General features: G+C 26.3%; 2 protein-coding genes across 2 annotated transcripts; one reads left to right on the top strand and one right to left on the bottom strand.

The window, feature by feature from the left end:
• Positions 1-18549: 18549 nt before the first annotated feature.
• LOC145838898 (putative G-protein coupled receptor 139) lies at positions 18550-29557 on the bottom strand. Its single transcript, XM_082946519.1, has 6 exons — positions 29530-29557; positions 27500-27635; positions 25610-25817; positions 23816-23919; positions 20211-20421; positions 18550-18948 (listed from the first exon to the last, which is right to left on the bottom strand). Exons 1-6 carry the CDS (start codon positions 29555-29557, stop codon positions 18550-18552), a joined length of 1086 nt encoding a protein of 361 aa, XP_082802645.1.
• A 25743-nt stretch (positions 29558-55300) lies between these two features.
• Positions 55301-102502, top strand: LOC145838897 (uncharacterized). The gene is made up of 10 exons (XM_082946518.1): positions 55301-55391; positions 60986-61144; positions 64908-65046; positions 69036-69097; positions 75370-75458; positions 88268-88376; positions 97151-97248; positions 97941-97986; positions 98109-98179; positions 102428-102502. Exons 1-10 carry the CDS (start codon positions 55334-55336, stop codon positions 102500-102502), a joined length of 906 nt encoding a protein of 301 aa, XP_082802644.1. The 5' UTR covers positions 55301-55333.
• Positions 102503-122777: the final 20275 nt, after the last annotated feature.

Here is a 122777-nt window from a genome sequence, read left to right as displayed (position 1 = left end):
TTTTCCTAATAAATTATTTAAAAGTCCTTCTAGTGGGATTTGTATAAAGTGATTAAGTTTAAATAATCACCTTATTTTCTTTGTATTGTATATACATATTTTATATGTAGACTGGTCAAATATGCATGAAGGGATACTTTTGCACAAAGAGTCACTTTTGCACAAGAGTAAAATAAATATATAAATAAGAAAAGAAAAAAAAAATTAATTAAAAATAAATTAGTATAAAACAAAAATAAAAATATAACCAACCAGGGTAAGGATTAGGGGTAATAGTGGTAATAAAATAGAAAATAAAAAAATCAAACAGTAGCTATTAAAAAACCAAGGAAAAAAAAGTAAACAATAAATTAATAACAATCTAAAAAAAAATTACCAATCAAGGGTAAGGGTTAGAGGTAACAGTGACATTAAAAATAAAAAAAAACATTAAAAAAAATAAAATAAAAATAAAAATTCAACTCGTGCAAAAGTTTCTTTGTGCAAAATTTATGTCATGCAAAAATATCTCCATACAAAAATGTCCCTTTCTGCAAAAGTTTTACTTCGTGCATATTTGACACCTACTCATTTTGTATAGAGTTTGTGGTTAAAAGCTTTACTGAAGACCATAAAATATAGTAAAGTTTATAACAGGAAGATACTAAAGATTTCCTATTCCTATATGCTAAACATGAGACAATTAATAATGGCACACGATTGTTAAAACTATAAAACATGCAGGAGTAAAGAAGGGAATGTGTGACTACAAAAAGAAGGAATGTTGGGTCAATGGAAAATGTCTGACAAAAAATTTAGTTTATAAACTAATGTACCACTTTATTTGCTAATAACCATTCTTTTCCATGAAACAATTTTATTTGAGCAGTGCAATATTTAACTAGTTTCCTTTTAAAAACAAATTAAATACTCACAAAACCAATTAATCAAACAAAATACAAGTAATTTTAAGAAACAATCAATAAAAACTAATCAAATTAATCATAAAAACTAAAAAAGATAATTAGAACAAAAATGGACTATTTAAAAACATTAAAAGTGATTCTAGATCTTTTATCAGGACCTAGTTGATGTATAAGTTGTGGTTTAATTTTTTAATCATAATTGCGACTACTGCTAACAAAATACTTCGATTTTTACAAGATTTAATTACATCAAAACAATAAAAAATATTATCAAAATTTTGGCAAACTGTACATTGTGCAATATGTGAAAATACTCCACTAATTGTTGGCCTTGTGTGTTTTTAAGTTTTCAAAATATTTAAGTTCAACCTAAGTTAGTAATAAGGCAGGAGTTTATTTTATCTCTGTCAATAAAATTAAGCATATTTGTTCACAATTTACTAGTACAGTGCACTCATGCTTAACTGTTATAACTAATCCAGTTCCTAGCTAAACTAAACAGATTAAGTGGGGAATTAAATTTAATTAATTAAGCTAAAATCAATACTATAAGAACAATGTACTAATTATAAATAAAATTCTTCTTCAATTTTTATAACATTGCTTATAACTAATGAAGCCATGTAAAAAATGAATGATTACTTAGTGTACTATTGTTTTCAACCAGAAGCTAAAAAAAAATGTGTCACAAATTGTCCTATTCATGTTTTTTGTTAAAATACCATATAGCAAATTTAAACAAACCTCAATTCTTTCTATTTTCAGCAAGAATTCAAACATAAGTTAAATTATTTACTGTGTTATTTTTTTTAACTTTATTAAAACTTTGAATTGTTTATTTTTGTCTTCTTTGATTGGTTGGTTTGTGGAAAAACTTAAACAAATTTAATAATCAAAAACTAGTGAGCAATTCATTATATGCATCGTATAATATAGGTAGGTTATTAAAAAACTTCTTTTTTTATAAATTTTATAATATTTAATTATATTTAGTATTACTATAATAATAAAAAAAAATCTATTATACTATAAACTGTATTAATCAAAGTTTAGAACTTCAAATTAAATAATTTTCAACTAACTCATACACAACTATAATTGTTTGAAGCCTTAGGTTGCTAACATGTTTTTTTTTCAAAGATCCGAACAAATCAAATTTGTTTGAATATAATAGCAACAATATGGCAAAATACTTGCTTTATTGAAACTGAGGTACGCTTTTTTGCCTTAAACTATTCTAATTATGATTAAAGTATACTATAACTAATATTAGTAGTTATTTTGTTTACTTGTATTTATGATTTAAGTTTAGATGAAACATATATTAATCTTTTTCTTAACTTTGAAGTACTTGTTTTTCAGGATGCTGTGGAACTTTTACTAGTTTAAAAAGAGAAACATACTTCTAATTAAATGAAGCAAGTACTTTGTTAATCTTTTATGTTTCAATTGTATCAACATACTATGATACAGTATAAATAAATTCTATGATAGAAGTTTGTGTATATAACTAAGATTGGTATAAAACTAGGCAAAAATGTAAAATTCAGGGAAGTCCAGTTCTTTTACAATATTTTCAATATTAAACAAAGAAATCCACAGAAGTGGAAACCCTGGTAAATAAGTAAGTCAGTGCAATTGAGTTTTTATTAATTAGATTATAGTACTATACATATACATACAAATAAACACTACTAAAAGTCTGTAAAAATTAAACTTATACAGAAAAACACCAAAATTAAACTAATATAAAGAAACATTATTAATTTTTAACAAATTTAGTGTTTGTCAAACCATAGTTGTAATTTAAAAAACACTTAATATTAGTTTTAAAAAATTTATACACCATTTGCAACTTTTTATTAACGGATTACTCGTTTTGTTTTATATTTTATTTCACAAAGCTTTTCAAAACTACACTAGTTTCATTTTCAAGTGATAAATGCTAAATGAGTTTGAAAATATTTTGGTTAATAAACAGTTTAAAAAATAAGTTTAAATTATGACATATGAACTTAATTAAGTACAAACTTTAGAGATTTAGCAAGTAAAACAAAGGTAGTATATAGTTTGTCAGTCAATTAGAAACAAAGCTGCTCAACAAAACTGCAAGGCCAAGAATGTACTGCAGATATGTTGACGACATTTTCTGCATTTTCCAAAATAAAGAACAAATAGATCAGTTTGATGATAAACTCAACAATATGCATCAAGACATGAAATTTGTAATCCAGACTTGCCAAGAAGGTAAACTACCATATCTCGATACACAGGTGACAATAAAAAACAACAAGTTTATAACATCAATATTCAGAAAACCAACAAGCACGGGCGTGCTCATGAATTTTAACTCGTGTGTACCAAACGTGGAAGAGAAATTTAGTAAAAAACCTGAATCACAGAATCAAAAATCTCGTTACAGAAGATTTACAAAATAACAAGTGGCAAAAGGTAAAAGAGCTGTTGATGAAAAACTCATTTCTGGCCAAGTTTATCGATGAACAAATACAAAAGAAAGACACCTTTGAGACAGAATTAATTGAAAATAAAGATGATAAGAAACAATTCATTACAATACCATATGTTAAAAAGACGTCAGAGAAATTCGGCAAGAACATAAAAGCAGTATTTGAAAGCATTGGGGTAAAAGTACGCATTACTTATAGATCAGAAAAAGTAGGGAAATATTTCTCTCTTAAAGATTCAATAAGTAGCTTGTATCAAAGTTGTCTTGTCTATAAATTTACGTGTCCAGGTGATCTGAACAACCAGTACATTGGTGAGACAGAAAGACAACTTTTCGTCAGAATTAAAGAAAATGTGACTCCAACCAACAGTGCGGTGTTTAAACATATTGAAAATTGTGTATTTTGTACTAATTGTAAAAATATTTATAATTGTTTCAAAGTTATTAAAACGTGCACTTCGTATAATGAATTATTACCTTCAGAAGCTCTACTAATTAAAAAATTCCAGCCAAATTTGAATAATCAGCTTGGTCCTGATAAAGGATCAAGAGTAACTATTAATGTATTTAAATAATCCATTTTGACTTAATTGTTTATAAAAATCCATTTTTGTTAATTACTTGTCGTTTTAATTAGTTGTGTTTTTTACAAATGATACAATTTCACTCAATTTATTTTGTGTTAGTTTAACTAGGGAGTGTTTAGCATTTTGATCAGGGAATTTGGACATTCCGAAAGCGCTTAAGTTTTTAATAAAGTTTATAATGAAAAAATTTGTTTGTCTTGTAGTTAAATGGTACTTAAAAGTAGTATATGTTTATTAATAAATGTTTAATAATTTTGCTTTCCAATTTAATGCTACTTGTGTATTTAACATAGGGCGCTCTTCCTCAATCAATATTGATTCAAGGCTGTAGAGTTTGCTTTGTTTACATTGTTTCAAAACTTTAAAGTTTTGAACTATGTCAGAGTTTTGACAGTGTGTGCAATTAAAAAGATGTTCAAATATTGTGCTATTTTTATCTGTTCCGCAGTGGTCTGTAATTGGTTGGAAGATTTGCCGTTCTAATTTAAACTGTTTACTAACCAATTTTTTTTCAAAATCATTTAACATTTATCACTTAAATATGAAACTATTATAGTTTTGAAAAGCTTTGTGGAATAAAAATAAAACAAGTAATCTGTTAATAATAAGTTGCAAATGGTATATAAATATGTTTAAAAACATTCCTATAATAGAGCTTAAAAAAATTATACAGAAAAACACCAAAATTAAAAGACTTATTTTAAGTAAATAATTGCTGATTTTAATTTTACTTTGCTGGCAGAGTTATAATTGGATTGTTTGTGTACTTTTTACAAAGTTGCTACTCTTTGAGGCAAGAAGCCAGCTTAGTGAATAATTACTAGCCTGAATTTTTAATAAAATTGAAACAAAAGTTATGAACCAAAAACTAAAATTTACTTCTAATCAAGCTTAAATACCTAAAAGAAAACATATGGACTTAATAAAAGCATAATTTAAAAAAAAAGTTATAAAAACTAAACTGAGATTTAGAAAAAAATATAGCCTGATTCAGCCTGAGAAATTCAAAAAAGTTCAAATTACCCTGAGTTATCTTGAAAAGCCTGAGTGCATGGTAACGCTGCTTTTAGTTGCATGTTGGTAAGTAGTCACTGGCAAAGATTTGATCTTTTTGACTTTTTCACACTTTGTGGGTTTTAATATTAAGATTTTAATCTCATTTTTGTTTGCCAATTAACAAGTCACCAATGATTATTTTATTTCATTTATGATGATAACTTTTTTGTTAATCATTAAAGGTAAAGTAACACATTATGAAAATTGCTTGCTAAACTACTAACTTAACAATTCTTGTTTTACAAAGCAAGAAGTACTGATATTTCTTATTAAAAGATTTACTATATTTAGACAAACTTATTATACATTTTGTTGTTTTTGTGGTACTTACTCTTTCATTATACTATTTATACTGCATAAATCTCTTAATAGTTTATGAATGTGTACTTTGTACATTTACTTCAATAATTTTACATAACTGCATGTATAATTTCATATAAGTTTTCTTTAAATAAAAAAAAGTTAATGCTATTAATTCTGGTCAGTTCATAGGACTTGTTTAAGATCATAGGACTTGTTTAAGATCATAGGACCTATTGTTATCATAGCTATGCATATCCATCTTAAATTTTTAGACTGTCTAAGGATCGATTAGTAAATTAATATAATAATACAGCTAATATAAGTCTAGCAATACTGTTAGATTGTATAAAATTTCAGGGTGGCCTGTTTTTAAGAAAAAAAATAGCTAGCCTGAAAGACTCAAAACTTTTCTAAATTAGTTCAAGCTAGCCTGAGTTTCTAATAAAATATTAATTAGTTATATGAGCTGAAAAGCAAAAAAAGTACTATTAAATAAGCTTAGATAACTAAAAAACAAAAATAATAACAAAAGGACTAAAAATACGATTTTAACTATATAATAAAAAACTAGCCTGAAATTAAAGAAATTTATTCAAACTAGCCTGACTATCCTAAGTGTGCAGCAACTCCTATATGTAATGAATATTGAGAATATTTCAAAACATAAGCAATTCATTTTCTTAGGCAAACAATTCTAACTTGGAGATTTTTTGTTAGCTTAGGGGATTCACCAGTAAAAAAATAAAGTCAAACAAATCGAATACTTTACTTCGGGAAATCTTTAACAACACCAGCAAAAGCTTTAGTTTTAGTCTGTTTTTGACTGTGCTTTCATTTGCAAGCTGTATCATTGATGATAGCATCTACTGTATACTTAACAAAAATGACAAAACACTTTGTAAGAAAATTTAGTTGTTTATAAAATTAAAAATAGTATGGTTTTTAAAAAGCTTAACAATAGATAACAAATAAAAACAGTATAATTTTTAAATTAATAAGAATTTTCTGCTAATTTGGAATTTAAATCAGATTAGAAAATTCAGAGCACCATTATCTATTTTTATTAATTAAATGTGTAATTATTATTAAATATTTAATATGGATTATTAAAAAAAAATTAGAATAACGAGTTGTGTCTATGCTTAATGAAATATAATTAAACTAACACTTAATAATCACTTTCGTTTTCACTATGGAAATTTGGGTGTCTAAAATTTTTACAGATTAGATTAAAGTATTAACTGTTAATTTAATTTTTAACACTATAAAAATCTCAACTTTCTTTTGATATATAATCTTTTTTTTTTTTGACCTGTGTAACTTAAACTTTAGAGATAGTAAATTATACAAAAAGTTAGAAAACTTATAGTACTTATGATGTTTTAGCTTTTTGTCAGCTTATTAGTAGTTTGTTTTAATAATAGACTGCTTATCTTTAGTTAGATGATTTGAAATAAATATTGTTTATGTTATGATTATTAAACCATAATGCAGATTTTATAGTTCAAACTTTTACTTTTTTCTCGAAAAAAATTTGTTAGCATTTATTAAAAAGTATACCATGTTAAATTTTAACACTATTATGGATTGATACTGCATTTTTTATAAAAGCTTATTTAGCTTATTTATTTGTAAATACGGCTATCACACACTCAAAATACTCAGAATGATTCAGGATAATAATAAAAAAATTCTCAGAATGACTCAATAAATAGTAATAAAAAAAACCTCAGGATAAATCAAGTCAGTTTAATTTTCTATAAAAACTCAGAATAGTTTTTATTAAAATTGAAATTTTCAGTTCAGCTTTTTTTAAGTCCTGATAATATTTTTTGTTCTGTTTGAATACTTTTTGTTTGAACTATTTTAATATTTTGATAGTTTTTAACCAATATTATTCAAAACCTTGAGTTTAATTGATTTTGAAATTTTTACTTTTCGTTTATTTATTAAAAATTTTTTAATGTATTTATGAAAACTTAAAATTACTCAGGACAGTTTAAGGTCATTTAGAATAGTTTTTTAATTTAATGAGTGGCAACACTGTGCAAAACTCCAAGTTAATTGAAATTTTAAACAGCAATTATGTTTAACTTTAATAGAGGTACTATGTTGACAGATAGTAAACAAGAAGCGATATTTTTTTTGAAGAAGTTTAAACGTTTGCAGACTTTGTCACATTGTTTGAATGTTTAATTTTTTTGATTATAAATTATAACTACCAAATTTGAAATGACCATGGATTTTAAGAGGATTTCAAATTTCCTATTATCCTTTTTAACCTCACTTCATCATGACATATGTTTTTCAATATTATGATTAGAACAAAAAAAAATGTTTATGTTTAATAGAACGCTTCTTCGTTTTTAAAAAAAAAAGTCATAATGTATTGGAGTTTTTTTTGACGCAAAGTTCTTTTGGAAAAATTTTAGCTTTTTTTTAAGTTTTTGCTTAAAATTCAAAAAATAGTTAAAAATTTTTTTTTTAATTTAGAGTTATTTTTTATTTTTAGGTTATATGTTTTTTGTTTTTTTTTAAATTTCAACTTCAAATTAAAAATCTAGGCAAAAACATGATTAATTCTTTGGTAGCGCTTATGAATACACTATTTGTTTGTCAAATTATGACTTAAGTATCGAAAGTTTCATTTTTTAGTTTGTTTTATTTTACTCTTTAAGGTTTAATCATAATGTTTTTATTTGTTTAATAGTTTAATTTAATTTCTTAACTAACAAAATTGAATGATTATTTTAATTTGTAAAGCAAAGATCTTGATTTCTTCTACCCTAACTTTATTTTGCTTAACTTCTCAACTGAAGGAATGTATTGTAAACATTTTGTTTGGCTTGTAAGTCTACTGCTGAAGGATCTTGTTTTTTTTAACTATCTACTATTCATTGAACGATAAAAAAAGCGCTCAAAAATGTTGGTCTTAGGACTAAGTAGACAAAGAAACCTTACGGTTATCGAGTCGTACACTACAGTCGAACTGTCTCTTATTAACATTTTTATTTAGCATTTTAGATACTTTATTAGTTGCTTTGGTAAATGCTTTATTGTATCTTCATGATTTTCACAGACTTAGTTGTTTTTATTGATGAAAAATTTTATTAAGCTTATATCTATTTTTAGTACCACCCTTGGGTGACGCATGAGGGGGGAACGCTTGAGCTTTTGTACCAACTATAAAAATAAAAGAAAAGAAAAAGAAACTGTACAGAACGTTTTAGTTTGAGAGTTTAAGCTTTTTGAGACACTGCTTTACATGGGTTCCTGCTTCAGCTATACCACCCAAAACTATTAAAATAATTTTATAGTAAAGCTATGAACTCAGATTTATGAATATATAAAATTTATTTAGTAAGCTTAGAAAATAAGAATTTTGTATAATTATGAAATTGTACAAAAGTTACAGATAATATATAACTGACCGTCGTTAATTTCATGCTTATTTTTAATAATAGTTCTGTTTTTGTTTATTTTTAGTAAAAACACACACTTACACACCTTATCTTCTATTCTTTCCTTATAATAATTATCCTTTACGGAACTCCGTTGAATGACCATAGATATTAAGAAAACTTCAAATGTTTACAATTTAGCCTCAATTTCTCATGGCATATCTTTCTTATCATAAATTTTAAAACGAGTTTTTTTATGTTTAGTAGAACGTTTCTTTTACTTTTAAACAAAGTAAAATTCAAAATTTATAAGGGCTTATTTTTGACGCAAAGACCCTTTGAAAAAATGGTCATTTTAGCATTATTTTTGTCTTTGTCAAAACAATACCAAATTAAAATGTTAACGTTTGATGTATTAATTTAAAGATTTTATATTATATCCATGTTAATTTTTTTTTTTCAACTTATAATTAATGATCTGGGCAACAATATATTTTTTTTTTGTTTTGGCAGCATATATGACAACACTGTTTGTTTGCCAAACTATGACTCAAATATCAAGATTTTCTTTTTTATTTTTTTTATTCTTACTAATTAAGGATTGATCAGAAAGTTAACATATTAAATTTTTCTTAGTTTGTTGTAGTTTGTCAAATACGACCCCTAAAAGTTTACCTTTTTTATGTAAAATTCACTGTTTTTCATCTGCTGAATATTCCACCAATGTGTCGCTGATTAGTCAAAAATTTGTGGCGTTAAAGAGCATTAACTCTTTTTTTATTTTTTAAAATCATTACGAAAGCAGAAACAAAAAATTTGAATAATATTAAAAAAGAAAACATATTGTTAAAAAAATATTCTAAACAACTTGACTTAAAAATAAGCTTGCGAATTTTGAATAAAATAAGAATAAATAAAATTAATATTATTTAACAATAACTTAAAAATAATATACAATTGTTTTTTTATAATTTCATCAGTTCTTTATTTATTTGTTTTTAATTGTAAACCGCTAAGTATTAATGACTTTTTTGATAAATAATAACAAAAAACCAAATTTTTAAACAATTAGTTAAAAGGAACGTACTTTTAACTAGAATATTTAATATAAACCAAAAGTGAATAAACTTTTATGTTTAAACTCAGAAAAAAATACTAAGAAAACGTAGTAAAATAAAAATATAGAATAAGACGCTATAACTTGATCAGTTTCACCTTAAACAATGACATTAAGTATATTATGTACTTAAATTAACATAAAAACCTCGTTAAAACGTCATATAAAGATCAAGTTTTTGTATGTAAACATCAAAATTTTATTAAGAAATATTAGCTTCTAATAAATATTTTTCATTTGTAAGTTAAGCTGTTTTCATGGAAAAACTTGGAAATACAAAAATTTTAGTAAAAAGTAACACAAAACGTTTATAAAACATCTTGAGTCAAGGTTTTTTCACATAAAAAACAAAAAATAGTAAAAGATTTTAATCAAGCAGGTTTTTAATATAAAATTACAATAAATAAACTTTTTTTCACGAAAATAAACACAAAGGTACATTTGTAAAGGTTTTAAAGTTATTGTAAAACAAAACTCTAAGAATAATTAAGTATTGATATAATAAATGAGTAAATTTTATGTGATCCGTAAAAATTAGACATAACGAGAGTTTAACGTTTTTTAATTGTAGGTTAAAAAATTAAGCCTATATTCCGGCATAACAGTTTAATTCGAAGTATCTACTACTTTTACTTAGTTTAAGTAAGCCAATTATCTTGTGTAAACTGTAGGTTTACTTATCTTACACAATGTATCAGCACAAATTTCAATAACCTCTTCCAACGGTACGTTAGTAAAAAGAATTTTAACATCAAATGACGCATTAAACGTATTATTAGCTTCCATTTCTTTAATTTTGTCTACGAACGTAAAGGAATCCTTTAAACAGTATGCAGAAAAATGTTTAAAAACTGGTTCTAGACTGAATTTAAAAAACTTTTCCAGTTTATGCTGTGCTGAATTTACTATAGATAAAATTGGGCCTCAAAGGAATGTTTTCTTTATGAATTTTTGGTAACCCATACAAACGTGGGGTAACTGATCCAACCGGTTTAATTACATTAAATAAAGATTCAATAACTCCCACTTGAATAATAACTGTTTCAGAAACTTAATAATTTCACTTTCCATTTTACCAATATTATTTAGTTCTTTTGCTTCGCCTAAAAGTTTAAATTTTGTTGAATCACTAATAATATCCTTAATTTCCCAATAATTAGATTTATTCATTAATACTTAACCATTTCCCTTGTCGGGTTTAGAAATAATAAAATTATTGTCATTTTTCAACTCTCGAACTATTTTCCTTATTTCAGAGAAATCCAACAAACTACTTTTTTCAGGTTTTAATTTACTATAATTGTATGCCAAGGATGATAAATTAATATTTGTAGCAGTTTCCTTATCAATAGATCTAGGTTTCAACATACATAGTTGTTTGTAAAAACACTTAAATCCCAAAAAAAATCAGTTTCTTATCTACATGTTTGGGAGGGAGCGAAAAATTAGTTCCAAGACTTAATGCAAAGCACTCTTGTTCAGTCAACGTCGTTCAGAATAGTTAAAAACATTATATCTGGTATACTACCAAAATCCACCTGCGTTCAAAATCCACCCGCGTTTAAAATCAACCCAATTTTTTTTTCTTTATTAATTTTAATTAATCTAGCTAAAGAACCAAACTTTCGCAGTATCAAATTGTTCAATTTCTTACTATTTTCTTTCATCACTTTACTATTTTGTTTAATTACAACTTCTTCCACATAATTATTAAATTTATCAAAATCTTCTAAAGACAGAACTCCCTTTAATTTACTTTAGTAATATAAGCTTGCAGATTCAAGATATTTATAGTTTCGTTCGACTTTCAAAATTTCAGAATTCAAAAATATTTTTTCCACTTTACTTTATAACTTTAATTCTGAACTATTTATTCTAAACAAAATCCATTTAGGAATCACCATTTTAATCATACACTGTTTTAAGAATTATAAAAGTATTTTTTTTCTTAATTCCTAAATTTAAACTTTTAGGCGAAGCAAAAGAACTAAATAATAATGATAAAGTGGAAAGTTAAATTATTAAGTTTCTGAAACAGTTATTATTCAAGAATAAAATTAATGAATCTTTATTTAATGTAATTAAACCGCTTAGATCAGTTACCCCACGTTTGTATGGGTTACCAAAAATTCATAAAGAAAACATTCCTTTGAGGCCCAACTTTATCTATGTTAAATACAGCACAGCAGAAATTGGCAAAGTTTTCAAACTCGAGTCTTAACCAGTTTTGAAACTTTTTTCTGCATATTGTTTAAAGGATTTCTTTACGTTCGTAGACAAAACTAAAGAAATGGAAGCTAATAATACGTTTAATGCGTCATTTGATGTTAAGATTCTTTTAACTAACGTACCGTTGGAAGAGGTTATTGAAATTTGTGTTGATACATTGTTTAAGATAAGTATACATACAGTTAGCAAAATGAATCTTAAAAACTTTTGAAACTTGCAACTTCTGGCCTTAAGTTTAGTTTTATATCCTTAATTTATTCACAACAAGACGGAATAGCCATGGGATCCCCCTGGGACCAACATTAGCTAATATATTTATGGATTTTATAAAATTAAAAGTTGTTCCTACTTTCAAAAATTATTTATTGCATCTAAAGTATGTTGATGATTGTTTTGTTTTAGTTAGAAGCGAGAAAACTATAGATGAATTGTTTATTATTTTGAATAATGCTCATGATTCTATGAGTTACATAACAGAAAAAGAAAACAATGATGAACTTGCATTTTTGGACGTACAAGTTAAACGAAAACAAAATAGATTTTTAACTTCGGTGTACAGAAAGAAAACTTTTACAGGATGTTATTTAAATTTTCAATCAAACTGTAGTTTAAAAAGGAAATTAAATCTAGTTAGAACTTTGTGTCATCGTACACACAAAATTTGTTCCCAAGAGTTGCTACTAAGTAAAATCAAACAGATCAAGTTACTATTAACCAAGAACGGTTACCCACAAGAATTAGTTAACAAAACAATTTATTTACATTTGAAAAATTTGGACAGAATAAAGACAGTAGGACCAGAAAAATGTGTAGTTGCTTTAAAAGTTCCATTCATCTATAAAAGCTCATAGATGTTAGAAAAGAAAATTAAACAATTAATAAGAAATACTTATTATGCAGCAATCCCTAGAATTTTTTTCACCTCTAAGCCACTATTAACACCAGGTGTTAAGGATCCAGTATCAAACTTAAATAAAAGTATGGTTATCTACCAATACAGCTGCTGTAGTAAAGCAATTTATATTAGATTAACGACAAGACATCTAATAAAAGAGCATGTACCAAAATGTGTAGAGAATTTTTGCTTTTCAGATAAGAAAGATGATATACCAGTCAAGGTTATAAACGCATCTAAACGTTCATCTATTGCAGAACATTTAATTAGTAATTCAACTAGTGCAAACAGTTATAATATAAATAGATTTGAAATTATTAAAAATTGTAGTAATGTTTTTGATTTGATTAAATTAGAAGCCATCTGTATTTTGCTAAGGAAACCTATTTTATGTAAACAAAAAGATTTTGACTATACTGTTTCGTTATTTTCGTAATACTTTATAAGGGTTTTTTTCATTTTATTTATGTTTAGTTTTACTGTAGATCAGTTATAACGTAAGTGAACTTATTTTATTTTTACTGATACTACTTGGTTTTGTCTTTTATTAATCTCTTGATTACTTTATGATTACTTAGTTACTATATAAGTTTGTAAAATCTTATTAATTATTAGCTTTGTACTCTACTGATGAAAATTTCTCGAAATATATTTAGTGCTTTCGAAATTGTGTGTCTTGTGTAACTTATTGTATAACTACTGGTCACTTATGTTCCAATATTAACTCTTTCCAAATTTATTGGGTTTCTGATAGTCTGTTGAGTCTTTTTTCAAATCTTTTTGAGTTTTTTTTTATGATGTTTCATGTTATTGATGTTGGAGTTTTCTTTTAGGTATGGTTTGAATGTATTGTTAGCATGTTTGAAATATTACACTCACCGTGTGTTTAAAAAACGCTATTTAACGACAACGCCATTTTGAATAATAAAACACTTAAATCTTTTTCTATAATTTATAGTAATTATCTGTTTTTTGGTATATGCCGTAGTTAAGAAATAAATAAAAAACTAACATCGACATCAGTTTGATGTTTAGTTTAAATTCTTTAATAGTTTTTTGTTTACATAAAAAAATTTTAAGAATGAATAATTTGTCAAAGTCTGTATACTGTAAGTTTTATTATTTACTGATTGATATTATAAACACAATCTGTATATATTGCTTATGCTAAAAATGAGTAACTCTCGATTTAAAAATAATGTGTTTGAATATTTTTCAAAGAAATTTAGTATTAAATTGTATACTATAAAACTGTTTTTATATTATAAATGCATGTTGTACGATTTTTGTTTTGTTAAAATTAAGTTTTTATATTTAACTTAACTATTGTTCTTTTAAAACTATAAACCTATGGCAAACTACAATTGTTCTTGAAAGAAATTGAAAAGAATTTAAAAATTTGGTATATTCTAAAAAACTACTGGCTGCCTAGTGTCTTTTTGTTTACTTTTTAAAGCTATCATTAATTTACATATTAGGGTTTCTTGACAATATTTAATCTTTAAATATATTCCTACTAATAATTTTAATGACAATTTTGTGAAGTATTGATCTGTTTCTGGATATAAAATCTTTTTTGTTTTGCTTTTCATAATATGTATTTAAATTTCTTTATTAAAACTTGTAGACTTAATTTGTGTGTGTATCATATAACTCTGTTTGCTTTATATTTTAGTTACTTATTATTTGTTATTATAAATTACTTAAGCATATTATAAACATTTTTTGACTCTTAATTTAAAAAATTTAAATATTTTTTTCAATTAAGTTTAGTTTTGAAATTTCTTTAAATAAAAAACTTTTATTTTACGTTTCAGTATTTAAGTTCCATAAATAGTAATTTAGTTTTAATTTACTTCATACAATTAAAATTTGAAAATGGCTGGCTACTTTGTTAATAAGAATAGAAAATTTAATGAAATATGAATAAAACATGATAAAGTTACTGTATAGTTGTAAGTTTTTTCATTTTTTTCTGAATTGAAACTAATTAGGGACTTCGATCAGTAGGTATTGAAACTATATTTTAACAAAAGGTATTCTATAAAATCAGTGATAGCTATTAAAACGTGGGGTAAAAGGTTAAAATGCAAAACATTTTTTAACAACAAAAGTTTTACAATTATCAAGTATTAAGTTGTACTGATTTAATTAAATATATTACTATTTTTTGTATCTAAAAATATTAAATGAGCTTAGTTAATACTGACTTTTTGTTTGCCATAATTTATTAATACATTTAATAATACTTATTGATTTGTTATTTCAACGACTTCTTTTAACCTTCCCCAGTTGTTAAAAAATAAAAGAACCAAATTGGGATGTTTAGTTTGAAGCTTAGTTTAGTCAGAGTTTTAGTTTAAGATTTAGTCTGTAGTTATAATAATCAGTTTAATTAAATATGATAAGTTTATTTATATTTAAAGTATCCTTCAAACTCAATTTTTGTTTTTGATAAAACTTATACAATAATACCATTTAATTAATGGTTTAAAGAGTGTCAAGATAAGTAAATTTTACTAAATTGAAAAATTTTTGTATAAGAATTTATACTTAATAATTATTGACACCTTTTTTTCATATTTAGGTTTAATAAGTATTAAACTACAAATTAAATGTAAATGGTGAAGCTTTCACGATGGACGTCCTAATAAATTACAGTAATGAAGTTTCCAAATACAAATGTAAAGAGCTGAGATCTAATTCATTTCAGTACCAATTTGTTAAAAGTTTCTTTTATATTATAAACTGTGAATCAACTAATTATGCAACTTCAAAAGGAACAACTCAAAATTTAAAAGTGTACAGGATAATAGAAAATAATCCAGTAAAAAAATTAAATGAAAAACGCAGTATTCTAATGTTGTTTCATGGAACAAACAAACAAAGAGAGTAAGGAATATCAAAAGAAGGTTTTAAAAACTCCGAAAAGGGGTTGTTTGGATAAGGAGTGTATATGAACGAATGTTCCTATTATTCTTGCAAATGGTCTGCTGGTAAAGCGCGATATTATACATCGTATATAGGGGTTCAATATATCTTTTTCAACGAAGTTCTTGAGTCAGAAAAGCTACAAATGTTCGAAATCGACAACTATGATTGTCGTAATTTCAATTCTAAACCCAAACATAAAAACATGTACTTAAGGCAAGTAAGCAACCAACTTAATTACAAGGTGATTACAAAGAAGATTCTCAAGAACGAAGATACAGGAGTATTTCTCACGATGTGTATAGTAAGAAAGATGAATATCTAGCAGATAAAAATACTGTTATGCCGGAATATAAGCTTAATACTTTAACTTACAATTGAAAAACGTTACACTCTCATTATGTATAACTTTTATGGATCCCATAAAATTTACTCCTTTATTATATTAATACTTAATTATTCTTTGAGTTTTGTTTTACAATAATTTTAATATCCTTTACAAATGTACTTTTGTGTTTATTTTCGTCAAAAAAGTTTATTTATTCTAAGGTTATATTAAAAACCTGCTTGATTAAAATTCTTTACTACTTTTTGTTTTTTACGTGAAAAAACCTCGACTCAATGTGTTTTATAAACTTTTTTTGTTACTTTTTAGTAAAATTTTTGCATTCCCAAGTTTTTTCCATGAAAACAGCTTAACTTACAAATGAAAAATATCTCTTAATAAAATTTTGATATTTACGTACAAAAACTTGATCTTTATATGACGTTTTAACGAGATTTTATGTTAATTTTAAGTACATAATATACTTAATGTCATTGTTTTAGGTGAAACTGATCAAGTTATAGCGTCTTATTCTATATTTTTATTTTATTACGTTTTCTTAGTTTTTTTCTGAGTTTAAACATAAAAGTTTATTCACTTTTGATTTATATAAAACTTTCTAGTTAAAAGTACGTTCCTTTTAACTAATTGTTAAAAAAAAAATTTTTTGTTATTATTTACTAAAAAAATCATTAATACTTAGTGGTTTATATTTAAAAACTAATGATATTATTAAAAAAAAATTTAAGTAATATGAATTTTATTTGTTCTTTTTTTTTTTTTAATTCGCAAGTTTATCTTTAAATTAAGTTGTTTAGAATTTTCTATTAACAATATGTTTTCTTTTTTAATACAATTCAAATTTTTTGTCCCTGCTTTCCTCACTGTTTTCCCACTATGCCCTTTAAAATATAATTTGATTGTCCTTTTGATAAGAATTTTGTGTAATTTTAAGTTAAATACTGAACTTTAATGACAGTTCATTAATAAAAGACAATTAAATAAAATGGTATTACTTATACTAAATTGTTCAATATAATTAGTTATTTTTATTTTTACATTTTTAAGCTTACGTTTAATTTTCTTTATAAGTTTTATAAGACCACTCCTACGTAGTATTTCGTAATTATGTACAAACCTTAAATCAAAGTCATATACCATAAAAAACTAAAGGAGACCTCTCCTTATTTTTATTTTAGCCTAAGTAAATATATAGAGAATATACAAAAAAGACTAAGACATTTTTAATTTTAGACACTAGACTATTTTTAAAGGTTTTTGTAAGCAGAGTTTTAAAATGTTTCTATCTTTTATTTTGTAGAAAAAATCGATTTAAAAATAAATTTTCAAGCAACTATATTTTTTTCTACCGAAAGCTCTTTTTAGAAATAAACACACAAGTATGTTAACTCGAACTGACCTCATGGCAAATTAAAATACAAGCGTTAGCTCTGATAGCTTTTGCCGATGCTTCCTTTGATTTTTATGTTTTCAATTTTTATAAATCATCTTTGTAGTTTTTTTTGTTTTAGTAAGCTTAAAACAAGAAAGTTTAATGAAAAAGTATACCACACTTAATAACTATGTAAAGTTTATTTTCCAAAATAAAACACTTTACTGTATGCATAACATTAGACGTTTTTATAAACTTTAAAAAAAATTACTATTTTTCATCGAAACTACTTGTTTGGATTAAATTCATTCTTTTACTTAACTGACTTTATTTTAGGTCAAGTATTTGGATCCGGACCCGGCCGGATTTCAATTTGAAAAAATATCAGTATCCAGTCAGACTTTAATTCTTTTTATATATCTGGATCGAGTAGATCACTATCTTATTATTTTTATAATTTTTTTTGTTTTTAGTTTATACAGTTTATTGAACGACAAAAAAAGACGCTTAAAATATTCGGTCCTAGGACTTGGTGCACGAAGAACCTTTCAGTTACCGAGTCGCAGACACGGATACCTTTTAACGTCTTGTTTATAACTATGTTGTCGTCTTTATATTTATTGCTATTCAACTACTGGTGAAAAGAGCGTAAAAAATATCTAGCTTTGCTGTAATGAATGTCTTTATATATACTGTTCAACGATGAAGGTTAATTCTAAACTTTATTGTTATTATAATTTTTTCTTTTATTTTGTTTTATATCTGTCTTTCAAGTATTGTAATAATCACAAGTTAAGTTATTATGGATTTTTTCAGAAACATAAATTATAAATTCTACCTAGATAATATTTATATCAGTTAGATTTTAAGTTCTAGCACAAAAGTACTGATAAAAATACATTATATAATTAGTTTGTTAGCGTTTTTATTGAAAATTTTATTAAAAGGCAGGAGCTGTAAGCTTATTGTAACAAACTGTAGGACTTTTAATTGCAATTTGACGTTGAACCACCGGAGAAAGTCTATCTACATCCCTATTGTTCAACGGACTAGGATCTTCTTCAATGTAAGATGTAGTTTTCATAAGAAATTTAGAGACAATTATTGCAGGAATACAACGAAAAAATATTAGCTTTGTAGCCTCCTTAAACTTTTTGACAGTCATGCAGTAAAGAAAAAAATTGAGAGATGAGTTGCACAGGGCAAGAATCATAGCTATTGAACGAAATATAAAGTCTCCTTCGCATTCGTGGGAATGAGCATCTTTGTGGTTAAGTAGAAGGAATAGCTGAGGTGCCCACAGAAGTATATACGAAGTACATACAGCAAGCATCATAACCTTTGGGAAAATAAAAATGTAAATTATTTTTTTTAAGATAGTTCACCAGTTTTATAATAGTTTAGGGAACCTAAAAAGGTTTTAGTTCTTAAATTTTTTATTAAACTTTCAGTGGACTTGAATTGGTCGAAACATTATCGTTTCATAAGTACTGAATAATCAAAATTGTTTTGGATTCATAAAATTAAAAATAACTTTTTTTTTAATGTAATTTTAAATTTTTAGTTTTTAGTTATCTGCGTAAGTAATTACAACAAAATATTTTTAAAAATATAAAACTTGAAACTATAACTCCAATTGCTGCCAGGCTGACTACCCTGTCAAGTTGTAAAGCGAATTAAACTTTTTGCATCAGTGTATAAATTAACAAACCACAGCATTTTCTTATTTCTTTAAAAAAGTATCGATTGCTTCAATTCGGATTTTATGTCAAAAAAAAATGTTGGAGAAAATTCTATTACTTGTAATAAGTAGTTTACACAAGTGCAGCTTTCCACTAATACAATAACATGTAGCAGCTAGGTATTGTGTTTTACTATCATTATTGCTAAACTTTAAAAACTGCTAAAAAAATATAATTAAGCTTACCTTTTGAAAACTATTGTAAAAGCATTTAATTATAAGTAAACAAGTTTTTGTAGCTTAATTTACAATTTAGAAAATACAGCACCTGATAAACCAAATAAGTTGAGACTATTCTAAAAATTTGAAAACTTTATATACCTAAAAGCATTTCATAGCTAAATAAAAAAAGGTTTTTATTTTAAATAGCAATTTACAATTAACAGCTATTTGTTTTTTATTACTAGTTTATATATATATATTTCATAGTTTCTTAGCTCTAAATGGTTAAAAATGAAATATTTGAAAAATTTACATTTTTATTATTGATTCATGTAATAATTTTTATGTAGTTCTATTAAAGTATAATATTTTTTATTCAATTTCTATCAAAACATCTAAATAAAACTTTTTGCTAACCACTGATCTAACAAAACTATAATGTTGTGCAAAGCTGTATTATATTGACAAAAGTAAGTACTAATAAAGTTAAACTTAATTGCTGATTACTAAAAATTTATTTACACAGCAAAAATTTAAAACATCAAACAGTTTTTTCGACAAAGATTATAACTATAGTCTATCTTTATCATTTGCAACCATTTTTTGGTTTAAAAAAAGTTAAGTTTTAAGTTGTTTTAATTTATTTAACTAAGTTTTAAAAAATTATAATTGATTATCATTTTTAAAAAGAAACTTACTGTTATTTTTTTGCTTAACCGATTAACAACTTGTGATTCCTGGCCACGTGTTTTAGTTAATGTTTTACAATGAAGTGACTGAACGATCAATGCAGAAAATATAAGTAAAAGGAGGTATGGAAGAATGATTGAGGTGACGATGTGACACAGTTTGTTAACAACTGAGGCAACATTTTTACTGAAAGTTGCTTCTAAATTGCAAACGTATAACCTGTTCATTTTGTAATTTTATTTTTTTATTATAAAATACTTCTTATAGTCATTTTGTAAAAAAAATCTTAAACTGTAATGTTGAAACCGATTAAACCTCAAAACTATCTAACAATATTTTATTTAGTTTTTACACTTTTGTAATAAAAACTAAACTTTTGGAATAACTTTTGTAATAAAAGCATACATATAACCAACAAATACATAACTTAGTCTAGTATTAACATAATAATAACGAAGTTTTTTATTAAAGTAAAATTAGATTGTATAAAAAAAAACGCTGACCTCAGAATTTTTATTTTATTTTAAAAGGAATCATAAATTTATTCTTTCAAGAATTTATTTTAAAAACTAAGTTTTGGTCAAAGACCTCGTCAGTGCTTAAATAAATATAATTCAAATAGAAATCAATAAAGTAGAAAATTGAAAACAAATGAGAGGTTTTAAACTTTGTTGATTAAACAAAAAAATTCCAAAACATAACATTATTAAGTAATTTTTTAGATTGTTTATAATTACAATATTTTTTGAGTTTAATCAACTTTATTTTGTTAGTTTGTATAACGTGATATACATTTGTAATTCTTATACAATAAACTTTTAAAGTTGTATTCCGTAAATGATTACAAAAAATATTAGTAAATACTATTTTTTATTTTGCATAAGCAATAGATTTATTTTTTATAGATAATAAGCTGGACTAAATAGCTTAATTAAACTATTATTGTTGTTTGTATTGTTTATTAAACGATAAAATAGACGCTCAAGATATTTGGTCTTAGGACCCGGTGCACAAGTTGCATACCACAGATACCTTTTGAGTTTATCTTACAAAAAGATAAAGTCTAGATTGAAAGTTTTGGCCGTAATATTTATTAATCCTTTACCACGTGCCAACGTTCAAAATGTTTTGATAAGTGACATTCTCCTTACGTTGCACTGCAAGTAGATAAATTTCCATAATACTCGAAAACCCTTGCTTTATAACAAAATATCAGTACAGTTTATGGTCGTCAACCTAAAGCTTTCCGATTAAAGTTAATTAACGATTTTAATAAAAATTAGATCAAAGTCCTTGTGTTTCAATGGTAAAGGTTGTGTGGTCAAAACTATTTTTATTATAGAAATTTATGAGATTTTTCACATGAAACATGTAAGTCAGTTTCTGTGTTGTAGCCTTTAATTGATTTAGCTTTCTAAATTAGATTAAATTTGTTTGTGACTTATTTTTAAATATTTACTTTTTTTTTAAAATACTAGTCCTTTAAATACTTTTAGGCTTATTAAACTTAATGGAATACTTTATAACTAAGTTATTTTTTATTACTGTATTTCAAAGTAATCTTTTTTGAATTAATATTTTTTTAAACAAACGGTATGTTTTAAAAATTATTTGGATTCTGTTTTTTATATTTATGTATAACAGTATAGTAAGTTAACAAGTAGTTATATAACAAATATTTATATACAAATATTAAAGTTTGGTTTAACAATTTTATTTTTAACCATGCAGAAACTAATTTTGTGATTTCGTATTTAGTTTTATAGAGTTAATTGTATAATTTTGATACTATAGGATGTACAGAGCTCAATCTAACATTAGAGAGCTTCTATATGTGGTCTTGAAAGAATGACTTTTGCCAAGCAGATAGAGTAAAATCACTAAAAATCAGAAAAGAACTAAGTGCTAAGTGTCTTCATTTTAGGTCAAACTATTTCTAACCATCAACCATTTACGTATTGTTGCGTATTTACTTATGTATTTCTTTGATATTCTAAGTTTTTGTTAAGTGTTTATTTATTAAGTATTTTTAAGTTTAGATTCTTTGTTTAAAATAACTTAATATTTTTCTAATTAAATTTAAACTTAATGTTAGTTTGTTAGTATACTAATTATAATAATTAATTAAACAGTATCTGTTTAGTATCACAATTTTTTGTTAATGGTTGATTTAATCATTTTCTCTTGCTATATAATTGTGCTTAGTGATTTACCAAGTCCAAGTATAAGGAATCGGGTCCGGTCAGATTTTAACTTGAAAAAAAAGTTCGGATTCGCATCCGGCCGAATACTAAATTTTTGGATTCGGTAGATCATTAGACTTTTTGTATCAAGTTATTATTTTATAGCTTAGGAAACTCTAGAGTAGAGTGTAAAAGTCTTTACCACTCTTTAACGTTTTATCATGTTCTAAATCACTCTGGTTATTGTATCTAACAGTTTAAAAGTTTAAAAAGTTTGTAATAATGTCTTTAATAGTTAAAACACATATACGATATAAAAACAAACTTCACAGATTTATATAAATAGGAGATAAATAAGGTAAAAAAATAAACAGTGTATATTTTCAGTAAAAAGTTTAATAATATTTTTAATTTGTGATTTTATAAGAAAAAAAGTGATAAAAATTTTAAGAGTGTTTCACTGAAATGTTTTTTTATTTGCAGTTTGAAAAAAGTCACGTTATCTTAATATTAATTATTATATTATTGTTACTAATGATTTAGTGTTATACTTTATTTTAAATAAGTGCTGCCCGAGGTCAACTTTTATATGAAAAATTTCTAGGCCTGCAACTTATAAAAGCCTTCTGACTTTTGGTTTAGAGTTTTATATCCAGTATAAAAGCTATGATAAATTGTTTTTGTTTGACTATTAAATAATATTAATTACTTACTTAAGGCGTTTAGTCTCAGCTTTTTGCATAACCGTTTTTACTTATTTATAATACATATAGTTTATCAGTAAACTATTTTTGGCTTTTTACCTACGAAAATTTAAAAAAACAAATATTCTTTTAGGTAATTATTTTTATTTCATTTTAGTGAAGTCACTCTCAGGCCACCTCAGTTCAGCTTGGAATCTTATCTGAAAAGGGAGGCTCAGGACTAATAAGGTTTTTTTCTAACCAAATGTATTAAGCTAATCTTGATGATTTATAACATATATGTTATGGATAAATATATGGTGTTTCTAGTGGGGAGGTCTTTTTTATAAAAACCAAATATAAAAAATATTTTTGTTTGGTTAATTATATTTTCTGCAACCATATAGATGTATATTATATATTGTTTATTGAATGATAAAAAAAGCGCTCAAAAAGTTTGGTCTAAGGACCTGGTGTACGAAAAAACCTTTCGATTATCGAGACGTACACCACAGTGTAAATGTTTATTTACACGAGTTTTAATGGTTATTTAATTAAGTAACGAATGACTTGTGATCAGAATTGAAGGGATTTTATATTACTTTTTTTTTAATTTATCATATTTTTGTGTCCTTTTCGGAGAGCCTGTTAGTTGGGATCTCGTTTTTAGTAAGGCTGTTTTAGCAAGGAGAGGTTTGCGAAAGAAAGTGCTACTACGATAGCAACAACTAAGTCCAAAATGACAACAATTTGCTGTTAGTCACAACAGCTGTTGATCCACGATTTCCGCTTTCCCTTCTTAGCTCAAAAAATCTTAAAGAGCTGCTAAAATTATATGTTAAGAAGCATATCTGTTGTGGGGTTAATCAAAGTGGTTATCTTTCTGTATTGCCATCACAGAAACCAAAACACAGCCCTCTGCAAATTTTGATCCGAAGATGTTTTCAACTTGCTATACTTTGTTTAAAACAGAAACAACCACAGCTACCAATGAGAAAAAGCAACAGGATTCTATTGATGAAGAGTTTGAAGCATAAATTAAGATGTTTTTGCTAAAGAAAATTTGTATGCATTTACTGAAGAGACTAAAGCCTTAAGATGATGGAACATGTCAAAAAAAAAACAACGTCTTTCCAGATTTGAAGGAAATATATTTCTGCAACCGTCATTTTCTGTGTTTTCTGAAAGATTTTTTCTGAAGCTTGTAACTTTTACGAGCAAAAGCGTAATATATAGCTTCCAAAGACCGGTGAAAAGCTTTTATTTATAAACCACAAATTTAAAAACTGAAATAGTTTTTTGTAGTATAAAAGTGTTGAGACACCTTGCTCAAGTTAATTTCTATTTCGTTTTATAATGGTAAAAGCTTAATCCTAAGTCGTATTTAAAAATTATTAATTACAATTGTAATTCCTTTCGTTCTTAGGCCTTAACTAGAGCTTTTACTATATTTCTATTTTATGAAGGTTTAATATTATTTTCAATTGTACTTTACTTTATAATTTTAAACACTTGCGAAAGTTAAGGTTCTAGTTCGTTTGTTGGAACAGAATAATTAAATCTTAAGTTGAACGTAAAATATTTTAACTTTGTTCATGATTTTTTTTATATAAATCATTTATTAAAGTCGATATTTAATTTCTTTTACTAAAGACAAATAACAAAAACACAAGTGTGTCGTTAATGTGGCTTGCATGCATATCAAAAAAGTTATACTAAGATCTTCTGAATGTAGCTTGATTTATTTTTGCTGTTTAGCAAGAAGTTTGTGTTTTGTTCGTTTTTAAAATTAATTATTCCGAGAAAGCTACTGAATTTATTTACGAACACATTAAAAATATTGTTCAATGTTTTTTACAAAATATGTAATGATAATATAATTATTATTTAGAAGTTTGTATTGTATTTACATTACAAGGAACTTAAAACTTCAAAGTATAAAATATCCGGATTCGGATTTGGCCGGATTCGAAATTTGTCGATTCGATAGATCACTACTTATGCTTCAATTTTACTTATTGTCACCTATAAGTTCTTATAAGCCTTATTGAGGCGAAACAGTGTTAACTTTGTGACATATTATTGAGTAAGATTTAATACTATACAAAGTAAATAAAAAGTAACTTTACTAACGTTGAGTTGTTTTCTTTATTGTGAACTTCAGATAGTCCAGCACTAAGAAAAACTGAAGCAATACCAAAAGAAAAAAGGTAAATTCCAAAAACCAACTTTGAAATATAAAATAGTTTAAACAGACGACGACCACTTACGAAAAATTTTGAACAGTTAAGCTCTATTTTATTTTATAAAATGAGTAAACAAAAGAAAACAATTGTCGTTAAGAATACTTTTATTATAAATAAAGATTTTAACTACTTGCAATTGAATACAAAACATATATTTTTTGAATTATTTAGTTTTTTTACAATTAGTCTTTAGATTTTAGGAAAACTGATAAAAAAGCTTTTCATACTATTTAAAATGATAATTGACCACAACACATTTTTTAAGATTAAAGAATATACTTAAAGAAAAAAATACCTTTTTAGAAAAATTTGAGTTATTATGTGTTGAGCGGTAAACTATTGGAAAGCGAACTGCGATGAATCGATCAATTGTCATAACAACCAGCAGCCAACCTGAAGCGTTGTGAAAGCCATGCATGAAAAAGCGATGCCATCTACACAAATACTTCTCATAATAATAAGCACTCGGTTCTGGATGGTACACTATTTCAACTACTACATGTCTGTCAAAATGTACTAAGTTGACGAATTGTGCTTTATTCGCACAAGAAATTTCGTGAAATTTAAAGTAGCATAAAACTGAGACATTTTCTAATTAAACATAGAACTTAAATTTTAATAGCTAAGGTTTAATCTTTTGTTCTATGAAACTTTAAAACAACAAATGAAAAACATTAAAGAAAATTTTATACTGCATTTTAAACGAGAAAGTATCAACAAAAAAGTTTCTTATGACATTCAGCTGTAAATGATTATCGTTTTTTTTAATTACTTTTGTTAAGAGAATTTTAAAAATAAAGTTAAACCCCGGTAAAAGGGATTTTAAAAGAGGCATGGTTTAACAACTGTTAAACAAACCAAATTTTGAACTACTTTTTAAAAATGAAGTATAACAGTAATGTTTTTTTGATTTAATAATTTATGTAATCCAGCTTTAGCTTATAGATAAAAAATTCAATAGATCTCTTGAAATTTTTATTTTTGAAATTTTTTGTAATAAAATCAAATAAAAATTGAATTTATACAAGCTATGTACGTAAAATGTGCAAGGTGGAAATTTAGTAAAACTATCAAAATATTTTCAAGTTCTAACGTACTAATTTTTTTAATTTTGCAACTCTTATAAAAGAAAAATAAAGAGAACAAGTTTTTTTTATATATTTTTCAGAGATATAACTATCTATACTCTATAGTAAACAACGCACAAGTAAATAAATGTGGTTTTTGAGGACAAGTTAAAGCGGAAAAGCTAGTATAAACAACTTTGTAAGACTTTTTTTCTTCTTTTTAAAAAGATTTCAATTGTTATTGGTTAAAATGTTGAAGCAAACAAATGTTATTTTATTATTTAAAAAATGTATATCGATTAATGAAACGTAAAAAAGACTAGGACTTTATTAATCTAAACGATTTTCAAGATAATTAACTTAAGATATAGCTTTTAGCAGTAATACTATTTTTGTGTACTAATTTTATTTCACACATCAATACTTAAATGTATATTGAATTTTTAGTTTGGAATAGTTTGGTAAAAAAATATACTAATAATTTTTCAAATATAGGTGTACAAACAACTCTTAGTTCTTTTGTATTTAATTTTATTTCCTAATAGAGACAATATAAGCAGTTAATTTAATTGGAAGAATAAAAGTCTCGACATAAAAATTGTAAAGAATTAGATTAATAACAAATTTTTTACTACGCTCTAATGAAGGTTTTAAAAAATAGCTTACTAAAACCTTTATTTTTAAATTTTTGAATAATTTATAGATCCATGATGCTAATTTCTTTTTAAAAATGCTCTTTTATCAAATTAAAGTTTGACTGAGGTTATATTGCAAAACGTTTTTAGAATGATTAAAGTAAAATATGATTAAAAGATTTGAACTAGTTCGATCGAATTATCTAACTTTTTAGAATTAAAAACTTAGTTCTGCCCTGTCGGCATATGTTGAAAGGTAAGGAAAGTTCTTTTAATACAAATTTCGCCTATTTTGATTGATTTAATTTAGGATGTGACAGCATAAAATTGACTAAAAATAAGAAATTTTTGTTAAAATAAAAGATAAAACAAATCATAAATCACGGTCTTAAGCAAAAATTTTTTACTTAAATCACTGTAATTTCTTAGGTTTATAAATAATTTTTTAAAGTAAGATTTTGTTGATATTTATTTTAAACTTACTTTAGTACCCCGACAAAAATTAACATGCCGAAATCAGCTGCAGCTAAAGAAATGATATAAACTGTATAAACTTTTGAAATAATTCTTTTTTTTGAATTAAGTTTTGACGTAAGAAGTTTGATTGAAAACAAGTTACCTAGAAAAACAGTTTAAATTTTGTCCTTGAATTTATTACTGTATTATATATATTGTTTATTGAACGATAAAAAAGCGCTCAAAAATTTTGGTATAAGGACTTAATGTATAAAAGACCGTTTAATTATTGAGTCGTAGACGACTTCTTTTCGCGTCGTACACTATTCGAGTACTACTATTCGAGTCGGACACTATAAAAAATACTTTTTTTAGAAACAAATAACTAATAGTTTTATTACTAAAAAACGTTCAAATATTTCCTGTTATAATGTTTTTGTTTAAACTTAGCTAGTAAATACATAGTAATTAGTTTTAATTAAGTTATTTTGTGCAACAATCCCAATGTAAAATTCAAAAAATGTATTCATAAGTTTAAGTTAACTTTAAGATAGACTTTATTACTAAGTTTCATTATACTTTCTCAAAACAAAGCTTTTGAGTGCATTTTTTACCATATACTAATAAGCTTTTAACACTTTTATAAAAAATAAAAATTTATTTGGTTTTCACAATTTTCAATTTAGTTTAGAAAACCTTTACAACAGTTCTGATTATAATCTTTACAGTTTACAAGCCACAATGTTAAATTTTTGTATAATTAATTTTCGTTAAATATTCATGTTTTCCGAGTATTTTCTATAGTTTAGTTTACTTTTTTTTAATAGAACACAATATCATAAAGACTTTCGAAATTAACTCAAAAATACTTTTGTTTAATCAATTGAATTTAAGCAAATTTGAATTTTTGGAAACTTAATTAAATTTTCATTGGCTACAATTTAAATTTAAGTAGCTGATTTGAGTTTGAAACAAAAAAAACTGTTTTACTACTTTGTGATTAACCACCTTATACTAAATTAAAATACTTAAATTAGCTTCAAATGGTTTAACATATTAAAGTATTAGTATATTTTTATATAACATAAATAGATAATTTTTATAAATATATTAGTCTAATTATTTAATAAAAGTTACTTTGCTAATGTTTTTTTTTTTAATATTTAGTGATCTACCGGATCCAAGATCCGGATCCGGCTGTTTTTTTACTTTCATTCGGATCTTAATCAAAAAATAATAACTGCAATTTTATGAAAAAAAAACGAGCTTCCTTTGATATAACTGAAAAAATTTAAATCACTTGATATTTATAGATTTTAATAATTTTGCGTACTGCTGGACCTATTTTTTATGATAAAATTTCTTATTTTGTAATAAAGTATAGTAATAATTTTGTTATGAATTAAAAGCTAAACTGTTTAAGTTCTAAATTAAGGAGGAAGTGTAATTCTTTGTTTAAAAATTTTACTGCAGTACCAACTATTTACAAAAAGGGTCATCAATTATAAAATCTTAAGTTTTAGTAAGGCTCTTAAATTTGAATATGAACAGACAGTCTTTTAACAGATTGTAGAAGTACTAAATTTAGTTAAAACATTTAACAAAATACAGTTCTTTTTTTTTTTTTGATTTATTTTAGTACCTTCGTAGTAAGGCTCATCAGAAATTGTATCTTACTAAGTTAGAATGAACAGAAATTGAAATAAAATCATACTGTAGTTTAAAGTTTTAAAGTATAAAATAACGTAATAATCGAATGTTAAAAATTAACTAAATGCTTATACTGTCTACGTTTGGTATACTAATAAAACTCGTTAGATTAAAAACAATTTAAAATAAACCAGCGATAAAATTTAAAAATAAAACTACACTTTAAAATGAAATTTAACAAGAAAATAATTACTTTAAAATTACTTAATATTATAATTTAAAAAGTCTAGTTTGGTATACGAACTTTTTCTGCTTGCATAAACTGGGCCTTAACGATTGAATATTTAAGGCTTCTAGAATATGCAGTTGAAAAGAGTTCTCCGCTCTCTTACGAAAAGAGTTCTCACAGTGGTAGTGACTACGTGGGAAAAACATCTTAAAGGTTTCATGAAAGAATCGATCAGCATGTTCCGAAAGTCTTGAAAGTTTGATGGCCGTTCGGAGAAACCAACAAAAAAATACTTCTCGGTGATTGGGCAACATTTTTTGGACAATCCTGAGTGTGCTAAAAATTATAAAAAGGAGAATTTTTCAGTTTTAGTGAGAGCGGAGAACTTTTTTCAACTGCATATTCTGGAAGCCTTAAATATTTAAACGTTAAGGCCCAGTTCATGCAAGCAGAAAAAGTTCGTATACCAAACTAGACTTTTTTAATCGTTATATTAAGTAATTTTAAAGTAAATATTTTCTTGTTAAATTTTATTTTAAAGTGTAGTTTTATTTTTAAATTTTATCGCTGGTTTATTTTAAATTGTTTTTAATCTAACGAGTTTTATTAGTATACCAAATGTAGACAGCATAAGCATTTAGTTAATTTTTAACATTCGATTATTACGTCATTTTATATTTTAAAACTTTAAACTATAGTATGATTTTATTTCAATTTCTATTTATTCTAACTAAGTAAGATACAATTTCTGATGAGCCTCACTACGAAGGTACTAAAATAGATTTAAGAAAAATGAACTGTTTTTTGTTATATTTTTTAATAAGTTATACACTTAAAAAAAGCTGTTCTAAATTTCGATTTTAAACTTTAAAGTAGTGATCTACCGGATCAAGCTGTTTTTGCTTGGATACGGATCGTGATTAAAAAAAATACGGACCATAAATTTTAAAAATCTCCGGATCCTAGTTGAGATTTGGTTGGATCCGAATCCAGTTTATTGGAAAGACTTAGCTTTCCGTGATCAGCTTCTTTTATTTTTATACTTATATTATTGTGTATTGATCAGAATTTTTTTTTGAAATATTTTCTCCTCATTCGTGCCTTTTAAATTTCTAACTAATCAATTAAAAATTTTGTTTCCGACAGTTTCAGAGCAAGTTATTTATAAGCATTTATTTAAAAGAAGAACGCACTTATGAAATTAAATGTGAAAGATTTGTGTAATAAAAAAACGAGTAGTATTAAGAATATTATTAAAATTAAGAGCTGTGAAGTTTTGTAAAAGTATTTTAGTTACTGATTTTATTAAAAAATAATAACATTAAAGTATAAACTTTCAAAATTTAATTTGGTCTGAAAATTTTTGCTTTGAAATGACTAAAAAAAAATAAAAGAAAACGTCCATCACTACGTAGTTTACAATAAATTTGATTCCAATTATATTGTTACAGCTGAAGAATGGCAATTTGTTAGCCACATTATTGACTTGCTTGAACCTTTTTACATAGTAAAGCAGTAATGAAGTATAAACAACGCATCGCTGTCAAGTGTATTTCCGCATGCAGATGTTCTGTTTTTTTCATAACTTTAAAGCGAATAGTCCACAAGTCAAAATGGCTTTACAACCTTAGCAACCTTGGCAGAATGTATAGAAGAAGCTTCAGAAAGAGGGTTGTATGCTACAAATAACAGCTCACACTTAAACCTTCATGATAAGATATTGTTATTATTCACAACAGCTGTTGATCCTTGGTATCGACTTTACTTTTTCTCTCCTAATCTCAAAGAGGAGGTTAAAAGTTTGTTGAAACTAGAAGTTGAAAAGCATAGGCATAGACTGGTCAAAGTAGTCACTTTCCTCTAGTACCGCCTAATAATCCAAAAACTTAACTGTATAAACTAAATGTTCCCAACGATTTTTTACCGTTTAATCCAGGTTTGAAACCAAAACAAGTACAGCCACTCATGAAAGCGAGCAAAAAAATTATGTTGATTAAGAGATTGAGAGAGAAATTAAGACTTTTTTATGCTGAAAAAAATATTTTAACAAAGTCAAGAAGCTGAAGTCTTATCTTGGTGGAGGTCAAACAAAAAAAGAAATCCACTTCTCGCCAGGTTTGCAAGGAAGTATCTTTCGGCACCTCCATCCTTGCTTTTTTCTGAAAAATTATTTTTTAAAGCTTGTAACTTGTACGAGCAAAAGCAAAAGCAAAATTGATTGCTTCCAAAGACTGTAACAAAACTTTTATTAATTCATCACATCTTTAAAAAGCCTGGATAGGTTTTTTAGTAGCTAAGTAGCGTGGGTTCAAGTTAATGTTAATTACAAAGTAACTTACTTTTATACAGCTAAACCTGGGTTTCCCAAACTTTTTTACAAAAGGCCCCCTTTAGATAAATCAAAAAGCTATGGCCCCTCAACTACCAGTAAAACCGCCTAAGTCCTTTTTTTTTACTCTTCAAATATCTAGTGTAAGTATAAAATTGTGGCCTTATGCCCCCCTTTTACGGCTTGTGGCCCCTAAATTTCCTAATTTTTTTCCATAATATCTAGTGTAAGTTTCAAAACTACCATTAAAAACGCCTAAGACCTTTTTTGCTCTTCATCATCAACTCCAGAATATCTAAAGTAAGTTTCAATTTACGACCTCATGGCCCCCAACTTTCTGTAATGACCCCCAAGGGGCCACTTGATCCAATTTGGTAAACCCTGATCTAAACAGTTGCTAAATAAATTAATCTTCATTTTCTTAATTCAAACTTCTGTATATAAAAGTTTGACTTCAGCTTAGCACAAAAAAATTATTAAAGTTCGATGTTTTTTAAACGTTTTAACATTTAATTGATTTTTTTCTTTTACATAATACAAGGTAAAAATTTCAAGTTCAACCGTATAAGTAGCTTAAAATCTTACCTTAAAATTTAAACTGAGATTTCTTATAAACATAATTTTTTTGTCTTGTTTATACAACATCTAATTTTTTTTTGTTTTTGTATAAAATAAAATAGTTTCTGTTAACAATTGTATCATTGCGTTTCTGTTTAAAAAATATATGATTAGACATTTTTACTTAACTATGGTATTATAACAACTAACTGTTCTAATTCTGTTCTCTAGTAACACTACATAAAGCATAAAATATTTCGGATTTGGATCAAGCCAAATCTTAAATTTAAAACAAAACCCGATTCCGGTAGATTACTATAGCACTAGCAGTTTATACCAAAGTTTTGAAAACAAACTTTTTCTTGCCTTTAGCTCAAAAAAACAATATTTGTTTTAAAATTCTCTTGTTTGGCATGTGAAAAAGTTAAAGAACTTTTATTTGTCTTTAAGTCCAGATGATACACTGTTATACAAAACATTCAGAAAAGACACATACCTTAATGACAGAAAAACTTTTAACACAGAACTAAAAAAGGTATCAGATTGGCTTATGGGAAACAAACTTAAACTAAACCTTAATAAAACCAGAAGGATGATTCTACACCAATCAAAAATAGTTTTTGGAAAAATATAGAACTTAATGTTAAAATAGGTAAAACAGTTATAACAAACACAGATAACTATAAATATTTGGGAATAATTTAAGACAGAAATTTAAAATAGATAGCACACATAGAAGCTATAAAAACAAAATTTAAAAAATATTGGGTGTATTATATAAAACCAGACTTTTCTTAAATTAAAAAACATTACATTTAGTTTTTAATTCTTTACTTATCAGCAATGTTAGTTATGGCTTGTTCTGCTGGGGAAAAGCAAATAAAAGATGCATAAATGATATTAATGTTCTTATAAACAGAGCACTTAGATGCATACATTATAAGAAATATGATGATAGTGTAAGAGAATTAAAAACTCAGAAAAATATATTAGATGTTAAAAGGCTGTATCTATATGAAATAGGTCTGTTTAAGTTTAACAATAACTTGTTACCAGATAACTTTAAAAATTACTATAAAAGTGTAAAAAATTTCCATAATTATCATACGAGGTCTTCAGAAACAATTTTTTTCCTCCCTAGATTAAACAGAAAAATAGGTCATAAATCGCTATCCTACTAAGGAAGTAAGTTATGAATTAAGCTACCATTATGTTTAAAAGATTTAAGTCATTTTGAAAAGTTCCAGGATGAACTTAAAAGTTATCTTTTAAATAGTGATTCTCAAGGTCATCAGTGATCATTCCTACTTGCTGTTCACTTTGTTTAAGGAGTTAATAGTATTTGTCATTTAATATCCAAAATTTTGTTTATTTTTTTATTTTTTTTGTTTTTTTTTTGTTCGAAAGTTGATTTGTTTGGTTACAGTAACATTGGTTTAGTCTAGGTTTCAGCATTTTCTATCTGGTTATATTTTAAGATTATTCTTTAAGATTACTACTTTAATTAAGTTCAGAATACTTAAAAACTTTTTTCTTTCTTTCTTATGCTTACATTTTTTTTTTCTTTTTCAGCATACAAATGTAAAAATAGTTATTAATGTTTTTACTTTAGCAGAAAATAAAGTATTTAAATAGTAAGCTAAGATAACTATTCCAAGCAAACTTAAGTTGATTTTTTTTAGGAAATTAAAGAAAAAAATCTTCTTTTCATGTTTGCAAATGTTGCTTGCTTTCTATTAATACAGTTTTAGACTTGGACAAGAATTCAAAAAGAAATAAAAAGAATATTTTAAAATAGAAGGAAATTTGTTGTTGTTAATATCATTATCGTTAAAATTGTTATAGTTTTTTATCTTTTTTTCTTATTAAAAGCATAAATTTTACAGTATTTATCTTCATATTTTATAAAAGTTAAGTTCAGTTATTGTAAAAATAATTTCTTTAAAATTCTTGTAAAAAAATTTACAATAGTTTTTTTTTAACTATTCAAATGTAAAATTGTTTTTACTGTTCAAGTTAAATAATTAAATATAATAAAAATTACCATTTTAACAAAAATACTTATAAAAAAAATTTCGTTAAAAAATTTCAGCGTATTACATTTTACTTTCTTTAAAGATGTTGTAACCTATAATTCAAGTATTCACACGTTTTTTATTAGTGTTGTTTGTATACTTTTAAAAGTTAATTTAAAGTGATATATATTTTTTTAATTCATAATTTACTAAACAAGATTCATATTACACTTTTAAACACAAAATTCAGTTAATTTTCGTTTAGTTTAATTATCTTTCATTTTTCTTTTCATATAACTGATTTTTTATTGCTATAGATTTAAACATTTAAATGGTAAAAAACTATGTGTAATAGCTCGTAAGAAACTTTAAAAGCATGTGGTGTACGACTCGATAACCGAAAGGTTTATTTGTACACCAGGTCCTTAAACCAAACTTTTTGAGAGCTTTTTTTTATCGTTCAATAAACAATATATTTGCATAATGTTTAAAAGATTATATTTACAAAGTTTTATGTCAGTGAAATTTGATGTTAATTTTGGAAATTACAAAAAACAGTTTTTTTTAACAATTAAAAGTGAAACTTTTCAAAAAAAAAAAGAAATTATTCAGATTTACAAAAGTTTTATTAATAAACTGTCTATGTAGTATTATATTTTTTATGATATCACTCAATAATAACAATAAATCTGTACTTTAGTTATTTACATTTTTTACAATATATACAACAAATAATTATAAATGACATGAAAGAGTTTTTAGAAAGTTTAAAATTAGGTTTTTTGTTAAACAAAATATAAATTATTAGAACATACTTAGACATATCTTTCATTGTCATGATTTAAAGTCGATCCCGAAAATCTATGTAATAACTATTTCATAGTATACTTCTTACGACTATTTAAATAAATAAGAAGTTTTATAAAATAAACTAAATTATATAAAACCATTAAGTAATTCAAGAAATTTAGAGTACGAAATAAATTGATATGTAATAACTTAATGTTTAAGCATTATTTAAGTAATTTAGCTTTGTGTATATTACTAAAATAAGTATGATATTATAATGTTTTAAATCAAAATAAAAATTATATAAAATTACTTTAAGTTAAATTTTTTAGTACAAATACTTACCTATAATACCAACAAATGATATAACAAGAAAAATAGCCATTAAGAAAGTAGCAATGCCGTTTGTTTCAATATGGCTACTACATGATACAGTTTTATTGATATTCTGCTTAATTCCTTTTGTGCTTATATTCATGTCTAAGATTAATAAAATGATTTATACGATCTAGTTTTATCGTAATGAAAAATTATCTTAAAAACCTTGCTATTACTAGCGACTTAATAGTTTTTATCAACTTTTACTTTATCAGGCACTTCTCTTTATTTTTTCGAACTAAAAAGTAGAGAAGCAATGCGGCTTAAAACTTTAAGTTTAGAAAAAGTAAAATATCGAATTTTTGGACATTAAAATCAATGATAATACATAATCAATGTTTTAAATTAGTGACACAAGCATGCATATTACAGAATGGACTGTGTCATAATAATGTAAAACAACTGTTTTTCTAAAATTCATGATAGTAAATAAATAATTTTCAAGTTAACCATAACTTTGTATTTTTTTTAGTATGTTGTGTTGTTTTACTTGTTTTGACAAATAATTTTTGTTTTTCATTTTGTTTTATAGTAAATATTTTTAGTCTCTGTGTAGCTTTGTCAAAACACGCTGCTACTTTCAACTCTTATTTAAAAAAATTTAAGCTGTATATAAATTAAATTGAACCGTTTAGTACCCTTAAAATAAGTAATAAACAAAAACTAATTAGTCATCTAAGTATTAAATTGTAGAATTGATGATAGGAACTAATAACAAACTACTTAATCAAATTTAAATTTAATTATACAATAAGATACACAAGAAACATAAATTCAATAAAACTATATATACTTCGGGCAATTCTCATCAGTAGAGTACAAAGCTAACAAGTAATAAGATAAGTAATAATCTTATTACTTGCTAGCTTTGTACTCTACTGATGAGAATTGCTCGAAATATATCTAGTTTTATTGAAATTGCGTGTCTTGTATATCTTATTAATAATTGCTGGTCACTTATATTCCAATATTTAAATGTAATTATTGTAAAACTATTAAAATACTTTTTTTTATGTAAGTGTTGTAATCATTATCGTTTTTTCAAACAATAGCTGTTTTATCATATTTAGTATGTAATTTTAATATTGATAATTTTTATTGATTTAAAATTCACAAGTTTGTTTTATTTTAAAGATAACACGTAAGTTTATAATATCAAAAACTAAAAAGTTATGAGCTGTAATACATCGTCTAGTTACATAAAATTTTATAATGTCAATGTGTTTTGTGAAAATATTTGAAACGTCTGTTTTTTAATATTAGAGGTACAAAAGTTATAAAGTCAGCAACGAATTTGATTAAATAAATATAAATATGCATGTTACTAAAAAATAGATTTGTTGTAGTGAACTACGTGTATAAAGTATAAATATAAAGACCTTTATCTTCACATCACTTAAAGCCAATTTATATTGAAATAAACAGAAATTTAATTTAGATTGACAGGTAAATTAATCTATCCTTTATCTTGAAAATACATTTAAAATTGGAGAAGTAACACGAGCAATAAACAATGATAAAAGAAACCTAGACAGAGAATATTTGTATATCCTAACTTATGATAAACACAAACACATTTTACAGCAGCGACTGCCTACTAGTAGCGCTCATAAAATATTAAAAACAAAAAATTCAATCGAGTTATGAAACATGCTTTATAACTTTTTGTTTTCTTTGCAACATACAATTTTAGTGTATTTATTTTATAAAAAAGTAATATCAGTTTTAACCTAAATCACGACATCTCTTTTCTTTATTTATAAGAGTTTAAAAAAAGTTTTTAATCATTATAGCTAACTATTAAACTTACAAAATTATTTCCAAACAACATGAGTAAATAAAATATGTTATAAAATAAGCAGTTAGAACATTAGTTTAGAATTCTTTTTTTTTTAACCTGCTTTTTATGAACATTTTGAATTACTTCCTTATAAGAAAACTTAAAAAATCAATTTGTCTTAAATAGCATACTAATAAAAACTAGTTTTTACTGTGTTTACAATTTTTAAACATAAATATACATGTTTTAAATTATTAAGATAACATTTTGACTTAATAAGGTTAACGAAAGTAACTTAAAGCAGCTTCGGCAACATAAATTCTATTTCTGACGTGTTTATTATTTTTACTGTGATTAACAAAATTAGTACTTTGTTTTTAATCTTTATATTCAATGAAATAGCTTTAATAAGTTTATTGAACGAATAAAAAAAAAGATACTCAAAAATAAAAATTAGGACTATTTGAGTGCACGAATAGACTTCTCAGTCATCGAGTCAGACATTTAATTAGTTAAAAAAAAACTGTCCAAAAATATAATCTCATTTATATTAGCTTGTTTTTATTTTTAAGAAATATTTTTAAAATAGTATTTAATATTTAGAATTAAATAAGATTTAAAAATTTTCTTCTTTGGACTATAAAACTTTAAACCTTTTAATAAATTTCTTAACAAAAAATGTAATAAAATAAGAATATATATACAATAGTAAAATGTTTAACAAAAACTAATACTTGTAATAGAATAAGCAAGGTTATTTGACATTAAAGACACGTAAAGTTTATATTGAACTCTATGTTAAAAAGAAAACTTTTGATAGAATTTTTTTTATCTAAAACTTATCAATAATTTCAGCAAATCATTTGACTTTTCTGAATCAACAAACTGTCCCGGACAAGACCTTAAACTGTGTGTGTGCAAGTTGTGTGCGACTCGATAACCGAAAGGTTTTATTGTGCACCAGGTCTTAAAACCAAATATTTAGAGCGTTTTTTTGTCGTTCAATAAACAATATTTTACTAACTTAATTTGAGAAAATTTTGTAAGTTGTAAAAGGAGTAACTTAGATTCCACTATACAGAGTAACTTGTTAAAGTTCTTATAAGATAAAGCTGTAACATTTAAAATAAACTATAATTAGAATAAAGAAATAATAATTAAATAATTTAATCGTTTTACTTAAGACTATCAGTTTTTACAAAATTTAACAAACATCTTAATCTAAGAAATTACTACAATCTAAATGATAATGTATACGCTTAAAGTAGTATAGCAATTTTCTTCGTTATAAATAATAATAATGATAACAATAATAATAATAATAATAATAATAATAATAATAATAATAATAATAATAATAATAATAATAATAATAATAATAATAATAATAATAATAATAATAATAATAATAATAATAATAATAATAATAATAATAATAATAATAATAATAATAATAATAATAATAATAATAATAATAATAATAATAATAATAATAATAATAATAATAATAATAATAATAATAATAATAATAATAATAATAATAATAATAATAATAATAATAATAATAATAATAATAATAATAATAATAATAATAATAATAATAATAATAATAATAATAATAATAATAATAATAATAATAATAATAATAATAATAATAATAATAATAATAATAATAATAATAATAATAATAATAATAATAATAATAATAATAATAATAATAATAATAATAATAATAATAATAATAATAATAATAATAATAATAATAATAATAATAATAATAATAATAATAATAATAATAATAATAATAATAATAATAATAATAATAATAATAATAATAATAATAATAATAATAATAATAATAATAATAATAATAATAATAATAATAATAATAATAATAATAATAATAATAATAATAATAATAATAATAATAATAATAATAATAATAATAATAATAATAATAATAATAATAATAATAATAATAATAATAATAATAATAATAATAATAATAATAATAATAATAATAATAATAATAATAATAATAATAATAATAATAATAATAATAATAATAATAATAATAATAATAATAATAATAATAATAATAATAATAATAATAATAATAATAATAATAATAATAATAATAATAATAATAATAATAATAATAATAATAATAATAATAATAATAATAATAATAATAATAATAATAATAATAATAATAATAATAATAATAATAATAATAATAATAATAATAATAATAATAATAATAATAATAATAATAATAATAATAATAATAATAATAATAATAATAATAATAATAATAATAATAATAATAATAATAATAATAATAATAATAATAATAATAATAATAATAATAATAATAATAATAATAATAATAATAATAATAATAATAATAATAATAATAATAATAATAATAATAATAATAATAATAATAATAATAATAATAATAATAATAATAATAATAATAATAATAATAATAATAATAATAATAATAATAATAATAATAATAATAATAATAATAATAATAATAATAATAATAATAATAATAATAATAATAATAATAATAATAATAATAATAATAATAATAATAATAATAATAATAATAATAATAATAATAATAATAATAATAATAATAATAATAATAATAATAATAATAATAATAATAATAATAATAATAATAATAATAATAATAATAATAATAATAATAATAATAATAATAATAATAATAATAATAATAATAATAATAATAATAATAATAATAATAATAATAATAATAATAATAATAATAATAATAATAATAATAATAATAATAATAATAATAATAATAATAATAATAATAATAATAATAATAATAATAATAATAATAATAATAATAATAATAATAATAATAATAATAATAATAATAATAATAATAATAATAATAATAATAATAATAATAATAATAATAATAATAATAATAATAATAATAATAATAATAATAATAATAATAATAATAATAATAATAATAATAATAATAATAATAATAATAATAATAATAATAATAATAATAATAATAATAATAATAATAATAATAATAATAATAATAATAATAATAATAATAATAATAATAATAATAATAATAATAATAATAATAATAATAATAATAATAATAATAATAATAATAATAATAATAATAATAATAATAATAATAATAATAATAATAATAATAATAATAATAATAATAATAATAATAATAATAATAATAATAATAATAATAATAATAATAATAATAATAATAATAATAATAATAATAATAATAATAATAATAATAATAATAATAATAATAATAATAATAATAATAATAATAATAATAATAATAATAATAATAATAATAATAATAATAATAATAATAATAATAATAATAATAATAATAATAATAATAATAATAATAATAATAATAATAATAATAATAATAATAAAAATAACAATAACAATAACAATAACAATAACAATAACAATAACAATAATAATAATAATAATAATAATAATAATAATAATAATAATAATAATAATAATAATAATAATAATAATAATAATAATAATAATAATAATAATAATAATAATAATAATAATAATAATAATAATAATAATAATAATAATAATAATAATAATAATAATAATAATAATAATAATAATAATAATAATATTAATAATAATAATAATAATAATAATAATAATAATAATAATAATAATAATAATAATAATAATAATAATAATAATAATAATAATAATAATAATAATAATAATAATAATAATAATAATAATAATAATAATAATAATAATAATAATAATAATAATAATAATAATAATAATAATAATAATAATAATAATAATAATAATAATAATAATAATAATAATAATAATAATAATAATAATAATAATAATAATAATAATAATAATAATAATAATAATAATAATAATAATAATAATAATAATAATAATAATAATAATAATAATAATAATAATAATAATAATAATAATAATAATAATAATAATAATAATAATAATAATAATAATAATAATAATAATAATAATAATAATAATAATAATAATAATAATAATAATAATAATAATAATAATAATAATAATAATAATAATAATAATAATAATAATAATAATAATAATAATAATAATAATAATAATAATAATAATAATAATAATAATAATAATAATAATAATAATAATAATAATAATAATAATAATAATAATAATAATAATAATAATAATAATAATAATAATAATAATAATAATAATAATAATAATAATAATAATAATAATAATAATAATAATAATAATAATAATAATAATAATAATAATAATAATAATAATAATAATAATAATAATAATAATAATAATAATAATAATAATAATAATAATAATAATAATAATAATAATAATAATAATAACAATAATAATAATAATAACAATAACAATAACAATAACAATAACAATAACAATAACAATAACAATAACAATAACAATGTAACGCCTCTGGCTAAAAATTAAATTTAGCAAAAGAGTTTTCTCTAATTAGGGGTTTTTTATTAATTTGTTAACTTTGCCGCCTTTAGTTTTAAATGATTAGATTTGAAAAAGCTCAAGCTGAACTTCCTGGTGCTAAATTGTGAGTATTGTCATTAATCTATTATTTTCTAGTTCCGTCTCTTAAATTGAAATTTCTAAATTAGTTAAATTGAAGTTAATTTTACTGTGGTTTGCATAAATTTGAATAAACTCTGCTGTTGATAAAATAAAATTGTAGTTAATTGTACTTTTGATTTTGCATAAATTTAAATAACTAAACTTTGGTGTTAATAGATCATTATATTGAAATTATCTGTAAATTGGTTATACAAAATTGAATAAATAAGCTTTGTTGTGGATAATTAGTTAAGAAGCAAGCTGCTTTTTGGTGCTCTTAATAATCTCTGAAATTTACAAACCAAATTTGATATCTAAATATCTAAAATATCTAAAATATCTAAATATCTAAAATATCTAAATTTAATTAAATAACTAGTGGGCCATACCTAACTATTATATAGTATATAGTGGGTATAGCATAATGAGTAATAGAGCCAAGCCCACCAAAAAGGATAGTATGTTCTCTAAAGAGGACATACATCATGCCTTAGACAAGGTCAACAACCCCGAAACTCGCTGTAGCCAGCGAAACATTGACAGAGGAATCAATAAAAGGGGTGTTGACCCTCACTCTTCGCGCCGTAGCCAACCTGGTCCATCAGACCAACCACACCCTACGTGCGAAAGATATGGTGACCACAACGTGAGTGAACACGCTTTAATTGAGGGTATAGAAATCAGTGCCGAGATTGACATGAACTTAGGGGAGGATCAGTCAGGAAATAACCAAAAGGGGGAAGAGCCCCAGGCAGCGATGGGCAGTTATCAACAACCTAGAGACCAGCCTAATCCAAGTGGTCTGCCAAGGCAAAGCTACCCACCCCAACAAAATTCTACACCTAGCAACTATGGGCCTCCACCAAGGGTGACAGGACCACCTAGCAATAGCTCCATTCCTCCAGCAAGAACCTCACCCTTGCCACTCCAACCTAACAGCTTAAACATGGACTGTTCCCTCCAAAACAGCAGGAGACCCCCTGTTCAAGTGCCACCTCAAGAACTGAGTGCTGAAGAGTTAGTACAGGGGATCAAAGATTTGAAGGAACAAATTCGACAAGCTAAACTTGAAGAGGAATTTCGAAAATTACAAGAAGAATTACATGGATTGAGAAGTCCAAATCCATCCACAAGGACAAATCACGACATCTCAACTCAGGGTAGACAGAATACATACATGGATCCTCAAATCCAGGTTCCCCACCAGGTTTCACACACCTCAAGGGCTCAAGACCTACCAAGGAGCCAGGTGACCAGTCGCTCTCCTCCGAACTATAGAGGACCTTCAGTAGAGCAAGGAGGGTCAGGTGTGAAAGAAAACTTCCAACCATGTGTTCGCAGTCCGTCGTACAACTGCCAACCCCAGCCAGAAGATAGTAGGACAGTAGACATAGGTGGCAGTACGCCCCGCACAACAACAAGCCAGCTGTATAAACTAATGCAAAAAAAGGGCGATCTTGTCAGTCAAATCGGATACTTAAAGCGCGATACAGAGCAGTTAAAAATAAAGCTAAAACACTTTGAGAAGATCGCCAACGATTATGACATTCGATCGGATCAAGATCTTTACAGGCTGCTTGAAACATTAGTGACCTGGAAAGAGAGAGAGAGCTACTACCACAGATATAAACCAGAGGATATGAACTACGACACGTTGAAAGAGTTCCTAATGAGTGGGCAAGAGCGAGTAAGCAACGTGCTACTGGCAAGAGCTGACAGGCACTCCATGTCAAGTAGGGAACTAGGTGATGAGATTAATCATTGGTTAGCTGAGTTCAGAAATGAAGGTGTATTAACAAAATTTCTCACAATACATTTAGCACCTCCTCGTTTAAAAAATCGTTTACGGGAGAAGCTTCACCTGAAAGACAAAGACTTTCAAAATGCTTGGAAAGTAATGCTCGACACAAATGAGCAAGAGGCAATGGGACGAGCTAGGAATATAAACTATAGCAATGCCCCGCGCTCAAATCAAAACAGACCAGCCCAAGCACAGCAGCAATGGACAGCCATTAACAACAATGAATTTATATGCAGAAACCATCAGAGATTTGGTGTAAATACCCGTTCCTGTTTTGACAGGAGATGTAGTATGCACCATCAAACCATATCTCAGCCTCATTCAAAAAACGAGATCCCAAACTCTCTGCAGTGAGAGGGAGAGTGATTGGGGCTACACTATCTCACACAAGAGCTGTCCAATTGGTAAATAAAACCGCCCCTCGACAGCAACCCCCATCTCAACCGAGACCAACCAGAAATGCCTCAAACTGCACTATAAGTCATCCAGGAAATGAAGTGTCCACACCTTCAAACAAACCAAAGATGACTTTTCATATAAAGCAAACAGCCTCACGTAGTGCAGCAGAAACACCTGATGAGAACCAAAGTTCTGAGCAACCGCAGCCAGCATCAACAGGGCCAGCGTCAACGGTCAGCGCCGCCGAAGCCAGCACCTCCACGACAAGCGCCAACGATCCGAGCTACCTTAGCCAGCACCACATCGGGCAGTCCCAACGGTCTGCGCAAATACAGCCAGCATCACCAGGGCCAGCGTCAACGGTCAGCGCCGCCGAAGCCAGCACCTCCACGACAAGCGCCAACGATCCGAGCTACCTTAGCCAGCACCACAATGGGCAGTCCCAACGGTCTGCGCAAACACAGCCAGCATCACCAGGGCCAACGTCAACGGTCAGCGCCGCCGAAGCCAGCACCTCCACGACAAGCGCCAACGATCCGAGCTACCTTAGCCAGCACCACAATGGGCAGTCCCAACGGTCTGCGCAAACACAGCCAGCATCACCAGGGCCATCGTCAACGGTCAGCGCCACCGAAGCCAGCACCTCCACGACAAGTGCCAACGATCCGAGCTACCTTAGCCAGCACCACAACGGGCAGTCCCAACGGTCAGCGCAACCGCAGCCAGAATCACAACAAAAATCTCTCGACACTACCAATCACAACAAAGATAAAAGTTTAAAAAAATGGACATTTCAACTAAATAAATTCCCTGCACCCAAACCGAAGAACCTCCCTCAGGGCCTACTATTTGTAGCGGATTCAAACACAAATGTCATTTTTTTGGTTGACAGCGGATCCGAAATTTCAATCCTACCGAAGGAATTGACTAACGGTATAGACAAATATTTTCCTAAACAAAGTAGAACCATCCAAGGGTTTGGTAACAAAACAACCCACCCTATTGGTAGCGCGGAGGTCGAACTTCAATTGGGGAATTTAAAGCCCATCAACCACTCGTTCTGGGTTACTCAAGAATCGCGCCACTTTGGCATTATTGGCATGGACCTGTTAAGAAAGAACGAACTAGCGATCCTGCCATCTACCTCTCAACTATGCAAGATGGGGTCAAACGAATCAGCTAGACTGTTCGCACCTGCTGAGTTGCCCACCCCTATAGTCGCTTCAGTCAACCACATCAATCTGGGTGGTAAGAATACGACTCCGTTAGAAGAAAAATGCAAAAGACTATTAATGGACTTCCCTGAAATTACCAGGAAGCCAACCTACCACGCGAAGCCAAAACACAACTACGAGCTCGAGATAATATTGGATAATTACAAGCCTGCCATGGTCAAAGCCAGGAGACCTGGTGGCCGACGAGCAGCCATACAAGACCACTTCAACGACCTCTTATATCGGGGAGTGGTGACTAGAGGAGAGGCTACCGAAGGGGCATCTCCAGTGACTTGCGTACAAAAGAAAGACGGTAGTATGCGCGTGTGTATCGACTATACCACGCTGAACAAAGCAACACGGCCGTTAAGCTACCCATTACCTAGAATTGACGAACTTGCCCAGATCATCCCTGGCGGTACGAGATATTTCACAAACTTGGATTTGAAAGAGGCATACTACAGCCTGCCCCTCGCAGCCAACTCCCAAAAATGTGCTGCAATTATCGTTCATAGTGGTGTTTTCATTCCCAATCGGTGCGTTTTTGGTTTGAAAAACGCACCGATGAAATTTCAGCAGGTAATGGAGGCCTTGCTGAGGGAATGCGAAGACTTCACTTATGTCTATCTTGACGACATATTGATATATTCTTACACGGAAGAGGAGCATATCTATCATGTGAGAAAAGTATTTGAAACCCTGTCAAAATACGGACTCTTCTTGAATGTAAAAAAGACTACCTTTGCTAAGTCAAAATTAGAATTTCTTGGGCACGTGATCGGCGTAGAGGGGATCAATGTACAAGCCTCAAAAGTAGCGGCCATTAAAGAGTACCCCGTACCCATTACGCGCAAAGATCTCAAGAGATTTTTGGGGATGGCGAATTACTACCATTCCTTTATTGATGGTTTAGCAGAGATCTTGGCCCCCTTAAGCGCGATATCAGGGGGACCAAAAAAGACCAACCGAACCATCTTGAAGTTAGACGATTCTCATATCAAAGCGTTTGAGGACACAAAGACAGCATTAGCTAACGCAGCCACCCTGTCGTTTGAAGACCAGGGTAAACCTCTTATGTTGTTCTCTGATGCCTCGGACACCCACACAGGGGCCTCACTGGAACAACTAAATGATAAAAATGTGATGGTACCTCTGGCTTTCTTTTCAAGGAGCATTCCGGAAAACAAACGAGCACGTTGTACATACTACAAAGAACTGACAGGTTTAGCTATGGCAATTAAGCATTTCCACAGTCGAATCTATGGGCGACAACTAATAATAAGATCTGACAACATGGCCCTCTGTAACGCATTAAAGAAGGAGTTGACAGATCAATCCCCCTACGTGCAACGTCATCTCCAAAGAATACAAGAATACAGCCCGACCGTCATCCATGTTAAAGGCACAGATAATGTGGTGGCAGACGCTCTTAGCAGACCACCGCAAGCGGCAACGATGTACATGGGTAGGTACGAAACGGATCCAGACTATGAGGAAATGTGGTACCCCGACTCTGAAGACGAAGTCTCAGAAGAAGAGTCCATGGAGATAGAGGAGGAGATAATCACACCAGAAAGGATCGACAGGAACTCCCTGGCTCTCTTGCAACAAAGTGAACCTGACTTGATTGAAACAGCCCAAACACTGAAAAAAGTAGTTGAGTTTAGCAAGCCCGAGAACATTGCTGAAATTGTAGAGGTCGGAAACAAAAGAGCAATTTTGCCTGAAAGTCTGAGATTACAGGCATTTAATGCGGCCCATCAGGTCCTACATCTAGGAGTGGAAAAATCAATTGATGCGGTAGCCAAAGACTTCTGGTGGCCAACCCTGAGGGCAGATGTGACCCGTTGGGTCAAAACCTGTCTTCAGTGTCAGGCGGTTAAAGTAATACGCCATAACAGGCCAAAGATCGGGTTCTTTCCCGAAACTACAACTAGGCTCAGTTTTGTTCATATAGATCTCATAGGACCCATGAACGTAGTCTCAAATAATTGTCGTTATGTTCTTACAATAAAGGACCGTGGAACGGGATTCCTTGTGGCGACTCCTATTCCTGATAAGAGAGCCATCACAGTGAGGAACGCATTTATGCAGAGTTGGTGTAGCTACTTCGGGACACCTCAGGTGGTTGTGAGTGATAATGGAAAAGAATTTGCAAACCAGTTGTTGTCTGATGCCTTCATCCAACTGGGAGTGGACCACCGGTTTGTACCACCGTACAGCCCTCAAAGCAACGGCTTCATCGAACGCCAGCACAGAACAATCAACCAAGCTTTGCGAGCAGAAAAAACAAAGACCAATTGGGCACTAAGGTTGCCTATGATTACGGCCACTATCAACAACACCTCCATTGAAGGCTCACCATACACTCCCTCTCAATACGCTCTAGGAATGTGTGCGAACCTATCTGGCCAGATTTTTGTTGACAAAAAGGTTGAAGATGGGAAGTTTGAGTACAATCATTCGGATACAAGGTTATTCCTCAACATTATGTCTGGTATCACTCGTAAACACCAACGACACAAAGAGAGAAAGGAATACTACGAACCCTCCCTATTCCAATGTGAGAAAGTTTGGGTGAAGCGTGCCAACAAAAAGAAATTGTCTACAGTATACCATGGGCCATACAGGGTGCTTCATGCCTCTGAACACTCAATGTTCATACAGAAAAACGGCGGGGTAGTAAAAGTGTCAATTAGAAATGTTAAGGCATATTACCCAAGAGAGGAATTGGAAGAGAGTAAATGTGATGAAATTCCCGAAAACAGATATAATTTAAGGGAAAGGAAAAAAGTGATTAACTGGGATAAAGTAATTAACTGCCAGGAAGAAAGCAGTAGCGACGAAAATTAGGAAATTACAAAACTGGTTGACAACTGCTACAATGGGGAACCGTTGGTTCTGATTGGTAAACCCCAAGATTTCTTTTTTTTTTTGTACAAGCATAGAAAGATATTTGGTACTTTTTAGATGGATACTACTTAAGGGCTTATTCAAATAAGCAACATTTGATTTTCACTGATTATTTTGTACAACACCTAGAAGCTGCTTGCATTTTTTACATTATTGTTAAATGACTTAACTTTAAGAATTTTTTTAATTTTAAAATTTATGGGGTTTTTGATTTTATATTTATTTGTACAACCATTAAAAATTGGTATCTTATAGACATGTTTTTTTTGTAATTATCTTAGCTAAAATAGGTACTGTGTGATATTGTATATAAAAATCTAAAATGTTCTATATTGCATTGTTTTTTGGTTGTCTCCTGTTTAGCACTGGGAAAGCTTGCCAAGCAAATTGTAAAAATCATGGCTCAGTAACTTTCACTCATCTAGTTTGGTGGGGTAAGTCGAACTGCCACACCCCAGAGACCTCAGAATGAACCATTCTAATAAGAACAAGCTGCCACTACGTACAGCAGAATGGTAGTGACGATGTCGATTCGTCTGGAAATGCATACATGGCAGCACATCTTCGAATCCCATGGGGGCAATGCCAACCCGTCTGCTGATGATGTCAAGCAGACCCTCAAATCCGTTGGCGTTGATGGCGATGGTGAACAACGCCAGGTCGCCAGCGATTAATTCGCGGAGAAGGACGTCAGTGGAGCCAAACTTCCCGCCAGAGTTCCGGGAGAACCGCTACAAGAAGAGCGGCCGCAGCTGGAGCAACCAGAGAAGAGGAGGAGAAGGCGAGTAAGAAGAGGCCGAGCCTCAACCTCCAGTGTAAGAGTAAGGAATCATCATCATGAACGGTAAACACTGACTTTTAAACAAGCTTTTGACTCATGATTGTAATTAGGAACTTGTAAATTTATATTTAAAAAAAGTCTTTTCTTTACAATTTCTTTAGAATTTCTTTTTTATTTTGTAAAAAAAGCATTTTTACCACACTTAAAAAGTGTCTTAAGCATTTACTACATTTAAATACTTATAGTTTTAATTTTACTTTAAAATAGCTAGTAGAGTGTTTAAATCCAGATTTTGAATTAGCTCAAAAATGTTGTTATATGCAAGTACGTTTTAGCACATAAAGTTGATGATCATAAGTATCTCTTAAAATATTATTTCTGTTTATTACATGTAAATTACAAAAAGAAAGTTATAAACTTATGTTGCATGCTTATATATCTCTAAGTTGAGTGCTTTAGTGTATAATGGTTTTCACCTGGACTATATTTAAAGTTTTTTTCAGTTTAACAAACGTTTAACACCTTAAAACTAATATTTATCTAAAAAACCTAAGTTAAAATTCTAAAAATGTTTAATAAGAGGGGAAAATGTAACGCCTCTGGCTAAAAATTAAATTTAGCAAAAGAGTTTTCTCTAATTAGGGGTTTTTTATTAATTTGTTAACTTTGCCGCCTTTAGTTTTAAATGATTAGATTTGAAAAAGCTCAAGCTGAACTTCCTGGTGCTAAATTGTGAGTATTGTCATTAATCTATTATTTTCTAGTTCCGTCTCTTAAATTGAAATTTCTAAATTAGTTAAATTGAAGTTAATTTTACTGTGGTTTGCATAAATTTGAATAAACTCTGCTGTTGATAAAATAAAATTGTAGTTAATTGTACTTTTGATTTTGCATAAATTTAAATAACTAAACTTTGGTGTTAATAGATCATTATATTGAAATTATCTGTAAATTGGTTATACAAAATTGAATAAATAAGCTTTGTTGTGGATAATTAGTTAAGAAGCAAGCTGCTTTTTGGTGCTCTTAATAATCTCTGAAATTTACAAACCAAATTTGATATCTAAATATCTAAAATATCTAAATATCTAAAATATCTAAATTTAATTAAATAACTAGTGGGCCATACCTAACTATTATATAGTATATAGTGGGTATAGCATAATGAGTAATAGAGCCAAGCCCACCAAAAAGGATAGTATGTTCTCTAAAGAGGACATACATCATGCCTTAGACAAGGTCAACAACCCCGAAACTCGCTGTAGCCAGCGAAACATTGACAGAGGAATCAATAAAAGGGGTGTTGACCCTCACTCTTCGCGCCGTAGCCAACCTGGTCCATCAGACCAACCACACCCTACGTGCGAAAGATAACAATAACAATAACAATAACAATAATAATAATAATAATAATAACAATAACAATAACAATAACAATAACAATAACAATAATAATAATAATAATAATAATAATAATAATAATAATAATAATAATAATAATAATAATAATAATAATAATAATAATAATAATAATAATAATAATAATAATAATAATAATAATAATAATAATAATAATAATAATAATAATAATAATAATAATAATAATAATAATAATAATAATAATAATAATAATAATAATAATAATAATAATAATAATAATAATAATAATAATAATAATAATAATAATAATAATAATAATAATAATAATAATAATAATAATAATAATAATAATAATAATAATAATAATAATAATAATAATAATAATAATAATAATAATAATAATAATAATAATAATAATAATAATAATAATAATAATAATAATGTTAATATTAATTTCCAATTATAAAACACCACACGCGATCAATTCCAATCTAACTTAATTTTTTGTATGTTATCAATTTTTTTTTACTTCTTTTTAACCCTAAATCCTCTCCTTTGGTCAATAAGCGGTTTTCAGATTTGATTTTGCAGTATTTTTTATTAAGTTTTACATCAAATAGTAATCGAAGTTTTTGTCTGTGATAGTGTAGTTATTATTTACAAGTTAAATATTTGAAATTTAACTTGTTTTGTCCCTGATATTATAATTATTTTATTTTAATAAATATATAAGGGAATTTAATTTTAATCTACAAAACGACTCGGCAGTGTAGTGAGCGAAATAGTCGTTTTCTAAATTGGAGTTTTAAAAGAGATTTATTGTAAAAAATAAACAATACGTTAGAAGCTTTTTTTTTCTTAAAATTTTTTAAGGTGGTGCAGAGCAACACCCCACGTGACGCCCCTGAAGTCAACTATTTTTAAAATATTTTTTATTTATTATCTTAAATTTAAAGTATTTGGTTTCAATAATTACAAACACTTAAACATGCTTACATAATTACAAGCAATTAGTCCTGGACATGACGTTAAACTGTTCTGGTGCATGACTCGATTACCAAAAGGTTTTTTATCGTGCACCAGGTCCTTGGAACAAACTTCTTGAGTATTTTTTGTCGTTCAATAAACAATATAAACATTTTTTCGACGTGAACTGCAATCAAATACTAAATAACTTAATATAAAATGTGTAAAAAATCAGAAGTTTTTCTTAAATAAGTTCTTTTTTATCAATTCTTTGTATTATATAGTTAGTTATTTGTACTTATTATATCTTTTCATTTCTAAGCTGTGTATTTGTAGTTTCAATTAAATGCTCTCATAAGTGTTTTTTCTAATATCATTGACTTTTAATTAAAACCATTTCTTGCTAACAAACTAATTTACAATGTTTTCTGGAATTACTAACTTAAATGCATTTAATAAAAAAACTTTTGTTAATAAATAATTTCTGCATTTGTTGTTTTTGGTTAAAAGACAAGTCATTTGAAAAAAAAAAATCCTAGACAATACGTTAAAAGGTATCCGTGGTGTACGTCTCGATAACCGAAAGGTTCTTTGTGCACCAAGTCCCACGACCAAACACTTTGAGCGTTTTTTTGTCGTTAAACAAACTAAACTAGCAAGAACTTAGTTATTTAATTAATTTACTATATGGTTCATTTAACTTCTACATTTATTTACCTTTTTATCTATACAACTTAAGTGATTAACTAGTAAATTTTGTATGAACTTGAACGCCTATGAAAAAAAAAAATTTACAAATAACTATGTATAAAATAAACTTTTTTCAACCTAAGGATTTGAGGTACAAAATGATATAACAACTTTTATGTTAGATTTTAAAAAAAAGCTATGTAGTCATGAAGTTGTACAAAAAATACAGCTAAATGTATATATATGATCGTAGTTAATTGTCATGCTAATATTTTTTCAAATTTATAACTTGGTATTCAAAGTTTTTGTAATATTAGTTGCTGCAAGCTCAATCTGTGTCAGCTGTATCTTAAACAGATACAGATTTTCAATATAAAAAGCTTTTGAACAGCTTCATGCTGGAGCTGCATTAAAATGCAGCATAATGTTAATTGAAATTGCAGACGATGGTTTTATATGATATGTGTTTGATTAAATAATGAACCACCAAAAGAGTTTAGATGCATGATGTGTGATATTTTTTTACTGATTAAATGTTTTATTTTTAGTCGTTTTGTTTCTGATATGTACGTTGTACGATAAAGTTTAAATGGAAAAATAATTATAGTTTTTATGGGAACGGTCAGAAAAGCACGGCGTCACTTAAGCACATAGTGACACTTTAGCACGGGCTAAAGTTTTACGACAGTGTGATTTTTTAAAACGTTGTGACTTGTGACACTTAAGTACAGAGTGTCACTTTAGTATGGAATTACTTTAGCACGGAGTGACACTTCAGCGCGGACTGTCACTTTAGCACGGAATTTGTTTGCAATTTTTTTTTTATTATTCTTATAAAACTAAAGTGACGACCCGTGCTAAAGTTACGCTGTGCTTTTCTGACACCCTAAGCAATTAACATTAAATTTTAAAAAATAGTTCAAAAAATATTTTATTTTTGCAGTAACCACGCACAAAAAAAACGAAAATCATGTAAATTTGGAATTTTTTCTGAAGAATCGATTTAGGCATATCTTAAAAAAAATGTTTTTGAAAAAAATTAATAAGGTCGTAGAACTTAGTTAAATAAGTATGCTAAACGGAGAAAAAGTATGCTTTAATTTTCGGAGAAAAAAGTTGCTGCAAAGTAATAAAATGCAAAAAAAAACGTTGAATTTTTAAAGGGGCCCCAGTATAAGCCCCCCACTACAAAAGTCAAACACCAATTCGATAGAAATTATTGTGAAAAGCAAAGAAAAAGAACTTTCTTTACAATAAAAAAAGTTTCAAGTTAGCATCAAAGAAATCAAAAATAATTGGTTTTAAAGTTTGGTAAAAAAAAAGTTTACAAAAATAGCTATTCGAGCCAAAGTAACCCTCGTTGTTAAAATATGATAAACCGTTTGTAGATTGACGACTTCAAATTTTTCAGTTGCAGCTGACTGACAGGGACACGTTCAAAATCAATCCGCGATCAAACTATTTGAGAACCGCTTACCGAACGAGGGTAAGGGTTAGGGGTAACAGTGATAGTTGAAAATAAATAAAAAATTGATAATTTTTTTTTTAATATATAAAATATATTTATTAGTAAATAAAGAAAATTAAAAAAAAAAATTGGATGGATTTTGAACGCGGTTGGATTTTGATAGTATACCCAAAAAATCTTCCCTGAGTGACCAGAAACTTACCTGAGTATTTTTCAAATCCTTAAAATTTTTATTGTTTATTAAAAAATTACAATATTAATTCCAAGAATATTGAAGAACTAGCCTCAAGGCTAAAAAAATCTAAACAAGCATCTAAAAACGAATAAAATTAACTATTTCTAACAAAATATTGAAACTGGGTTAACTAAATCTCATTCTGGATCTAGAATTTTTTTTTCTTAGATTTTTTAAAAAATCTTAAAATTTCCTTGAAAACCCTGCCAAACATATTAAAAACTAATGAAATAATAAATTTATGATAATTAAAATTAAAAATTTATGAAAAAAAGCTTTTTTTTTATGAAGAAGCAATTTTTTAGCTCAGACTCCTTGTGGTCTGATGATTGAATTGGTATGCCCAAAGCTTTATTAAAGATCATCTTTTGAACTGCTTCTTTGAAACACAAACACAAGAAGAGACTGATGCAGTCACTTAATACTAAACTCCTACTTCATGGACGTCAAAAGTCCTGGATGTAACAAGAACAAAATATACTTTTGCTAAAAAATAACTTAATTTTAATTACATTTGGAAGTTTGAAGCAATTAGTAAAATAATATGTTGTGTTTTTACTTAGTTAAGATATGAGTTTTTGTGACTGAAAAAATCTCACTATTATGATCAAAGTTAAATAAATACAAAAATATAAACACAAAAAAAATCATTAAGTAAACTTATAAAATTCCTTTCCCTTCAAAGGGTAGGTTTTCTATTTAAAACACAGATAGCCTCAATTTTATTAAGTCATAAATGTTACTATATTTTTTAGATATTTTTAATCTGTCCTATTTGAATTTTTTAGCACAACTTTAATTATTCACTAAATTACACCAATGGCAGATCTGTTACTGCTTTCATAATTTTAACAGATTTGTTTTTTATTATTACATGACCTAAGGAACTTATTAACACATAAGAAAAAAACATGTTCCTTGACCCTTATCTTAAGCTGCCTTGTTGTTAGATTGATATAACTTTGGTTATCCTTAATTTTGTGTGGGCATACTTTGATTAAATTTTGTCATAAAACTAATAAAATTGAAGTATTAAAGCTTTTATCAAACATGGATATCTGCTGGATTTCGCCTTTAAGTGTCCTTTGTTGAGGATTATAAGTACAGTAAATGCACCTGTAGCTAGGTTAATCTTTTAAGATAAGATTTAAATTAAAAAAAATTCAACCTTTTATGAATTTAAACATTTGTAAATTATAATTCTAATTGCTAAGAAAATCAAAACATATTTTTTAGAGCTCAAATATTAGTAAAAACTTTAAATTTTTTAGCTTACACTATTTAAATTACTTTTACTTTTTCAACAACCTTAAGCTGCTTCCAACTAATTTCTAGGAAATGAAACTAGTTTAACAGACTAAAAAAACTAGTTTAATAGTTTTTAATTTAAATTAAAAATAGTATAACTTTAATATTTAGATTATTTTGTCAAGAACTTCTTTAGTTTATAATGTTTATATAAAATAATTTTAGTAAATAAATAAAATTACAGTTGTAGTGTTTTTAAATTAAAGTGGCTAAAAGAAAATTATCCCAACCAAAAAGTACAAGGACATTTATTGAATCTAAATTTTCAAACAACTATTTACCAATGTCTAAAGTATCCCATCAGAAAAACAAAAAAACTGGACACAAAGTTCTTTCCAAAAGTAAGAAAGTTGAAATAAGAAATAGTTGAACAAAAAGATAAAATTATTTATTATCTAACTACTACTATATAGTATACCAATAAATTATATTGAAAAAAAGTTTTATAATTAAGGAAAAAACAGTTTTTAGTTCAGTAAAAATTTTGTTACAATTAAAATATTTAAAATAAAAAACTTAAAGGTAGTTATTATAACCTTGCATGATGTCACACCAGTATCAGGATTGCCAAAAAACCTTCAAACCTGGAAAAACCTGGAATTTTTAACAACTTATTATGTTAAGTAGTAAAATTTCAATTTGAATCAAAACATCTATCAAATATCTTTTGTCATCATCAATATTCTTTTATTTAAAAACACATTTAAAGTAGCTCTTATTTAATACAGTTTCTTACCTTAAACAGGGTTTGTGCGTGCAGGCTAAATCAGTTTTTTTGAAAAAAGTTTAAAAACGTCAGGCTAAATTAGTTTTTTCATGTAAAAATTTGAGAATCTCAGTTTTTCTCAGTTCAAATGCTTGAAAACTTTTGATTAAAAAAAATGAGAAATCTTTTTAAGATCAAATTGAAATGTGAATTTATTTCTAAATAAAGATCTAATTATTAAAGACAAAATCAGTCAGTATTTGTAAAAATAAATGCTTAACACTTTTTGTTGAATCTCTAAAATTTTTTTAAGAATTTTCATTATTTTGTTTTGAGTAGATTATTTACGTCATAATTATGAAAATTCATAAAACAAATACAGTATAAACATTACAGTTTGGTTTAACAACCTAACTGTTTGTTTGAGTTCGTTTACATCAGCTATGGTTTTCAGAGCTTAGTTGGTTGAACTGTTTTAATTTCTAATTTAAAGGCTTTATACTAAATACTTTTTAGATTAAAACTCTTAGCAGTTTATTCATGTATTTTACTGTTTGTTTATAGTTATAAGAGATAATCACAACACTAAAACTTAGCTTTAAGATAAAAGTACAAAGTTTTGTGGGAGTACAAATTTTAGGTACAATTCATTTTTCTTTACAAGAACAAAACATTAAAGGTTTTTTTTTAAATTTCAGTGTAAGCTTTTCAAATCTAAAACGACGTCAATATTACTGTATTTATTTAGATTTTACAATTTATAATTATGTATCAGTTTTAAGTATTATTCAAAATACTATAATAAACACTTGTTACTTATTTTAATACTTGTGTAAGTGTTTCATTTTAAATTTTAATAAAACACACAATCCACGTCGTTTTATTATAAATCTTCTGGTTAGAATGTTTTTACTTAAACTATTGCGTTTAGTAGTATATATTAAATTTTTCCACTAGTAATAGATTAGATATAACACTTGTTTTAAAACTTATCACTTAATTTGTTATGTTAAGGGCATAGGGGGGTCAATCACCTTTTTCACAATTTAGTCTTGTTTTATTGAGTTGTAACTAAGCTATGAGTTGCTTTTTGCAGATTTTTAAAGCTCAAAATATTTTTGAGATAAAGCTGGCTGAAGTCAGAGACTACAATAGTACTAATCAAGACCCCCCGATACCTAAAATGACTTCTAAAGGGGATTTTCCTTACTTTGAAAAAATGTCAGGCTAAATTGGTCTCAGTCAGGCTAAATGAAAAAATTTTGCGCACGAACCCTGCTTAAACTTAACTTTAAACTGAAAATAGACCCAAAATTGTGTACTTTTGAAAACCTGGAGGAAATTTTCCAAACACTTTTGGCAACCCTGCAGTTTTGAGCTGAAATTATATAGTTAGTTTTATGTTCTTATTTATATTTGATGTCTTTTTTAACCACATTTTTAGGCTAAAAATTATCTTTTTTTCTAAAAAGAAATTAAGTTGTAAACAAGAACCTGTTTTAACCTTTAGGTATCTTTGTTAAATTATAAAGAGTATAAATATATAAAACTAAATTGCAAAAAAAGGTGTAACTCACTTTATAGTCTTTAACAATTATTTAGTTTACAATTTAATACAAAACCATATGTTCATAATTATACAAAAAATTAGGATCTTTAACTCAATGTCAAAATGTAGTAAGAACAAACTTAACACATAAAACTTTAAGTGATATAATCCCTTTATATTTTTTTAATAAAAGCAATTACATATTTAAGTTGTGTTAGTTTATGATAAATATATTTAATTCTGTTTATGCATATACATAGCTTATTAAAAACAAAGTATATTTTTAGACAAAACATATTAGACTAATAGCATTGATTTTTAACCTAAAATTATGGTTAAAAAAGACATAAAATATTAAGGTCATAGGGGGGGGTCAAACTTTTTTTTTTTTAACCAAAATTAACTTTGGCTTTTATATGAAAGCTTTAAATACAAACTACAAGTCAGTTTTTATTAGTGATGTACCAGACCACAATTTTGGGTCCGGCCGGACCCGGGTCCGGACTTTTTTTCAATTTAGGATACAGCTGGAACCGGATCCGCACTTTTTTTTTTTAATTAGAATCCGGCCGGAACTGGATCTGGACTTTTTTTTATATCAAGATCCGGCCAGATCCGAATATCAGACAAAAATGGCAATATCCGGCCTGACCCGGATAGTGAGTCCGGTACATCACTAGTTTTCACATAAAAAGTAGAGCTTACATTTGTAGTTTCAAAATTTCATTTCTATAAAAGCTAAAAGAAAACAATAAATAACTTTAAATTTAGTACAAGGAAAATTGATAGAAAGATAAAGTACATCACAGAAACAATATCTGGTAGCTAAGATTAGAATCTATTAATAAAGATCAACTTGTAAAAATCAAGGAGGACCCCCCTATAGCCTTACCAATCTAAAATCAATTAAAATCAAGTTTTTCAACAAAATTAACTAGAAAATCACAAAATATTGAAAACTTGATCAGCTTAAACTCATTCAACATCTAAAAGAAAACTAGCCTGAGTTTTTCAAAAATTCTTTAAACTAGCCTTACAATTTGGTAGTAAAGTTTTTAATTTTACAACATAGGTAAAGAGTTGCATTTCTAAAATTTTTATTTCATACTTTAAATGTAAACAAACATAAATTAGTCACGAGTTCAAAATGAGCCAATCACGGTAGGTGTTTAATTTTAGCTGACGAAAATGACTCTTTTTGATTTACAAAGGGTTTGTTTTTGAAAAAATACTTATCTGTTTGCTCTTTTTTACTAACCAGATCCGAATAGGCCGGAACCGGATAGGACTTTTTTTTCATATCAAGATCCGGCCGGATCTGGATATCAGACAAAAATAGCAATATCCTGCCGGACCCGGATAGTGAGTCCGGTACATCACTAGTTTTTATAGAATTCAAAAATATCATTTAATTTTTGAGATATTTAATTTTTTGTTATAATTTTCCAATATAAACGTATGGACCGCAAATTTTTTGGGGTCAATTTTCTCCAAAATTTTAAAATTTACTAAAAATCTATCTCCTCCTTCATTTTTCAAGCAATCTTCTTAAAATAAGGTAAGGTTCCTTATAATAAAAGGAAAAATGTTAATTTAGAATTTTAGTAATTTAAAAAAATAAAAATTTTATCACAAATATTAAAAAAAAGTTGTTTTTTTTTCAAAAAAATTCTGTTAAAAAAAAAATAATAATTCCAAAGTAACTTTTTTTGTTATGGTATAAAGATTAGAATGTGAAAGTTTGAAGAAGATTGCTGGAAAAATGTAGGAGGAGATAGATTTTAAATGAAATAGTCTTTTTTTGCTGTTTTAGTTTTTCCTTCCCATAGGGAACCTATTATGCGGCCCAATTTTGACTGATCATATCTCAAAAAATAATTCAAATTTTTAAAAACGGTAAAAAGCATCTGAAACTTAGAAAAAACTGTATAAAATAAGATCAACTTGTAAAAAACATGGTTTACCCCCCTCACCTATGGCCTTAATAAGATTATAAAGCTAACTATATAACTTGAGCTCAGTATTGGTACAACATCATGCCAGGTAGTTACTGAATTTTATACTTTTACATAATTTTAGAAATATTACTTTAAAAGTTATTTGAAACTTTGTGAGATTTTTTTATTAAAAATACCAACTGTAAATATAACTTGCTTAATTTTTATAACTTACAATCATGAAGAGTGCATAAAAGTTAATTTTAAGGCCATAGGGGGGGTCCACTTTGTTTTTTACAACTTGATCTTATTTTGTAGAATTTAAGGGCATAGGGGGGGGGGGGGGGTAAACACCCTTTTTTGGTTTTTTATCTTATTTTATATAGTTTTTACTAAGCTACAAGATGCTTTTTACAGATTTAAAAAATTCAAAATAATTTTTGAGATATAGCCGGTCAAAGTCGGAGGCAACAATAGGATCCTTATGGGAGGCGCAAACTAAAACGGCAAAAATAGACTATTTCACTAAAAATCTATCTTCTCCTACATTTTTTGAGATAACTACTTCAAACTGTCAGGAAATGTTCCTTGATATATTTAGAAAATTCTGTCGGAAGGAATTTTGAAAAAAATAAAAAATAAAAATTTTATATAAAAAATAAACAAAAAACAGTTTTTTTTTTGTTTTTTTGTTATAAAATTTTTATTTTTTAATTTTTTCAAACTCTGTTCCGACAGAATTTTCTAAATACTGCAAGGAACATTTCCTGAAAGTTTGAGGTAGTTATCTCAAAAAACCTAGGAGGAGATAGATTTTTAGTAATTTCTAGTTATTTGCCGTTTTAGTTTGCGCCTCCCATAAGGATCCTATTGTTGCCTCCGACTTTGACCGGCTATATCTCAAAAATTAATTTGAATTTGTTAAATCTGTAAAAAGCATCTTGTAGCTTAGTAAAAACTATATAAAATAAGATCAAAAACTAAAAAAGGGTGTTTACCCCCCCCCCCTATGCCCTTAATCTGAGCTATCAGACACTTTTAACCGCTTAAAAAAACTCAAAGTAACTTTTTAGATTTAAGCGATCAAAGAAAGGGCGTTCAGTAGGTTCCTTATGGAAGGCGAAAACTAAAAATGCAAAAAAAAGACTATTTCACTAAAAATCTATCTCCTCCTTCATTTTTTGAGTAATCTTTCTCAAATTTTTACAGAATGTGTATCATTAAACTTTAAAGAGATCTATTGTAGGATTTTTTTTAATTTTGAGTAAAAAAAAAAATTATTGTCAAAAAACTACCCTTTTTTTTAGTTTTTTGTGGATAAAATTTTTATTTTTCAAAATTCCAAAAATTCCAACATTAGGATTCTTCAAAATATTAAAAGGAACAATTCCTGAAAATTTGAAGTCTCTAGGTCAAAAAATGAAGGAGGAGATAGATTTTTAGTGAGTTTTAAAATTTCCGAGAAAATTGACCCTGAAAAATTTGCGGTCCATACTTTTGTATCGGAAACTTTTTACAAAAAATAAAATATCTCAAAAGTTAAATGATATTTTTAAATTCTATAAAAACAGGCTTGTAGTTTGTATTTAAAGCTTTCATATAAAAGCCAAAGTTATTTTTTGTAAAAAAAAAAGTCGGACCCCCCCTATGGCCTTAATCAGCTTAAGTACAGTAAAATTAAATGTTATAAAATATTTCAATTTGAATTTTTATTATAAGTCTTACTAATAAATAAAAATCTAGTTGCCAAAAAGAAACCAATAAGTCTCAACAATAACAAAAAGAAGCCTAATTTCCTACTAGTTTCTAAAGTTGCTACAAAGAATCCTCATTTTGACACCTCGCCTCCAACAGTAAATAATAAGTGTAAAGAGAAAAAATCCATAAAAAATATTAATGGAGGTAATACTGTTTACTAGTTTTTTTTTTCTGTCTTTTATAAGCTAATAAAAAAATTATTACTTAAAACTTTTTTAAATACAATTTCAAGCTCTTTTAAAAACAATCAACAAAAAACATCGGCAAAAGTCTGCAGAACAGAAGTCCGGACTTTCGTTTGCCGTGAGACAAGCTCAAATTTAACAAAAGGGTTGATCATACCAATTTGATCATCAGACCACAAGTTTTGGTAGACTGAGACCGGTCTCAGTCTACTGAAACTTGTTGTCTGATGATCGAATTGGCATGATCAACCCTCTTTTAAAACCAAATGTTAATATTTTTATTTAAACAAAAAATTTTAAACTAATTAAAAATTTTTTTTATTAAACATCAGTAAATTAATTTATGTTCAATATTATAAATAAAATAGCTGAAAACCTTTAAATTAAATTTGTAAAAAAAATACTGTTTAGAAATGACTCAACATATTTTAGTACACATTTTGTTTGTGTTAAGATTTCAAGCTTAATTTTGATTAAATATGGTATTCCATTTATTAATACTTTTTTGATAATTTTAATTTTGAAATCTAATTAGTGATGTACTGAACTCACAATTTCAGGTCTGGCCAAACCCGGATCCAGACTTTTTTTCAAATTAGAACCCTTCCAGAACCGGATCCGGACTTTTTTTTCAATTTAGGATACGGCTGGAACCGGATCCGGACTCTTTCTTCAAATTAGAATCTGGCCGGAACCGGATCCTGACCTTTTTTTCATATCAAGATTTGTCCGGATCCGGATATCTGACAAAAATGGCAATATCCGGCCGGATCTGGACCAGGATAGTGAGTCCGGTACATCACTATTTTTCACATAAAAAGTAGAGCTTACATTTATAGTTTCAAAACTTCATTTCTATAAAAGCTAACAAAAAACTATGAATAACTTTAAATTTAGTATAAGGAAAATTGATAGAAAGATAAAGTACATCACAGAAACAATATCTGGTAGCTAAGATTAAAATCTTTTAAATATGATCAACTTGTAAAAATCAAGGAGGACCCCCCCTATAGCCTTACCAATCTAAAATCAATTAAAATCAAGTTCTTCAACAAAATTAACTAGAAAATCACAAAATATTGAAAACTTGATCAGCTTAAACTCATTGAACATCTAAAAGAAAACTAGCCTGAGTTTTTCAAAAATTCTTTAAACTAGCCTTACAATTTGGTAGTAAAGTTTTTAATTTTACAACATAGGTAAAGAGTTGCATTTCTAAAATTTTTATTTCATACTTTAAATGTAAACAAACATAAATTAGTCACGAGTTCAAAATGAGCCAATCACGGTAGGTGTTTAATTTTAACTGACGAAAATGACTCTTTTTGATTTACAAAGGGTTTGTTTTTAAAAAAATACTTATCTGTATGCATTTTTTTACTAACCAGATCCGAATAGGCCAGAACCGGATTCGGACTTTTTTTTCAAATTAGAATCCGGCCGGATCCAGACTTTCTTTTTAAATTAGAATCCGGCCGGATCCGGATATCAGACAAAAATGGCAATATCCGGCCGGATCCAGACCCGGATAGTGAGTCCAGTACATCTCTAATTCTAATACAGTACAGCAGTGCTTCTGAACCTTTTTCTAGTGGCGGAACCCTTTTTCAAAGTTCAACTTTTCCGCGGAACCCCTAATTTAATTTTACATAAAAAGTTTAATATAATATTTCCTGCAAAAAACAAAAGAATTTCAGTGAAAAATTATTTTTTAGCAAAACTATATCATTGTAAGAAATTATATCAATTGTAATAGTATTAAGTCAAGTCAAACTAAAAGTGCGCCAGAGGCAATAGGTCTTTTTTAATACTATATATACAAAAACGAAAACAAACACGATTAATTGCAACGCCATAAAAATCTTTCCTTGCTTAATAAAAACAAAATGAGAGCTACAAACAATAACGAAATGAACATGAACCTAATCGAACTCACAGATTACTGTAATAAACGGGTAAGATGCCTAACAAAAATTAATAAAAAACATTTAATGCGAAACTTGAACTTGTCTCTTAGCAACAAGCATGTCAATGCGCGGCTGGATTTTGGATAGACTGAGACGAAGACAGGCAGATAAGGTTTAAGTCAGCATATAGTTTCTTTGTTTCGTTTTAATGTTTGTAGAAAATCAATGAATGCTATAATTATATATGTTTTCCATTTTATGTGTTCCATTTATTTTGAAGTTTTATGATTTATGTTTTTTTCACTTTCAAATTTCTATTTTTAAATTTCGAAAGGCTTCGCGGAACCCCTGAGAGGGTGTCGCGGAACCCTAGGGTTCCGCGGAACCCCATTTCAGAAGCACTGCAGTACAGTATATAAGTTTGACTTATTTATTTTAATAATTTAATTTGTATGTAAGCTGAAGACAGCAAGTCCTTCTCAAAAGTTAGTAAGTATTAAGAAATTGTTTTAATTTGTATATTTAATAATTCATTTTTTATTTATTTTACAAGTAGTTCATTTTTATTTGAGTTATTTATAGCTTTTATTTTATTAACATCTTGAGCTTTATGAAGGTATTTTATTCATAATTGAATAACTGCATTGTTAATATCGAATAATAATTGAATAACTGCATGAAGATAGTAAATTTTTAGCATTAGTAAGTCAGTCTAAAAAGTTTAGACATTGAATAAGTAATGCTTTTTTGGCAATCATTGTAAAAGCCAAAGTTTATTTTAATTGCAACACTTTCACAAGTAGACTAAACAGATTGTATTCTATTTGGTAAACAACTTGATTTTTTTTAGATGCTGTCATGTAGATATAGTTATAATTCCTGTTTGAGATTAAGATATAGTGTTAAGTATTTTCAGCGTAAATTGTCAGTCTATTAGTACAGTAAAGACATTAATAGGGCTTTGTTATTTATAACTTAATAAAAATGCTGTTAATTTAACGAGTTATACAGAAAAAAACTTTATTTTAATAAAAGCTTACACTATATTACAAGTAGAAATATAAATGTTCAAAAATCATTAGATACCAAATATGTTTGCTAATAAAAGGTCAGTACGAAATAAATTGTAGAAATAGAACAAACACACTTAAAAAAATTCTCAATTTATTGAAAGTTAACCAATTTAATTATTTAAAGATTTTATATAGTAAATAACAGTACAGTTTATTTAGTATGGGTATATAAACTTAATATAGAGAAGTGTTGTTATTTTTCAATAAATTTAATACTTACCAAATTTCTGTTGAATGACCACCTTGTTTGGGTTTTCCCAGAGAACCTGCTTTTCATAAACAAAAGGTTGAATTAAATTTGTTTAAAATGAAACAGAAGCTCATTGTGACTAACTACAAACCAGGTTATAATAAAATCAAAAACTTTTTTTAATTATTTTTTGAAAATGTTTCTCCTTAAGTCTTTAATATTAATTTGAATTGTTGTAATTTCAATTGGCATAAAACTCTAATAAACATTTGCGCATACATTCTGCAAAGTCTCTTAAAGTTTGTTGTCTAGTCCTAGTGCATAGGAGGGGGTCAAACACTTTTAAAACAAATTTTTGGTTTTGTAATGAAAGCTAAAAGTATGTATGTATTAATTTAAAAATAGGAATATCTATTTTAAAAAGAGATAACCCCAATGACCTTAAGCGAATTACATCATGTATTTCTTCTTATAATTAACTGCTATTATCTTTGATGTATGAAATAATTCTTTAAGGATTTAAACTCTTTTAACTCAAAATGTTTTCAACAGAAAAATCTGTTGAGTACGAACTAAGCAAAAGTATTACGGACACATTCCCTATTTGTGAAAATCTAATTTTGAACGGAATAATAACTGTTGGAAAATCAGCTGAAAAAGTCTGCCACAAGCTAAGAAGAATGGAAATCAGGTGTTAATTTTTTTTACCTTATGAATCCGTGCTTCCATACAAGTGTATATATATATATATATTGTAATATACTGTAAGCTTTTATCGAGATAAAGTTTTTTTTCTATATAATTTGTTTAATTAACAACAATTTTATTAATTTAAAAATATCAAAGCCCTATTAAAGCCATAGGGGGGGGGGGGGGGTCCAACATTTTTTTTTACAAAAATTAAGTTTGGCTTTTATATGAAAGCTTTTAGTACAAACTACAAGCCAGTTTTTATAGAGTTCAAAAATATAATTTTACTTTTGAGACATTTAATTTTTTATTAAAATTTTCCAATATAAACGTATGGACCGCAAATTTTTTGGGGTCAATTTTTTTGGAAATTTAAAAATTTACCAAAAATCTATTTCCTCCTTCATTTTTCAAGCAATCTTCTTCAAATTTTCAGGAAAGGTTCCTTATAATAAAAGGAAAAAACGTTACTTTAGAATTTTAGTAATTCAAAAGTATTAAAAGTTAATCACAAAAATTAAAAAAAATATTGTTTTTTTTCAAAAAAAAAAAAATTTTACAAATTTTTTTATTAATTCCAAAGTAACAATTCTTTTTATTGTATAAAGATGAGACTGTGAAAGTTTGAAGAAGATTGGTTGAAAAATGTCGGAGGAGATAGATTTTAAATGAAATAGTCTTTTTTCGCTGTTTTAGTTTTCGCTTTCCATAGGGAACCTATTATGCGGCCCGACTTTGACTGGTTATATCTCAAAATATAATTTGAATTTTTTAAAACGATAAAAAGCATCTTAAAGCTTAGGAAAAACTCTATAAAATAAGATGAACTTGTAAAAAACATAGTTTACCCCCCTATGACCTTAATGTTTTTACTGTACTAATAAACTGACAATTTACGATGAAAATACTTAACACTATATTTTAATCTCAAACAGGAATTATAACTATATCTACATGACAAGTTCTAAAAAAAAATCAAGTCATTTACCAAATAGAATACAATCTGTTTAGTCTACTTGTGAATGTGTTGCAGTTAAAATAAACTTTGGCTTTTACAATGATTGCCAAAAAAGCATTACTTATTCAATGTCTAAACTATTTAGACTGACTTACTAATGCTAAAATTTTTAATTCAATCCTCGCTTTCTATAAAATTAAGCTAATGACATTTAAAAGTTTTGCTTTTATTTGTATTTTTTTAAGTTAAACAAAAAGAGGTATTTTAAATTTTTTCAAGACTTAGTTTTGTTAGGTAAATTTTTATCAAAGTTATAAGTTGTTTTAAATAGTTATTGATAATAATAAAAAATATTAACAATCAAAGTTGTGAAGTTTGATTGATTTCTTAGGAAATAAGCAAACAAATACAATGAAAAATAAAATTTTTCTTCTTAGAAAATATAGGATATTTTTTTTGTTATTTAATGAATTTCGACTTCTTTGTGAGCAAATTTGGTTGTATTTTATTGGTTGAATGTCGAATTGAACAAAATGGCTTAAAAATGAACTAAAACAGATAGACCAATTAAAAAATTAGTTACTTAAGTCTAGATTTCATTTCGTTTAAATTAAATTTTACATACAGTAATATCATTACAATGTACAAAAAATCTTCAAGCCTTTACAAATTAGTTTTATTTACAGTTTTGAGTTACTACGTTATAATATAATTTTTCACTATTTTTACTTAGTTACATAAATGTGTTTTAGTTCTATTACTTTGTTAAGGGTTCTAAAAACTTTCCTTATTTCTGACTTTTAGCACTTCTTATCCTCCTCAAATACTTGTGGATTGTCTTGAAACATGTTTTTATTTCTTAAAGAAGTTGCAAAGTTGCTGTAAAATTTAACACCTTGTTTGGCAACGTTGTTGACAATACTTATATAATTTACTATTACTTTTACGTCTGGGTAATCTTTGTCATTGTAATGATATTAACATCTCATTTTCGTATTTAAAAAGCGAATGTTGTGGAGTGTTTTGCGCAGATATTTGTGACGTGCTTCTAGTATTAAAAAAACAAACATATTTTTATAAAAAACAAACATTTTTATTATTTTAAGGAGTTAATTTCATTCCGACGCGTATATATCGGCGTTTGTCTTTCAAATACGCGTTAAAGTCAGTTGCAAAGTTAATCCGCGGTATGATCTAGTTACGATTAAGTTAAACGTTTTACTTCAATTATCGAGAATCAAGAAAACGTCTACATCGCGGAGTTGATGTTAGTATTTATGTAACTTTACGATTGTTGATACTTTTTATAGATTTTATTTGTGTCGTGATTTAATAGTTTCTTTCTTCAGAAATAAGAATTATTATTGAAAATAAATTAAATTGCATTTATTCAAAGTGGGTTTTATTCATAACTTAGGAATAAGTTTGTAACTATATTAAACTAGCTCGAAAGTAAAGTCCTATTTGGTTAAATCATTAACCCATTGTTCGAGAGGTTTGGTAAATAAAGTGAAAACTAGTGTGAAAACGACCTCATCAATTTGTTTTTAATAAACTTATCAATGAATGTTTGTGATATATTTATTAGTTTTTTTAAGAGAAAAAATTCTAAATACAGTAACCTCTCGCTTATTTACGCACATTGTGTCCACAGAAAAATGCGTAAAGATACAAGAGATCGTAAAGATATGAGAGGTATCAAATATACTTACTATAGTCACTGTTTTTTGATATTGCTTTAAGTTAAAAGCAGACTGAGGACTTTCCAACTTCTAACAGTTTGTTTATTTAGTTTATAAATATGAAAACAAAAGATAAAACTGTACATATATATAAAAAAAAAAGGATTTAAAATTATTTAAATTAATAATACTTATAAAAGAATTTTACTAATTTTTATAAGAAATATATTTTAACTTTATCTTTATTTAAATGTGACTTATTTGATACTTAACATTTATATTCTATTCTACTTAGCAAATTCAATTTTTAATTAAGCATTTGTTTACAATTAAGAAATGGTGTGGTGTCTATATTAAAATTTCTGTTGCTTTATCCTATATAAGGCAAGAGTGCTGTATTATTTATTTGTGTTTTAAACTCTCATTATTTCATTATACTTTCATTATTTAAGATAGTCATATTTTTTTCAGAATTTTAATTTAATCTCTTATTGTTAACATAATTGATTTTGTTACTGAGGTAGAACTAAATGTTTATCAATTAGTCAAGGAACATAAGTTTACCAAGTCTAAAGATATAGAGAGGTGAGATAGCATTTAAAAACATATTTTAAAATGAAAATATACAATAAACCTAATTTGTGCAGTATTAAAATAAACTAAATTTTTAATTATATAATTTTTTAGAGTTCTAAAATGCGTAACTAAACGAGAGTGCGTAACGTATAGAGTGCGTAGAGATGCGAGAGGTTACTGTACCTGTTTAAAATATATATTTAGAAATGTACAACATATTCAGAATTTAATTATAACTTCAAAATGTAAAGAAAGTGAAAAATGTATAAATTAAGATTTTAGCCCATGTTGACCTTTAAAAAATATCGATTAAACAAACATTTTAAACTGTCATTAGGTTAATTTTGGTAATAGCTAGGAAGCTATTTTTTGTCTAGTTTTTTATAGGTTTTGCAACTTTAAACATTTTCAACATGCTACTGAAACCATTCATGCTAATGCATGAACCCTCATAAAGGTACTAAAGCATCTTACTTGTTGTATAGTTTATCTGTTTCAAATTTTAACATAAAAACAACATCTAATTTAGTATAAACTTATTTTTTTTTTTTTGATTATAAGTATCCTAAAAAAGTAAGTATATTAAGTTTTGTAGGTATTTTAAAGTATTTCATTTTATTAAAGTTAGCGTACTTTTAGCATATATTAAAACTGAATAAGTTTTTTGACAAATATTTGTCTTAATAAAACTTGAATATTTCAAGGTGAATGTCCTTTTTATCACATAAATGTCATTTGTAGTTTACATAATTACTTATAACTTTTAAAACAAAGGACAGTCCAGGAAGTACAACTAGGCTTAAAGAAGAAATTTGACAGTCAATTCTCAAACGCAGGTTCGCTACTTTAAATGTTAAATGCTGATAGTTAGTTTGTGAATTTAAATAACTAGTTTTATATCGTAACTTTTTATTAAAAAAGTTTATTGAACATATTTGTGTGTAAAAAATTTAAAACAACGCATGGCATTATTATACAACTGTAAGATTTTTTAGTGTAATTTTGACTCCATTTTATTAGTAAAACATTTGTTCAACTGATGATAAAAATGAGGAGGGTTGTCACACGTTCTTGATAACTCTGGATACTTTATTTAATAGATCTCAGGATGACCCAGGATAACTGAGGCTAGTTTGAACTTAAAAAAAACTCAGGCTAAATTTAGAATTTTTTGAAAGCCCAGGCCAGTGTTTCTAAACCTGAAATGAGATTTAGTTGATCCAGTATCAGTTTTAGATTAAAAAGAGCTTATTTAAAATACTTTTAGCCTTGCGGCTAGCTCTTTATTTATAAAAAATAAAATTGTAGTTTTTATTTTGAATCTGAAATTAATATTTATCATGATTTTATTTTATATCAATAAGAAAATATTTCAAGATATTAAAGTTTAACAACATAGTTATCTTAAGTTGTACTAATACTTTAAATTTGATATACAAATAAAATATTTCTTAAATTAGTGTATCTCATTATTTTAATAAATATATATATATATACAATATGGTGCTTATAATATTAGAAAACTTGAAATTTTCATCTCAAAAAGTCCTTAGACGTGGCAATTATCACAAAAACACATTGTGCAAAATTTTGATTTAGATAAAGTTTCATGAAAGCATTTCTTAACTTGTTGAAAAAAAAACTTGAAATTCAAGAAACTTACAAAAAATGATAAAATACATAAAATCAAGAGTTGTCTCTGTAAAGATTTCTTTAAGTTGTTTTAAATAGTGCACAATGTGTTTTGGGATAATTGCCACATGTAAAAAAATTCCAGCTTAAAACTCTAAGCTTAATTTTTTTGGTCCTGTATATTCAGTTTGAATTGTGGTTGTTTTCAGAAGATCACAATTCGCTAAGATGAAAGTTTCTTCTATTCATCTAAATTTTTGCACAGGGTGTTTTTGTGATATTTGACACGAAACTCAAATGTCCCGTTTTTGTAAATACCCTAATATACAGCCTTTCTTAAAAAAAAAAGAAAAATATTAATTATAAGTAGTTTGTGCCGGAGGTGCCAAACTTTTAAAAAGGGTTAAAACTCATGATGACTCAGGCTAGTTTAAGGTCATTATAAATATTTTTTGGTCGTTCAGAACAGTTTTTTACTCAAAAAGAGTGGAGACCCTGAATGAAGTATAATGTTGTCTGGTAAATAATAAACTATTTTTTTCAACATATAGGGGGCTTAAAAACTTTACAAATTAAACTTCCAAAATATGGAGCTAAAGTAAGTTTTCAATTATCACTAAAATCATTTTTATCCTTTTACACTAGTGGTTTGTGCTACGCAATAGTTTATAAGTATTTTTACTTATATTTTTCCAATTTTTTATGAAATTAAAGATGTCCTGATTAATGCCCAACTTAAACCTTTGAGATTTTATTTTACGTTGTCTTAAACACAGTGACAACTAAACTAATAAATGATGCTACTTTTTTCTTTGATTGTAGTAATAACTTTGTAGATTCCTGTAAAGTGTAAAGGGTTTATTAATGTACTCCATTTACTCAGGATAATTCAGGCTAGTTTGAACTTTTTTGAAAAACTAAGGCTGACTCAGACTAGTTTGGATATTGTTTCTTAATCACAGAGTAGTTTTTTTTTGTTGATTTTGTTTTTATTTTCTTTATTTTTTGGTATCATTATTGTATCTAAGCTTGATTAAAAGTTTTTTTCAGTTTTTGTATGATGTAAATTATCTTTAAAATATTTTCTCACAATTGGGCCAACTCAGACTTGCTTGATGTAATTAAAGCTAGTTTATGTTCCATTATGCTGGATGTTTTGCTGTCCGCTCGACAGGCTTACTGACGCCAGCGGAGGTGGCACTACTTGAGAGTCTACTGCAACTCTAGCAGGCTGTCGGCTAGTGCCTTTTTCCATAAATATCTTACAAAAGGGTTTAACCCAGTGTGCTCTTTTTACTTGAGAATTATTTGTAATAGACATTATAATCAAACTAAGAATCTAACTATAACTTTTTAGCAAAATTAGATTATAAATATTCCTTCAACTCTAATAACTTTGTGATCTACCTTATTAGCAAACTTAGACTAAAAATACTCTTAATCTAAAATCTTTGTAATCAAGCTTATTATAAATGTTGTTTAAACTTTAATAGCTTTAGAAATTTTATATTATGAATTAGTTATGAACTATAGGGTTGCTTGTTTATTTGTTTAATATATAACAGCTTGTTTACTTATTTAATATGTATCATCAAAAACGAAATAAAACAATAAAGAATAAATTCAAAAGATTTACAGAATAATTAGTTTCCTACTTTCTAACAAAGCTCCAAATAATACTTCAAGAAAGGTGGACAAAACAATAAAACTCAAACTGAATACTTATTTTTGTTTCGAAATTATATACCTTTTCTTAGTTTGACGTTACTATTAAGTTTGTTTATTAAAAAAAATGGCGCATAACCTAAAGTGTTCTTTAACATTGATGGCTGACATGTTATATTGCCTTTAAGATGGCAACCATGCATACATGTTTTTTTATACAACCTTACTTACTTGCTGAAATTTTTCATTGCAAACCTTTGTTTATCATTACAACTATTAAAACTAAGTTTATCTTAACATAAAGTTTTAGGTTACTTTAAAGCAAATTCTCGCACATGTTTAACTAAAGTAACCTTCTGCCAATGTTTGCACATTGGGTCCACAGCAAAAATGTGTAATTAAAAAAGAGGACGTAATTAAACGAGAGGTAGCAAATGTTACTACTATATTGACTGTTTTCTGTTTGGAAACAGTTTGGAAAATATCCCAATTTTAATCACTTGTTTACTTCACTATTTTTCATTCAAGTTGTACATATGAGTGATGATTAAGACCATCAATCTCAACGCACAGTTGTGTTCTTCCAAAGCTGTAGCTGGTCTTGGAGAACATTACGAATTATTGAAAGCCACGTGCCAAAAATTTTAAGCTTGCGGTGCAAAGCAAGTGTAACATAAAAACGATTTAAGCTGAAAAAATTGTCACATTAAATTTAATGATATATTTATAAGAAAAAAAAAGATGTGAGTAATGTATTTATTTAATACCATTGCCATATTTTACTGAAAAATTTCTTATGAACTTTTATTTAAATGGTAATAAGTACGTAGTGAAGATCACTCTATTATATTGTTTGTGTTGTGAACTTTTATTATTGTTAGTTTATTTAATAAATTTTTTGGGGTCCAAAAATTAGATAAAAAATATCGACAAGTACTTTAAATTTTTATTGAAGAAGGAATTTTTTTGATACATGCTTTTCAACTACTATTGTGTGTAACTCAGCTATAGAATATAATATCAACATTTATAAAAGCTTGATAATGGATACGTCATAATGAGTTTAGATTAAAAATGTGAAATAAATATTGTTTAGAAAAGAAATTGGGAATTTAAGTAAACAAGACTTTTTTAAGCATATGTAAGTAAATAGAAACTTAATTTGGTAAAACAAAATTACAATAAAGTATATACATACAAGTTTCAAAGTTATATAAACGTAAATAATTTATAAACAGGCTATTATAGCGTTTGAAGTAAAATATAGCTAACGAAATTTAGTAAATGTACTTACTTAAAAGGAATAAAGCTGTAGTATTAAAATATTAAAGTTTCAGGACAATTACATTAAAAAGTACTTACGCAATTGAAAAAAAAACAGTTTTAAATTAAACTAAAAAAAAAAAAACTATAACAACTATACAAGTTAGTATTGTAAAAAAACTTTTGTTTAGAAAGCGTAGGCTCAAGGCTTTTATAAAAAAAATTCTAAAAGATATATGTTACGTCCTTTATGTAATGTTGTAAATTTATTATCATTATAATGTTTGGAGCATTCTTGACAGTTTATTAAATGATCTCGAATTGCCGAAGAACTTTTGGTAGGTTTATTACCTCTATTGGCCATCCAGTTTCTGGGGATTTTGATTCATGCTGGGCCCTTCTCAAATGGAATCTCTGAGAAGCTCTCTCGATGTATTCACTGTCACAGTGACACTTAAATTGAAAGATTACATTATTATTTTCAGGATCGGAAGTATTATCTTTATGTATTCCATCTAAAGGTTTTCTAGTGAAGTGACTAATTCGAAGATTATCTGCTCCTAATGTACTATTGATTGTGTGTTTCACTTAATATCCTAGGAAATTAGTTTCATTACCTAAGTAGGGAAGTCTTATGTACACAAGGCACTTTTTTGGGCCTTGTTTTGTAGAATTAGTTAGTATTATAATTGTCTTGTCAACCGTTCTCTTGATAGTATACTCTGGGTAACCTAACGATCCTAATATACTACTAATATGTTCAATTTCTTCATTTAATTTGACTTTTGAGCTGGTCAAGGGGTTACTGTATATATATTTTTTATTGATTTGTTTTGTTTTTATTAACTTAGAGTTCTGATTCTTTTTAGTTAATAGTAACTCATGTCATTTGAACTTTAAAAATAGAAAAACCTCAAAAATACTTAAACTGTTTCTCAAAAGTTGTCAATTAACTAAAAATTAAAGTGTTTTCATTTAAAATCTGTTTAATTATTACCATAAACACACATTCACCATAACTTCTTAGGCTAGTTTGAACTTAATTAAAAATCTTAGGCTAGTTATTTCGACTTTTTTTTTACCTGGTTTTAATTAAGATCTTTTGTTAGTATTTTAAGTATTTAAGCTTGATAAACAGGTTTTTTTTTATCTGGATTATATTATTATTTTTTAGATTTTTTCACAAACAAATTTCAGGTTAGCTTGATGCAGCTCAGGCTTTTTTTTTCTCAAATAGTGACAACCATCTATATATCTTGAAAAATTAAACAACATTACTTTCTAATCCAGATGATATAAAAAAAAATTGAAACGACATTGAGCGTTTCTAAAATTGATTTATAAAACAATAAAAAATGATTTAAATATGGAGCTAAAAATGATGCGGTAATCTGCTTGAAAGTAACTAAAGTTTTGTATTACCAGATAAGACTTTTATAAATCTTTATATTTAAGCCATGAGGGGAGGGTCCAACATAATTTTTATCAAAATTAACTTTGGTTCTGTATGAAATCTAAAATTATACACTATAGATGCTTAAATTTCATAGAATACTTTTCATAGAATATAAAACAATTTATAATTTTTTGAGAGTTGTTAAACAGTCCCATAATAAGTTTGCGATACAAATCTATATAAAAGATATTTTTCATCGCTGATTTTCTCAGAGTTTTGAAAAAATTACTAATCATCTATCTTCTTAAATTTTTAATTCACTAACCTCAAGTTTTCAGGAAATATTACTTTCAATAATAGACAAAATCCTATTTTAACGATTCAAAAGTATAAAAATAAAAAAGTTTGATTACCAAGTTATAAAAAAATATTATTTTGTAAATTTTTTAATGATAAACAATTTTTTTACCTTAAATCAGAAAATTCTTTCAATAGGATTGTTTATTAAAAGTTAAGATTAAACTGAAAAAGTTTGAGAACGATTGCTTAAAAACTGTATGCTAAAATAGAATTATTTTTTGATGTTTATATTTTAGTTTTACTTAAATAATTTCGAAAAAACTTAAATAAAAGTAGTATTTTCAATAATTTAACTGTTAAGTATTAGACTTTTTAGTTAAAATTAATATTAACTAATTTCCACTTTAAGCACAACGTTTTTTGGGTGAAAAGTGCGAAGTCAAGAGGAAGAATACTGTACATTTAAGTTCTAACATTTGTTTAATTAATTGGTTTAAAGTAAATTGAAGTTAAAAGTAAAAGCTTTTATATGTTGCAGCCAGTGATAATTTTTACATGTGATATTTGTGATATTTTCAAGTCACCAAGGTTGTTTGAAATTAAACCTGGAACAAACGTAAATAGCAGTTTTTTAATTTTTAATTATTACTAAACTTTATTTTATCTTGTCTCTGCTTTATTTTCTGAGGCATTGCGTAATTTTAGACAAAATTTAATTTTAAAACTAAGTCATAATCAATAATGATATTAAAGATATATATAGTACTAATTTTTAAAGTTCAGTGTACCATAAGTTATAAATGTTTAAAAATTAATTTTGTAATCATTTAAAGTTAGGTATATTTTTTACAGCCTGTGATATAATTAGTAAAAGCTTAAATTCGCCTTCTTCAGTTTGTTCTGATAAACCTAAAGATGGTTTGAAGCTAAAAGAAAACTATGTAAGTTGTTTACAATTTATATTATTAATTTATATATTTTAATTTATTTAATAGGTCATAACTAAAATTAATAGTTCAACTAATCTTTAGATTATTGAGCAATTATATGTTAAGCTTTTTTTAGTGTTTAATAAAGTATTTTTAAACGTAAATCTTAAGTTTTTATCTCAGTAAACACTTTTTACAACAGTGATTAATACTTTACACACCTTTACAAATAAAACAAGTATATATGTTTTAAACTTTATTACAATCAAGTTCTATTTTATTCACTAAAAGTTCATAAGCTATAAAAGTTTAATTATTAATTGTTTGCGTTTGTTACAATAAATAAATTTAATTTCTCAATCTTAGAATGATAATTTACTTACTCTAATTGTCTCTAAAGTTTATAATTAACTTGTTTGACAAGTTTGTACAAAAGGTTTAATTTTGTATTGTTTCATTAATTGCGTTTATTAAATAAGGCAGTGATTTTTTCCGAAGTTTTAGTGATATTTGTAACTTTCTTGATGCTACTATACACTAAAATAAATATTTTTATATTAATTTATTTTTTATTTTTTTTTCTGTTATTTTTTACTCTCGTGCAAAATTGTCTTCGTGCAATTTTGACCTGTTCTCAAAATATAATATATAGAATTAGAATCATGTTATTTTTTATACTTTATTGGTCGGCTTATTTCTGTCAGTCTAGTAATATTTATTTTTTAAGTTTTCTTTTTAGGATTTTTTATTCAAAAATAAGTGTTTCATAAAGTTTGATTTAAGAGTTATGTCTTATTACAACATTTTTACAAAGGCGTCTATCGTTTTTGATTGATAAAAATATTTAGGCTAGTAGAAAGCTTAGAGAAAGCGTTACACCTTTTGAATTGAAAACTAACAAAAAAGGTTGTTTTTTATAAATTTATTAATTTTAAGAAGCACTTAAAAAATTTCTAGTCATTTTACTTGAATAATTCTATTTTAAAATTTAAATATTTCTTATTATACAAGTTCTATCGAAGTTATAGTATAGTATACTTGTAAATGTACAATTTAATATATAAGTCAAAAAGATTCTATTTACTGAACACAATTTTATAAGCAGTTATTATTTGTTAGCAGGTATTACATTTTCTAACTTCTTTGAAGCTGATATAGTTTCAGAAAAAGCAACTAATTATTATCAGGTATGATTTTATTAGCATAGTACTGTTTCTTTTGATAGAGTATTAATTTACAAGCTGGGTAAATAGAGTTGACAAACTGCTGCCTGCAAAGCAAAATATGCGGCCAGTGATGTTCTTTTCAGCTAAATAAATAAACTAATTTGAAACAAAAGAAATTAATTTAATAAAGGGTCCTAAAAATGTATGCAATTGTAAACATAATTATTGTAAATTTGAACTTTTTTATAATTTAAATAAATTTCAACATGTAAAAAAATTCACAAATATCATTCTGTTGTCCTGTTATCTCATGTTCCCAAACTGTTGTCCATTTTTAGGGCTGCCACAAAGTCGGGAAAAGTTAGGACATTAAATAAAAACTTGCTAATTGTTAACAAAGTCTTAAATCACTAAAAACTGCATTTTGATAATGTTATTTTCTTGAAAAAAAATTGCTTTTGCAGTTCATCTTTTTTTCAGAATCTAAATTTTTTTGCCCTATTGAATGTGAATTTACAAATATTTCGAAGGAATTGTTCCATGATGTGTAACATCGCTTCGGGTTGTTAGCAGTGTCTTGAACAGAACAAACAACAATTTTAGAGGGAACGGGTCACTTTTAAACGAGCGTCACTTTTTCACGAGTAGACACTTTTGCACGGCGATTCTTTTGCTCTCAGGGTCACTTTTGCATGTCTTCAGTTTTGCACGAAGGTTCACTTTTGCACAAAGTACACACTTAAGGTATGCATCTGTTTAAAGTGCGCATCCGCGTTAAGTACGCACCCGCGTTAGTTACGCGAAAAGTACGCACTAAATGTCAAGATAAACGAAACAGAAAACATTATGATGTACTTTACTCGGGTGTGTACTCAACGTGGGGGTGCATATTTTACGTGGGTGGTAGCTTAACGCAGGTGCGTACCTCTTTAAGTGCATACTTTGTGCAAAAGTGACGCCATGCACAAGTGACCCTGCGTGCAAAAGAGTCGCCGTGCAAAAGTGACACCCAACCGTTTTAGAACATGCGATAACAGGACAATACAATGATATTTGTAAATTCTTTTACATATTGAAATTTGTTCGAGTTATAATAAACTCTAAATTTAAATTATTTATAGTATGTATACAATTTTTTGGACACCCTTAATTACAATTAGGCTCTTGTTTAATAGTTAAAATTGTTTATTTTTACAAATTTTTTTTAAAACAAGGTTTTTACTTAATTACTACAATTATTTTGAATAGATAGGGTTCCAAAACACCTTTTACTGTACACTAAGGCCCGCAACCATTTTTTAGAAAAGTTAACCTTATAAAAAGCTGTCAACCCCAAGTTTAAATTTTAGTGATGCTATAGAATTAGTATAATTATTTGAGTTCTGACTTAGTTTTAATGATTTTTTGTTATAAATACTATATTTTGTTTATACTTAGCTGATAAAAGAGCTCATTAGTATTATTTAAAAAACGAGATTAGTTGCATGTAAGATACAATCTTTTAAAAAGAAAAAAATATAGATTGAACTTGAATAAAATTTGTAACTAGAAGTTAACACAGAGTCTTAAAATCCAAAAAGAAATTAACATAGTAAAGCTGGTTTTTATATATAAATATAAAGTATCTTTTTATCGAGCTGAATTTTATATATATTTAGAATTATTAAAATATAAAGAGCTTATTTGTTTATAAGCCTTGCTTGTGTTTGAAAGAGCAACCTTAGATTATTAGTTGTAAAATAATTAGTTAATATTTTTTCAAGTTTCAAGTTGCGTCAAAAAAAAGCAACGAATCAAATGAAGAGACAATGTTAAGTTGGCATTCTACAAGTCGATCCACTTTATGTATGTTTTAATGCTATTTTTGTTACAGAAAGTTCATGATAACATACTTATATCGATGAAAGTTAGGTTTAACTTGAAACAACAACCAGAGCTTTACTAATTTCTTATAATCAGGGTGGCCACTAAACCCGGTATTCGAAAAATTTTGAAAAAGAAACTGAAAAAACTTGGAATTTTAAACAAATTTTACACGTCAAGTAGTATAATTTTAGTTTGATATAAACAATCTATCATATAGATATAAAATTCTATTCAACGATTGTTACTTTAGCTTACCTTGTTTCTCCTAAAGGGATAAATATTTTAAGTGTAAGTTTTTCATGCAGATAAAAAGCAAGTCATCATCAAATTTTTTATTAAAGAAAACATTTAAAGTAGCTTAACAGTATCTTTTCGATGTTGTTATAATATTTAACCTTAAACTTAACTTTAAACTAAAAATAGACCAAAAATGTATACTTTCAAATACCTGGAAGAAATTCATAAAACCTGAATAAAATTTTTCAAAAACCAGTGGCCACCCTGTATAATAGATCTAAAGCATAATTTATTGTACTAAAGTTAGTACTAATATTTTGTTATTATATGTTAACATTTTTGTAACTTCACTAATTATAAACCGTTCTTTTTATACAATAAACAAAAGATGCAAGGTTTTTTAATTTTAAAAATGCTTAAAATCATAAATATCATGAATAAATAATAAATGCAACTCATTTTCAGTTTACTCATAATACAGAAGTTACATAAATTTAAAATAGTTACAAAAATCTTACTTAATCCAAAAAAATTACGCACCGAAACTTCTTAAGTTTTGCCTTTTGTTTATATCATCTAAAAATCATAAGAAATAACAATGAACGGTTGACATATTAGGACAATTTGAGAATTTTAATCGGTATTATGTTATTACGGTTTATATCACAATATAATTAATTAATACTGTCATATTTTAACGAATAACAGTTTGTGACACAGTTTTTTTAAATATAAGTAGCAAACTTCTAAACGTAAGCTCTATTTTTAAAGTTTCAATAAACAAGCTATTAGCTTATTTTGGATAGATAATATCAATTACAAAATAAAACTGTTAGATAAACAAATTTATCATAAATATGTTGTTAATGTACTAGAAAAATTGTATATGAATACTCATTTTGTAAGTTAAAAAAGTGTATTTAATGTTTTCATAAAGCAGTCAACAGAATAAAATTGCTAATCAGAATAGTAAAACATTTAGCTAACTATAATCTTTTTGAAAATGTAAATAGTTGCGTCATAAAGAGTCAAAAGTAAATAGTCTGTGTAAAGCAGTCAAGCGTTTAGTGTCGTGGGCCAAATTTCGAAAAATACTTTGCCTGTTACAGTTATAGTTTTAGTTTTTACTCTTCATAGCTGACCCGAATTATCTAGTGTAAGTTTCGAATTTCCTGTGAAATGTACAATAAGACTTTTTTTTACTCTACACTTTGAAACCCAGAATATCTAGTGTAAGTTTCAAAGTTTCTTATTCGCGTGCTACACTTGCAAGTTTGCTGACCGCACGTATTACCTATAATGGGCCGCATCCCAATCAAAATGAAAATGTGCTTGCGGGCTGCAGTTTGCCGAACTCAGGTGAAAGATTTAAATTTTGGATTAAGTAATTTGTTACTTATTTAAAGTTATGTTTAAGATAAGAAAACATTTCAGATTTCCGAAAATTAAAGCTGGATTTAAAGGTAAAACATTTCAAAAACAAATAACAATCAGAGGTCTAAAAACCTGCTGTTTATATAGTTGTACGTATCTCATTGTTTAGAAATTTTTGACTCACGAGTTCTAACGAACAACGATTATAGAACTTGATTATAGAAGTGGTAGGTGTATCTCGCTCTAGATAGAGTTTTCGGGACGGTTCAAAATTGCACGAAGATACTTTTGTACCAAAGGTCAATTTTGCTCAAATTACATTTTTGCACGAGAGTAAAGAAAAACAAAACTTGAAGATAATTAGATAGAAAAAAAGCTACCGACCAAGGTTGAGGGTTAGGGGTAACAGTGATAGTGAAAAATAAATAAGTGAAAATAACAAAAAATAAAAAAGTATTTAAAAAAGAAGAAAATAAAAAATATATTATAAAATGAAAAAAAAACACCGTACCGAGAGAGGGTTAGGGGTGAGAGTGATGGTAAAAAAAAATCAAGAAATTTAAAAGAAAATAAGTTACCGACTGAGGTTAAGGGTAACAGTGAGAGTAAAAAAAAAAAGATAATAAATCTGAAAAATAATATTAATTAAAAGATTAAAAAATTCAACCCGTGAAAAATGTCTTTTCGTACAAAAGTGTCTTCGTGTAAAATTGACCCTTCGTGCAATTTTATCCCCTCGTGCAAGTTTGACAGCTACCAAGAGTTTTTAATCTACATTCCATGTAGTTCTCAGCCCAACTAAGATTGTTGAGGAGGTGTTCATGTATGGATAGTTGTTCACCTTTAGGCTTTTCGTCGCAATTTAAATTAAACCTTTTTAGCTTTTTCTTAAGTTGCTGCTCTAGCCTGACATGAAAACATTGTGGCGGTTTTTTTATGTGTACTATTTTATGGGTAGAATTGCTTGCAATCAATTTGCCCATAATTTGATGTGGTGTCATTAAAATTATCGGTAGTATTAAGATGTTGCTGCAATTAAGTTGCTGCAATTAAATGAAAAATAAAACAGTGTCTAGGCCTTATTTAAGTATTATGGATAGTTTTTGTAGTTAAGATTTAATAAACAAATAAATAAAAAACAACTTAAATACAAAAAAACTAGTTGTTTGATTTATACGTACATTTATTTAAATTATAATTTGTAAACTAAAAAAGTAGTGGCTAGACTTGTTAATTTTTTATTTTAGATTTAATAAAGAAAATAAACAAAAACTTGTATACACCAGGGTTGTCACTTTACCTGGAAACCTTGAAAAACCTGGGATTCGACAATTTAGGCAAAAATAACCTAGAAAAACCTGGAATTTCAAAAATTTTGAAAAAAAAACATGGAAAAACCTGGAAATTTGATCATAAAACCTGGAAAAACCTGGAATTTTTAATAATTTTATCATTATCATTAGTAAATTTCGATTTGACACAAAAAAATTATCATATAAATAAGATTTCTTTGTCATCATCAAAAATTTTTTTATTAAAAAACACAATTAAAGTAACTTCACAGTATCTTTTCAATGTTTTTATACTACTTAATGCAGTTTCTTATATAGAAATTAACCTAAAACTAAAAATAAATCTAAAAATGTGTACTTTTAAAAACCTGGAAGAAATTTGGAAAACCTTAAAAATTTGTAAAAAACGAGTGGCAACCCTGATACACTTGAACCAATTGGTTATTTATAAGTTTTATTTTTTAATTTATTCTAGTAAACTTATAGAAGTAGTGGCTTTGCCTTATGTGTACTATTGTATGGGCACTATTTTATGTGTTGAATTGCTTCAATCAATTCTGCCCATAATTTTATGTGATTTCATTTAAATTATGGGTAGTATTGAGATGTTGCTGCAATTAAATGAAAAATAAAACAGTGTCTAAGCCTTATATAAATATTACGGGTAGTTTTTGTAATTAAGATTTTATAAACAAAAAATAAAAAAACGACTTAAATACAAATAAACTTATTGTTTTATTTATATGTACATTTATTTAAACTATATTTTGTTAAAATTTAATAATTAAAAATTTTGTTCAAATTATAAAACAGTGCCCATAAAGTAGTGCATATAATGCAAAGCCACTATTTCTATAAGTTAACTAAATATAAATTACATATATACAATTATAAATCAAACAATTGGTTTATGTGTGTTCAAGTTTGATTTTTTTTTGTTTATAACATCTTAAATACAAAAACTATCCAAAATATTTATAATATGCCAAGCCATTACTTTTGTTAGTTTAGAAAATGTAAATTTATGATAATACTTATAAATCAAACAGTTAGTTTAAGTCTATACAAGTTTTTTTTTCTTTATTAAATCTTAAATAAAAAAATATTTATAATCTTTTAATAAGTCTAGCCACTAATTTTGTTAGTTTACAAAATATATTTTAAATAAATGTATAAATAAATCAAACAATTAGTTTTTTAGTATTTAAGTTTTTTTTTTATTTTTTTGTTTATAAAATTTTAACTACAAAAACTATCCATAATATTTTTATAAGACCTAGACACTGTTTTATTTTTCATTTAATTGCAACAACATCTCAATACTACCCACAATTTAAATGAAATCACATCAAATTATGGTCAGAATTGTTGAAGCAATTCTATACATAAAATAGTGCCCATAAAATAGTACACATAAGGCTAAGCCACTACTTCTATAAATTTACTAAGGATAAATTAAAAAATAAAACTTATAAATAAACAATTGGTTTAAGTGTATACAAGTTTTTGTTTATTTTTCTTAATTAAATCTTAAATAAAAAAATTGTTCTTAATCTTTTAATAAGTCTAGCCACTACTTTTTTAGTTAACAAAATATAATTTAAATAAATGTAATATAAATCAAACAATTAGTTTTTTGTATTTAAGTTGTTTTTTTATTTTTTATGTTTATAAAATCTTAACTACAAAAATTATCCATAATATTTATATAAGGCCTAGACACTGTTTTATTTTTCATTTAATTGCAACAATATCTCAATACTACCCATAATTTAAATGAAATCTCATCAAATTATGGGCAGATTTCATTGCAGCAATTCTACCCTTAAAATAGTACCCATAAAAAGTCCTACCGTTAAAACATTGAGATGTACGACCTACGTGGTTATTCCGCATCGAGATTCTCGCATAATAGCGTGTTTTTAGTGTTCGTGTTGTTTTCGGTTTTTATAATGTTTTATTTTTCAATTCAGTATTAAGTAAACTTTCTACAATCTTAAATATTTTCATTCTATTAACTCTATTTTGAACATAACTTTAAACCACTAAAGTATAAGTTAATCCAATATTAAAGCTTTATACAGGCTATTTACGTTTGACGTAACTGATTTAGCTAAATATTTAAGAATCTCTGTACTTAACTAAAATTTATGCTATCCTTTTGTCAGTTTTGCAATTATACTCTGAGGAAAGCTATAAAAAATTTAAAAATAAACCTTCTGAACATTAAAAATATACAAATTAAGTATGTAAATTTTTTTACGAAAATCAGTACCAACACAAAACTTTTTATTAATTTTACCAATTAAAACATTTGAAGTCGAAATAAATTTTAAACAATACACAAAAAACACTCAGTGCAAGAATCCAGATATATATCACCCTATTTTCATCAGTGGATAAATAGCAATAACTATAAGATAAATTTAACTTATTTAGTAACAATAGTAATAATCATGAATAAATATTAATTACAAACAAAGTCAATTGCACAAAACTAATCAAAATACTAATAATTTAAAGAGTACTAAAATTTTTACAAATTTAATTGTTCTACTAATATTATGTTTGATATTATCATATTTTTCTCCTATTATTTCTTAAGGCCTCCTATTTGAAGCTTATAGATTTTTTTATGATGTTAGGTAATTCAAGTTTATATAAATTTAAGTTAATTTATTCTACGTATTTAATAGTCAATTTTTCTCAAGCTCTAAATAACCAAGAAGAATGTTTTGAAATTGACAATAGTACTGATCGAAGAAAAAGTATTAATTTTACTGCATGCTTTCTAAATTCTCATGTAAGTTTATTTACCTTGAATAGTTATTTAATTTTTCTCGAAGTTTTAGTAGAATTTTTAAAATTATTTGTTATGTATTTGTTTGAACATGAATAAAGTTCAAGAAATTTTTATTTATTACAACAAAGTAATTATAGATTTATTACAACAAAATATAAAAATACATTTATTACTATGAAAGTGTAATGTGAAATTATGTATAGCTATTTGTTTTATTGTTGTTTGCCAAAAATTACGTGAAACAATTTAAAGTACTGTAACTTTATTTTAAATTAAGATGTCAATCAACTTATTGAATATAGATAAATTTGTTTTATAGTTTTTAAATTATGGTTTCTAACTTTACTCGAAAGATAAGTTTATATAATTAAAACCAGTGGTCTTTAAGCTATTGAAAATCTGTGCCCACTAAACTCCGAAAAAAAATTCTGTGCACCTTAAGTTTTAATTTATTTAGCCGCTAGTGGTAAGAACACGTAAACACTTTTGTTTGATTTTATTGGAAAACTACTTATTTTTATAAATTAAGAATTGATTTGAACTTAGTTTGTTTTTGCTTCTAAAATTTCTACAAATTTAATTTTAACGTAATAAACTCTTAATCAATTATTTCTCTTACATATGAGTTTTTTTTAATTTATTTATATTATTTTACAATATTTTCTTTATGTTACACGTCTTACATAAACTAATTAAAAATAGCATCTCTATTCTCTACAATACCTACTAAAATTCACTACTCTTAGTATGCCTTAATAACAAACAGCTTTGTAGTTAAAAATTAAGTTAATGATTTTTAATTTCAAGACTATTGTCTTTGTAAAACATAAGTGTTGAAACAAAAAAAAAAAACGGCACAAATAAAGCATCTAAAAATATTAAATACATTTAAAAGCACCATACCTCCTGGTGATTTTTCTACAAAACTACCCCAGATCTGCGCACTTGATGCTAATGTAGTGTTCCTCATTGCATATCGTAATGTTAAGTGTTACAATTAATTCTTTCTGAAGTCTTATGAAAATTTAAACTAATCAAAGTTGTTGTTGAAAAAAAAAAAAAAAACGTAGTACTTAAAAGAAAAAAAATGTTTATAATAAAATTAATAAATTGGTTAAGTTATCCACATCACAATTCAGTTACTTAAATAGATTGGTTAGCTTTTAACTTTTTAAGTGCACTGCTCCCAAAAGTAACAACAAAAGGACGTGGTAAAAATAAAACTTAAATATATTTTGATTCAACCAAACTACCCAGGAATTAAGGACAGTATAAAAGCTTGTCTGTGTTTTACAAAAAAATATAAACAAGCCTGAGTTTTTTAATATGTTAAAACTAGCTTAAGCTGGCCTGAATTTTTTATAAATCTCAAGCCTGAGTATTTTGAAATTCTAACAAGCCTGTTTGTTAAAACAATTACATGCCCTTATTTACTTCTAATCTGTATTAACTTGTACATTGAAATTTTAGATTAACAACTAGCAGTATAGTTTTAAATTTTGCTCAAGTTTTAAGTTTAAGTTATAGTTATAAATTCAATTTAAAAAATATTAATCAAATTAAAGTTGAAGTTACGTTCTGGTTTTAATAGCAAAATAAGTATCTTGCTGTGACTATCAAGAAAGTTATTTCATTTTTTAATAGTTGTTTTATTTTAGTATAAGTCAGATAAAAGACATTAGTTTTAGTAAATGAAAGTTGTATACGAATAAAAAATACGGTATACTTACAATTTTCACCCGCTCAATTCCCACCCAAAAAAAGAAATTAAGTGTTTTATTTTTTTTTGTTTACTATTTTTGTTTTTTAATATTTATTTTATACTGTCACTGTTCCCACTACCATTGGTTGGTAAGCGGTTCTCGGATTTGATCAGGTGGGAGAATTGATCGCAGGTTGGAACTGAGCAGTTCCAAAAAAATACATTCTAAATAAGTCATTAACCTATTTTGCAACTAAGACTAGTAAATTTCTACTTATATAAATATTGGCGTGGTTTGAAGCAAGCTCTTTTTTATAAAAACATTAATAAAAGCGAAATACTAAAAAAAAAGTACAATTTAATTTTTAAAACCTAAACTAAGTCAAATAATATATGGAAATTAAAACATATTTTTTTAGACGAAAAATTAGCCTTAAGTTTTGAAAAAAGTGTATAAACTAGTCTATCTTTTTAAACCCTAACAACCTGATCAAGTTAGCCTATTTTTTTTATTTACAGAATAAATATGTATATAGACATGTAAAAGGGATAGTCAATAAAAATAAGTTTGCTAATAAAATTTAACTGAAAAACTATAAAACATCATTAGAAAATTCTTCAATTAACAATTAATTAATTTAAAACTTAGAATTAGGTTTTGCAGGATATTATAGTATAACTTATTGTTTGAAAGTACAATTGTCAAAGCTGTTTTTTCACTTGAAAATGTTTTTAATAAAACGAAAGTAGCTATGAAATAAAAAGCGTGCATTTGTTCATGTCAAAGACAGTAGAAGTATTATTGTTTTATACAATAGTTTTATTCTTACTAAAAATTAAATAGTTCACTGTGTGAACAAAGGGTTTGGCATTGTCTTCGACACCAGAAAAAAAAATGGTTTAAATTATATCATTGTTTTAAAATTATACCTTTCAGTTTTAAGAAAGTAATTTTTTTTAAGGCAAAACTTTTTGCGACATTTGAAGTAACATTTTTTAATTTAATATTTTTATAAATCCTTCTGATAAAATTTCAAGTTCTCAAAAAGTGCACAAAATAAAAAATTGGTATTCTTACTTGCTACTTTAAGTTCAATTACAAAAATTATATTATGGAGTATAATTAACAGGTTTGCTTATCTTGAAACCAAAGAAAAATAAGTCATTTTTTTAAGCCACAAGTTAGTCTTAATGACCAAAAACTTGCCAAAGTTATACCATACTGGCCTAAATCATTCTGAATTTTAAAAAAATCTAAAATAGTAAGTGACAAGTACTAAAGAATATATAGCTAATAATGTTTACATAACTAAAAGTATTATTGTTAAAACAAAATGACTAGAATAAAATAAATACTTTTAAAGAAAAAGGAGTCATATGAAACCGAAAAATATTACTAAGTATCTACAAATAAATTTAAATAATAAAAGTTAAATTATATCCACAATAAAACCTTCACTTTACCTGTAAGTACAAAATTTTAGCTTTAAACTATAAAACTACTGAAAAAAGCTGTTTCATAAATTTTGTAGTCTTTTCTTATTTTAATTTTCAAAAAGAGCAGAGGTTTGATTTTTTAAGCATAATATTTTTAGTTAATTATCTACAGAATGTAGATCATATCAATATTTTAAATTTTATAATTATTTCATATAAAATTATCTGGTTTTGTTATAAATTGTTAGTTAAATTAACTGATTAATACTTAAGCAATTTAATACTTAGCAAAAAAAATTAAATATTAAAATTTGATTAAGAGAAGAAAAGACTAAAACTTATATCTATATATCCTTTGGGTTTTTAAGTTTTCCCTTCAATATTGGAACTTGTTGAATGAAAGATTTTCCATACACCAATCTATGACCATAGTTGTGAACTTTCACCTTTTTTCTGTCATATTATGTGGTTATACTCAAAAATACTGTAGGTTATACTAATGAAAATATTGAGTACTAAAATAGGCAGATGAGTAAAAGGGTCAAGAAATCAAATGTAAAATAAAACACACGGGCTGAATTTAGCTAAAATTTTAAACTGTATCGCTTATAATTAATAAATTTGAAAACTAATTAAACACTATTCTTTCTTTACTACACTAACACATGTTTCTGTGTGAACACACTTCAACGAAGATATAAAAATCAAGAAAATACATCTATTTTCGCTCGGATCTTTGTAAGCAAACGCTTATATTTTTATTTTTTATTCGTTAAATTCGAAAATATCTTTTAATTTTTTTTTATGCCCACTAAAAATGTTGTGCACACCATAAAAACCACCGATTAAAACGATTAAATGAATTTCAGCAAACTTATTTTTCAACTAATAATTATTTAATAGTTATGATTAATTTAAAGTTATAATTTAAGTCTTATTTACAGATAGAAGATAATAGAGAGAATGTTTCTTGTAGTAGATCAATTTCCTTTTTCGAAAAAGGCTCAAATGTTGATAAAAAAGTTGGTTCTGCTTATGCTCTTTCTAATATAGGTTAGTGGTTTTAAACTTTTAATTGAATTACACAAATTGTGTTTCTAGTTAACTTTTATAGTTTTATTATAAGGTTATGATAGCTTATAAGTTTTAATGATTTTTTTTTCTGTCTTCCATATAAAAAATTAAGGCTCTAACTACAACAGGGTTGCCACACACTCAGGGAAAAACTCAGGGCAGTTTTAATTTTTTCTAAAGATTTCAGGGAAGTTTTAAGAATTTTAAAATATCTCAGAGAACATTTTTTCAAGATCTAGAACTGAAAGGTTTTTTTCGTGCACCATTTTTCTCTTGGACCAAACTTTTTGAGTGTTTTTTGTCGTTGAATAAACAATATATATCTAGAATAAGATTTAGTTAATCCAGTTTCAATAATTTGTTTAAAAAAAAAAGAAAAATTATTAAGTGCTTATTTAGAATTTTTTTTAGCTTTGAGGCTAGATTTTCAATATTCTTAGAAATAACTTTGTAGTTTTTTTTTATGTTTTAAATTTGTATTTATCATGACTAAAGTTGAATGAAAACAAACAATTTAGAGATATAAAATTTATGGTTAACTATGCATTGAAAATTTCTAATAAACTTTTAATTTTTAGTTACATATGTAGTTTAATAAAACTATGTTGTACAGTGCTTATTCACTTATCCGGACGCTCACTTATTCGGACAGTTTCGCTCAGAAGAAAATTCAAAAATTTTCAATTGTAAACCCAAAAATTCATTCCAAAAATTGAACAACATTTAAAATTCCATGAGTTTTCTACTGAAAAACGTTGAAAAACTATAAAACAAACGTCTATTATTTCTTATTTTAGTAGAACTTCTAATAAAAACTAGTTTGTTAGGAGTGAAATGTTTCCGTAAAATTGACTTTAAACTAAGTCAAAATTTCTCGTTTTCTTTCTCTCTTTTTTTTCTTTCCTTTGTTTAAAAAGTTTTTTTTTCATTTAAAGAGAGAGGTTAATATTATTTTTCGTTTTTAAAGATAAATTTAGTTTATATTTTCTCTTAAACAAAAATTAACCTTTTTTCAAAATTAATAGTAAGGGCAGGTGGAATTGCAAATGATATTTTACTTGCTTGACCCTCAAAAAACGTATATAGTTGCAGAGGGTTATTAAAGTCTGATGTTTTTCTATCTTATAAAATAAATTAATTAACCTCAAGTTTAGCTATTATTATTTATCATTTTATTATATATTACTTACAATTACTATGTATTTGTTTTTACCATAACACTTCTATTATGCATTGCATTATATGCAGCAGTTATATTATTAAATGAAAAAATTGATTTTTTGTACTTATCCGGAATTTTGGTTATCCGGACATGTTTGCAGAAAAATCTTGCCAAACGTGTCCGGATAAGTAAATAAGCACTGTACTATAAGTCCTTATTTTCTAAATAGTTTATTTGTTAACAACTACTTGTTTTCAGTAAAAAAATATTTAAAAATGAGTATAGATTAGTGGTCTTACTTTTACATTAGAGGTTAAATCTCTATTTGTAATTAATTAAAAAAGTAGCTGTAATGGTAATTAATTTTTTAATGTGAATTTTTTAGAATATTTTTATTTTTATTTTGCAGATTTAATTTAAAAACTTTCTAAAATATGAGTAAAAAACAGTTTCAACCCTTTTTTTAAGTTCGCTGCACCATGAAGATTTTAATGGTTGTTTACTAGAGGATGTTGATAAATAAAAATTTAAATGTAAGTGGTGTGGTGGTAATACAGCAACTGCATTGTCAAACATGGGTATCAGAGCATTGAAGTTTCACAGTGTATCTAAAAAACATCTGAAGTTGAAAGACTTTAAGTTCAAAAATAATGCAATCAATTCACACTATGGTGGGGCTAACAGTTAAACAAGTTTATCAGCTACAGCTTCTTCGATAGCTGCTGAACTTTATTAGGCTCTCAAGTGTACTAAAGAAAACTCATCAGGAAACTCTTGTGAAAAAAATAACATCTTATTCACTACCATGTTTCCTGACAGTGAAATTACCAAAAAGTTTGGTATGAACAGAACCAAATATTCATACATAAAAAACTTAGGCATAGCCCTTTTTTAAAAGATGTTTTGAAAAAAACAGTTTTGTGATCATCTTTTTATTCAATATCATTTTATTAATGATTTAATAAAGTTTTTCAAAAACTCAATTTGATTTTGTACTACGATGCATGAAGAAAAAAAGTACACTGCTAATATTTTACTTCAGCATTTTCGGGCACTGTACTTCCGATAAATTGAAAAAAGCCCTATTGACCGAAATTCAAGACTTAAACCCAGAAAACATGAGGTATTAGTAATTTGCGCCGGAAGCTAAAAAAATCAGGGAAGTTTAAGGTTACTCAGGGAAGTTTCTGGTTCTTCAAGGAAGTTTTTTTTGATTTAAAGAGAGGCAACCCTGCTACAAGCCGCTCTATATACAATAGTTAGGTTTGTACGCATCTGTAAACTCAGGTTAAGTTAATAAGTTTTGCTAACTCAGGGTATGTCAGTCTCTAAATCTTCAAATTTTCTAAAAAGTAAATGGTTAAGATTTTGATAAGCTTTTGACATTACAGTTATAAATTTTGAATATTTAAAGTGTAAAAAAATAAATATAAACTCATAAAAAACAGATATGTTTACAAGGTTAAACTTTTCTAGATGTTTATATTTTCAATTTACCTTACTTAAAGTTATTATTCATTGTAAATAAGTATAATGTGAATTTTTAGTACTGATGATTTGAAACTGTTGTAAATACATGATACTTTGCATAATTTGAGAATATTTTTTTTTAGTAGGTTATAAAATTGTGAATTCATTTCTAAACAAGCAATTTGTTTTTATAGCCTTTACTTTTGTGAGATTGGAACACAAGATAAAATAAGTACTACCAGGCTTGCCAAAAAACCTAGAGATTGACAATTCAGGCCAAAAAAAGCTGGAATTTTAGACTATTTTGCATGTAAAGTAACAAAATTACGATTAAACACAAAAAATCTATAATAAAGATAAAAAAAAATAATACTTTTATTTTATTTAAAAATATGTTTTCATCAGCTTAACAATGTTTTTTAAATGTTGTTATACTATTTTAGACAGTTATTTTACCTGAGTTTAGTTTTATACTGAAAATGGACGAAAAAAATTCTTTTTTAAAAACCTGGAAGAGTATACGTAAAACCTTTAGCAACCCTAGTACTACTTCGTTTGAGCTATTTATCTACCATTATAAATCAAGTAGTTAGTCGGTTTTCAGACTTAAACAGGATTAAGTTCAATATACGTATTAATTTTCTTATCAGTAGTGTACTAAACAATTTTCACATTCAGTGATATTTCGTAATGAATTGAGTATATTTACTATTTAGAGGATTATAAAGTGAGTTGTGGTTAAAGTTAATTTGAATTGGGTGAGCTAGCAGCTTTTACTTAAGTAATATCAAAAAAATGCTAGTTTTAATTAGCAAAACAAAAATAATAGGTCATACCGTTTCAACTAATTATTTGCCCAACTGGGTCCTGACCAAATTAAAGAAAATGTCAAGGGATAAAAAAAGTGAGATCGAAGATGTTAGAGAAAGATTAAGTTTAGTGTGGCGCCTAATCAAAACAGTTTTCAGTAAAAAACTGGCAGCCAAAGTTGCGGCCTTCCCAATAAAACTAAGTTTTAAAGTTGTAGGACTAAATTGTTACATATATAGCTATTTTTGCGAATGTTTTTGTACCTGTATAGTTTTATTTAGTGTTTGTTATAAAGTCAGTTTTTTAAATGTCAAGTATCTTTATAAATTCTGTTTTCGTACGTCTTCTATGTTACATAACAATTTAAAATATTGTGAAGCTTTAAAGTGGCAATAACTCAGAGAAATATCTGATTTTTTATGAATTAAAAATATCCCATAACGTCCAATATAATTTAAATTTCATCTTAATTGTCACAAGTTACAATATTGTGCACCCAGTTTTTTGAATCAAGAATTAACATTTTAGAAAAATGCATTGTGAAAATTTTTCATGGTTAAAAAAAATATTTTAAAGATTGTTATGAATATAAATAAGAAAAAGAAATTCAAAGATGAGGGCTTATAATAAAAAAAATTTTTTACATAAGTTAACAAAAATTTAAATAATAATATGTTATAGAAACTCAAGAAAGAAAGGTCAGAATTCGTATAAAAATTATGTAAGTGCAAAAATTAATAATTAACATAGTTGTGTTTTTAGTTTGAAATTTCTTTTAGTATCTGATTACATCTCTAACTTTCAAATCTTAGATTTAAAAGTAACTTTACAAGTTAATTAAACTGTAAAACGTGGATAGTAACATATTAACTAAGATAAAAAAGTACTAAACATAGCTTAATTGTAAAAAACAAAGTGGACCCGCTATGGACTAAAGTAAATAGATATGTTAAAAAAGCTTAGATTAGTAATAATGCTTTTTAACGCTTTGCGCATTTTCTCCTCTCGAGAACGTGACTGGTGCACTCAGAAGCGAAATAATTTTTGTTTATAAGCGCTTGTGAAAGGCTCAAATGGTTTTTTTTTTGTTCAGCACGTTTTTTATTACTTACATTTTCTTAGCTTTGTAATGAACGCGTTTATTTTTCTTCATTGTGGTTTATATTTTTTAGCACCTCTTTATTCTTAGTAGAGTGCTTATAAAAAATAAGACCTTTAAGTTTTCAGCTCAAATTTTTAATAGCAATTAGCAAAAAAACACGTCGTGCAAAATTTAAGCTCTTTATTTAAAACTTTAACGCTAACACTTTTTGATCATCTAAAAACAATCCCAATGCAAACTGTATGGGACCCAAAAATGCGACCTTAAAGCTTTTAGCTGAAATTTTATACTGTGAAAATTATCACAAAAACATATTGTGTAGATTTTAAGACGATTTGAAGGAAGTTTCACAGAGACCTTATTGATTTTCAGTATTTTATTTTTTGAAAAGATTAAGAAATTTTCTTTTGTTAATAATAAAACAATAATAAGCTTTGAAAATTTACTAATTTATTATTTATCCTAATTAATTTAAAAATATAAAACAAATAAGTTCTGCAGAAGTATACAAAGGATTGAAAAATATTAGTTCCAAGTAGGTTTAAAGCAAATAAATTTTATGATAAGGTGTTAAATTCAGGGTTGCCACAAGGTCAGGAAAAACTAAAAAAAAAAAGAAAACGTCAGAAAAAAATATGGGTTTAAAAAAAAAGTCAGGAAATTCGACAAAATTAAAAAAAATTTCAGGTTTTGTTTGTTGAAATTTACAAAATTCTTAGTTTTCCGAAGACTTCAAATGGTAAAAAAATAATTAAAATGAGTGCAAAAAGAAATGAAGCCCACAAACTGTGGCTAGATTTAGAGAAATGATTCTCTTCGACAAGTGTAGAGGCAGCAGATGAGAACGATTTAAATAAAAACAGGTAAATGGTTTCAACTATAAAAAAATTAAGCGGGATAAAGACCAGATGAAGGAAACCATATCTTTATTAGATGAAGAGGATGAAGTGCTAATAAAGAAGCGGAGAAAATAAATTTTAGTAATATTGTAAAAAAAAAACTGTGTTTGATTAAGTTCTTTATTGTTTAAAGGTTTTAATTGTAAAAATTCCTTATATGTCTTTTCGTTTATTTTTACATTTATGTTAGGAAATGATAAATTATTGTTTACTTTTTTAGACAAGTTGTGTTTATAAGTTAGAAAATATAAGTATTTTGTATACCATTTGCAACTTAATATCAATAGATTATTTATTTTGTTTTTTTTTATTTTATTACACAAAGCTTTTCAAAATCATACAAGATTTCTTTGTCAAGTGATAAATTTTAAATGAAATTTGAAAAAATGTTTGTTAAGTGAATAGCTTAAAAAATAACTTAAAATTATGACGTATGAACAAATTAAAATAAATAAATAAATTAGAGATTCAGTAATTAAAACTAAAGGTATGTTTATTAATAGATAGTTAATAATGTTGTTTTACCATTTAATGCTACTTGCGTATTTTAGTTAGGTCGCTCTTCCTCAATCAATATTGATTCCAGGCTGTAGAGTTCGCTTTTCTTACATCGTTTTAAAACTTTAAAATTTTGAACAATGTCAGAGTTTTGACAGGATGTGCAATTAAAAAGATGTTCAAATATTGCGCTGTTTTTATCTGTTCCGCAGTGGTCTGTAATTCGTCGGAATATTTGCCGTGATGTTTCTCCAATGTAAGAGATGGTCTGATCTGCAGAGCAGGTATATTTATAAATAACATTCGCGTCAAATACTTTCGAGCATTTACTTTTGTTGCTGAAGGAGTCAGAAACTTTTTTGCTGGTGTAGGCCGGTTTAATATTAATGTTGTATTTTTGAAATATGGATGCTATTCGTTTTTGGAATCTTATTGAACAACTACAAACGTAAACTGTTGTAAAATAAGCGTAGTTTACGGTGTCTGTTTTCTTTTCATTTTTTGTGTTAATATTTTCATTTTGTTTAAATGTTGAATTGTCGATTTTGTGAGCTTCAAGAAGTTTGTTGATTTTGGACTCGTTAAGGTTTATTGGATACTGATTCTTGAATAATAAGTTTTTAATTTTTGTAAGTTCATCTTTAAAAGTGGTAAAATTTGAGCATATATTAAGCGCTCTGTTTAGATAAAAGTTTATTATACCGAGTTTCCAAGATTTAGGACAAATACTAGTATATTGCATTATTAGACCTGTGTCTGTTGGTTTTCTGTACACATTTGTGTGTAGTTGGTTTGATATTTGTTTAACTTCAGTGTCGAGAAACGGTAGTTTTCCGTCAACGGATCTTTCTAAAGTGAATTTTAAGTTTGGGTGTAGAATATTCATTTCATGATAGAAGTTTGTTAGTTCAGTTTGGTCTTGTGTGACTACGAATATGTCATCTACATACCTTGTGTAGAATAGTATATGCTCAAATTTTACCGCTTTTAAAGATGAACTAACAAAAATTAAAAACTTATTACTCAAGAATCAGTATCCAACAAACCTTATAGAGTCCAAAATCAACAAACTTCTTGAAGCTCACAAAATCGACAATTCAACATTTAAACAAAATGAAAATATTAACACAAAAAATGAAAAGAAAACAGAAACCGAAAACTACGCTTATTTCACAACAGTTTACGTTTGTAGTTGTTCAATAAGATTCCAAAAACGAATAGCATCCATATTTCAAAAACACAACATTAATATTAAACCGGCCTACACCAGCAAAAAAGTTTCTGACTCCTTCAGCAACAAAAGTAAATGCTCGAAAGTATTTGACGCGAATGTTATTTATAAATATACCTGCTCTGCAGATCAGACCATCTCTTACATTGAAGAAACATCACGGCAAATATTCCGACGAATTACAGACCACTGCGGAACAGATAAAAACAGCGCAATATTTGAACATCTTTTTAATTGCACATCCTGTCAAAACTCTGACATTGTTCAAAATTTCAAAGTTTTAAAACGATGTAAGAAAAGCGAACTCTACAGCCTGGAATCAATATTGATTGAGGAAGAGCGACCTAACTAAAATACGCAAGTAGCATTAAATGGTAAAACAACATTATTAACAATCTATTAATAAACATACCTTTAGTTTTAATTACTGAATCTCTAATTTATTTATTTATTTTAATTTATTCATACGTCATAATTTTAAGTTATTTTTTAAGCTATTCACTTAACAAACATTTTTTCAAATTTCATTTAAAATTTATCACTTGACAAAGAAATCTTGTATGATTTTGAAAAGCTTTGTGTAATAAAATATAAAAAACAAAATGAATAATTTATTGATATTAAGTTGCAAATGGTATATAAATACGTTCAAAAACCTTCCTATAATAGTAATAAGTATTTTGCTGATAGAGCTGTTTATTGCAAATACATCAATCATACACCGATGGCTCAAGTGATGTAATAGAAGTTAGATGATTGAATTCAGCAAAAAAGTTGTTGTTTTAACCTGTATAAAAATAAGATTGAAAGCTTTAAATAGTTTTAAGTGTTTGATCGTATTTTACAATAAGTTTAACTTTAGAATTTGATTTAGAAAAGTAAGAAAAAAATTTTGTAAAAAGTCAGGAAATTTTTCTCAGCTTGATCTGTTGCAACCCTGTAAATTACTATTTGTTTTTGTTTAATTATACCTAACTATAGTATATTTGTTTTGTTTATTTATAGTTTTTAAAATGAAATAGAGTAAATAAAGTTTTTTTTTATAAAATTTATGCGGATTTATGGTTTATTTTATTAGATGTTTAAAGTATTTTAACATATTCAAAATCCACTTCAGTTTGGCTTATATTAACTATCAAAAGGATCGCCAAAAAACCTGGAATCCTGGAAATTAACAATTTAGGCAAAAATAATCTGGGAAAACCTTAAATTTTAAAGTTGAACTATTTATCTGTGTACAGTCATGAAATTTCGATTATATACAAAAAATCTATCATAAAGATTAAAAAAGTTCATTTTGTTTGAATTATTTTTCATTAAAAAACTCATAAAATAGCTTTACAGTTTCTAAATTATATAATGTTGTTATACTAAAATTGAACCAAAAAACTTTTTTTTTTTAACCTGGAAGTAATTTACAAAAAGAATTTGGCAACCCTGTATAAATCAGGTAAAAGTTATAAACAATTTTTTAAAGTTATGTATTTAGTTATAAATTTAACGTAGTTTTTTACATTAATTTTTTTTTTTTAATAAGCAAAATTAAACAACTCTAATTTTTTTTTTATTGTTTTTAATTAGAAACCAGCCCAATATTATGGAAACCACATCAAAAAGAAAAATCAACTCCAGTGAAAAATGAAATAACTAAAAATTTATTCGAAAACGAATTTTTAAATGTAATTGATTAGTTAAACAGCACTTATTTGATGTTATCACTAAAACTAAAGCTAATTTTTCATGAGTATTTTTAAAATTTTAATAAATTAAAAAGCTTATAATTTTTTATTTTTTACCATAAAAAATTTCTTTTTTAAATATTATATTATGTTTAAATTTTATAACTCTGAACTAAAAGGAGAATTTCAGAGCATTTATATTATATAAAAGAGTTCAAATTAATAAAAAAAAGTAATTAATAAGGCTTTAGTCAAAGTGTTAAATAAAATGTATTATAAATCTAGTTTATTGGAAAGTATCTTCTTAAGCGGTATTAAAGCTATCTTTCTCAGAGTTCTTGGTTTTATTTTTAATGTAGAAATAAGTTGAATGTAGAAAAAATATTTTTTAATGAAAAAAGTGATCTCTTTATAAGTATTTTTTGATAGATAGGTTTTCGTAATATAGTTGTTTAATTTCAAAAAAAGCTATAAAAAACGTAATAAAAGTTGCTATTTTTTTAAACGAATCTTAGAAAACTTACTATATATCAAAAGCATTTTATAGTTATCACATTTGGTTTTTTTTTAGTACCCTGTAATACTTATATCAGCACAGTGTTGATTTTATTTGAATGTTTATATAGATTTTCAAAATTTTAGTTTTACATGTTTTTTTAGTGTAAATATTAAAATCTCATATTTGGTTATAGAGTTTTAGTGATCAACACGCTGAAAGTTCACTGAATAGTTTGTCAGGTAGGTTTTCACTTGAAAGTTTGTTTAGTTGATACTTTTTCTAAATAAAAACGTAAACATAGTTTTTGTTAAAATGTTATGTTTCTAAAGGTATACTAATTACAAATAAGTATATGTTTTAGAAAAAAGACTAGTGCATCATTCATTTAATTCCGACAGTTTGTTTAGAAATGAAGGAAATGTCTTACTTTCGGTATGTTATTTTTTATTTAAATGTAATTGCTAAAATATTTTTAGGCTGAATTTTGTTAATTTTTTTCTTCGAAGTTTTTTAAGAGCTATTATAAAAAAACTACAATTATAAATAACAACAATAATAAAGTTATTAACTAAAGAAGTAACTAAGTTACTTTTATAGAGCTCTTAAAGTAAGTGATTAATTAATTTTTTTGATCTGCAGGTAACATGTTAACTAAAAATGTTTAGATAATGTACAAAAAAGCAACATAATGTTTGTCAATATTTTAACTTAACCTTTATAACAAATTAAAAATACCTAAGCTATTCTTACATGTAACGAAATTTCGACTAAATACGAAAAATATATCATATAGATTTTAAAAAAGTTTGTATTATTATTTATTTTAATTAAAATACAAATTTTAAGTAGCTTTACAGAATGTTTTTCATTGTTGTTATACAATTAAAGACAGTTTTTTTAACTTTAGTTCAATTTTATACTAAAAATGGACCAAAAAACTTGTTTTTAAAAACCTGGAAGAAATTTAACAAAAACATTTGGCAACTATGTTCAGGCTAAATCTTTTTTTTTTTGAAAAATTTTAGTTTTTGTCAGTTCAAATAGTTGAAATTTTATTTTTTACTAGATTTGAGAATATGTGTTTTTAGTAAAACGTTAAACTGTCAATTTCTTTCTTAATAAGAACTTGGTACAATCTGTTTTTAATAGTATCTCGTATACTGCTAATATGCATGATTGCCAAAAAACCTGTAATTTGACCATTTAGGCTTATAAGCTACAATTTGAGAAGTTTTGAAAAAAACTGTAATTTTCAACAAAAAGTACTAAAAATCTTGGAAAGGCCTGAAATTTAAAAAAAAACATGTAAAGTAATGAAATTTCGATTTGAAACAAAAAAAATTGTTATATAAATGAAATTTTTTGTTAATATTTTTTTATTAAAACAATTTTTTTTAATTTTTCAATGTTTTTTGCTAATTTAAATAGTTTTTTAGCTTAAACTTAGTTATATACTTAAAATAGACCAAAAACTTGTATTTTTGAAAACCTGTAAAAAATCAGAAAACCAGGAAGAAGTTTCTTAAAAACTTTTGGCAACCCTGCAATAAAGTGTTTTACTTTTTTTCTTTTTTTTTTTATTGTTGCTTTGCAGACAACGTTTTTGATAAGGCATTTTGATGAGTTTTTGATCAGCATTTTCACGTTGATTCATAATAAATGAAAGCTTTTTAAAAACTCTCATTGACATCTCAGTTTGGTTGTTAAAAATAGTTTATCTATGCTTTACTAAACTTTACTATAGCTTTACTAAACTTTGATATAACATGTTAGTAAACCTCTTTATTAGTTTTATTCATAGTAATCTTCAGTTTTTTTACCAGTTTTCATTAGTTTTTTGTTTTGTGTTCAAATAAAGTTTGTAAACTTAAGCTAATCCTAAATGCAGGGTTACCACAAAGTCTGGAAAAACAAAAAAAAAAAGTCAAAAGTCAGGAAAAAATGTCAGAAAATTTAATTTACCATTCTCTTGATAAGTTAGTTATCACTAAAAACTGCATTTTGCAAATGTAAATTTCTAAAAAAATTGCTTTTACAATTCATTTTTTAGGGTTTAATTTTTGGAATATATTAAAATTTTTTATGGTCTCACGTAAAAACCACGTGTTTGATGTCTAATAGAACAGCAAAGAAAAGTGATTTAAAACTTAAGGTAAATAATTTTTTGATTGAGCAAAGTGAAAATATTGAATATCAAGGTATGGTATTAGGTGACGAGTTGAGTTGGAAAGCACATTTAAATTGCCTTAAATTTAAGCTTTCGAGAAGTTGTTTTATGGTTTAAAATTTGAGATATTATTTGGATACGAGTTCTAATTGTTTTTTTTTTTTTTTTGTTAGTTATATATATTTTTTTTTTTTTTTAAACTTATTTAAAAGTTTGTTTTTTCTTACTAGCTTCAAAACTTAACATATTTTAAGTCTCTTGTTATGTATTTTTTATCGGTTTTAATTGAAAATTTAATTAAGAAAAGTCAGGAATTATGTTTTAGCTTGATCTGTGGCAACCCTGTTAATGTCTCTATAAATGTTAATTTCGATTTTCAGATATTAGTTCTGTGATAATTTGAAAATATATAACGAAAATCTTTATAAACCATTAGAAATAATACAGCTTATAGTTTAAAATAAAAAATATTAATAAATAAAAACAAAAACGAGGAACTCAAGTTGTAAAGATTTGACTTTAAAGTATTAATGTATTTTGATATGTACAATAAAAATCTTTAAAATTTGTCACACTTTGTATCAAATTTACTTTAATTAATTAATATGTAAAGCGATAATACTATTTTGTTTTATTTATTATAGCTTGCAGTTTATTTGTAATTTTACCTTCAAAAAAGTTTAATTCGGAATAAAATTTTGTGTGACCTACAAAAATATTTAAAATGCTTTTTTTGATTTTGTGCGTTTTTGGTGTAGTTAAGTTTAAATGCTGCTCTATCATTAACATCATATGTGATCGTACTTTTTCAGCTATATCTATGACATATCAGGAGGAATGTTTGAGACGAGAACGGGTCAGAAAAGCACAGGTGACACTTTAGCACAGAGTGACACTTTAGCACGGTGTGACAATTTATCATGGTCACTTTAGCACGGAGTGACAATTTAGCACAGAATTTATTTTGCTTTTTTTTTTTCTTTGCTTAAATCACATTAGGTACTGTATTTTTTAAAAATCTAAAAACGAACTATGCAACATGTAAACTAAAAGTTAACAAGCTTTATATTAGTTACAAGTTTAGGCTTTAGTTAAAACTAAAAGAGATGTAAATTTAAAAACTTTATTAACTTGTTTAACTATTTAATTTTAGATGAAAACATTTTGATAACTTTACTTTTAAGTTTTCGACATAAAAATATTTTAATAAAGCTAGCAATAAATACAGTTTTAAGAGTTATTAAAACATTTATTTAAATGCTTTAACTAATTTTAATTAAGCTAAACTTTAAGCGTAAGTTTTAAATAAAAAGTGAGGTGTATAAAGATTAAAAACTTTCTTATTTAATTTTAAGCCCATAGTAAAAACTTTATTTATAATTTTTTTTTAAGACGATATTTTTCAAAGTGTTAGAACTTATGTTCACAATTTTTTGTTTGTTATGTTAAATATTTTAGATAATTGAACATTATTTAAATGAACATTTTAAAAGGTTTGAAATTATTACATGCCAAAATGTCACTCCTTGCTAAAGTGACGCTGTGCTTTTCTGACACCTACCCTTTTGAGACACTTAAATATAAGAATGTTTTCACTGCATATTAATGAAACACTTAAGATAAAACTACTATTTTTTAAAAATTAGGATACATTTTTATAAAAAATCTTTATCACATATTAATTTGACTATTTAATATTATAATACAGAGTTTTAACAATTTTCTAAACTCTTTAACTCCCTTTTAAAAACTCCGAATAAGTTTAAGGCATCTTAAAAAATAAAGTCGTAAACACTGCGGTTAGTATAAATTTCGTATAAATACCTAAAATTTTTATTTGGACGTTTTCAAAGTACGATATCAATGCTGTGGTATGTGTATAACTAAGTTATGAAAATACAGAGAAACAGATTTCATCAGAGCTTATAATTTTTTATCATTATCCTTTTCATGCATAGCTAAAATATCTCGGCAAAGGGAAACCAGAAGATATTTATACTACGTGATCTTATCTTTTCTGATGATGGTGCACGCGTAGCTCACTCTTCCCAAAATATTCAGACACTATTGAGACAGTTTTCATTAGCATACTCGGATTTCGGTCTTCAACTAATTAAAAAACTAAAATCTTAAGTCAAAGTACCAATATTCTACCATCAATTAAGATAAATGTCAAGGATATCGAAATTATAAAAGAATCTGAAATCTTGGTTTAAACGTTGAGACAAACGTCTATGCGGTTGCGAAACATGGACGTAGTCTAGCTTGCGGGACAAGAAAATCAACACCTTTCACCTACGATAACATTTTTAAGTCTTTAGAATTGGATGGTAACAAAAAATCACCAACGATAATGTGTTGAGATGACGAACTGGTCTCCCCACTATTATCTTTACCGTCAGCCAGCGCTGCCGTGGTAATTTTTTAAGGTTGAGTGAAAAGCAAGTCCAAAGTTTTTATTGTATAGTTAGTTAGTCTTTGTCAACCGCAATCGTTTAGCACTACATTTTAAGGACGTTTGTAAGCGCGACCTAAAAAGCTTGAATGTCAGCAATGATGAGATGGAGGTGCTTGCAGTTGACCGCTAAAATTGGCATTCTAAGGTATACAAAAGACTAAAAGAAAAGGAAATACAAAGTTTTAAGAAACCAAAGTATAAGAAGAAATGAGAATCAATTTTGTTTAATTGTTTTGCCTACTATTTTGTTGCATGACTATGTTAATAATTGTTCATTTACTATTGTGTATTTTATTCATATTGTTAAGCGCAAAACGCATAGCCAATTTCGGCTGATAGAAAGCTTATAAATATAAATTTACAATGATTTCTATAGAATATTTTTACAAGCATTTTTTTTATAAATGAAAAAAGTAGTGATCTACCGGATCCGGCTGTTTTTCATTTAAAACCTGGTCCATTTTATTGGAAAGACTTAGCTTTCCGCGATCAGCTTCTTTTAGTTTTATACTTAGGTTATTGTGTTTTTGCATAGAAAACTTTTTTATAGAAATTTAAATAAACCAATTAAGATTTTTGTATTCGACAGTTTCATAACTAGTTATTTATAACCATTTAGTTTAAAGAAGATTTCATATACGAAATGAAATTATATTTCAAAGATTTGTGTAAGTAATAAAAGAACATATAGTATTATAGTTATTATTAAAATTAAGAACTGTGAAGTTTCGTAAAAGTATTTATTACTGATTTTATTTAAAAAAAAAAATTAACAATTAAGTGTATAATTTTAATTTGATCTGAAAATTTTGACTTTGAAAAGACTAGAAAAAGAAAGTTTTTTTACAAAAAAAAAAATATTCTAATTATATTGTTACAGCTGAAGAATGGTAACTTGTTAGCTACATTTTTGACCTGCTTGAACCTTTTTACATAGTAAAGCAGCAATGTAGTAGAAACAACGCATTGCTATCAAGAGTATTTCCGCCTGCAGAATTACTGATTTTTTTTTAAAGTCTACAAGGTCAAAGTGATTTATAACCTTAGCAACCTTGGCAAAAAGTACAGAAGATGCTTTCCTAAAAAGGTTGTGTAAGACAAATAACATATCACACTTAAACCTTCATGATAACAGTTTTTTGTTAGTCACAACAGCTGTTGATCCACGGTATTTACTTTTTCCCTCTAAATCTCAAAGAGGCGGTTGGAAGGCTTTAGAAAATAGAAGAAAAAAAGCATAGTGTCGGTAGACAGGTCATAGTAGTCACTTTCCTTCTAATACCGCCTAATAATCCTAAAAATGAAGTATCTACAAATGATGTTGGCAATGTTTTTTTCTCTTTCTACTCTACGTTTGAAACATGAACTAGTACAGCCGCTCACAAAAGCGAGAAACAAGATTCAGTTGATCAAGAGATTGAGACATATATTAAAGGTTTTTTTTTGCTGAAGAAAATTTATTGGTGGTCGTTATTTTTAAGCTTTTTTTTTTTAATCAAACAAAGTAAAAAAATCAATTTTAAACGTATAAGTAGCTTAAAATAACATCTTAGAATTTAAACTAATGTAGAATTTTTTTTGTCTTGTTTGTACGACGTTTAATTTTTTTGTTGTTGTGTATAATAAAACCGTTTATCAGTAAAGTTGTGTTTTTTTAACAAGATAAATGAACACTATTTTACTAAACTAGTGGTATTGTATTAATTAATTTTTCTAAGTTTGTTCTATATTACTACTACATAAAGCTTAAAGTGTTAAGGATTTAACCGGATCCCAATTTAAAAAAAATCCGCATCTTAAATTAAAAAAATATCCGGATCTGGCCGGATCCCAATTAGTGGATCTGGTAAATCACTAAAAGAAAGTTAACTTTATGATATAAGTTAATCCTGTACATGTACAAATACTAGTTTGTAAGTTATTAATGCATCAATACATTTAAATTGTTATTAATGTTATTTATTTTAATGTAATCAAGATAGCCAATAAACCTGGAATTTGAGAAGTTTTGAAAAACACCTGGAATTTCGAACAAAAATAACTAAAAATTCTGGAATTTTAAACAACTTTTACATGTAAAGTAGTTAAATTTCGATTTGACACAAAAAATTTATTGTTAAGATAAAAAATGTTGTCATCATTAAATATTTTTTTTTTTTTAATTACGTTTAAGTAGCTTAACATTATCTTTTCAATGTTGTTATACTACTTAACACAGTTTTTACCTTCAACTTAATTTCAAAAGAACCTAAAACGTATAATTTTAAAAACCTTGAAGAGTATTGAAAACCTGGAGTAAATTTGGCAACCCTGTTTAATGCTTATTTAAGTGCTTAATGTCACCTAAATAGTCATACGGAACTAGGACTCATTTTTTTTTTGCTGATGCGTAATAGAATATATAGAATACAGAAGTAATTTATTAAAAAAAAACTTAAGTATTGTGGGAACTCTAATCTACTCAAAGATATTTATATGTGATGCATAAAATCAATGTACTTAATGTTAAATACATTAAGAGTTTTATTCTTAATTGATCACAAAAACATTTATTATTAAATATTTTAAAAAGCAAAATAACATTTTTAAGTTATTAGTACCTTAGATTTTAATTAACATTTTAAAAGGACAAAAAAAGTTGTATAAAATCTGCTGAATAAGAATCTTAAACTCTTGAACGAGTTAAAAATAATAACAATGCTACTTTGTATTGTATTTTGTTTAATGTTATAGAAAAATACACAAACTTACTTAAAATGTATCAATTTATTTTATTAGAGCTTTAAGTTTTTTTTAAAGTCTCTAACATTTCAAACAAACTATTAACTACAGAAAACAATTGTGTCGAAGAAACTAAAATACAAATATCAAATAGAGATTTTTGAAAACCTTTTTTTTATTAAGTCTTATAATTTCAGAACCTTTATGTTGATTTTACTACTGGGTTCAAAGAAACAAGCATGGAAATAGCTCCAGGTTTATTCGTTTCTTATGTATTATAACTTAGTTGGTAAAAAAATAAACCATGTGATATTAAAATGGTAATGGTTACTTAAATTATTTTCAAAGAAATTTTTTATATAAAGTAAAAATTTGTATTTTTTACATTCGTACAGTTAGTTGATCAATTAGTTTTTAAATTCAGTGTTATTATTGACTTTGTAATGTAATTTATTTTTATCGTAGTAACTGGATAAACAAACTTTTAATAGTGAGATGTTTTATCAGGGTTCGTGCGCGTCAGACTAAGTCAGGCTAAATCAGTTTTTTTTTTTTAAGTTGAAAAACGTCAGGCTAAATCAGTTTTTTATTTAAAAATTGGAGAATATCAGTTTTTCTCAGTTCAAGTGCTTGAAAATCTTTGATTAAAATAAATTGAGAAATCTTTTTATAATCAAATGAGATGTGAATTTATTTCTAAATAAAGATTAAGTTATTAAAGACAAAATCAGTTAGTATTTGTAAAAATAAACGCTTGAAACCGTTTGTTGAATCTCTAAAAATTTTTTAGAATCTTCATTATTTTGTTTTGGGTAGCTTATATACGTCATAATTATGAAAATTTATTAATCAAATACAGATTAAACATTACAGTTTAGTTCAACAACTTAGCTGTTTGTTTGAATTTCAATACTCCTGTAAGCGTTTCATTTTGAATTTTTTTAAAACACAACATTTCATGTCGTTTTAATGTAAATCTTCTGGTTATAATGTTTTTACTTAGTGATTAATTAAATTAAACAATTGTATTTAGTAAAACATATTAAATTTTTACACTAGTAATAGATTATATATAACACTTATTTTAAAAATTATAACTGAATTTGTTATGTTAAGAGCATAGGGAGGGGTCAATCACCTTTTTCATAATTTAGTCTTATTTTATTGAGTTATAACTAAGCTATGAGTTGCTTTTTGCAGATTTTTAAAGCTTAAAATATTTTTGAGATAAAGCTGATTGAAGTCAGAGACTATAATAGTACTAATCAAGACCCCCCAATACCTAAAATTACTTCTAAAGGGGATTTTCCTTACTTTGAAAAAATGTCAGGCTAAATTTGTCTCAGTCAGGCTAAATGAAAAAAAATTTGCGCACGAACCCTGTTTTATACATTTTTACATTTTAGAATAAATTAAGTTAGCTTATAAATCAATAACGAATAAATATTTGACTTTAAGAAATCTGCAGGATTTCCAGATTCACTGTATTTATCGGGGTAATTAAAATTTTAGTAAAAAAGCACTTGATAAAAATAAAAAGTCTTAAAACCACTGGATTTTATTTTTTTCTTAGTGAGGACCGACTTTAGCAGGGTTCGTACGCGTCAGGTTAAATCAGTTTTTCTATTTAAAAATTTGAGAATCTCAGTTTTTCTTAGTTCAAATGCTTGAACACAGTTTTTGCCTTAAACTTAACTTTAAACTAAAAGTAGACCGAAAAATGTGTACTTTAAAAACCTGAATGAAATTTTGAAAACCTTGAGAAAATTTTCCAAAAATATTTGTTAACTCTGGTTTGTAAATAATGGGCGATGTTTAAGAAATAAAATGTTGGCGAATGTTTTTAACTTTTACTAAGAGGCAATTATAAAAGTGAGTTTTGAAAAATCTTGTTTACTAGAACACTGCTCCTACACTTAGTTTAACATTGTTTCAATTAATCAAACTTTTAATTCTGTTATTTAGATATAATAAACTGTTTAAGATTTTCACTAAAACCTTATTTTCTTGAAGTAAGCTTTTAATTCAGTAACCTATCACCGAGGTACACACTTCCTAGGTACGAACTACTTGTATGGTACGCACTTTTTAACCAAAAAACGCTGTGTTCAAAATTTTTATTTTGAAATTTTAAAAACTAAAACTAGTGATACAAAAGCATTATGTTTTAAATTAAATTATGTTCTATTAAAATAAAATAAATTATAACCAAAGAAACCAGAATATAAGTTATAAACTAACAAATTGTATATCAAATTCAATATTCAAAACAAACTTATCACAGTTTATTTATTTAACGAAAATTATGAACAGTGCAATAGACATTTATTTACCCCATGATTACAACATAAATGTAAAAAGCGTATAAAAAAGCAAAATTAACGAAAATAAAAAACATTGCAAATGACACTTACATACCTTGTGCTTGAAATATAAATTTAAACAGCTTATTAAAAAGCTTTATTAATAATAAAGAACATTGCAATTGAGATTTAATATAAATAGATGATTTTGAAAACATGTCTGTAATTGTAGCTTGTCGTTTGGCTTTAGCATACACTTATTGATGCTCGCTAGTTCTCTGCAAAATATTTTGAAATATTCTAAAAGCTGATTGAAACTTTTTATATTTTTACCAGCAGCGATTTGCGTTTCTGCTGAAGACAGTGTAATGCTGTTTGCATTTTCTCCTTTTTGAGAGAGCGTATTTTATTTAAAAGCTCAGGTTACGCTTGAGCTTGGCTTTTTCAGTTTTTACTGTTTTGCATTTAACTATAAACTATTGTTTTGGTTGGCGGCTTTTTGCTGCATTTAGTTTATGAATGGTTTTGATCTCGTCTAAGCAAACGAATAGTTCGATTTTATTTTGTTTCATGAGTTTAGTTTAAACGAACAATTAGTGTTCAGCTTCTTTGATTCATGTATTTTAGTCTTTTAAAAGAATGGATAATTCGATTATTTGGTATTTTATCATCTTTTCGTTTCGCAATTTCATTGTAAATACATTTTTTACCACAGACTCGAATTACGTTTAACAGTAGTATAAGCAACTTGTGCTGTGTATAAAACCTTTATTAAATAGTAAGTAAGGCATATTACTCTGTTTATCAAATATAGTTTAAGCGTTAGCTTGGGGACATATCTTATATAATTTAACGCGCACTTTGAGTAATAAACCAGGCCCCTAACATTGTACAAGTAGAACACCCCTGCGTTAGAGATAACAGCTCTCCTTCTAGAATGACAGACTTAGTATGAATGTTATCAGGAATATTGGTAGCATGTAAATGTTGGCTATTTATTCAAACATCCATTGGCTCATCCCCATTTGACGTAATGTTCTTTTCTTCATTTGATGATCATACAATTTAAAGAAAATTTAATCACATAATTTAATAAAATATGATGAATGTTTTATTAAACTTTCATTCATTAAAAATTAGTAATTAATTATTATGTACTCTGTAAGTTTTAAAGGAAAAATAAAAAACAAGATAAACTAAAAAACTTTGTGGGTTGATTATAAATATACATGTATAAAAGAATACTTACATATAAATACATATATTTAATAGATACTCAAGACTTTTAGTATACATACATTCAACAAATATGATTTTTTTTTTAATTTTATTGTAATAGTCGTTTGTAAACTTTAGTGATTTTTAAATGTTTGTATTAGTTGTATGGTTTGGTTTTTTGAAAACAAATAAAAAGATCTCAACTTCTAGAGGAGAAATAACGTATTTTGTTCTTTCAAGACTTTATTATGCAAACTAAGTTTCGTTCGTATAAAATCAGAGATGGAAAATGTTAGAAGATTAAGAGTTGAACTAAAAGAAAAACAAGCAGATATTTTAATATTAGATACATGGTTAAACAAAACAGAATAGTTGAAAACACTGGACAGCCCTTTCGGTTCAACACCCAGGATCTCTGGGTCTAGTAAGTCAAGTTTTTTAAACTCTAACATACATATTTTCTGTGCCAAAACTAAGAAAATTTTATACGTAATACCAGTACACAAAAAAGGTAGCAAATATAACCCTTCAAATTACAGACAAGTATTTCTTTGACAATTAGCTTTTGCACAGTCTTTGAACATATAATTTCTATAAAAATACTTGATGATCTTCTATTTAAATAACCTTATTTCACCTAAATAACTTGGTTTTATCCCTAACCCAACATCCTGTTTTCAATTATTAGAATGCTTAATTTTCACGGTTGATGTCTTTTTAAGCAATAAGTCTATTAAAGTGATATATACTGGGGTAGCTGTCAAATTTGCACGAGGGGACAAAATTGCACGAGTGCACAAAAGTGCACGAAGACAATTTTGCACGGTTGAACTTTTTTTTATTTTTTAAATTAATTTTGATTGTTTTTTACGATCACTGTTACCCCTAACCCTCGGTCGGTAGCTTTTTTTTATTTGTTTTTTTCTTTTTGTATTATAATTTTTATTAGTTATTCTTTTTTTTATCTATCTATCACTGTAATCCCTAACTCTTACCCTCGGTCAGTAACTTTTTTTCTGTTTTTTTATTACTCTCGTGAAAAATATAATTGACCCTTGGTGCAAAATTATCTTCGTGCAATTAAGTAACCTCGTGCAGTTTTGTCTTCGTGCAATGTTGACCTGTTCCCATATACAGATATCCAAAAAGCTTTTGACTCTTTCTCTCATTTTAAATTAATCAAAACATTATTGCAATAAAAAATTCATAACAGTCTAGTAAATTGGTTCAAAGAGTTTCTAAACGATAAAACTCAAAAAGTAGAAGTCACATTTTTAGAATTCTTACCTATTTTTAGTGGAGTCCCTTAAAGTGGGGTTATTGGCCCACTAATGTTTATTATTTACAGAAATGATTTAGCTTCAGAAGTTGATGTTAACAGCAACATTAACCTCTTCGCAGATAACACAAAAATTTTCAGCCATTCTAACTTAACTTTACAGACTAACTTAACCTTAAATAATTAAAGTTTAAATAAATAAAATTGGCTAAAGGAAAGAAAATTAAACTTAAACCCTATTAAATGTCAAGTTCTAAATATTCAAAAAAAAGTTCTACTATCTCTACTTTTGACTTTAATATAAACAATACAAACTTACCTTCAACTAAAATGTTTAAAGATCTTAGAAGTTTTAGTGCTGAAAATTTAAAATGGAACCACCATCATAATTACCTTTACTGAATTGCATCAACTTCATCTTTCCAAGTTTTAAAGAGCTTTAAGTCTACGAATATAAAAATCCTTAAAAGGTTGTTTCTCATATACATTCGTCCTAAGTTGGAATATAACTCACCAATCTGGTCTCCATACCTGGAACTAGATTATTATTATATTAACCATAGAATAGATATTAACCATATAGAATCTATGCAAAGAAAATATACCAGATTAATCTTCAACCGCTGCAATATTTCTTATACGTCTTACCTTGATAGACTAACAAAACTTAATATTGAATCTTTAGATTACAGAAGACTTGAATTTGACCTCATTACTTTTTTAAAACTAGTTAACAGTGAAACTATAATTAATATACAATCTATTTTTGAATCGGATGAAAATAATTATTTTCTGAGAGGAAGTAGCTAAATTTCTACATGCAAACATCATTTAAATAATAATGCTTGGTATAATTATTTCTTTTATCGGTCATTTGAATTATGGAACAAACTTCAAAATGAATTAGTTTCTTGCAAAAAAAATGAAATCTTCAGTTAAAGTTAAAAAAAATTGATTTAAATGTTTGTTAGTAAAATTAGTAAGTAATTTTTATCAACCATTGATAAATTTTAAGATTTAGTTTAATCCATATTTCGATTTTCTTAACAGCGCCTTTCATCTATTAATGATGAGTCTTTTTTTAATGTGTTCGATGATTATTTATCTAGCCTGTCTATTGGTAAAGTGCATGGAGCTTTGGGTTTTTTGATTTTGTTGTTAGTCAATGCATTTAAACATTTTCGATTTTTTTTTCCTTATTTATTTACTGTACCTTAATTCTAAAATTGTACGTTTTCAACTGTGTTGATTATGCCTTGGCAAAGCAATTTTTAAAAAAATGGTTTAATAAATAAGCAGAAATAAAATATGATAGTCATGATTGGTATATCGGGTTGATGTTTGATTAAAGAAAATAAATGGGTCCTGAATTTCGTAATGCTGTTTTGTATTTTAAAATTATAGTGTGTTCTAGCTGACTTGGATAAAAGTGATCATGTTTTGACGTAAAAGTGAGAGATGCCTGGGTCAATCTGCCGAATTTTACAACAAAATCAGTGAAATGACTGATTTGAGCGTCACATTATTTTCTGAATTTTACAGATAAGGTTTTCTATTGGTGAAATGCTGGAACTTGATGTTGTAGTGGAGAACTGTGTGACTCTTTATGCTGTGGTTGGGTTTGAAGGATCATTGACTGTAATGATGAAATGCTTTTAAGGAGGAAAAAAGAAAAAAATCTCCTTCTACCTCAAAGCGTAAATAAGATAATAGGTATAAGTTTGTGTGTTAAAAGTTTTTGATTTTTATGTTAATCTATAAATATGAAATTAAATTGTGTTTTTATTTTTGCTTTAAACAAAATGAACTTTTTGTGTTATTTTTGTTCTTCGTTTTTTGTGTCTTTCAGTTTAAGTTGCCTAGATTTTGATGCCTCGGTCCATCGTGTTGACAATAAACTTGCAGTAATAATAATGCAATATGTAAAAATTAAATTAAAAGTTATTCTTGAAAAATTGTATAATTCAAGTATCAACAAAACTGTAAAATTAATGAAAAAATTCTAAAATATATTTTATCTGAAAAAGGTATCTAAAACAGTTTTAGAGTTTAATTTAAGCATCAACAAAGTAAAACTAGAGTTTATGACAAAAAAATACATATTATCAGTTGATATACTACTATCAAAAGTTAATAAAAAGAAGATGAACAGTAGCTAAAGTCAGTGGTTCTCAAACTCTTTTAAATCTGTGCAGTGTGCATCATAGTAAATTTTTGAGTAAATTAAGTTTTTGTATAAGGTCTACTTAAGTTATATTTATTTTACTTACGACGATACCAAGATAAATTATTTTTAAACTCCCAGGAAAATAGCTAAAACAAGTTCAGATAGAATATATATAAAAAAGACAATGACTTTTTTCTAGTGGACAACATGTTTTCGAAATATTGAAACTGGATTTTTTCAAACACTTTTTTTATTCAATTTCAGTGATAACCCTGAATCTGGCTAATAAAACAATTTAGTTTATTTTTTCCTTTTTGCTAACTTTTCTTAATTTTTAGGTACTGACAACTTTTCACCTGATTATTCGCAGTATGATTCTGAAAAAGTTTTTGGAATTCGCCGTTAAATAAATCTTTCTATAAGTTAATTACCATAAAATTATGATGTGACAAGCAGATTTTTTTAGAATTCACTTTTGGTTTGCCTTGGTAACTATAATGAATAATTTTTTTTTAAACAATATATATTTTCTATTGATCTGTCGTTTATATTTATTTTTACAGCTCTTTTTTTTGTTTTTTTTTTTGCTTTTGACAGGGTTCCCACTTCCCTATTATTCCCTATTAATTTCAATATTCTGAAAAATATGTGAAAATCCCTAGAAATTACGTTTTTTTGTTTGGTGATTTAAAGTTAGAAGCTAACACACCGACACAGCATGGTAAAAAAATACGTAAAAAAAGTTGATAATTTTTTTATATCAAAATATCTTAGTACAAAAATGTGGCCCTATGTCGTTAACTCGCGGATATTTTTTTCCTTTTCTAATAAATACAATAAATTTAAAGTTTGCTTAATTAAGTAAAACTAGAGCTCAAAAACCCTCGAACTTTTTTATATTTCTTATTAATATTGTACTTATAAACGGTTAAGACATATTTTACTTCATGTACCTTAAAAGTATGTTTGTAACGTTAAATTTTTTTTTGATTATTTTGCTATAAACTTGCTCTACTTTATGGATTTCCATATAATTTTTTTTTGGAATTATAGTAGGAACCCTGCTGTGATGATTAAAAACTGTTCAAGTTTCTATTTTGTTTTTATCATTTAATAAATTTAATTTCTTAAGTTTTACAGAGTAAAATATTATTTTAGCTTTTATAGATATATGTGAATGTGCAGATAGTAATGTTTTTCAACTTATTATGTATCCTACTCAATGTAGTCAGTTTATTATCTAAACAAATTTAAAGTGAAAGTATTTAAGTAACAATATTTTTTTTGGGTTTTTTTATCTATTTTCTTTATTTTGATTGCATTTATGGAATATTGCTATATTTCAGAAAAAAATCCAACAAAGTTTTCATTTTAAACCATTGATTACTACTGGAAGTACTTTTAAATGCGTCGTCAGCAAGCAAGTAAAATAATAACTGGAAGAACATAAACTTTAATATAGTATTTTAGCATAGTATGACATAAATTTGTTATTTAAAAATAAAGCTTTTGATTTGAATACTGTTTTTTTTTATCTAAGTTTAACGTGTATAGATTTTTTTTGTAATGTATAGCTAAAGTAGTAGGGGTAGGGAGTACTTGGGTGATGTTTGCTGGACTTATGAGTACATATGATTTGTACTACATAATGATAACAATAGTGATTAGTACATATGAATGTGTTTTTGCTTCATTAAGAAGAGTATATAAAAAAAAAGTGTGCTGCCAAAAAAACTAGTTTCAACCCCAAAAATCACATAGTTTTCGATTTTTTGACTTAAAATGTTATAAAATAACTTATACATATCCTATACTTATAATTTATATCTTAAATGAAAGCTTATACTTATTGACATAGATTTAAAGACATATTAACTGCGTTTGATGTATTATGGCGTCATAATCACCCTAAATATGCAAATTTTGTCTATAAAACTGCCTTTTGGAGAATTAAAAAGCAAAGCTTGTTAGTGATTCTAAAAAAAAATTATTGTAAAACAAAAATTTTTAGGTATGCTTACTTACCTTTAAAAATTTAGATGATGTGGTATGTATATTAGCAAGATATTTGATGTCATAGTTCGTTTAGCTTTTTAAAAGCCGTTAAATAGTTATTCAATTAGCATTACAACAAATTAAAGAAATATTAAAAAGTTATGATTTATTATTGGCAAGATAATGTTGTTTGGCATTGAAAATTAAGTTGATGATTGCAATACAAAACGAAAATTGTACTGTATCATTTAGTATTTACATTTTTGCCAAATGACTGATATTTTTTTAAATTTTAGTATAAAAAACTGTCACATGACTGATAAAATCTAATGGACTATCTGTTTGAAATAGTTAGGTAAACATAATACTCTAGATCTAGAGATATAAAAAAAAACTACCATTTAACTTTCTGTAAAAGACATCTGTTCTACTAAAAAATTTAAATGGATATGGTTTCTCAGTGAAAAAGTAATTGATCTTTCATTAAAAACATTCTATTCCCCTTCAATTTTACAATCAAGAATAGAATCTATATGCAAATTCAGCAAATCACGTTTATGTGAGTGTTTCCACTTCAAATTATTTCCATCTCGAGCTCTCATGAGGTGGTCCATCTTGTAAGTCCCGTCATCATTTTTACCTTAACAAGTAGCAATATACCATGTGTCTGATGATTCTTCACTAATTAATGTGGCATAATAATGCCCTACCAAAATATCTTCATTTTTCTTACTGTATATTGCTGGTAGAAGCCCCTACAATTAATGCATCAGCGTTTATTTGTAATGAACACAGAGACTGAGAGCACTCGTCATCTGCAACAAGTGCACATAAATTTAGGAGTCTTTCCTCGTGGATATTACCATTTAATTTTCAAAGTTCTTGATTGTATAACACTTCAGATTTGTGCGACTCTAAAGTAAATTAACTCAGTACGAAAAATAACTTCATTCTGATCAGGATGGAATTTTAAAATAGTACGCAGCTCTTCCACGCTCACTACATGCCCAGCCCAGCTTTTAAACAGTTTAAGACGCTTCTGCACGTATTGATCCCTTTTCAATTTTTTCTTTTATCTGTTAAAACTTTTTCTTTTGTTACCAACCTTTGCTCCATCTCATTGAAGAATTTTACAACTTTTACAATTTTATTTTTCATGTTTAATTTGAAAATAATCATGTATAAGTAATGTACAGTCATTTCTTATCCCTTTTGCTGTGAAGCGTTTGTTCCTAAACTTTTCCAATGCAGCAAGGTGCCTTTCAGACTCTAAGTTATTGGTTAGGAGTCCTGCTAGTCCTTCATTAGTTAGTAAGTGGAGCTCAGTAGCACGTGGCGGATTTGACAAACGAAAGTTTCCATATCCATAAAGATGATAATAGGCGATCTTCCGGAATTATGTTAAAACCTTTACTACTATTATTCATTTTAAAAGTAATTTATTTTTTTTCTAACAGTATAGTGAAATCTCTTTGAAAACAATATAAAGCTAGTTTAACAAAAAAGTAAATCATAACCATTATCAACTCAGATATCTTATAGTATAGTTCTACTATGAATATATGCTAAAGGTTAATATTTTTTATTCTTTAACAATTAATTAAATAACAGTTTTTATCAAATAAATACCTTGTAAAATGTAATTCTACTATGTGTATATAACAGCTCTTCGCAAGGTATCAGCTTTTATATGTTATAAAGATAAAAGTTTATAACTTGCTAAAATTAGTAAAAACTTTTAGTGTGCAATAAACTATAAAAGGCTTAATAAACTATTAAACATTTAAATGTAACTCTAATAATTTAAAGCACTTAACATTCAGTTCAAAATAATTAACTCTATATCAAAACAAGCAAAACAAATAAGTTCCTTCTATCATCTACACAAAACACACTAACTGCACACAAAAAAATGTATTTTGTTATGTTTTTGATCAAATCTTGCATCATTGATTTTAAGCCTTATTTCTCTTAACTGCAGCAAGCTCTAAATATTCTCTCAAGTTCAACAATGAATAATGTAAGCAATTGCAGCAGTTCATTGCAATGCAATTGAAATGACATTGCATCAGTAATATCTTTCTGGCTAGCTTACTCCACACATTTTACATTTAAAATATACAAAATACTAAATGTAAAAACAACAGAAAAATGTGTCTTTTTTATTAGAAAAAAAGCACAACTTTACAGACCAAGTTTGCGTGTTTTGTGTAATAATGACGTCATAATACATTAAAAGCAGTTCAAATGCTTTTAAATATATGCCTGTAATTATAATCTTTCATTTAAGATATGAATTATAAGTTTGGGACATATAAAAGTTATTTTATTACTGTTTAAGTCAAAAAATGTGTGATTTTTAAGGTTGAAATTAGTTTTTTGGGCAGCAATACATTTTTTTGCAATTTTTTTTTTATAGATTCTTATTAATGAAGCAAAACCACATCCGAATCATATGTACTCAAATGAATTTTACGTTATGGCCAAAAAATGTGCTGTACTCCCTACCCATAAAAGGAGTAAAAGTATTTGTACACAACAAAAAAATTTTTACTGAAATTAAAAAATTAAATTCCCAATTTAGTAATTTGCAATAAACAAACTCCAGAACAGGTATTACGTAACAATAAGTAGTTATAAAGAAGCTCATATAGCACCTCAGGTCAATTTGGTTAGTTTAAAATATTAATTTAAGTGTATGTTGCCTGAAATATAAGAACTGTTTAAAACTGAATTTACGTTATTAGTAATTTATTTTTTATTTGTGTTATTTAAAAGATTAAAAGCATTAGGTACAATTAAACTAAAGTATGTTAATTGGTAATAGTAACTCTAATAAGTTAAATTTTAACGTTCTGACAACAAAATTTATAAAGATAGCTTTGCTTCAAAACTACTACTAAAGCATATTTTTATTACAATCAACACCAAGTAAAATGTTCAGAAGTTATACAAGTTCAAGACAGCACTTGACAGACCGAAAAGGATAAGGAAACGTAAGCGGTTCTATCTCAATGTAATAACCACCAAACCTTGAAATATGATTGTTATGGCTATAAGAGAATTATTCTGATAGACAACTAGCAGGGTTGCCACAAGGTCAGAAAAAACTAAAAAATGACAAAAGTCAGGAAAAAATGAGGTTTTTGGAAAAAAGTCAAAAAAATTCAGACAAAATTTGAAAACACGTCAGACAAAATTTGAAAAAACGTCAGATTTTATCAGTTTAAATTAACAAAATTCCTTATTTTCCAAAGCATTCAAATAGTAAAAAATGTGTTAAAAATAATTTTAAGTCAGACTAAAATTATTTTCCTAGAAATTACAAAATTACTTAATTTCCAATGCCTTCATCTGGTAAAATTTATTGAAATATCTTTTATATAACTGCAAAAATTTTCTATAAACATATTGAACAACTACCCTACTTGAACAAGCAGTTTTTGTATGCATTTTCGTATTGATGATCTATGCCAATGACACTTCTATTATGAAATTGTGATATATACACAAAAGTTTATCTTTCAGAATCAACGTGTTTTTTGTTTAAGTAAATTTAAGTTCTATATAATTAAGCACTAAGTATAGTATTTTATGTAACAATTTTATATGTATACTTTACCTCTTTATATTTTTTCAAAGTTGTTTTAATTTTAAAAGTAAGTTACAAGACTGTAATGAAAGTTGGATGATGGAATTCAGCAAAAAGAATTGTTGTTTTTACCTGCATAAAAAAAAAAGTTTGAAAGCATATAGTTTCAAGTTTTTGATTATATATTTTAGAATAAGTTTAAATGAAGAGTTACATATAAAGTGTTCATTACACCTACACTAAAAACCGGTTAGCTGTCAAATTTGCACGAGGGGACAAAATTTCACTAAGATACTTTTGCACGACGGGATAAAATTGCACAAAGATAATTTTGCACGGAGACATTTTTGCACAGGCTGAATTTTTTGTTTTACTACCACTGTTACCCCTTACCCTCGGTTAGTAACTTTTTTTTTTTTACGTTTTAGTTTTTTTACTCTCGTGCTACAATGTAACTCGTGCAATTTTGTCTTCATGCAATTTTGCCCGTTTCCCTATAAACCATAGCTAAATTTGAGCTTAACTAATCCTGGATGATACTTGCAGCTACTTGTACAAACTAGGCATGACAATTAATGCAGGGTTGCCACACACTCAGGGAATTTTAAAGTTGTAGAAAATCTCAGAGAATTTTGATTCTCTTTTTTTAATTCAGGGAAACTCAGGGCAGTTTTGGTTGTTTTTAAACATTTTAGGGAAATTTTAAGATTTTTAAAAAAAATCTCAGGGAATTTTTTTTCTAGATCTAGAATGAGATATAGTTAATCCAGTTTCAATATTTTGTTCATAAAAGTATATTTTATTCATTTTTAAGTGCTTATTTAAAAAATTTAAGCCTTAAGGCAAGTTCTTCAATATTCTTAGAACCAAAATGGTAATTTTTTAACAAATAAAAATAATTTTAAGGGCATGAAAGAAACTAAAGAAAACTCAGGGAAGTTTAAGGTTACTCAGGGAAGATTTTTTGACTCAAAGAGTGGCAACCCTGTTAATGGTTATATTTCTGTAAAAAACATTTCAAACACTAACAGAAACACATAAATAATAATTAAAAGAGCTCTTCGCTTTAGAAACTGCTTTAAATGTTATCAAAGCTTTAAAACATAACTTAAGTTTAAGAAAATGATATTTAAGAATGTATAAAACGAGATCTATCTACTTAGAATTTAAATTAAAAAATACTTATATGAATTAACATTGCTAAATTAAAACTTTACATTAAATAATATAACTTTTTTTCTGGAAACTACTTATTGACTGCAAAGAAGTTGTGGGTTGAATCTATTTTTACTATCTTAAAAACCTCATGCTTGTTCAGCTCTCGCCTATATATGAGCATGAATAATATATATATATATACACAACATTTGATTGCTTTATTTCTGAATTATACGATATGACGCAAGCTCGAGTCATGAGAACTGCGCTACTATTAAATCTCTCTTATATTCCGTGCCTCTCTAATTTCTCTTTAATTATCTGCTCCTTAAAGCTTGGATGAACCATATTTTTCTCGGCTTATCAGAATATAATTTAGTATCTGTTACATTCCTTTTTTTTTTTAATATATTTGGCTAGTTGTGTGCATTTTGATTATAGCTTAGACCTAGGTGCAAGACTATTCTAATTCGGACAATTCAAATTTTTAAGAGCCAAAACTCAAACAGTAATATATATTTGAAAAAAAAATTAAACTCGGATTAAGGTTTAATTAATTAGTAGGTGTCAAGTATGCACGAAGGGTCACTTTAGTACGAGCCACTTTTGCACAGGTTGAAGTTGTACTTCTAGTTAACTATTTTTATATTATTAATTATTATAATACATCTTATAAATATCACTGTTTCCCCTTAGTCGATAACAGTTTTTTTTTCTTGTTTTTTTACTATTACTCATAACGCTTACCCTTGGTCGGTAACCTTGTTTTGTTTTTTTTTTCGGTATTTAACTATCACTTTTATCCCTTAAAATTGCTCTCAGTCGGTTTTGTTTTATCTTTCCTTTTGTTATTATATATTTTTTTTACTATCAATGTTACGTCTTATCCTTGGTCGTGTTTTTTTTATTACTCGTGAAAAAGTGTCTTCGTGCATATTTGACCCGTCCCCATAACTAATACCTTCAAAACGATTTTTTTCTTTGAATATTTTTTAATAGTTTTGGAGGTATGGCTAAAATAAGTGTTAAAATATAATCACTTTTGATGTTCTTTAATTTTTTTTTCTTTAAAAAACGTGTTTGTAGGTATCAGGGACGTAGCTAGCTCGATAAATTTACAAACCTGCAAAAAACAACAGGCACGACGTATGATGACGTAATAGGGGGTACAGGGCTATTTGGGTAGCTGTCTAAATTGCAAGAGGAGACAAAATTGTACGAGTTCACAAAACTGCACGAAGATACTTTTGCACTAGGGGATAAAATTGCACGGGTCACTTTTGCACGAGCAGACAATTTTGCACGGATTATTTATTTTTTTTTACTATAACTGTTACCTATTACCCTCGGTCGGTAAGTGTTTATTATTATTTTTTTTTATCTATCAGTGTTACTCTTAACCCTTACCCTCAGTCTTTTTTTTTAATTATGTTTTAGTTTTATTTTTCTGTTTTTTATTTATTTAATTTTTACTCTCATGCAAAAACGTAACTCGTGCAAAATTGTCTTTGTGTTCCCTCGTGCATTTTTGTGGAGCTGAGTTAGTATTGAAAACTATATATAAAAAATCAAACATATAGTTAACTCATAAATACAATAAGCTTATAAATATTAAGATTTTTCAAAATATCATTTTTTTTTAATTTTTTTTTTAATTCTATAATGCGTAACTAAACGAAAGTGCGTAACCAAGAGATGACTGTGTTGGACATCGACGTAAAAATTTTAGTATTTTTGCTTCGATAACCCAAAAGTCGAGTTTATAAATAATTTCATTTTAAATCGTTTTCTTAAATTAATAAATCTTAAAATAATAAAAACACTTTGCTTTTTAAAAACATTGTTTCGAACAAATGTTAACAACCGCTAGTTGACGCATTTTCCTTAATGCCATGTAGAATTAACTACCAATGATACTTTAATCAGCATGTTATAATTAGAATCATGCGGAACTGTTATGCAATCGAGATGTATATAAGCAGCCGAGCGAATGAGAGAGCAAGTCTTACCGACTTTACGTCAAGAAGAAAGCAGCTCCACGTCGCTTGGCGGCCGCCATCTTAGAAAAGCTAGCTGATCTCCGTAAAAACCTTCACTTGGCCCTCTGAGCGTAAGCCGCCATTTTGAAAAAGGATGATCTCCGGCAAAACCTTCTTATTCAAGTGTTTGTCTGAAATATTTACTTTGTCTTTACTTCATAACTGCGTAGTTTTTATATCTTGTTCTATTTAAATTTTGTATACCTACTTTAGCAACGTCAACGAAACATACAATTTGAGTTGTTAACGTGCCATACTCATAAGCCACGCATACTGTAGCAGACAAGCTGTCGTCAAGCAACAACTTCCAGTTTGAGTCGATTTGAACATTGAACTCTACGCATAAGCCCACAAACTTGGTGGCATAACCTTATTATTTTTATCTTTCATTTCTTTATTTCAATATTGTATAATTTTATCTCGCGCGGTCGACATCCGGTGTCAACGAGCAAGTATAAGTCCCTAAATTCTGAACCAGTAAACTGTACGAGCAACCATTTCTTACAGCACAACTTGAATTGTGAACTACAGAAGCCTTCTAAAGTAGTAAACCTTTCTTAATGTGTCTTTTATTTTAAAGTATAATAAAGCATATAGATACTTGTTAGTTTGTATTTGAACTAATCATATAAGTAAAATGAATAGGGTATTAGCTCTTAAACCCTCTCGCACTCGGTTGCAGACCGAGGTAGCAACTAAAGATGGCCCCGAAGTTATTGCGAATCTGGTTTTTGTCGATGCCGAACCTATTACAGAGGTGGTTTCACATAAAGCTAGAGACCCAGGTAGCCTGGAGTACATCAACTGTATTTTATATTTTAACTTAGTAATGTATCAATGTAAAAAAATTTTGATTTTAAGTACCACATTTAAATTCAAACTATTTACATGAACTTTAATTGCTTTGGTTTGAACTGTTGTTTGATAATATAAATCTTTAATTCAGCAATACAAAATTTTTAGAATATAATATTGAATTCGAGCTAGCCGCAAGGCAGAAAAAATAAGTTTAAATCGTGGGAAATTAACTACAGAATGTTGAAAACTAAATTATCCTGAATGTGTTGCAACCCTACTTTTGCAAATTACCTACCAGATTTACTAAAACCATTCTTTTTCATGCCGGAAGACCATGAGGTCATAACTTCAAACTTAGAATTTCAAAAAGGTCTTAGTCATTTTAATGGTAGTTTTGAAACTTATACTACATATTATGAGAATATTTCAGGAAGTTTAGAGAGCCATAAGCTGTAAAAGATAGAGCCACGAGGCCATAATTTTAGTTTACACTAGATATTCTGGAGTTGATGATAGAAAGAAAAAAAAGGTCTTTGGTGTTTTTTTTTAGAAATCTTGTTGAAGGGGGTCACAGCTCTAAAGTTAAAATTCTCTAAAGGAGGCCTTTTCAAAAAAAATTGGGAAATCCTGAACTAGTACTTTTGACTGGTAGGTTGAAAGATCTGCAGATAATTTTAATATTTGCAGAGACAACAACAACTTTTTTTTAATCTATACCTTTATCCATAACCAACTTCACCCAAAAATTTAATAAATAATTCAAAAAAATAAGTTTTAATAATTAAAATTAAAAATTACATGATTTTTTTAAAATGCTGATTCAGAAAATCTGCAATATATTTACAAGTTTATGAAGCCAACCCTATTTGACTCGGTTAGAAGTTTTTTTTTTCTCTCAAAATAAGGGATTTTAGCTGAACTAAAACTAATGCTTAAAAAAAAAAATTTTTTGATTTTCCAAGCCCAAAAAATTAAATTGATAGTACTTTTATCATATAGAAGCTCAATGTTAGGTGTTTTCCTCATTTTCTCGTCAAGATAAAATATCGTATCACGCCAGAGGGTTTTAAATAGCGGGCAAGGTATAGCCCTAGGTCTGTGTTTAGCTATTCTTAATCTATAGAAAAAAAAAATT

Source organism: Thalia democratica, chromosome 6 (genome assembly GCF_965202585.1).
Source record: "Thalia democratica chromosome 6, ktThaDemo2.hap1.1, whole genome shotgun sequence".
NCBI classification, from domain to species: domain Eukaryota; kingdom Metazoa; phylum Chordata; class Thaliacea; order Salpida; family Salpidae; genus Thalia; species Thalia democratica.
This window is presented reverse-complemented; position numbering and strand designations above follow the sequence as displayed.

What these genes read in the sequence shown, in the direction of transcription:
- LOC145838898 (XM_082946519.1), bottom strand. Translation starts at nt 29,557, where the DNA reads ATGTTTTTCCCACGTAGTCACTACCACT. An exon ending in CCCACGTAGTCACTACCACT is followed by an intron (nt 27,636 to 29,529) that starts GTGAGAACTCTT and finishes CTGTTTTTCTAG; the next exon opens with GTAACTTGTTTTCAATCAAA. An exon ending in ACTCAAATTTTTCTAAAAAG is followed by an intron (nt 23,920 to 25,609) that starts GTATTTTTTTCT and finishes ACCCCACAACAG; the next exon opens with ATATGCTTCTTAACATATAA.
- LOC145838897 (XM_082946518.1), top strand. Translation starts at nt 55,334, where the DNA reads ATGTCTAAAGTATCCCATCAGAAAAACAAAAAAACTGGACACAAAGTT. An exon ending in CATAAAAAATATTAATGGAG is followed by an intron (nt 61,145 to 64,907) that starts GTAATACTGTTT and finishes TGTTTTCAACAG; the next exon opens with AAAAATCTGTTGAGTACGAA. An exon ending in TGAAGCTAAAAGAAAACTAT is followed by an intron (nt 75,459 to 88,267) that starts GTAAGTTGTTTA and finishes TCTTATTTACAG; the next exon opens with ATAGAAGATAATAGAGAGAA.